A 137023-nucleotide genomic window follows, 5' to 3' on the forward strand; every position below is an offset into this window, starting at 1 on the left:
GCTTGAATGATCAGGTGGGGAGCGGAAAATGAGAGGGTGGGGATTTGGAAGGGCCTGGGAATAGGATGGGGACTAGAGAGGAGCCCATGGGACTTAATATGAGAACAGTAATCCTGCTCTGGTAAGTTATAAGTACCAGGGAAATGGGAGATTGTTGCCAACACAGGAGGAAAGGCCATTCCAAGTGGTCCCTCCCATTAAGCTCTGCCTCATTTCCTGTGGCAGACACAGATGAAGGACTCTGTGAGCCCAAAGATACCGGCATGGTGGTAGGGAATGTTGGGGTGACAAACACTGCTGCGTGCGTCCCTCCAAGCCTGGGCCATGCAGTGCTGCTGTTGTGCATGCCCACAGAAGTGGGCCTGGTGAAGGCTCCATCACTGGTCTCTATCCCCTGGGGGATGCCCAACACATCACCACCACCTGCCTCACCCAATCTTGCCAGCAGTACCCCTCTCGGGGATTGGCATTTGATACTAACATTCCAATGGTTTGAGGAGCTAGAGGAACTAGCCCTTCCCTGCCCAATAAAGGACGTCTTCAGGCCCACCCTGTCTCCTTCACTGATTCTTCTTTCCCTCCAAACATTGACCTGACCCTAAATCTCTTCTCTCTCCATGCTTCCTACCTGGTGATCTCATCTGCTCCCCTGGCATCAGTTACAATGTCAATGCAGACTGCCCTAGTGGAGCATCTCCAAGGATGGACGTGCCTCTGGTCAGGGTTGCTTGATGTTTTTATCAGTGATCTGCAGACAAACACTCCTGAGAATTTTCAGATGTCAGCAGTGGGAGGAAAGGCTGACAGGTTGCATGACAAGTCAAGTGTCCCAAAAGAACCCAACAGGCTGCAATGGGCTGAACTGATTAAGATGAAGTGTCTTAACAGTGACAAAACCAGATGCTTTGGTTCAAAAAATCAAGCGCTCCAGTCCAAAAGATGGAGGTCTTGGTGGACTACATTAAGGGGGCTTGGCAACCACAAGCTTATCACATTTTGTGTTGCCCTGAGACATGTTTAGAAGGTAAGAGCTAAGTCCCAATGTCCTTGTCTGATTGGAGTAATGAAGGAAACCCAATCTGGAACCCATTCAGTTCTTCAAGTTGTTTTAGGAAGAGAGCACTGATGAAATGGAGACCATGATGGGGAAGAGCTTGGACTCAATACTATAAAAAAATCAATTGAAAGATCTCAAGATATTTAACTTGGAGAAGAGAGAAAGTTTTGCAAAGATGGCTAGCAGGAGTACGGATGACAGTCATTCTTAAGAATTTGGAGAGCTAACAAGAGGAAAAGAGAATAATGGGTGGAAATGAGGCAGATTTTAGCTCGGTATAAGGAAAAACTTCCTAATCATTAGAATGATCAAAAAGTGAAATCAGCTATCTTAAAAGATGAGTTCTTTCTTTCTTAAAGACTTCAAGCTAAAGTCTTCAGACTCTTATAAGAATATTTCAGAGGTGGTTAAAGCACTGGGTTTGGAGTCACAAACACCGGAGTCCAAATTCTACTTTGGGCACCAAGAACCCTTAGTTTCCTAATCTGTAGAAATAAGAGACTGGACTTATGTGCTTTCTAGCTCTAGACTCCCAACTGATTCTAACTGCCAGGGGTGATTTCCAGCCTTGAACATGTCTCCTGAGATTCCAGATTGTTTAAAACTAACAAGATACACACCCATTTCAGTGTGTCACTGGCGCCCCAAACTCATAAACCAGCTTTCTTCCACTTTTATTTCTGTAGCTGGTAGCATCACTATCCTTCCCAACTCTCCAAAGACCTTCCTCAGACTCCTTCACTCCCATATCCAATCCTCTTCCCAAGTCCTGGCTATTCCTGCCTCCATATCCTCACATCCAGATCCTTCAATGTCACTATTTTTGTACAAGTCTTTGTTACTTTACATTTAACAGATCACTATTTTAGGTACAGGAAATACTTAACACTTGGTCAGAAAGAAATCTCAGGGGACTCATGCTAGTACTAGGCACAGAACTGGATGCCACTTGACACTTGTCACCAATAACCAAGTTCTAGATCACTATCATGAGGAAGCAGGGGCTGTACCTGGATTAGGGGCAAAGTACAGGCCTGAAGAGCGGTGACCAAATTTCTCATATCATCTACAGAACTCGGATCAAGTTGTAAAAGTAGGAGGACATCATAGAAGTTCAGGTCAATTGTCCCTACTCTAGAGGTGAGTAGAATTCAATTTTTAATATCAAGCCCAAATTCAAGATTTAGGATGAGAAAATGAGCAAACAAAAAAGCCTGATCATTAAAAGTGACAGGGAGGCTCAAAACAAAAACTCAGAAGGCAATGACTTGAAAATAATATATACAAGGCAAAGACTTTGGAGGGGAGGACAGGGCAGAATGCAAACCGAACAAAAGCTCAATAAGAATTCCTATAAAAGCTGAAGAGATAAAAGAACAACATCAACAAAAAAAGGTAATTTTAAAAATAAAACATGAGTGGTAGAGCAAACTTGGTGAAAACAGCTTGGTAAAAGAGGCACAAAAAATACTGAAGAAAATAACCCCTTAAAATAACTGGTTGAATGGTAAGAGTTGTACAAAACATTACTGAATACCTCCTTAAAAATTAGAATTGGTCAAGGGGGGGAGCTAATAATTACAAGAGATGTCAAGAAATAACAAAGTCAAAAGAATGGGAAAAAAATTGAAAAGAACTGAAATTAATAGGAAAAACTGAGAAGTTAAAAAAAAAAAAAAAACCCAAGAAGAGATAATAGTTGGATTACCTGAAAACCATGGTCCAAAAAAAAAAAAAACCCAAAGAAACAAAAAACCCAGCCTGGATATGGTATTTCAAGAAATTATACACAAAACCTGCCCAGATACCCTAAAACCAAAGGGCAAAGTAGAAATCACAAGGATCCACTGATCACCTCCTGAAAAACACCCAGAAAAAAATAATTAGAATACCATGTAGCCACAGTCCAGGATGAAGGAGTGGAGGGCTTGTGGTCTATGATATTCCAGACAGCAAACAACCTAGAATAACAACCAAGAATAACCTACCTGGCAAAATTGAGAATAATCCTTCAGGAGAAAAATGAATATTTAATGAAACAGAGAACTTGAAAGATGCTTAAGAAATCATAAAAGACTTATCAATAATAAACTGTTTACATTCCCAAATGGGAAGATGATACATGTAACCCTTAATATTAATCAGTAAGGCCATTAGGTGCCTACTTAAAGGACACAGATATGAATCTATTATGTTAAGATATTCTCAAAAAAAAGAAAAGTAGAGCAAGAAAGAGTGATGCACAAAGAATAGACAACACCCTTAGTCTCACTCATTTGAACTAGTTTGAGGAAAGAGTCCACATCCACAATTGAGTAGAGAAATTTTCCTTATTTAACAAAGAAGAGGTTAAGAGAAAGTGTGGAGGAGTGATGAGTGAGGGTAAATTTAGGGAGGCAAGAAAGAAGAAACCACAACTGGCATAACAATCAATTGAGGGGAAAAGGTGAAAAACTGGATCATAGATGTAAAAGTCAAATTCATAGGAGAGTTAGATCAGCAAATAATCAAGGCACAGAGAAATTAAATGATTTGTTCCAAATCTAAAGTGGGGAAAGAATTTGTACCAATTACTTTCTTTTACATCATGCTACCTCTTATGAATAAGAACTGGAAAAATATACAGAAAAGTAAAAGTGTTTATATGTGGATACAAAAACATAGGATACCAACTCTTTCTGCGCTATGCAAGTAAACATGCACATTTTTAAGGTTTCAGTGGGGGTACTCCCTCTTTAGCAGTATGCACTGCTATGCACTCACCCCACCTTATCCATTATTATTGCTGTTCACATACTTCCAAAAACCCTCCATGGAGGAGCTACGCACCATCCACATTGTGGAGTATCAATGCAGAATTTGGATTGTCTTTTACTTGCTATGGGTCCTGTCTGCCTCTTCTGAGGCTCCTTTTCCTGAATAACTTATTTCCTGAGTAACTCTTAAACCAATCTTCAATATACTGTAGTTACACCCACCATGTATGTCTCCATTGCCTTGAGTTCTCCAATTTAATTTGGGGTGTTCCATATTATGTAGAGAGAATCATTGGAAATCTGCTTTTGTTCAAAGGTAGGTTTTATGTCTGTCGGGTGGCAAATTTAAGATGATCAGAAGGTTCCTCAATGTAATTCAATCAACCCACTCTTCTTTTGAATTTAGGTCTAGTTTAAATTTGGGTCCATCTACAATGCCTATTGAAGACATATGTGCTGATGGGCTGACATAAGGGCCACATTTCCAGCTGGACGTTGGGTAACAGGCACATCTTCATGCATTTGTTTTTCTCCTATTGAATTGTTAGGCTGATCACTTTTGAATGGGAATGACTTTCATGGAGGGGGTCCAGACTCTGGGGCTTGATGCAATCAACAAAATGTCATCTGAAAATAAAGGCATTAGAGGAGCTCAGGAGCCTGTGAAGAGCCCTTCTTCCATTTCAGCCGCCTAAGATGCTGGTTTTAAGCAGCTTTAAGCTTCGCTTGCTAAACCGAACAGGAGCACAGCTGAACCCAGTTCTCTTTCTGGTTTCATTTATCAAGCCAGAGAAGGTTTAAATGTGGTCAAACACTTCTTATCGCTACCCACCAAATGAGGAGCACAGGGCTCTCGTTTCATTTTGGGCGGGGGGAGAGTGGTACTTTTTCTGTGGAGCTTCCAAAGCCCCCATCTGGTAAGGGGGACAGCCAGGCCTGACCCAGACCACATGGGGCTCAAAGAAAGGGAGAGGGGTGGGGGAATGAAAGGAGTTAGGGAAGGTTTAAGATTATTACCAGAGCCTAGGATGAGGGCAGAGCTCCGGGGCAGGGAAGGTGTAGACAGAGACAAAGGCTAAGCGAGAACAGGGGACTGGCTGGGGGCTGAGTAGGCTTTTGTCCTGCTCCGCTCTGGCCTAGGACAAGGCGGCCATCAAGATCCAGGCCTGGTGGCGGGGGACCTTAGTGCGACGGACCCTGCTGCACGCGGCCCTCTGCGCCTGGATCATCCAGGCCTGGTGGCGGGTGGCTCACATGCGATTATCAGAGCAGCGGCGGCGGACAGTGCTGCAGCTCTACACGAGGCAGGAGTGGGCCGTGGTGAAGCTTCAGGCCGTGGTCCGCATGTGGCGTGTGCGACGGCGTTACCTGAGGGCTCGGGCTGCTGCTTGCCTGATCCAGATGCGCTGGCGCAACTGCCTGACCCGTGGGCTCATGCGTGGCCGCTACCAGATCATGGCTGGCGGCCTGGCACTGGACATGAAGGTCTTAATTGCCTAGGGCCTGGTCGGTCCTCCCCAATAAAGGATTTTGGTGGGCCTGACCTGACCTCTTCCCTCCTTGGGCCCTAACTGGCAGAGGGACCTTGGGTAAGGGCCCTGCTACCTGTCTGCCTCAGCTGCGTAAAACAGACAATAGCAGCTATCTCCCAGGGTGGTTGTGGGGATGGACGAGATAACAGACATAGAGCCCACTGCAAGCCTGATGTGCTCTCTAAGCCATGACCTCGTTTGCTCTCTGGCTCTCCCCAGCTGCTCTGTATCCAACACCATCTCCGTCTGTCCTGTTCCTGTGGCTGGGAAACCGCTTCCACTCCTGGGCCTCCCCCGGAGACATCACAGGGGGGCCCCACACCCCGCCTCCTGCTCCCTCTGAGGCTTGCCCATTCCCAGGAAGAACCCACAGGCAGGCTGGGCCTGGAGTGACCCACAGGCCACTTTAATACAAACAGTGGGGGCAGAGAAGAGCTTTAAATAAGGAGGGGGGAGGGCTTGTGGGGAAGAGGTACTAGGAGCCGGCAGCCGGGGCAGGAGGCACTCTCCGCAGGGGGATGATGCAGACCGCATTCTTGGCGTCTTTGATCTGCCACCACCGTCCCAACCTGTGGGCAGAGGATGGCGCTAAGCCAGAGGCCCGGATCCCCTCCACAGCTTTCTCCCCCAGCCCCAAGCTCTGAACCAGCCCGCCCAGCCCCAGAGACCCACAGCCTTCAGTACCTGTGCTCCTTCCCAACGCCCGCCACCAGGAAGTCTCCCATGCTAGAGAATTTGAGACTGTTGATGAAGCCGACCTACAGGGTAGAGTGGGAGGTGTGACCCAAAGTGCCACAATGCCACCCAGCCCCAGCCCAAGCCCCCCTCCTCCTCCTGGCCCACTGCTTACCAAAGGGATGTCCCAGAGGGGCTCCAGCTTCCGGAAGCCCTCCGCACACCTCCAGAGTCGCACAAAGGAGCTGTGAGACCCTGGAGCAGGGAGAGGAGAAACAAGAATTGATGGGGCCAGGTGGCGAAGGAAAGTCAAGAGTCCTCCCTCCCTGCTGTGACCCTAAACCCTGAATTCCATGAGGGCCCTCCCAGACCTTCCCGAAGCCCTCGGGCCCCAGGGACATCCTCCCTTCTGTTCTCCTGGCACTGCCCCCTGGCCCTAAGCCTGCCCCAGAGGGGAGAAATCCCTGCAGGGGGAGGGGACCCACACCAACCTGAGGCCACAAGGTCCGTGTTAAGCAGCGCCGTCACCGAGGACACCCAGAAGGGCTGCTCCAAGCCTTCTTCCCCACGCATCCCGTGGGCTTTTTGTTGCACGGTGAGGGGCCGCTTCTTGGAGAGACCCCACAGAGCCAAGGAGCTTAAGTCAGGGAGATGGAGGAGTTAGTGGAGGATGGAGGGGACAGGAAGGGCTGCAGGGAGGGTAGTCAGGCAGGGGACGATGCATCTAGGGGTACAAGGAGGAACCCTTACCCGTCCTCTGAGCCAGATATCATATGTTCCTCATTGATGAGCTGGATGCAATCAATGGAGCCCCTAAAAGAGGAAATGGCTTGAGAGGAAAGCCTCCCAGCCTCTCCCCGGAAGGATATAGACCACCCCCCCACCCGCCCCCCGGCTCTAGGGAGGCTTTCTTCTTCCCACTCACTTACTGGTGGCCATAGAAGACCAACTGTGACTCCTCAGGAATCTTCCAGACACGGACAGTGCCATCGCGGCCCCCCGCAGTTACGCAGCTCTCCCGGCTCAGCCCATCCAGGGCCGTCACAGCGTCCTGGTGCCCAAACCTGGGGCAAAGAAAGGGCAAAGGATCAAGCAAACACCATCCAGCCAGAAGTGTGGGCGGGAAGCCAGACCCCATGCCCTGGACAGGTCACTTCTCCAAGGCTGGCTGGTCTTTGGGTCCCCGCTAACTCGGAACCCACTGGGGAGCTGCCCCTGGGGACCCAAAACCTGCGTGGGAGACGAGCCAAATAGGAGGCCCTGGTTGGGGGGGAGGGGAGCTCAGAGGGGAGCAACAGTGGGCTGGGCGCCATGCCGGGGGAAGGCCAAATGCAGGGAGATGGCAAAAGGAATGGAGGCGGCTCAGGCAGCGTCTGTGCTTTTGGCCAAGTCTCTCCAGGCTTCAGTCTCCCCCTCTGTAAAATGGGGAAATGCTTTCGAGCTCCTTCTACCCCAAATTCTACAATGTCCTAACTTGGGGGCTTTAGGCAAAGCACTTCCCTCCTGGGTCACAGACTCTGGGGAGAGGAGGCTGGAGACAAGACGGAGCTGGGGGCAAGGGACGAGGGACCTCAAAAGCCTGGCTGAGGAGTTCCGCCCAGGCTACCCTCCCCGCCCTGCAGCCCCGGCAGGCCTCTCCCCTGAAGCGCTGTTCCAGACGGCCAACCTCCCACTCACAGGGTCTCTATGTAGGCATTCTCGGCCACGCTCCACACCTTCACAGAGCGGTCGTGGGACGTGCTGTACAGCTGGTGCGTGCCCTTCCGAAAGGCCAGGCCCTAAATAAGGCAGAGGGAGAGCCAAGTGTCAGGGCCTGGGTCCCACCCACAGGGAAAGGGGCCAGGTTAGATGGCAACAGGAAGAATCTGCCTAAGAGTATAAGGCACATCATAGGGATATATAATAAATATATACACATAGTAACAATAATAATCTGCTGGGGACACAATAGGCATAAAGGGAATCCTGGCCCTGGAAGCAAATGGGAAGGTGGCTGTAATGACCTCATGAAATCCTGCTTCCACCTAGAAGACTGGCCCCTGAAGGCCAATGGGGTCTCCCAGGCCCCACTCTCACCGAGACCGCATCCCGATGCCCTGCGAAGGTGTAGAGGTGTCTGCAGGTGCCTGCATCCCAGATCAGGATCAGCTTGTTCTTGTCTCCTGAGGCCTGGGGATGAGAAGGCAGAGCTGGGGTGTCCTCATGCTGGCCCCCGACCCGCCTGCCCCAGCTCTGAAGTGCCCAGTGTGCTCCTTACCAAGTACTTGCCATCTGAGGAAATTGCCATACAGAGGATATGGTCGGCGTGCCCGGGCGGCTGGCCCTCGGCCCCCTTCTTCACCCTCTGAATTTGGTGTAGCTTCTTCCCACTTTCCACACTCCCTGCAATGAGAGGGAGGAAGGTATGAGGAGGGAGCATGGCAAGGGCTGGAGACTGGCCGCTGGCCCTCTTCTGACAGCAGCAGAGACAGCCGAGGGGCAGAAAGGAGAGTGAGACCCAAGAGGCTCAGCACCAGAGCTCCTGCCCTGAATGCCCCTGGCTAGAAGGTGGAGAAGAGGCTGAAGGTTCTGCTCCTGACCAGTGGAAAGAGAAGGGAAAAGAAGGGGGAAAAGTCATCCTGGTCTGCTGGACACAGGACAGGCCTTCGTGGTCACTCACATTTGATGATGGTGCAGTCTTTGGCTCCAGAGAAGATGGCGGAGTTGTCTGGGGTGATGACCAGGCATGTGATGGAAAGCTGGTGGCCCCGAAGGACCCGGATGTCTTCAGCCACCGGAGCCTGGACCTGCCCAGAACAGGGGACATCATCAGCTGGACTAGCAGGAAATAAACTCCACAGGTGCTCCCAAGAATTTCAGGCCTCTCATTCTCCCCTCCTAGGCTGGGACGGAAACCACATCCAAGCCTGCTTGGATGGCAAAGGGACAAAGGGACTTCTCTGCTCATCCGACAAAGATGGCGAGAGACCGTTCTGGCCATTCCTTGTCCAAGGAATCCGCTCCTATCTCATTCAATTAAGAAAAGGACGCTTCACATGGGAGGGGACAGGACATCTGGTGGGTCCACAATTTTCCAGAGAAACAAAATCAGGACTTCTTTTGGTTGCAGAAGGAGAAAAGCAGCCCATTTGAAGGAAAAACCAAGGCACTGAAGGATCCTGAAGGATCCCTGAGGTGGGGCTGGTGTTAGGTCAGTCCCACAGTCCTGGGCATAGAAACGCGGAGTTATCTGATTACTAAAGAAAGCGGGAGCTCCTTGCAGCAAGTTCCTAGAGACACAATGAATCATGTTCTACTGTTTAAAAAACAAGCATCTAAATGGAAACACTCGGGCTCCATCGGCTTCTCAGGCTTCAAAAGGTGGGCCATGGCTAGAGTACTAGGCTCAGAACCTGGAGTGTGGCTCTGTAGTGTGGACACCAACTAACTGTGAAAGCCTGAGGGAGTCACCATTGCTCTGGACATGAGGAGAGGAGAGCAGGCTATGGTGGGCTCAGGATTAAGGACTGATTCATTCCTTTAAGGTTTACCAAGAGTTGCCCTCAGCACAGCCCTGGAAGATGGACAGCACAATCGCTCTCCTTCATGGTTCAGAAACAGGAGCACCCAAGACGGCGCGCCGGGATCCAAACACAGGACTCTCTCTCCCCCTCACCTCCTTTGCCACCAGCTTCTGAAGTCGACCTCTCTGCTCGAGCTATAGGAAAAAGAGAGAGGATTATACTTTCTGGAGCCCCACGGGCAAGGAGGCAGGCAGACCCACCCCTACATTCATATTCACCCTCCACTCACCACATCTTCTTTTAGCCGCCCAGCCACCTGGTCATTCCCAAAGGCCTCCTCTTCTGCTTTCTCCTCCTCTGCCCAGAGTAGAACACAGACCAGGTAAGGACCAGAGTTGGGGGAAGAGAAGGAATCTCCATCCCAATCTCCACCAAGGGAGAGGCGCAGGGCCCAGGTGCCTGCCTCTTTCCCCTTCAGGTTTCCCCCACTCCCCCAGGGCCCAGCTCTCCTTGTGCAGATGCAGGCATCCCCTGATCTTATCCAAAGCTACTTCATAGCCTCAATTGGCTTCAATAACTATAGGCCCCTAGGGCTTCTTCCCTTCAGGGGGCCTATTAAAGTCTTCCCTTCTCTACCTCTCAGGGAAGTTAGCTCAGGGACTTAGGCTGTCCCCTGCCAAGCTAAATGCCAGCCCTAGCATCAATCACCTCCTAGGGGGCCCAGGCCCAGCCACCCAAGGAAGTGTAGAGATGGCAGGAAGGAGGGGGAGGGCGGCGTTGCCAGGTAAGGCCGGTGGCTCCCAGAGCCCCATGCTGGCTTCCTCACCCTGGAAGCCCAACGACAGCAAGGCCCAAGAAAATGCCACCAGTTCTGAATGTCTTAGTAGAGCCCAGAGAAGACTGGAAAGGATGGCTCCCCCCACACTCCCCAAGCCAGGGAAGATTCCCAGGCTTCTGTCACATACCTTGCTGCCTCAACTGCTCCAAGTACAGCTTAGCCAGCCGGAGCTTCTTCTCCTGGGCAGTCTCCTCCAACTCCTCATCTTCCTCTTCCTTGTTCCTTGTGTCCTCAGGACTGGAGATGCAGGAAAGAGTGAAGGTGAAGGGAATCTGTCTCTTGCTCCTGGCAAAGTCACTTCTACAATCAACCTGTTTACGTGCAAGCTGCAGGCAGAGGTGGGCTCAGCACTTCGGGAAACTCCAAGGACAGATTCAAGAGTGTTTAAGGAGCATCTCTTTCCAGGTGAAGGATTGTATAAGGTTTGAGCCATAAAGACATTCATGAAAAACCCTCAAGGAGCTTCTCTTCTATGAGGGGCAGACTGGATTCAAGGAAATCAATTCAGAGGTACCACACAGCTGTGAGTCTGGGGGCTGTGTCCTTTCCATAAGTTTACCCTTTCAATCATTCCCCCCACCTCTGCCTAATCTTCACATCTCTCCTATTTCCTTGGTTCCTTTCTTGCTCCCTAGAGTCCTCAGCTTGTCCCTAACCTTAAAAAGACATTAACCTAAGGCAGCTAAATGGTATAATGGATAGAGCACTAACCCTGAAGTCAGGAGGACCTGAATTCAAATCTAGCCTCAAACACTTAACATTTCTTAGTTGTGTGACCCTGGGTAAGTCACTTAACCCCAACTGCCTCAGCGGGGAAAAAATAAAAATAAAAATAAAAGACATTAATCTTCAAGTGATTATCCTACATTTTTCTTGCCTGTGTAAATCGTGCCTTAGAAAATCATGTATAATAACTAATAGATACAACTTCTAGAAGGTCAAAAACAGGGGAAAGAACGTTGGGTACAAAAAATATTTATAGCAGCACTTTTTGTTCTATCAAGGACTGGGGGGAAAAAGTGGGTGCCCAACAATTAGGGGAATGGCTAACAAAGGAGGGTCTTTGAATCTAATGGGACATTGTGCTTTAAAATATTTGGGAAACCTGGAAAGATATACACAGATATGCAGCTGAGAAGGGAGCAGAACAAATAGAATAAGATACACTGTGATCAAATAATGAAAAGGACTTCAGAACTCTGATTAATGAAGGGAAGCATTGGGACTCCAGAAGTCTGAGGAAGGAGGAAGCTTTCATCTGACTTCTGGGCAGAGGTGATGGACCTCAGGTACAGAAAGACTAATTTTCCTTGACTGTGTAATTGTGGCAAAGGAGGGTTTCTATAGGTGGGTGGCTGATTACTAATGATGGCAATGAAAAGAGGAGAAGCAGAATGAAAAGGAGGAGGAAGTAGAATGGTGTCTATGAAACATTTAAAAAATATCCAGATTTTGCCACCATGGATTATACTGCTACAAATATTTGTGCATATGTAGGTCCTTTCCCCCTTTTTAATGAGCTCTTTGGGATATACACCTTGTAGAAGTATTGTTGGGTCAAAATGGTATGCAGTTTGGTTGCCCTTTGTTCATAGTTCCAAATTGCTCTCCACAATGGTTGGACCAGTTCACAACTCCACCAACTGCATATTAGTATTCCAATTTTCCTACATCCTCTCCAACATTTATTACTTATGTAATGGGATATTATTATTGTGTAGTAAGAAATGATAAATAGGCAGATTTCAGAAAAACCTGAAGGACCTGTATGAACTGATACAAAGTGAAATGAAGAGAACCAGGAACTGTGTGATGATCAATTATGATTGATTTAACTCTTCTCAACAACACAACATTCTAAGACATGTACAAAGGACTCATGAAGGAAAATGCTATCCACAATCAGATAAAGAACTGATGGACTGGGAATGCAGAGTGAAACAGTTTTTTCACTTATTTTATTCTTTCTCAAGGTTTCCTCCCCCCCTAGTATTCTGCTTTTTTTCACAACTGTGACTAATATGGAAGTTTTACATGATAACACATGTATAAACTATATCAAACTGCCTACTATCTTAAGGAGAGGAGGGAGAAAAATTTGGAACTCAGAATCTTGTAAAAAAAAATGAAAGCTAAAATTTTTCTTAACATAACTAGGGAGAAAAATAAAATTCTATTTTAAAAAACAAAATAAAAATACTCAGAAGAGAGCAGCAGGAAGTTCATCAGGGATCAAAGCTAAGCAGAGCAGTTTTGTTACTAATAGGTTGGCCCAGAATCTCTTCATCTACCCCACACATGTATAGCCTGGATTGTCACCCCATTACTATGGGGATTCTTTGAGGGCAAAGATTTTTTGGTTTTTCTTCTCCCTAGATTTTAGTGCACTCCTTAGGTCAGAATACACATCTAATAAGTGCTTGCTGAGTGATTGCAGAGAGGTGAAACTCAGAAAAGGTGTGCTGGAATCAGATAGCAAAGCACTTAAGGCTACTTTTTCCTTGTGAGACAATGGCTCTATTAGCATATATTTAGATGATGGCTCTCCTCACTATTGGGGCTTGCTGAATGCTTGGTGGTGAGATAATTGTAGTCCAGGATTGAAGGGCTGAGAAAGAGAGGTCAGGGTCACTTGGTGGCAGAATGAGGAGGAAAGAGGCTGGAGACTCCTGACTGCAGAATCCAAGAAAGATCCTTGGCAAGCCCACGTGGCAGCTTGCCTGCCTCCTTCACTTCTCCCCCTAAAGACCAAGGACTTTGACTGATTTGGATTCTGACTAATCTTAAGGCCCTCCAGAGTTAGCCCGGACTTTACAACTGACTTTTCCTCATATAATGAAATGTTCATGTTTGTTGATTTCACAATAAAAAACCAGTGATTTGAAAGCCTCTACTGCTTCACTTCCACTCACTTCTCAGCACTAGCTACCTGGCTTCTGACTTTCCTACCATCTCTCTGTCTCTCTCTCTCTGTTTCTCAGTCCTCCTCCTTTGGGACCTTTTTGCAGCTTCGCCCCCCCCCCCCAATGGCCATCCTTGTCCTGCATCCTCTTAGCTCCTTCTGCTTCTCATTCCTCCCCAGTATCCTCTGTGGGATTACTATCCGCATCCTGCCCCTAACCATGGGGATCTAAGGCAAGGTCTGGGGTCCTTCTCTCTGCTTCTCCCATCAGCTGCTGTAGATTAAGTTGTGATCTCCTTGCAAATACCTCCCCAATCTGCCTATACAGGTTTAATCTCTCCTGAGCTTCAGCCCCACCTCACCAAGTGCCTGGACATCCCAAGACCCATCCTCATTTCTGCTGGCTCCCATGGAGAGACCACCAAGGTGGTCTAAGGAAGACCTGAAGAATCTGACATAGTTTAAGATCTCATTAATTTACTTGGTTTCCACCTCACAAAGTTCCCTCATGGAACTTGTAGTCCACTGAAACCCCCCCTCTTTTTTTTTTTGGGGGGGGGGAACACAGGGGCTACAACTGCTTTTGACCCATGCTTACATATTACACAAATATAAGATTAACATTTATTCCTATTGAATTTCATCATAGGTTAATTCCAATGTTCTAGCCTTTTAGATATTGATTTTCTCATTAACTGTCCAAGTTTTTTACTACTTGCAAATGTGATAATCAAGCCTTTCTAAGTCATTGAAAAGAAGGGCTGAAGAGAATTGTCCACAGACCCCTAAGATATTATATTAGGGGCCTCTTGCCACATTGACAATAAGCAATCAACCACTACTCTTTCTGTAGTTTTAGACACATGATTCACAAGATGATGGACCAGAAATTTTTTCCAGTCTTCAATAACTCTCAAAACTCCTCAAAAGGGGAATTATGTGCCAGGGATGGAATGTGAGTTGAACCCACCAAAAAAACAAAAAACCTAACCTAACTTATAAATTAACATTGGAGAATACTCACTTTTAAGTGTCCACTCAGTGCTTTTCCCTCAGCAGCTATCACACAACTATAGGGTGTATAAACTGACCCTCATGGGTTTAGGCAACACAGAGATTATACTCCTGCAGCAGAGGCAGCCCATCTAACTCCCAGACCAATTACAATAAGCTGCAGAAATTTATTCTCTACAGTCACCTATGAAAGAAAGGTAGAGAATCAGGTTTTCTTCTGCCTGGGGCAGTCTCCAAAGTACTGAACTCCAAGGCTATAGCTATGTAAGTGGGTCAGTTTTAAGTGACAGTATAGATTTGAAGGAAAAGGGGTTAGTCTTGTTGAGTTCTCTATTACCCTTTGCAGTTTAGCACTCAGGGGGGTATACCTACCACCAAAAGGTAGAGAATGTCCAAAAATTATGTAAATAAGGAAAAAAAAAATTCCATAAGCAGATAAATTAACAGACAGGCTGCTAAAATTAGAAGGGATTATGAGTACCAAAGTATAAAAAATACCACAAACTTCCCTTAGTGGACAAAGAACACTGCCAAAAGAGTGAAGGAATTAACCAGGTGAAATTGTATGCTAGATCTGATTTTTATTTATAGGAAAGAACTGGTTGCTGAAGTGAAAATGATTAGAAGGAACTGCGTCCCCTTCCTAGAATCTGAGAAGAGAGAAACACTGGCTATGGCTAGTCAATAAGCATTTTTAAGCCCCTACTATGTACCAAGTACATGCTAAGTCCTAGAACTTTAAATTTTGTGACAGAAGATTTCAAAGGGTTTAGATGTACTAAAATTTTGAAGAGAAAATCAGCCTAGGAAAAATGGAAAACTTTCAAGGAAATTCTGAAGATACAAAGAACTATTTTAATGGGGGGGAGAGGGAGCAGGGGGATAGGATTTATCTTATGAAAACAATGTGGATCTTATACACAGGGAAGTTACCAACCAACTTAGATTGTAAAAGATATGTACAGTAAATAGAACCTAGGAAATAACAGATACAACACAAATGAACAGCAGCAACCAAACCGAACTGCAACCAGTCAGCTGTTAAAGAGCTAAGAATGGTTTCTCCATTTTAAAATCCAATAAAACCTTATTTCAAAATGTAAAAACCATTTTTAGTTCACTGGCCAAATTAAAACAGATGGCTCATCTAACTGCTGAAATAAACACTCCAGACTGAATTCCACTAGTCTATAATGATCAAGCTTGGCCCCAAAGAACTATGAGAAGGCACTTCCTCCCATTTCTTTGCAGACATGACAGCCAAGAGGTGTAGAACACTATATAACATCTATTTCACTGTTTGGCTGAACTTTTCCCTCCTCTATTTTATTGGTCATTATAATGGATGGCTCTCTGGAAAGATGAGGAATAAAGTGAGAAGTATAGGTGATATAAAAATAAAATATCCCAATAAAACTTTCTTTTTTTATGTACAGAGGACGAATAAAAGCGTGGCAGGGTCCTACAACAATAACGCCACAAGTGCTACAGCTCCAAATGAGTTGAGAAATAGCAATCAATGTGTTTAAAACCTACATGGGGACAATGGAGAAAGGAGGATCAAATGAGAATGGATGGATTGCTGCTGCTTGGGGCAAATGGCATGGATGGCATAGTAACCGACACCACCTCTTAATTTCTTTCCATTTTCTCTAACAAGGAAAATAGCCTTTCCATTGAAAATAAGAGAACAAAAAAGAGCTAACAGAGAGCCGATACCCAAGATAAATAAGAATAGAATAAAAGAGAATCTGGTTACTCTCAGTGAATTCAAGCTGCCTGACCTAGATGAATTCTACTTTTTGGTACCAACAGAACTGGTAAGATAATAGACAATAGAGGGTGGGAAAGATCCTACAGGCCTGAAAGAGCAAATGTCCCAAATTTTTAAAAGAAATAGAAGAAAAAAGTCTTCTATGAGACAGTGACCTTGACTTGGATTCCTGGGATATTCCTAAATGCTTCATGAACATCTAGAAAACAAAGTGGGAATAACCAAGAATCATCATGGTCTCATCAAGAACAAGCCACACTAGGCTAGCCTTATGTCCTGTTATCTTGCAGTCACTAAATTCACAGATTGGGAAATGCCATAGACATAGTTTATGTAGAACTTAGTTAAAGCATTTGCTACAGTGTCTCACAGCAGCTCTGCAGAAGATGTGGACTAGTTAGTACAGTCTCAGAATCAAAGAGAAACTTAATGGCTCAAAATCATTTTGGCAGCAGGACTCCAAGGGAAGGTCCCAGGGATCTGCCTAAAGGGGGAAAGAGGGTCCTCCTAGTGAATGGCCTCTATTTTCTCAGTAAAACAGGAGGTGAGGTACTCTGCTGAAAAGTGAGGGACAGGAGATGGGTGAAGGCCCAAGGATAATACTTAGTCTCTCTCAAACTACTGTCCCAACCATGCCTTACCTCGTCTGTATTTTTTGGAAATTGATTAAAAAACCCAACAATCCAACTGTAGACCTGACAATACAGAATCAAGCTTTGCCAAAGCACTTCCACCTCTGTAAGCCGTGCTCCATTTTGAGTGCACAGAATTCTATTTTTCTCCCTTGTAAAGATACATCTCTGTGCTGAGAGGTATAAACAACAGACATTCTGCTCCTGCTTATGTCATTCACTTGCTCTTTTCCTACTCCTATCTTTAATTTTGTAATTCCAATCCCACTTTCAGACACTCAGAAAATTGAGGCTCCTTCCAGTTGTAATACATCTGAGCGATCTGACTGCTAATCAGAGGGTCTCTTTCTTCTAAATAGCAGGCCATGTTTCATGATGGTTTTTGCATATCTGGGACCTAGCACACATACTAGGCACTTAATATACATATTAACTGACTACAAAGTCAAAATGAGTCAGCAATGGGATGTGGTGGCCAAAAATGTTAATGCTGCTGCACTAAGAGGGATATGACTTCTGGGAATAAGGAGGTGGTATCTTTCTGTACTGTGCCCTGGTCAGACCATACAAGGGAGGAGCTGGATGGTGCAATGGACAGTACTCTGGATCTGGAGGCAGGAACATTCAAATTTGGTCTCAGGCACCAGCTCTGCCAGTCACTTGTCCCATGTCTGCCTCAATTTCCTCAAATATAAATGGAACTAATACCAGCACCTCCCCCTCATAATGGTTATGAGGATTAAATGATACTAATTGCAAAGTATTTAATACAAGGGCTTGACACACAGCAGACACTAAATAAATGCTTATTTCTTTTCTTCCTCCCTATATTCGGTCTTGGGTACCATATGTAAGGACATCCAGAAGAGGGTGACCAGGAAGGTGAAAAGGCTCAAAATTATTTCCTCTACAAAAATCAGTGAAAGAACTGAAGGTATTTAATCTAGAAAAGACTCAAGGGAGATATGCGAGTCATCTTCAGCTACCCAAAGGGCTGGCAGAGGGGGATATCGGGCCTGTTGTTTGGCCTTCAGACTCAGAAGGCTCCTTGGGGGAATCAAGTCCAATGCTTCATTTTACAGATGAAGAATCTGAATACTACAGAAATCAGCTCAAGAGCCCAGAATCACAGAGCCAGTGAGTATTTCTGTTCTGGCCTTTCTGACCCCCAGGCCAAAGCTCAATCCACTGTTATCATATTGCCTCCCTGCTTCCAATTTCTTTCCAATCTATCGTGACTGGGGCTAAAACTCTTGACCATGCTACTTCCTGCACCCTTTCTGCAGCTCCCTATTGCCTTTACAACAAAAGACAAACTCTCTGCTCAGCTCTTCACAATCTGGTCCTGCCAGACCCTCCCAAACTTCTCTTCACTTCCCATCAATCTGGCTGTATCTCATAGATGAATCCCTTTCTTTCCTCTGTCCTTCATTGAGCTCATCCTCCATACCTGTCCTCTGCAAAGGTAGGATCAGGGACTAAGTTATTCTAGGATTACAATCTTCCTCTTGACTCCTTAATGGCAGACTCCTCCTCAGAAATTACTGGGATATACTTTTATATATCATGCACTGCCCATGCACTCCACTCTCCCCCTCACATCAAGAGAAATCAAGAGAGCCTGCAACATGATGGAAAGCCAGGGCAAAAGTCAAAATATACAGGGCAAAAATAGGCAGAGCTTCCTCTCTAAGAGAACCTTTTATCTAGTCTGTATATTTCTTTTAAGTATCTAGTTGCATAACATCTCCCTCATTAGAATGTAAGCCTCTCAGAGACAAGGGATAGCTGGTACTCTGCTTTGTATTTAGCATTTAGCATGCTGCCTGGGACAAAGAAGGTACTTAATAAATGCTCAAATGATTACATTGGCCTGCTGGGGAGAATGTCCACATCATAAGAGAGCAGATCGTTCACATACTTATGTATATACTTTTTATTTACTTAAAAGCTGTATGTATCCCCCCTCCTTCCCCCTATAAAATGTAGAGACTGTTTCATTTTTTGTCTCTGCATCTCCATCACCAAACACAAAATGGAAACTTAACACATACTTATTGGGTTGATCTTGGGCCAGTTACTTCCACTTTGGCAGAAGGCATTTTCCCTCTTGAACAATGAAGGTCTGAATTCATTTAATTCTTTTAACAAACAGGTCAATCAACAAATACTTGGTAAGTATTTACTTCGTGCTAAGAACTATGTTAAGTGCTAAGATACAAAGAAGGGCAAAAAAAAACAGGCCCTGCTCTCAATTCTAATAACAAAAAACTTCCCCACAAAAATATACCATGCAAAAAACTGTACATACCAGATAATTATAGTGTAAATGGAAAATATTTTCAGAGGGAAGGCATTAAGTAGCAGAAGGGATGTGGGAGAAAAGATCTTCTGAAAAAGGGGAGAATGATCTGACTAGTAAAAGAAGGTGAAGATGTATAACATTCCAGGCTTGAAGGACAGTCACTGAAAAAACATGAATGGAATCAAGAAATGGAGTATCATGAGGAACAGCAAAAAGACCAATATTGCTGGATCATAGAATATGTAACAGCGAGTAGATAAAAGTAGGAAGGGGTCAGGTTGTAAAGTTATTTAAACGTCAAACTGAAGATTTTATATTTATTTTATATTTAATCTTGGAGGTAATAGGGAGCCCCTGGAGTTTCTTGATTTGGGATGAGAGGGAGAAAATCAAGATGACATGGTCAGATTTTAAGATAATTTTGGCAGCAAACAAAACTAATGCAGACAAGATTAGAAGGGAAGCAATAAACTGGGAAAATATTTTTACAGTCAAAGGTTCTTATAAAGATCTAATTTCCAAAATAGAGAGAATTGACTCTAATTTATAAGAAATCAAGCCATTCTCCAATTGATAAATGGTCAAAGGATATGAACAATTTTCAGATGAAGAAATTGAAACTATTTCTAGCCATATGAAAAGATGCTCCAAGTCATTATTAATCAGAGAAATGCAAATTAAGACAACTCTGAGATACCACTAAACACCTGTCAGATTGGCTAGAATGACAAGGAAAGATAACACAGAATGTTGGAGGGGATATGGGAAAACAGGGACAGCGATGCATTATTGGTGGAACTGTGAATACGTCCAGCCATTCTGGAAAGGAATTTGGAACTGTGCTTAAAAAGTTATCAAACTGTGCATACCCTTTGACCCAGCATTGCTTCTACTGGGCTTATATCCCAAAGAGATCTTAAAGAAGGGAAAGGGACCTGTATGTGCAAGAATGTTTGTGGCAGCCCTCTTTGTGGTGGCCAGAAACTGGAAACTACGTGGATGCCCCTCAATTGGAGAATGGCTGAATAAATTGTGGTATATGAATGTTATGGTATATTATTGTTCTGTATGAAATGACCGGCAGGATGATTTCAGAAAGGCCTGCAGAGACTTACATGAACTGATGCTGAGGGAAATGAGCAGGACCAGGAGATCGTTGTATACTTCAACAACAATACTATATGATGATCAATTCTGATAGACGTGGCTTTTCAACAATGATATGACCCAAATCAGTTCCAACAGAGCAGTAATGAACTGAACCAGCTACACCCAGCAAAAGAACTCTGGGAGATGACTATGAACCACTACGTAGAATTCCCAATCCCTCTAATTTTGTCCGCCTGCATTTTTTATTTCCTCCACAGGCTAATTGTACAGTTTCAAAGCCGATTCTTTTTGTACAGCAAAATAACTGTTTGGACAGGTATACAAATATTGTATTTAATATGTATTGATCAACCTGCCATCTGTGGGGGGGGGGGGGGGAGAAAGAGGGGAAAAGTTGGAACAAAAGGTTTGGCAATTGCCAATGCTGTAAAATTACCCATGCATACAGCTGGTAACTAAAAACTATTATTTAAAAAAAAAAAAAAAGATAACTTTGGCAGCTAAGTGTAGGAAACACTGGAGTAGGAAAAGACTTGAAACAGAGAACAGTAAGTTTACTGCAATGATCCAAGGGCAAGTTGATGAGAGCCTGCATAAGAACAGTGGCCATGTAAGTGAAAAGAAGGGGACACAGACAAGAGATGTTATAAGGGTAGAAACAAGGAGTCAAGGAAGCCCAGATGGGGAGATGGATGATGATGATGCTATCAAAACCAACAAGTTTAAAATCGGGGAAGTTTGGAGAAATGGTAAGGAGATTTTTTTTGGTTATACTATGAAACATCCATTTTAAGATGTCTAAAAAACTGCAGATCAACTCTTTCTGTTATTGTTTGCTTGCATTTTTGCTTTTTTCTTCTCAGATTATTTTTATCTTCTTTCAAAATCCAATCTTTCTTATGCAATTGTATGTATACATATATTGTATTTAACATATATTTTAACATATTTAATATGTAGGGGACTATCTGCCATGTAGGGGAGGGGGTGGAGGGAAGGAGGGGGAAAGTTGAAACAAATTTTTGTAAGGGTCAATGTTGAAAAATTACCCATGCATATGTTTTGTATATAAAAAGCTACAAAAAAAACAAAACAAACAAACAAACAAAAAAAACAACTCTGCAGGTCAAAAAATTTGAGAATCACCTACATAGAGATGATGCTAAAGAGACTACAAAGTGTAATAAGGTAAAAAGAGAAGTGAAGCAGGCTCAGGCTATTTGAGGAACCATTTGTAGGTAAAAGAAGACGCAGCAAAGAAGACTTAAAAAGAGTAGTGAAAAATAGGAAGAAATTCCGGAGAGAACAGTGTCACAAAAAATTTAGGACAAACTATTAAAAAGTCACTATGGGGCAGCTAGGGGGCGCAGTGGATAGAGCACCAGCCCTGAAGTCAGGAGGACCCGAGTTCAAATCTGGTCTCAGACACTTAACACTTCCTGGCTGTGTGACCTGGGCAAGTCACTTAACCCCAGCCTCAGAGAAAAAAAAGTCATCAGTAGAGGCAAAATGTACAGAAAGGCTAAAAAGGGGATTAAAAAAAGGCATCAGATTCAGTAATTAATTCGTTACTGGTTCATTCACAAACCAGTGCTTAACTTAGCCCGAATTTACTTGTTAAGTGTCTAATGATTGTGTCCCTGGGATGGGAATCTGGGGGCAGCAGGAGCTAGGTTATAGGTTATATATAGGATACCAACAACGGCTCGGGACCTCGAGGTAGATGTGCACTTGTAGATGTGTGTGCATCCACCCCTGTGTGCATAGACATTTGCACAAGCAAATGTACACACACGGACACACACACACGCACACTCACACATACACTCACGGATACACACACTCACACACACGCGCACACACACACACACACACACACACACACACACACGGAGCTGACGAGACCCAGGGCGGAAGCTCCCGCTCGGGGTCATCGGCTGGGGGTTCAGCAGTAGCGCGCACCTCCCGCGCCCCCCCCTCCCCCGGGCCCAGCCCACGCACCTTTCCGGCTCCGAGTCGCTGGAAATCTCCTCGCTCAGCTTGGGTCTCTTCTTGGTGCCCAGCTTGGCCCGGCCCGGCTCCCCCTCCGCGTCGGGCTGCCAAGAAAACCCCCCGCCCTCCCGGTCAGAGGAGGCCCGCGCGGGCTGGGACCCCCGAGGGTGGCCACCTAAGGGCCCCAGAGACGAGCCCCTCAGGGGCTCGGGAGGAGGAACCCGGGCCGCACCCGCTCTCCGGGGAGCGAACGCCGCCAGTTCCGGGGGAAACGTCTGGCCTCACCTTCCGCCGCCGCTTGCCAGCACTCGGACCCATCGGCCTCCCCCGCTTTCCCGAAGCCATCACGGCCGCCGACATGTTGGCTCCTCACTACAGCTAGAACAGCGCGAAGCTCACGTGGTGGCTAACCGGGAAGGCGCGGGCCACGCCCCCTGCGCGCTGAGAGGGTTCGGACTTCTGACCACGCCTTCCTCCTCCCTTATAGAACCTAGCTACGAGTAATGCCACGCCCCCAGAACTCTCATAGGTCAAGCGATGGGACATGGCCACACTCCTTAAAGGGGAGGGCTTTTCCGCTACTTGAAGGAGATGAAATAGGAAGTTCGTCACGACTGCTTCCTGCTTCGGAGGCTACTGCGCATGCTCACAACCATCGAGTCAGGGAAGGGAAGGGGAGGAGTGAGAGGAGCAAGGCTGTTGTGCTTCCGGGGAACAGCTTCTAGAGGGCGCCCGAGACACACCCAGGAGGCTTTGTAGGGGCTCCCAGGCCTTGGGGGAGGATAGTGGGCAGTGCCAGTGGGTTCTGGCGAGCGTGAGATGAGCCGGACGAGCGCAGAGGGGCCTGGAGAGAGTGATGGTGCCAGCTGGGCACTGGGAAAAAGGCTTGGGCTTTGCCTGGCATGCGGCCAGCAGGACGGAGAATGTGGCTGAGCCTGGCAGTGCCTGCTGGATGCCTGGGCCACAGTCACCAGGCTGTAGGGACCCCCGGGGTGACGAGTTATTGACAATGCCAGCTGGGCACGGAGTGACTGGCAGAGCCCTCCAGCAATGAAGACCCCCGGGCCTTTATTCTCCCTGGGGTTAATAATAGTGCCAGCTAGGCCCTAGGAATGACGCCGGAAGCAGTGCCACCCCGGCAGGGCAGGACCCACCAGACGCATGCACCTCAGTGTGCCCCAGTCACCTTCCCCATTCTGGAAGCAACGATAAAGGCGCTATGCCAGTCTCCGAAGGTCCCCCCTTGGCGAAAAGGGCAGGGGATGAGCCCCGGGCCAATCTATCTTGGAGGGGCAGGCTGTCCCAGCCTGGGACTGCGTGCACCACCCGTTGCCCGGGCAGCCTGGTGGCCCCGCCCACTGCCTGAAATTCTTACTGAGGTCACCCTGGGACTGGGGGGGGGAAGATGGGGAGGGTAGGAAAAGGGGGGTGGAAGTGCAGGGGGGGGGAGGAGAAGCAGCTGCTCAAGCCCCACCCTAGCGCTGCCCTGCCCTCCAGCCCTAGCAAGAACTGGCTGCCCGAGGTGAGTGCCAGGAGCCCCACTGCAGGGCACAGAAACCAGGGTGAGCATGAGCTGGAGGCTGTTGGGGGGTCTCAGACACCGACTCTAGCACCAGGACTGGGGGTGGCAGAGGGACACTCTGGGCAGAGACAGGCATGCCCACCTCTCAGGACCCAAATCCCCCACCCCCGCTTGAGCCTTCTGCCCTCCCGCTCTGACCTCCTCCTATCCCACAAGCTTCCTCTCCAAGGCTTTCCTCCCCCCCCCCCCCCATCCCTGCTGCCCTCTCCCATCAGTGACTCAGCCCCAGCCTGGGCCAGGCCTGGGGGAGCTGAGCATTCCTGGAATCGGCAGAAAACGGAGAAGGCCTGAGGGCTAGGCCTGGAGCCCGCGGGGATGCAGGAGAAATTTCCTTTAGTTTCTTCCCGTGGGCGGGGCTGCGAGGTGGGGGTGGGGCGAGAAGGATAGCCTCTTCCCACAGATAGAAGGAGCCCCTTCCCCTAAAAGGGAGTCAGTCTCCCCATTGTCTGGTTCCCTTTGGCCCCTCAGGGTCTAGATCCCACAATCCGTCCGGAAGCGCAGCATCTCCTCTGGCATTCCCATCTCCGGGAGCGGCGCTGCCGGCTCACAGCCAGAAAGTGCCACGTGCTGTCAGATTCATGGGTTTGTTCATAAAACATTTATTAATCATCTGCTACACACGGCGCGGTGCCGGGAAATGCAGAGATCCCCTCACGGCTCATCGCGCACGAAGCGGGACCTCCTTCCCGCCCTCCCGCCCTCGGAGGGTTCTCTCCGGCCTGGGCCCGGCCCGCCCAGCGGCCCATCCCGGGACCCGCGGACGCTGCCACTTGGAGCGCAAGAGTAGAAAGGAGGGTGCGGGCGACCAGAGGGGGTTAGAATGGCCAGCTCTGCAGCCCCTGCTGTGGGACTTGTCTCCCCCTGGGACGCACTCTTCCTCTGGCAGCCCTGGACCCAAATGGAACCCTCCCCAGAACTTCCTTGTTTCTATGCAGGGTACCACGGTCTTCCCACAACCTGGAACCTTCCCGTCGTCCCCGATTCCTTCCTCTCCCGGCTCTCCCTGTCTTCTCCAGGCCGCTGCCGGGTCTTGTTGCTCCCACCTCTCACCTGCTCCCTTTGCAGGGGTAGGGCTGCTGGGCCAGCCTGGGCCTTTACCTCCTCTCACCAGGACCCGGCAACAGCCGGATCCTTACTTCTACTTTCTCCCTGCTCCGAGCGTCCTCCGCGTGGCCAAACCGATCTGACGACGCCATTCTCCTACTAAAAACCCCCGTGGCTCCCTAGTATTACCCCTAAGTAAAGTGCACAACTCTTGGCGCCTCCGCCCGCCAGCCAGAGGCAGTGAGATCATGGGGCAGCAGCTGCGCCTTTGGGAGTCTCGGGTGCAGATCCTGCTGGTGCTTATCGCCCGGGACCTCGGACTTCACCTCCCCAGGTCTTACCCTCTCTGTAGATGAAGGGGGCCGAGCCAGGCGGCCTGAGTCCCTTCTAAGGCTGCATCGGTGTACGCTGGGCCCCGACCCTCCTGGGCCTCAGACCTTGCACCTGTGCAATGAGGGGGTTAGATTGTCTGAGGCGAGAAGCCCTTGATAATTCTGACGTCACCGATTCCGAGCTCTCTCGCAGCTTACTGATCTTCGCAGCCTTTCACACAGTCTCCTTCTGGTCAAACTAGCCCATCTGCTTTTCCTTAAACTTGGCTTTCCCTCCCCTGCCCTCATGCCTTTGGACACGATCCCCCAGGTCAGGAATGTGTTTCTTTTGCAGGGCTGGCCTTTTAGTGTCTTTCCTTCCGAGACCACAGCAGGGGGCCCAGGCAGGCGCTTCTGAGGCTGGGGATCCTCTCTTCCTCTCTATGGGAACCTTACTCCTCCTCAGATTTTCCTGAACCTCCTTTTCTGGGAGAATGTTCTAGCCGCCTCCCCAGCCCTACTACAACACAGACTCCAGGAGGAAAGATTGTTTTTCATTTTTCTGTCTTATGTTCCCAGCATCTTAAACCAGACTTGTAGCAGGTACTTCATAAATGCTCATCTTGCATTAAATAAAAAGCCTAAGTCCGACTCACTACACATTCCCTGAATCCCTCCTGCGGGCAACGATCTTTCCTGGGCACACAGACCTTGCCATCAGGGAGCCTCCAGGAGGCCAGGAAGATCCCCGCATGTACACAGGCAGGCAGGATAGGAGAGAAAATGTGATGAGACAAAGGGGAGCTCCAAAGTACTAAAGTAAAAGATTGAGGCAGCTAGGAGGTGCAGTGGTTAGAGCACCCTCTAGAGTCTGAGGACCTGAGTTCAAATATGGCCTCAGACACTTATTGTGTGATCCTGGGAAAGTCACCTAACCCCATTATCTTAAAAAAAAAAAAAAAAAAAAGCTCAAGAAATTCTTTTTAGCTGACAATATGTAACTCACAGTACTGCTGTGGGGAGAAAATGATGTAAAGTGTTTTGCAAACTTTAAAATATCAGCTACCACCATATTCTCATTATACCCCGGCATTTTTATTGTCTCCTTTTTTTAATATTCGATAAAACTGAAGTTCAGAGATTGAACTATAGCTAGTGAATGGGAGATCGGAACTCAGGTCTCCCGATTTCAAATCTAGTTCTTGCTTTATCTAAGTTGCCTGGGGAAATGCTTTTAAAGGGAAGGATGCTTCTGTAATAATGTTCAGTCATTTCAGTTGTGTCCAACTTTGTATCCCCACTGGGGTTTTCTTACAGTATTACTGGAATGCTCTGCCATTTCTTTTCCTGACTTGTTTTTACAGATGAGGAAACTGAGGCAAACAGAATCACCCAGCTAGTGTCTTTAGGCTGTATCTGAACTTAGTTCTTCTTGAGTCCAATCTCCTAACATGTATTGACCCTTACTATGGGCCAAGTACTGTGCTATGTGCTTCACAATGATTATCTCATTGGAGCATCATAACATCCCTGGGAGGAGAATGCTATTATTATCCCCAGTTTGCGGTTAAATAAACTGAGGCCAGTGACGGATAAATGACCCACCTGAGGAAGCACAGATAGTGTGTGTCTGAGGCCGAGTTTTGACTCGGCTCTTCCTGATGCCGAGCCCTCCGGAGCTCTGGCCCCTCTGCCATCAGAGACAAGGAGACCGTAGCAGAGGGTGATTGGGGAACCTGTTGGAAAGGTAGGACGGGATGGATTCTCTACTAACCTGGTACCAATCTTGACACAGTAAGGAAAATGAAATAAACAGAGGTGATCACTTGCTCAGGGCCACACAGTGTGTATCTGAGAGAAATGTTTGTTTTCTATTCTAATAACACAATAATTAGGGTCTAGGGGTTTTTTTTATCCAGCGAGGACCAGCCCCTGAAGTGAAGGGCGTTGTCCTAGTGCCCTGATCCTCAGGAGCATGTTCTTTGACTCAGCTGGGAGAGTGCAGACAGAATCCAATCCACGTGAATCCTTGCCTTTAGGGAATAAGTCCATGTTTTTGAACCCCTCCATTGGAGTTTAGGGTTCCCACTCGTGAAGAAGGGAACCGACCAGGGCGATCTGGGTGAAGATGGATTACTCCATCCAGATTGCTGGGGGTGGCTGAGTCTCATGATTTAGCCACATTCTCTATAGAACTGAAGACTCTTAGCCCACTTCTCATTAATATATCCATGGTTGTTCACCAATCAGCATTAATTTCTCCTGCCAGGAGACATTCCCTCTCAAAAAAATATTCGTCAGTCAGTGCCTTGGCCATCAATTTGTTGATTATTAGCTAGCCTAATTAACAGATTGACTATTATCCAGAAACCTTGTCTCAGAAGTCTGTTCATTTGCCCCACATCTGAGGTAGACTCAGGTTCAGATCTTCCTGGCTCTCTAGCCAGTCTACCACACAGTCTCATAGGGCAGGGGCAGGAGTTTTTGAACACCTCTATGTCCTCAGGCTTCACCAATGGCTCCCAAGCGCAAGGCAGCTAGTGAAAGCACTGGAAGCCCCAAGAAGAAGAAGGAGAAACCAGAGGTGGAGGACAGCTTCCACTCAACCAAAGAGGCCCTTAAAGCTGCACCCAAGGAGACACGGAAAGCTCGGGTGGATTCCATGTGTCCACTCAGCAGCAAGCCTAATGTCCAGGTGAGCCCAGCCCCTTGGGTGACTCCCTGCTGTGAGGAGCTGGTGAATGACTCTGCCCTGGGCCTGGGATAGCAGTGACCAAAGGGTGGAGGGGATTGGGGAGGGGAGCTGCCAATCTCTTCATTCAGTGGATCCAGCAGGCCCTGAGGACGGGCAGAAGCCTCTGAACCCCAGGATGGGGAGTTTAGAAAGCAGGGGGAGCTGAGTACCCCAGGACTGGAAGCAGAGGCCCCTGGATCCACTCCAGGCCTTCAGTCAGGCAGGAGGCCCACAGCATGAGAGGAAAAAGAGGCTGTCCAGCTGTGGCTGAGCCCCGACTCCTCTGCCTCTGTCCCCAGGTATACGAGGACTATGACTGTACCCTGAACCAGACCAACATAGGGAGCAATAACAACAAATTCTACATCATCCAGCTGTTGGATGAGAATGGGAGCTACCATAGCTGGAACCGCTGGGGTCGAGTGGTAAGTGGTCCGACAAAACCCCGGCCCTTGGCGGGGGCTGGCAAGAGCAGGGGGGAGGGAGGCCCCAGGCCTAAACAGGGCGCATCCCCTGCCTTTGTCTGCACAGGGAGAAAAGGGCCAGTGCAAGATACAGACTTTCTCCTCCCTGGATGAAGCTAAGCGAGACTTTGAGAAGAAGTTCTGGGAAAAAACCAAGAACCGCTGGGCTGAGCGGGACAGCTTTGTGGCCCAGTCGGGCAAGTATACACTCATTGAAGTGCAGGCTGGTGATGGTAAAGAGGACCAGGAAATTGAGGTCAAGGTGAGTCCCTCCCAGGCATCTGCCCCGCCAGGGCCCCAGGGGACCTCTTCCTGGGCACAGCTGGAGCAAACCAAGCCTGTGTACAGAGAACCAAAGAGACTCAGTCAGGGGGATCAGATGTCAAAGCCCCAAGACAGTGGCAGCTGAGCATACCCTCAGCTTCTCTCGATCTCAATTCCCCTGTCTATAAAGTGAAAGGGTAAGAGCCAGGGGCCTCATCTGGGAGAAAGCAGAGGCATGAGGGCAGTCTGCAGGCCTTGGGTGAGGCTTTCGTGGCTAAGGTTTGCAAAGCACTTCCTGCACACTCCTGTCAAGGCAGCACGAGCCATGAGCCAGAGGGTTGGGTTAGAAACAGGAAAAGTGGGGTTCAAATCCCATGCTGGTGTGGTGGGACTGTGGGCGGGTACCTTCCCAGCTTCAGCCTCATCTCTCATTTGTAATGTTAATTCCTGTGACCCCTTCAGAGGGGTCAAGTTCAGATGAGACCCCCTCCCCTCCCCTCCTGTACCTGCATAATGTGCTTTTGTACTCTAAGGCATCACAGAACTGTGGCTGTTAGCCTGTGGTCTTCCCAGGAGAAGAGGCCTACAAGTGTGGGCTCTCAGGCCCTGCACAGCTCCAGGCAGGGAGCCATGGAGAGGGGACGAGATCTGACTTCTCTGGCACATCGCCTTGGACGGTTTTTGTTCACTGGTTTGGGAGAGTCCTGACGCAAGGGCCTGCTGAGGCCTGTGACTCACTCTGGTGATAGTAGAGATAGGGGGAAACCAGGGTCCTCTGCCCGGGGGAGGAGAATCTGTTCTCTTCCTGCCAGGAGGAAAACTCATAGAATAGGAGCTCTTTGAGACCAAGACTTTCATTTTTTACTTTGAACCCCGAGTGCTTAGCACAGGCTTGGCACACAAAAGGCTCTTCATAAATGGTTGTTTGAGCCGAATTGGCTAAAGAGACTAGCTTGTGTTACTTTCCCTGTATCTCCTGTTCCCTCTGACCTCTGCAAGGCCCTGCCCCCAAATCTATGGCATGGGACCCACCGACTCCCCCACCCTTGTTGTCCCCAAGTTTACCTGGACTCCTAGACATAAACCAGAAAGATGAGTAATGCAAAGTAATCTCAGGAGGGAAAGGATGCTGAAGCTAGGAGACGGATGTTATTTCCGGTCTTTCTTTCTCAAAGGGGACCAGTGGCATCAGGAGGGCCATGTCTTGACTTGTGAGTGAATTGGATTTAAGTGAGCAGAGCTGTGCAAAATCAGCAGCCTCACTCCCTCCCCCAGAATCACCTGGGTCCAGTACCCTTGGGAATGCTAAGGGATGCTAAAAGGAAGGGCCAGAGGAAAGTATCCCCTGAGCCATGCTCTAAAGGAAGCTAAGAAAAAGTGAAAGTGGGTGGGGAGTTTATTCCAGAAGAGCAGCCCCCCCCCAAAGGATGCAATGTTGGAAATGGAGAAGAGCTAATGGGCTGGCACAGACAGTGTGTGAAAGGGAATAATGTGCAATCAGAACTCAGGAGCAGACCAGGAGTTGTAAATGACCAGCTGAGGACAAAGACAAGAGGGAACCACTGAAGATTTTTGAGTAGGGAAGTGACATGGTCAGATCTGTGTTTCAGGATTATCCATTTAGTAGTTGTGTGGATGGACTGGAGAGGAGAACATCTAGAGTCAGGGAAGCAGTTAGGAAGCTCTGCAATGAGGACCTGAACTGCGTTAGAGGCAGTGTTCAGGAAGAGAAGAAGGGATGATAAAAGAGATGTTAGGGAGGTAAAAGAGAGAGATGATAAGATAAGCCTTCTTAACTTACTTGGACTACCGCATCTCCTCAAGTACTGTCTGCCATGGGAAAACTTCTGCTCTTCTCTCTGCCTGTTGCCAAGCTTCTGGAGCCACTGTTGTGAAGGGTGCTGTTTAATATTTAACAACCAGCTCTCCAAAAAATTCAGAATATCTTAAAATTTAAACTGTATTATTTTTTTCTCCATCATTTTCTTGTAAGAGTCCTTGCAATCAACAAAATAAGAAATCTCATCCTGATTTGTAGTTTGCTCATTTTCAAGGTGTAAGTGCTCACCCTGAAAAATTTAACAGTCATGGTCAAGTTGGCTTTAGCACACCCTTGGTTTCCTCTCAAGTCTTCCTGGGACAAATGAAATAAAGGATTGTAGGCTCCTTCAAAGAATCCTAGGGATCACTTGGTGTCCAAGCTTCTTCTTTTACAGAAGAGGAAACACAGCCAGGGAGAAGGGGGAGCCTTGTCCAAACTCACAAAGCCAGTGGTGGCCAAGCTGGGCTCTGACCTCATCCTCACTGACTTTGCCTTAAGCACGAGGCGCGTCAGACCTTTCCCAGAACCACTGAAAACCTACTAGAGATACAGAAAGCCATGTCGAGCTCAATATTTAGTCTGGCTGGATCCCGGAGTAAGAATGGAGGTAGAGGAGTTAATGAGTTCATTGGCTGAGTTGTACGGGGCTGTTATTCCACTGTTACGGGATCTCAGAGTGGAAAGGGATGTCTGAGCATCTACTGAGGAGAGCAGAAATCTGGCATCCCTATTCCATACAGTGCCATATGTGCACAGAGGGGACAGGAGATACAGGGAACTCTGGCTTTGATTCTACAGTCTGATCTTCTGCTTGTTACTTAACCTTTCCTGGCCTCAATTTTCTCATCTATAAAATTGGGGGATTGAATGAAATGGCTTCTTAATCCTCAATCAGCCCCAAATCTGGAATTCTCTGGCCCCCAGTAAGGGGGAGTTCTACCTTGCCCCAGACACCCAATTATCATGATGTATAAACATCTGCCGTGTGTCAGGCATTGAGCAAAGCAGGCATTGGGGCCAAGAGCCAGAAGCAAAGCAGCCTCTTCTACTTTGGGGTCACTCAACAGCCAGCCCAAATTTACCTTATTGCTCCTTGTCCTTGGATATCACAAAACTAATCCTTCCTCATCACGATGGCCCTTCAAACACTTGACAACCACTGTCATGTTTTCCTGAATCTTCAGCTTCCTTCCACTGTTCCTTGTTTGGCCTTCTGAGGTCAAACAGAGAAAGTCTTTTTCTCTTTTTCTCTTCCTTGTGACAGCCTTCAAATATCTGAAACCAGCTGTCTCCTGGTTTTTCCTGGTAAATGTCTCCCTTCCACTGACTTTTGCATGTCCTGGTCTCCAGTCCTGTCCCCATGCCCAGCTCTGTTTTATGGTTACAAGCCCAGGATACTGGGAGTTGGTCTCTTCAGAGGATCCTTCTTATAGGTTCCATTCTCCCATAATTCAGAAAGTATTTAGGCCCCATCCTGGAGGTTTTAAAATGAAAATTTATTAGGCCATTTCCGGCCTGGTCCTGCCATTCATCCTGCAGATTCGGAGAACTTTCACTTAAATTGAGTGGCCATTTATTACTTATTGTGGTAGACTTTGGAAGATACTGATTGAAATATATATATATATATATATATATTTTTGTCAAACTGTCTTCCAATTTTTTTCTGTAGTTTTGTGCAAATATTTTCTGATGAACAGAATGATCCAGCAAAAGAATAGGTGCTCCAAGGATTAGCGGGATCCCTGTCCCTGAAAATCTTTTACCACTGTCTAAATGGCAGTTAGGGAGGCTGTAAAATAGACTCATCACAAGGAGCTTTGGGCTTGGAGGCAGAACACCTGGGTTCAAGTGCTGATTCTGCTGTCCATTGACTGTGGGATCTCTGGATCTTACTTTCCTCTTAGGAAAAATGAGATTGGACTCAATCACATCAAAGGTTCCTCCTAGCTCCGATAGATGGGAATCTTTGTGATCTCCAAGGCCTCTCCCAGTGCTAAAAACCTAGGATCTGTGGGATAAAAGGGTAGAGATGCAAATGATCCAGTTCTTTTGGGAAGAATGATTTCTGCTGTGATTAAGGCACACTGTGCAATTCTCCAGGGCTGTGGGATCCTGTCTGATCCATCCCCTTCCCTTCTGCCTCTTCCTCATTCACTTATTTATCAAACATTTCCTGAACTCCTCTGCATAGGACTCTGCTGAGGCAAGCCAAGAAGGAATAGAGATTCACTCTCTGCAGAGGGGATCAAATGATACAGATAATTACACAGGAAGGTAGATTGTGACACTGGTCATAAGAGAAAGCCAGCCACAGTTCTGTGGACATTCAGAAATAGGAAAGGCCTATTTTCTTCTTGCTGAATGGCATCAGGGCAGGCTTCCTAAAGGAGGTGGACCACGAAGGAGAGAGACGGCAGTTGTGGCAGGAGGACAGTTGGGGTGAAGAGGAGAGGCATGAACCCACGGACAGAAGCAGGACAACTGAAAGGATGGATGGGAGAATCATCCTCTTTGTAGGGCAGCCATAGCCCACACAGGAGAACTCGGAGGAAAGGTCAGGGAAGCTGTCTGTAGTGAGGCCTAGGAAGCTGCAGAGCGAGGGTGCACGTGGCCCAAGTGGGGCGGTAGGAAGGTTAATCTGGCCCTGTATTGGGGGCTTCCACGGGAGGAGCTCTAGGCAGCCATGGATGAGGAGGCAAGGGCCTGGCGTGGCCCGTGCTCTTTCTGGGCAAATGTGGGGAGATCTCTATCAGTGATAAAACAACTGTTTGGTTTTTATTTCCCCATCTTGTTCCAGGAATAAATATCAAAAACAAACAAACCTGGATTCAAATTTTTTTTAATTTACTAGTTGGGTAATCCTGGGCAAACCATTTCCTTTCCCTGGGACTTTGTCTGCCTCTGTAAAATGAGGTTAGACTAGGTGATCTCTAAGGTCCCTTCCTGCTTTAATTTCTCTGGGTCTACAGCACAGGAAATTATAGCCTCAAAGCAAAGGAAAGATTTTTTTTTTCAAATCCAACTTTTTTTTTATTTAGAATTTTTTTCCACAGTATATATGCATGAGTAATTTTTTTTATAACATTATCCCTTGTATTCATTTTTCCAAATTATCTCCCCCTCCCTCTACTCCCTCCCCCCAATGACAGGCAATCCCATACATTTTACATGTGTTACAATATAACCTAGATACAATATATGTGTGTAAATACCACTTTCTTGTTGCACATTAAGTATTGGATTCCGAAGGTATAAGTAACCTGGGTAGATAGACAGTAGTGCTAACAATTTACATTCACTTCCCAGTGTTCCTTCTCTGGGTGTAGTTATTTCTGTCCATCATTGATCAACTGGAAGTGAGTTGGATCTTCTTTATGTTGAAGACCTCCACCTCCATCAGAATACATCCTCATACAGCATTGAAGTGTACAGCGATCTTCTGGTTCTATTCATTTCACTCAGCATCAGTTGATTTAAGTCTCTCCAGGCCTCTCTGTATTTCTCCTGTTTGTCATTTCTTACAGAGCAATACTATTCCATAACCTTCATATACCACAATTTACCCAACCATTCTCCAACTGATGGACATCCATTCATCTTCCAGTTTCTAGCTACTACAAAAAGAGCTGCCACAAACATTGCAAAGGAAGGATTTTCTGTTCTCTTCAGAACATGGGCAAGGGGAAGGATCAGGGCCTGAAAGGGAGGGAGGGGCTGGGGATGATAGAGAGCTTCCCACTTGGAACCTGGACTCAGGCACGTCAGGGATTGAAGAAGCTTTTCTAGAGCTGGTTCCCAGGCTCAGCTTTGAGACAATGCTGCCCCGGGCTGCTGCAAGCAAAGGGCTCTGTGATTTTTAAGTGAAGTAGAAAAAGCAGCTGCTTGTACCTTCTTTCTTTAACAAGGAGATTGGGGAAGAAGCTAGGGAAGTTAGTGGGAGCCGAGAATGGAAGGCCTTGGATGCTGGGTTGTGCAGTTTGGATCTTATATCCTGGGCAGTAGACCGTGGGTACCCCCCCCACCTCCTCCTGCTTAGAAATGAGGAGAGACCAGGCAGCAGGAGGACTCAGAACATCTTTCAGCTCCGTGGTTATGCGCAAAGTGTTCAGTTTCTCCCTCTATTAAAAAGCAGTAGTCTTAGCACACTCTGACACCCATAGCTATTGTCCAGAAGAGACTTAAGGCAATAGAGAAGTGAGCTGTTGCAGTTATGTGGGTCACCCTTCAGTGATCCTGTGTTGTCCTACAAAGGGAGGCCCTAGCTTAGGACTTGGGGGACAGGCAGCTGCTGCCTCTGGCACTCCTCCTCTTAGGAGCTGGAGGGTTCTCCTCCCCAGGTGGCCGGAGTGGACAGGGTTCAGGCTGTTCGGCAGAATGTCAAGCCCTGTACCCTAGATTCAGCCACCCAGGAACTGGTGTCCCTCATTTTCAGCCATGACATGTTCAATGATGCAATGAAGACCATGAACCTTGGTAAGAACAGTGAAGGAGAAAATTGGAGAAGGGATAATCAAGGGGGAAAGAGTCTAGAGATAGCTCTACCTCAGGGCCTCCACTTCATCCTGCTCCTTCTCCTACCCCTACCTATTAAATAGATGTTAAGAAGATGCCCTTGGGAAAGCTGAGCAAGCAACAGATTGCCAAGGGCTTTGAGGCCTTGGAGGCCCTAGAGGCTGCCCTACAGAAGAGTGCAGACACAAAGGAGCTGGAGGAGCTGTCCTCTCGCTTCTACACAATCATCCCCCATAACTTTGGCCGAATGCGACCCCCACCCATCAACTCCCGGGAGGTCCTTCAGGCCAAGAAGGACATGTTGTTGGTGAGGATCAGATGGATGGCTGGGGGGGGGGACAGATGGACAGGAGTGGAGACAGATGGATGGAATAGAAAGACAAATGGAAAAAGATGGGGGTGGTAAGCATATAAGGGACAGACAGACAAATGGGGAGATAGATGGAGGTGGGGGAGGCAAGTGCACAGGAACAGAGAGAGAAGGGGACAGATGGATGGGAAGACAGGTGGAAATATGGGGGGCAATGGACAGGTTGTAGGAGACAGACACAAGAAGAAAGGTAGAACAGACAGATAAGCAACGATCAGAGATAGTCAAATGAGAGATATGGAGAGAAAATAAGGTAGGAAACAGAGAAAGGCAGAGAGGATGGGATGGGCCGAGAAGAGAGTGGGCAGAAGAACATGGGCCCCGGGTACCAGTCTATACTTCATCCCAGGTCCTGGCTGACATTGAGCTGGCCCAGGCCCTGAAGGCTGGACAGGAGGAGGAAGAACAGAAGATAAAGATGGAAGAAGTGCCCCACCCACTGGATCGGGATTACGGGCTCCTGAAATGCCAGCTACAGCTCCTGGCTACCGACACTCATGAGTACAAGGTGTGGGGTGCAGCCCCGGGTGGGGGCAGAGAGAGCCAGGAAACCAGTCCCCTCCTGGCCAGCAGGAGATAGGGGAGGGGGAGGAGGAGTATTCCCCGGGCCTGCTTTCTCCCATTCTGTCTCTCTCCACTCTGCCCAGAATGGTAAGTCTTGGACAGTGGCAAGAGAGAGCTTGGCTAGGGGTCAGAAGAGCCGGGTTCTAGTCTTCTCCTGAGTCAGCCGGACAAGGGCCACCCCCAGGCCTCCTGTGTGGACAAGAGGAGGCTGGCTGTGGTGTCTGTAAAGTCCTTTCACACTGACTCTGTGACTCCAGTGGGTTTGTATTTACCGCAGCTACCACAGGCGCCATTCGTTGCCAAGCAGACTTTGGGCCAGCTGGGCCCAGCGGCTCTGGGTCTGAAGTGGCAGCCCTTGGACACGGGAGCCCTGCTTGAGGCGGGGTCTTTCTGCCAGCCAGCTACCCCCCCCCACAGACCCTCTGCTTTCCCTCCTCCTCCTACCCAGCTTCTGGCAGCCTCAGCTTTCTCCCTTTCTCTCCGCAGCTGATTGAAATCTACCTGAAGAAGACAGGATGGCCTCATCTCCGCATCCTCCATGTCTGGAAAATAAATCGAGAGGGCGAGGTGAGGGGAGTCAGGGCCCCCGCCCCCGGCGCCCCAGTGCGGCCTTCTCTCAGCCCCACCTCCCCCGGGGAGAAGGCAGCTGGAGGAGACCCGTGGAAATATGTTGCCTCATTTCTTTGAAGCTCTGCCAAACACTTCAGTTCCTGGTCCACAGCCCATTTACCCATGGACCCTAGAATGCAGAGCCGGGAGGGACTCTGCACGGCAGCTGGCTCATCGCCGCCATTTTACAGATGAGGAAACGGGCCCAGGGAAGGGCAGTGACCCTGACATTGGTGGGAGGCAGTGGAGGGCCCAGGGCCTTTCAGGCCTCTGCCACAGACATCCGGGTCCCCTCTCTGGCTGAGGCCTGCGGCCTCGCGCTGACCCTTGCCCACCCTGTGTTCCAGGGGGAGCGGTTCCGGGCCCACACCGACCTGGAGAACCGGCGCCTGCTGTGGCACGGCACCAACGTGGCCGTGGTGGCCGCCATCCTCAAGAGCGGCCTCCGGATCATGCCCCACTCGGGTGGGCGTGTGGGCCAGGGCATCTACTTTGCTTCTGAGAACAGCAAATCTGCTTGTTACGGTGAGAGCTCTGCCCCCGGCCCAGGCCCCTGCCAGGAGTCCCCCCCCAGGCCTCCAGAACCCGGCCTCTTGTTCTCTTCCCCTTCTCGGCTCGTTCATCTTTGGGGCCTCTGGGGGATCTGGGGAGCGCTGGCTCCTGCCTGTCCTACCAGCCCCCTCCTCCGGTCCAGCCCTCGCAGCCATTCCCATCTTCTCTCTCTGCCTCCTCCGAGTCGCCCTTTGTGCTGTGCCCAGGATGGGCTTCCTCAGGCGAGAGGCTCCTGTCCCTGCTCCGACCCCATCTGTGACTCCCAGGCTCGTTAGCCCATCATTCAGGGCCTGCCCCCCCCGCCCTGCCACCTCCCTTTTCTGTTCTCGTTTCAGCCACGATCTTTTCCTTGACACTTTTTTAAGCATCCTTATCACTTGCCAATGACTTGTACCCTCACTCCCATTATACTCGCACCCTCCTCATGACGAAGCAGCTCAGACAAGAACACCGGAGGGGCCTCAGGCCCGTCTGATAGAGTATGCCCCATTCCACCCCTGTGGCCCTCCACCCTTCTGCACAGAGGAACCAGTGGCAAATTCACTGTCAGTATGGCCCGGCCCCTGGTGAGGACCCTGGGACTGAGACCCTTGTCCCGGACGGGAAGAGCCTGCTGTCAGTCTGGGACAGGCCAGCTTCTAGAGAGCACTCTGAGCTCCGCAAAGAGCTCTTCCCCGTGTTCCTCCTTTGTGAGGGCTCAGAGATTAGGCCCCGCCGGGGCCTGCTTGGTGCCAGACCGGGCCCAGCGGGTGCCCCTCCTGTGGCACTGCCCGGACTGGGAGGGCAGGTTTTCTGAGGTCTGAGGCCATTTCTGCAGGTGCACTTTCCCCTCAGGCAGTGACCGCCCTGAAAGCAGGGACAGTGTCTCCCCAGGACTTGGCCCAGGCCTCTGTACCTTGTGGGCCATTGACAGTCAGTGGTTGAATGGATGGATAAGGGAGTGAGCAGCCAGCCTTGTTCTCAAAGCCCGGCCCTTAGTCCCCTAGGGAGTGCCCACTCCCCATCCCCCCCAGCTGTGAGCTTTATCTCTCTGGGAGAGCAAGCAAAAGCTGGCAGAGGCCAGACAGCTGTCCTGGGCTCCGAGGCCAGGGCCCACCTGAGCTTCCCAGTCCCAGCCTGTGTTCCAGGTCCTGCCCAGCAGCATCCTCTCAGCCCGTCTCCTTCACAGTTTTGCCCCTGCACCCTGCAGGGCCCCCCACGAGAATGGTGAGAATGACCTTTTGATCCCGCTCCAGCACTTCTGGCCTCATCTCCCACTTGTCCCCACCCCATCCCCCTTGTGCTGGGGCAGGGCTTAGCCGCGGCCTGACCTGATCCCCTGTTCCGCAGTGGGCTGCACCTCTCAAAAAATCGGCCTCATGTTCCTGAGCGAGGTGGCCCTGGGCCAGGAGCACCGCATCACACAGGACGACTGCAGCCTCCGGCAGCCGCCCCCGGGGTACCACAGCATCATTGCCCAGGGCCACACGGAGCCCGGTGAGGGGGGAGGGGAGGTAGAGGGGGCCTGGCGGGGAAACCTCAGGGGGGGGAGAGGGGAGGGGAGGTAGAGGGGGCCTGGCAGGGAAACCCCAGGGGGGGGAGGGGGGAGGGGAGGTAGAGGGGGCCTGGCCGGGGAAACCCGGGGGGGGGGGGGGGGGTAGAGGGGGCCTGGCCGGGGAAGAGGAACCCCAGGAAGACAAGCCTAGAGCTAGATCTGGGAGGGGCCTTGGAGCTCGGCCCAGAATGTCCCAGAGTGTCCGCGAGGCTTGGAGGAGACCAGTAACTTCTTTTTGCTTTTACTGAGAAGCAGTAAAAGCATTGATAAAAATATCTCTTAAAAAATCTGAAACTGATTTCCCAAGGGGGATCACCTCCCCTTGAGGAGATTAGCTGCAGGGGAGGGGGCAGCTGGCAGGCTCAGAGAGATGCCCACCAAGCTGCCCATCCCATTTGTCTCCATTTTAATTGTTTTTAAGTGATATTGCATCGGCCTCTCTTGATGTTCGCCCTCCCCTGGCCCACTAACAGAAAAGGAACAGAATCCATGTTGTCGGGGGCATGTGCACCTCTCCTCACCTGTAGACCCCCACCCCACCCCCAGCGCCCTCCCCAGAAAGGACAGAGCTCTAGCCTTCTCTCAGGGAGTGGGGCTGGGTCCCTGTAATGATGCAGCATTTGATGTTTTATTCTTCTTTTCATTTATTATAGTTGAAATGATTTCTCATGAGATCAAAAATGAGGGAGGTGTGATGGAGGCACAGGAAGGAAAGGGCAGGTGGGGAGGCTGGAGGGGAGCTTTACTGAGGGCTTTGTTAAGAGGCCCGGGAGCTAGGCCGAAGAGCAGGAGGGGGTGGGGAGGGTGGGGGGTGGAGGGGGGGAGGGGGGAGGAGGAAGCCCTTGGGAACCCCGCCTCCTTTCCCTGCTCCCCTGAGCCTCAGTTTCCCCATTTGGAGCCCAGATGGCCAGTGCTCCCGGATTCTAGATCACATTTGTGTCTCTCCCAGCGTCCAGCCGAAGGGGGCTCAGGGAGGCCTGGGGGGCAGGGGACAAGCACAGCTGGGCTGCCTGGGCCCAGAGATGGGGATGACTCCCTGGCCTTGCCCCCACAGACCCCAGCCAGGACGTGGCGCTCGAGCTGGAAGGGCACAAGGTGATGGTGCCCCAGGGTCCTCCTGTGCCCATGCCTGACTTCAAAGGGTCCGCCTTCTACCAGAGCGAATACCTGATCTACAAGGAGAGCCAGTGCCGGCTCCGCTACCTGCTGCAGCTGCACTTCTGAGCTTCCCTGCTGGGGCCGGGGCCCAGGGCTCCAGGGGCCCGGGTCCTCCTCCCTGGTCCCAGGAGGCTCCTCCAGCCCAGGGCCTGTGCGTTTCTTGAATATATGACAGGAAGGAATAAAGTCTTTCCGGCCGATGGCCTCTCGTGGCTTCTGGCTCTCCCTCTGTAGCCCCCCTCTCCCCACCCGGGGTCAGAAGTGAGGCTGCTTGGTTGGGGCAGCTGGGAGCAGTGGCTGGGAGGCTGGGCCCTGTACAGCGGGCAGTGACCCGGGCTGAATTTGGAATTGAGTGTTGGGCTCGGTCACCACTGTATGAACGAGTCACCACCAGTCCCTGTGCCTTTGTTGTCTTATCTGTAAAACGGGGGAAGGGGAGACGGATTAAATAATGTTTAAGGGCCATTCCCACTCTAGCTCCCTATGCCAAGGGGCTTGGAGATCCTCCTGGGGAAGCAGTCAGCAATCTCTCCCACCTGCCCAGGTTTTGTCCCGTTTGCTGCTTCCTTGAGCTGGGCCAAGGGGAGCTGAGGACCCCTCCTGCCCAGCCCTTATCGCCCTTTCATCTGATGGCTTGATGGCAAAGCCTGTCTCGCTTTTGTACCCCAAACGCCGACACCTGGCGTGGAGAAGGTGGCGGATAAATGCTTGGCAATGGATTAACTGGGGGAGCCTCAGTTTTCTTCTCTGGGCAGGGACTGAATGGTCCCAACTCTCCCTGAGGTTGGGGTGTGATGACACTTTCTTGGCTTTAGCCAGCAGTCTTTGTGTCCTGTTGAGGGCTTTCCCACTCTCCTGTGATCTTCCCTGGAGATAACCAGGGCCCTCAGAGAGAAAGGACCGTGGGTCCGGCGCAGAGCTGGGGGAGGGGACTAGCTCGGGTATCTGTCCTGGAGAAGAGAAGGCCGGGGTCAGCTTCAAGTGGCCGAGGGTTATCTGGGAAGAAGGGCAGGATTTGTGCCCCTTATCCCTAGGGAGCAGAACTCGGGACAATGAGAAGTTACAGGGAGCCAGATTCCAACTCAACAGAGAGAAAGTGTCCCAACCACGGAACAGGCTGTGCAGGGAGGAGTTCCCTGTCCCCAGAGGTATCCAAGGGAAGGATAAACCCCGCTGGAGCGGGAATGTCAAGGGCTTCCTGTCAGGTGCAGAGGGGAACAGGTGTTCCAGGTGTCTTGGGACCCATCCGATTCTTAGGGTCTGTGGTTCTGTTCTTGATCGACCGACCTGTTCCCCCTTTTTCCAAAGAATGAGGTCTAAAGAGCTAACGGATATCTGCCACTGAAAGCTGGCCTGGCAGGCTGTGCTAGGACCCAGGGGTGGCTCACCAGCCCCCCCAGGGACTGCGCGATCTTTAAAGGGCAGAGCCAAGAGTGACAGCCTGTGCCATCTCCAGGGAAGAGCGGCCGCAGCCCTGGGCTAAGGGGGATGAAGATGAGCCCGCGGGGCCCGGCCTTGGCTGCTGTATGCCCGGCTTGGGGGGGGCCGTGTCCCCCAGGGACTCTCCAGCTCCTGCTGCCCCCTGCTTCCTCCTGGGCAGGGCGTGAGGTGAGATCTTCCCACTGGACCCTGGGCAGCGGGAGGTTGGGCAATGGATGCAAGAGGAAGGGGAAAAGGGGGTAGAGACTTGTGGGCTCTACACCCAGCAGCCCAATCCCCCCCCTTTTACAGATAAGGAGACTGAGGTCCAGAGAGATTGGGCAAATTGTCTAAGGTCACAAAGCTCTGTGAGTATCAGAACTGAATCCTGAACCCAGAACCCTTTCCCCCTGATATCACTTCCCTTGGTCTCCCCAGTTGAAGGGCAGGGCACAGACCTGGAACTCAGCTCCACCCTCTTGGTTTTCCCTCTCCTGGCCCAGCTCTACAGGGCCACGGATGCTAGGGCTCCCCCCTGCCACCCGGATGCCCAGGGCCATGGCTTAGCCCTCGGGGGCCGATGGCCAACAGGACCGAGCCAAAAGAGACACTGGGGGCGGAGTCCCCGTCGTCCCCTCTGGTTGGACTCATCCCAGCCGCCTTCCTGGAGGTGGTGACCCTTCTGGCCAACGGCACCGTGCTGGCCGTTGTCCTCCGCACGCCCGCCCTCCGAAAGGCCGTCTACCTCGCCCACCTCTGCCTTGTGGACCTCTTGGCTGCGGTCTCGGTGATGCCCCTGGGCTTGCTGGCGGCCCCCCCGGGCCTGGGGACGGTGTACCTGAGCCGGGGCCAGTGCAGAGCCGCCCGCTTTGTCACTGCCACCCTGGTGTCGGCCTGCACCCTGACGCTGGCCGCCCTCGGCCTGGAGCGCTACCGCTACATCCTGCACCCCCTGAGGCCCCGGCCCCGGCCCCCGCCCCTCCTGGTGCTGGGGATCGTGTGGGGGGTGTCCGGCCTCCTGGGGGGGCTCTCCCTGCTGGGCCGGCCCTCTCCAAACTGCTCCCTGGTGGCTGGTCCCCCAGGACCCTTCCGGCCCCTCTGGGCCATCCTCGCTTTCGCACTGCCAGCCCTGCTCCTCCTCGTCTCCTACGGAAGCATCTTCCGCGTGGCAAGACTGGCAGCCCTTCGCCCCCCGCCCCCCGCTCCCGGCCCGCGGCCCCGCTCCGACTCCCTGGACAGCCACCTCTCCATCCTGCCCCCCCGGCTGGCCAGCCCCCACCTGGTGGGGGGCAAGGCAGCCCTGACTCTGGCCCTGGTGGTGGGCCAGTTCCTCGGCTGCTGGCTGCCGTTCTTTGCCGCATGTCTGCTCCCCGGGCGCTGGAGCGTAGGGGTAGAGGTGGCTCTCACCTGGCTGGCCTACTCCTCCTTCGCCGCCCACCCTTTCCTCTACGGGCTCCTGCAGAGGCCCGTGCGTGAGGAGCTGAGCCGCCTGGCCCGGGCCTGGCTCCAAGCAGTCCCAGGGCCCTGGCACTGCCCGCCGCGAGCTTGGCTCCCCCAGAGCTTCCTGAGGCTCCTCCGCAGAGACCCCGAGAGCCCAGCCCTGGATCCTTCTGCTGGCCAGGAAGCAAACCCAATGGCTGCAGAGGGGCCGGGCCTGGACCAGGGAGAGACCACCTGAACAAGGAGACTGGGGGGGGGGGGGAAGCCTGAGATACCAGGGAGATTTCCATCTTCCACACACACTCTCCCCTTGGGGTGGGCTTGCACTGTGTCCATCCAGAGCCTCCTGGTCCCCAGGACTGCTCCTGCCTGAGTATGTCTGCCTGTGGACCTCCCCGACCCACTCCCCTCTATCCCCCGGGGAGGCTGTGTCCCACCTGGCTAGGAGTCCTAAGCTGGCAATGGGGAGGGGTCCTCCCTCTGTGCCTTCCTTCACTGCCAGACCCCCCCACCTGTTTTCCCAAAGGACCACCTCAGGGGGCTAAGGAAAGGAGCCTGGGGGAACCTCCTCTGGGCTGGCACTGGCTTTGAGGTTCCAGCCTATTCCAGGAAGGGTCACCGCCCTGGCGCAGGAGCGAGGACGGGATGACCTTGAATCCCTGGCGGGGAGGGGATCAATGCCTGGGAGAAATATGAAAAGCCAGGCCCGGGCGATGGGGCTAAGGGCCAGAGCCAAGACTGCGGCTCGGCTCGGCTCAGCTCGGCTCGGAGATCTGCCAGGGCCCCGGGCGAGAATGGGACGGGCCATCCCCGCCAGGGCGGGATCGCCCCCGGCCCAAAGGAGCCGAAGCGCGGGGGAAATGTGCTCACAAGAGGAACTCGCCTCTCCCTTCCCCCAATCAAACTGGAGACATCCAGGTCACTGAGAATATTTATTCAAAAACTGGATTGAAAAAACTGTACAGAGTCTTGGCTGCTGAGAGCGCGCCTGCCCCCCCCATCCCACCCCAGCTGCCTGGCAGTGCCCCCCAATCCTGGCCCCCACCCCCCGCTATGCCCCTGCCCAGCCAGCCTGTTCCAGTCAAGAGAATGTTGCTCAAGCAGCAGGAGCCCGATGTGGGTGGAAAACGGGGGAGCCTCCTTGGAACTCCTCCCCTGGGGGATGTGGGGGGCCGGTGTGAGGGAGCCCCTCTGAGAGGGAGGCACTGGAGGCTCTTCTCTCCCTGGGATTGCCTGTTTCCCAGTCTGGGGCGCGGGGCCCGGGGAGAGGGAAGGGGGCTCGGTCCCTGTGCCGGGCAGCGGGTCGGGGGCACGTCCCCTCCCCCTCCCTCGGGCTTCCCGGCCTTGAGTCAGCACCTCCCCCCACCACGTGGCCTGAGATAGAATCCTGGACGGAGGGGGCCCTAAAATCCATGCGTGTGGGTGTCAACATTGCTAGGGAATTGTCTGCCTGGGCCCCTGGGGGGGGAGCAGAATGCTCCGGAGGAGCAGGAGTCAGGGCCGGCCGCCCCGCGGAGTCACTCCCCGGCTCCCGGCTCCGGCCTGGCTTAGTAGGGGGAGAACTTCTGCCTCTCGGACTTCTTGTTGCCGTTGGCGGCTGCCATCTTGGCGGTGTAGGCCGTGAGGCCGCTGGGAGGCGGCCCCGGCGAGGACGGGGGCAGGGCCAGGAAGGGCACGGGCTTGAGGCCGATGAAGTTGGAGAGGGAGATGGCGTAGGGCGTGCCCAGCAGGCCCGGAGGGGCCGCGGGCAGGGCCGTCAGGGCCGGGGACGGGGCCAAGGGCGGGGAGAAGGGGGCCGACAGGTCTGCGGGCCCCGAGCCCGGCGTCGCTCCTGAGGTAGACTTGGCCGTCTCTAAGCTGGAGGCAGGGGACAGAAGGGGCAGAAATGGGTGGGGGCGGCAGGGGGAGTGACGGGAGGGGAAAGGGGGGGGCAGAGACCGAGGGCCGCATCAGCCACCGTGTCCCGCCTTGGGGCACCCCGTCCCCGGGCTGGGAACGCCCCCCGCCCCGCCCCGCCCCCCAGCCGGGCTCACCAGGCAGTGATGAGGTACTGGGCCAGGGCGATGGAGACCGGGGAGCCCGTGATGGTGACGTGCCGCTCCCCGGAGCCCTCCGCCTGGTTCCCGATCTTGATGTGGGCCCCGGACATCTGCCGGATCTCACTGATCTTGCTGCCCTGCCGCCCGATCACACAGCCAATCAGCTAGAGGGAAGGGAGCGCGCTCAGCTGGGCCTCGGACCCTCCGCCGCGGCCGGCGGGGTCCTCCCGCCCCAGCCCCCTCCCTTCCTCCTCGGCCCCCCTCCGCCCCGGCCCACACGGGCTCACGTCGTTGGGAACCAGGAACTCCTGGGAGCTGGTCTGGGCGCTGGGATCCAGTCCTAACGGGGGAGAAGAGAGTCTTGAGCCCAATCCCAGCAGTCACCTCGCCCCCATCCCTGACCCAGGCCCCAGAAATCTCGGGGAGCGGGAGCTTACGGGCCCAGTCCCCCCTTTGCCAGGTGGGGGAAGGGAGAGCGGGGGCTGCCCTCCGTGTGGCCCCGGGGCTCGTGGGCTGGGATGGCGGCGATGCCAGCTTCTGAGTCCCAGGGCCCCGCTTACTGCGGGTGGGACGGGGACAAGGCCTTCCCCGCTTTTCTGTAGAATGGGAAGCCGTCAGGCACAACATCGGCCGCCCGTCCCGCTCCGAAGCCTGGCAGGGGCTTCCCCAGCAGCCCCGGGCGCACGCGCTCACCTGGCACCACGCTGGGTGAAGCAAAGGGCACGGGGTGGCCCGACAGCTGCTGGAGCTTGCTGACCTGCGAGGGGGAGGAGGAGGAGGAGGAGGTGAGAGGGACAGCCCCTGCCCCACCTCAGGCGCTTGATCTTGCCCCCACCCCTCAGCCTCTGGGAAGGGCATGGAGAGCACAGGGGTAAGGGGGCCTGGCCCCACTCACCTCTGCTGGAGTCACTGTTCCATACTGGCCCTGAACAGAGAAACCCTGTGGGGGTGGGGGGAGGGAGGCAGTTACCATGGTAACAGCCCCCTCCTTCGCTCTCTGCCTCTCCGTCTCTCTGGAGTAGTGGGGGCAAGATGTTCAGGCTGCTGAGGGGATGCTTGGGGAATCCGAGTGTGTCCCCTGCCCCCACCCCACTCCTTGTTCCCACAGATTTCCTTCTCCCCTCTCGCCCCTTCCCTCATAACCCACCGACTACTGTACCTCCTCCTCGTTACCTGATTGGCGGAGAGCAGGACGGTGCCCAGGGAGAGGCTGGGGTGGTAGGGGATGGTAGCTCCTTTGGGAGGGGACTGGAGGGGATGGGGAGGGGGGTATTTGGACAAGGTCCCCAGTGACCATAGAGCCATCCACCCAAACCCAGCTGCAGTGACTCCCCGAGCCCTTGCCGATTGCCCCATTGTTCCTCAAAACCTCACTGATGTACATCCTCATCGAGCTCCCCACTCACGCCAATACCCCCCTAATCTCCTACTGACTTATCCTTATCCCAGTGAGCTCCCCTCAGCCTCTATGGATTTTTCTAAGAATTCACTGAGTGATTTTCTCTGACCACGCCCCCCCTTTCCCACAATTCAGACACTGCCCACGCCGTACCCTTCCCCACAGCCCCTCACTCCACGGGGTGGAGGAGAGCAGGTGCCCAGGCCTGGGACCTCACTGGCAGGTGCAGGAGAGCTGGCGCCCAGACCGGCTCTCTGACTTCTGCCCTCACTCTCTGGGACCTCCTCCACCAGCCCCTCTCCCACTCTCGACTCTGCCTCTGCCTCTCACAGAACCAGCCACCAGGGGGACGGGGGAGACAGAGGGGCCCTTCAGTCTGGTACCTCTAGAATCACTGCACAGATCTGGCGAACACAGAGGATGATGGCGTCTGGGACCCCGGAAACAGTAACTGCCCTCTCTGTGGAGTTGGGAAGCAGGTCTCCAGCCACCTGTACCTGAGCCCCTGTAGTCTGGGTCAGGAAAAGAAAAGACTCATACATTTGCCAGCTGAGATAAAACTGGGGTCCCACCGCTCCTCCGCTGGGAGAGGCGGGGACCCCGGATTCTCCCCAGGTAGCCACGGGACGGAGAGCGGGAGGCAGCACTCTGCAGAGGGCTGGGAAGACCAACTCCCCTCTGAACTTACCCCAAGAGGGCTTCCATACCTCCCGGATCTCCTTAATCTTGGTCCCGGCTTTCCCAATGAGGGAACCACACTGACTGGCCGGAATGACCAGGCGAAGGGTCACTGGGGGCTTAGAGATGCTGCCGCCATTTGGGGGGGCTGCACAGAGGTCCTAGAGAACAGGGAGGCATAGGTCAGTGTCCCCCAAAATGTACACACCTCATCTCCAGGCTTCATTATAATCTATTGTTCTGTGCCTTTCCTCAGCCTTTGAAAATGCCATTCAATTTCCTTCATCCGGAAGACTTACTATGTGACTCCTATCTTCCCCTCCAATCCCCCTTATTCTTTATCACCTCAGGACAAAGGGCTCTGGTAGATGCCTGGCTTGCCCATTGTTCTTGCGGCCTTAGGGTCCTTAGATAAAGCTCCCTGAAGGTAAGGACCCGGTTTCCTTTTCAGGCTGAGGCTCCCTGAGGCGGGGCCTTTCTCTCCCCCCCAGATCAAGGCCTCCGTCTTCCCCTTAAGCCCCTTTAGAGGAGTCATGGTGTGTCTCTCCAGCTCCTCCTTCCTCTCCCAGTTCCGTGACTCCGTCCCCAGCCTGGGTTTCTTGGTTCAGATACGGAATGTCCAGGCCCAAGCCCTGGGCCTAGTAGCTCACCTCATCCAGTTTGAAGGCAATCATGGACACGGCGTGGAAGACAGCCCCCGTGGAGCCGGTGATGGTGGTGATTCTCTCTGGACAGGAGCCCTCCGAGATGGTGATCCGAGCACAGCTCTAGGGGGCAGAATGGGGAGGAGGACGACAGGACAAGGGCAGCAAGGGCCAGAGCCCCAAGAGGGCAGGCCCAGCAGCCCCCGTCTCCCCAGGAAAACTGCCCCTGCTGCCCTCCCCCCTCCCCCAGACCGGGAAATCCCTCTCCTCTTGGGGGTCTTGTGTTCTACCCTGGAGAAGGACCCAGCCCAGTCTGCCCGTCCTTGTCCCAGTGTGCTCCCTTGCCCTCAACCACACTCACCTGCTCCCGGATTCTCTTGACTGTCTCCCCTTTCTGTGGAAGGAAGGAAAGTACAGTCCTGTGCTCTGGCAGACATGGGGAAGGGGCAACGTGTGGGGGACTTGAGGGCGGAGTGGAGAGGACAATTGTCACTCACCTTCCCAATGATGCTGCCCACCTCCTGTAAAACAAGGAGACAAGGCCGGCTCAGAGCTCCGCCCTCCCTCTCTCTTAGCCATCCAGACCACAATATGCCCCCACACAGTCTGCTCTGCAGGTGGGTCTAGGTGCCTGACTTCTGGGGGTGCGATGCTGGCCCAGTGCTATGGCCCTCCAGAGCCCAAGGCCCCAGGCTCTCCCAGCCCCAGCTCCTGCTCTTCCTGGCAGAAGAGCCCCAGGTCAGTGATTAGGAGGTGCCAGTTCCACCACCTTGGACAAGCCCTATGCCTCCTTGGGCTCTTTCTTTCTCCAGATAAAATGGGGGTCCTTGCATCGCTGACGTACTATGATTTTGGAATCTTCCTTTTGGCCTCTTTAGCTTCTCAGCTCTCCAACATTCTCCCCCAGTACCCCTTGCCCATTTCCCCATTCACCTGTGCCAACCAACTCTGGACTTTTCCCTCTAGGACCCCCATTTTGGCTAGCCACCCTTCATCCCCTTCCTAGAGGGCCTCCTCCAGCAGTCTGCCCCCACCCTCAGCCCACTTTCCAGCTCCCTTTTGGAAGCAGGGAGGAAGACCTCGGTCCTTGTTGCCCCATTTCTGGCTCTGGCTCTGTCTGTGGGGCACGGGCAGCCGGAGCCCCCGGGAACCCCAGAATAAGGACGCTGTCTTGCCTTTCCGTGCATGATCATGCGCAGTGTGAGGGTGATGCTCAGCTCCGGCTCCTCCTCGAGCCCCGGGTCAGAGCCGCTCATCCTGTCCGGGGAGACTGCCACCGACGAGGTGGCCTGACAGAGCATCCACCTGGCCCAACGGCCGCCTGCTCTGCAATGGGGGGGAGAGGGGGCTCAAGCGGGGCCCTTCCATTCGGGCGCCCGGCCTCCAGACAGAGCCCAGCCCGATGGAAGAGGCCCACCCTGAGGGTCAGGACAACCGGGTTTTCAGGCATTTCCCTTCTCTGAGCCTTACCTCTCTCAAAGCCTTCCCAGGGAGTTTGTGAGCATGAGAGGAGAGGAGATAAAACCAGGCTTTGTCAGCTACCGAGCACTATATAAATGTGATTATTCACGTTATAATTATTACACATAAAATACTTCCCGCGCCGCAGCTGAGGAGGAGGGAAGGACTGGCAAGAGGGGCCATGTTGTCCATGCCCCAGAGACAGGCGTCCTAGCCTACCTTCCAAGGGCAGGATGGACCAGAGCAATAACTCGTGACCCCTGTGATCTCCCGTCACCTCCTTACTCAGGTCACGAGATGTCTCACCTCAGCCTGGTGAGAGACCCTTTAAGATCTGGCTCCAGCTTCCTCTCCCCTCCCCCCCATGGCCCCTTGGCTCCAGCCATCTGGTTTCCTCCTCATCTTTCATACATTTCTTGCCTCCAGGTCTTTGTTGACAGTGGTACCTTCCCAGCCCCTTCTCCATCTCTCTTGCTCTTTAGGATACAACTCAGAAGTCCACCTTCTCTGGGAAGCCTCCTCTCCCAAGCCTTGTAAGCATTGCAGCACTGGGATAAGATAACTCTCGGGCCTGGTCTTCCCCAAAGTGGGAACCAGTGTGGGCCCTGACTCCAGTCCTCCTCTGCCTCCCCCAGGTTACGGGCAGCTTGAGGGAAGCATCCAGTGTCTGTCTAGAACCCAAATTTCTGGATTTCCAGCCTAGGGCTATTTTTAATTAATGCTGGTGGAGGAGGGAAATCTATGTCCTGCCTGATTATGAAACAGTATAAAAAGTCTCACACTGACCAGCAGTGCCAGTCAGTAGCGAAGCAGAGCGAGCCAGGGAGGGCTGGATTCTGGTGCATTGGTGGGTGACCCTGGGTAAGACCCATAACCCCTCGAGGTCTGGGAACTCCTCTGAACGCCCCCGCACCAAGAAGTCCCGGTTCTGGTCATCTCTATCCAGTCACTGGTTTCTAGCCCTAACTAGACATGTGGCTCTGGACAACTCAATCTTCTCCCACGGGTCAATCAGTGTGTTTCTAAGATGGGAAGCTATCCCGATTCCTCTTCGTGTTAGGGCCTTCTATTCCCAATTCTCTGAGGCTTATTTGTGCACAGTTGTGGGTCTGACCTTGTCAGAAGGTGGGCTCCCTGAAGGCAGGAGCTGTCTGGTCCTTCTTTGTAAGCCCGCACTTAGCACAAGGGTCTACAGCACTGAAAAGCTCACTGACCCTTTTGTCCCACCAGAAACAAAATGGTTCATTGGAGATATCAAAGTGCTTTGCGAAGAGCAAGAGACGCCATATAAGTGTCAGGGGTTGTTAATGTTATTAGCGGGACCCCCCTGAAGAAGGTGGAGCTGAGCATAAGGCTGGGATTAAGCCCCTAGGGTTCTGAGCCCCTCCCTGCCACCTGCCCCTCCCCTGGCCACTCTTGGCCCCTTTCCCCCCACACCAGTTTTAATCCTAGACCTTAATCCTGCTTGGAAATCCTTGCCCAGTTTGCATTGGCCAATCCCCCGCCCCCTGAAACAAACCAACCAGCCCAAAGATGAAAGCAGCGGGGGCCGGGTGGGCCGGACACAAATGAGGGGGTTCCAGTTCATGTGTGTGGTAGTGAGACAAAGAGTGCCCTGACTTGGGGAGACCAAGCCCCCAGGCCTTTCTCTAGCCAGACAGACAAGTCCTTCCCACCCGAGCCCTTTCATACATGCAGGTAATGGGGGTGTCTCCATTGATAGCCCCGACTCCTCAGTGGGGGTGCAGGGGAGGGGTCTCTGGCTATAAAAGGCTTCTCCCCGTGTTCACTGTTTTTTATATAGAAGCACCCTGTCTATCCCTTCATAGGCTGCAGCTTCTGAGGGTAGCAAGCAACAGCCGATCTTTTCTTCCCTTCTCTGCAAGGGCAGAGAAACAGTACAGGGAAGAGGATACCAAGGGAAGAGCCGGGTCTTGCTCCCCCAGTTCTGTCCCTTTCTGGCCTTCTTGGAACCATGTCCTCACCTATAAAAGGAGAAATTCAGACTAAGGGGGATTTAGGATCTTCTTCATCTCTGATATTCTTAGGGTGAGACCCTCCAGGAGGACTAGAAATGGGGTCCCCAATGCCTCTGCCTCCTGCTTGGCGGGGCTTTCCTGACCCCAGCTGGGCCAGATTCTTCAGGGAGCCCACTGCTTATCAGTCATTCCAGGACTGGCTTTCTGCAGTTATTTATTGCTCTGGCCAGGTTGGGCAGGGTGACAGTGGGCGTTGGGCCCCTGCCCAGGGCCATGTGGCTGCCACGCGTCAGGACAGACTGACCTCATCCTCACCTCAGGGGGGTTTGGGGGGGCACAGCTCCCTCGTTACAGCTCTCCTGTCAGCAAGAGACCTCTTATCGAGCTACCCCCTTTACTTTTCTAAGGAATTCCCCAAACGGGCCCCTAACCCCCCATGGATCCAGCTCCCAGGGTTTCATCCCCAGCCCCCAGTGCCCTGTTCCTGTAGTCTTCTCCACTCCCACCCCTCACCCACGCTGCCGGATGGGGCACAGGGGTGACAGCTGTGTAAGCAGCCTGACCCCCCTCTCTCCCCTCCCTTCACTTTCCTACCCCTCCCCCCTCCAGCTGTCTCCATCCTGTGACAGCTGCCCCACTGAAGGGCTGGGGGCTTAGCTAGCCCCCTCTCCCTCAGATCGAGTGTCCACCCAAGCTTTGTTCTAGGGTAGAACAATCCAGTGGGGGTGGGGTGGGGAGGGGAGGGAAGAAGGCTCTGGGGGCCAGAGAGGGAGTGGGGGTGGGTTGACTCTAAACTGCCCATGGAGGGATTCCCTCCCCCCCCCCCTTCAGTGCAGGCTCCAGAGGAGGAGAGAAGTGGCTGGGAGTGGGGGTGGGCTCCTGGGCTTGGCTGCAGGGCTCAGGCCCACCCCTGGAGGGCTCTTTACGCCCCACTCCTTTCTCAGGCCCCATGGCCCCAACTCCTTTTTTGCCAGCTACACATCCTTCAGCAGCCCTAGGGACAGCCTGTGGCAACTGCTTCCGAGTTAGGCTGTCCTAGATCGGAGCGATTTCCCCCAGTTAGCATCTCCTGCTGGATGCCATCTCCTAACCAGGGCCATACTTAGGCGGCCCCCTCTGTCAAGCCCGGCCCGACCGAGGCGGCAGTGAGAGGCTAGGCCCTCAAGCCATCTGCTGGGCACATGGAAGCCCAAGGCACAAGGGAGGGAGGCAGAGTTCTAGGTCCCTTGGATCTGGGGAGAGGGGAATGGAAGAAAGAGGGGGATTGGTCCCTTTCAAGGCCCCTTTTGGCGCATACCCTCCTCTGCTAGTCCCTTGGGTTCTTTGAAAAAAAATAATTTTTTTGTATCTGCATGGCTGAGACAATTCTATAAATTAGCTGTTATTGTTATTTCTGGCCTCTCCCTCCAAAAGTGCTATTTTTTTCTCTGCAACCAAAATTTCTTTTAACCAGCCCTAGTTGCTCATCAAAGGAAGAACCTTTATAAAAGACGCTTAGCGGCGGACAGGACGAAAGAACAAAGTTCCCCCTCAATATTTAGAGATCTAAATGTACATGTTCCGGGGACACAACCCGGGGATTGCGGAAAAGCCACCCTCACACACCATAAATCCACGGCTGCTTTTACAGAAGACAGCGGGGGGGTTGGAGAAAGACCCAGAATTAAGCGGGCATGAGTTCCAATTCTGACCCCCAGCTCTCACTCAGTACCTGCGTGACCTTGGGCAAGCAAAAGTAAAAACTTCTGCCTCAGTTTCCTCATTAGCAAAACTGGGGGGATGGGTGAGGGGGAATATGTCCTCTACGGGCTCTTCCAGCTCTGACCTCTGCTCCCTTTCTCCTGCGTTCAGGTGTTTTGAAGGCCGTTTGTTTCTCTCTGCCAAACTCCCAGAAATGAATGTTCCAGCTGAATCCCAGCAGTCAGGGCCCGGCCAGGAGATGGGGACCTGGCAGCTGGGGGGGGGGGGCAAATCAGACAAATGAAGTCATCTGCCCCAGTCCCTCGGCTCAGGGGTCTGGGTCTCAGGATCAGCCCCTGACAGGGAGGGATGCCCCGCCCAGGGCAGAGGCACAGGACACCTCAGGGATGCTTCAAGCCCTTTAGGGCATTAACCTCACAGTCCCTGGATTATTCCTTCCCACACTCCTGAGATCGGAGAGCTGGCCAAAGCCTGGTCACCGACCTTCTGGGCCAATCTGCGGGGGTCTGAGTCCCAGCCCCTTTCCCGAGCCAGCTTCCCTCGGGGGGAGACTAGTGGGGAACAACAACTGCCGGGGCCCAGATCTGGCGGGGACGGGGGTCCGCCAGCCTCTCACTTTGGGAATATCCACTGAGTCACAGAGACTGCAGGATGAGGGAGAGGCGGGGAAAGGGGTGAAGCTGGCGGCGGGCAGGAAAGGGTGCTGATCCCCTATCCAGCACTAGCCTGCCGGGCCCCCGGGCCTGAGGGGAGCCACAGGGGGTCACGGCATCCCCGATTTCCCAGCTTACAGGCCTTACGGGTGGCCAGGGCTTCACCCCCTTCCCCACTTTACGAATGAAGAAACAGATCCATGACTTGCTCAAGGTCAGAGTCAGAGCCAGAACTAGAACTCCAATCTCAGACGACCCAAGTATCTCGCACTAACCAGAGCCATGGGACAGAGTGGGAAGGGATCAGGCGCTGGAGGAGGGGCAGCCCCTGAGCTAGGGGGCAGAAGGGCTGGGTCTCAGCGCACGTTGCCTGCCTCCATCCCTCTCAGGCCTGAGCCTGGCTGGGGTGTGTGGGCTGTGGGCACCCCCCCCACCCAGCCTCCCTCTCTGAGCAACCAGAGAGAACAATCCCCTTGTGTTTGGACCATCCAGCTCTGCATGCTGATGAAAGGGGGGCTCCTGGGGGAGGGGAGCAAGGACACTGGGCAGCTAGGACCCTGCAGGGGCTATCCCTTGGTGGGGGAGCCTGGGAGAAGGGGTCCAGAACACTAGGCAGGATTGAAGCTGGGCCCTCAAGGAGGACACTCCTTAAGAGAAAGAGGAGCAGGCCCCTGAGTGGGGAGGGGTCTTGATAAGGGGAGGGAGCTGGGGGGGTACTTAGGGAAGAAGAGCTGGGGGAGCCTGACTGCGCATAAAGGCAGGGTGGAGTTGCCAAGCAGGAGGGTTAGGAATGGAGGTTGCAGAGGGTCAAGGTCCCGCATTTATGGGTCCCTAGTGTTCGCCCCTCTCAATGCCACTTCCCTGGGGGGGGGGAATGGAAGGGACAGAGAGGGCAGGAGCCCTGAAATGCCAAGGGTCATGAGATGGCGGTCAGAGTGCAGCGGGCACCTCCCTGCGTTTCCCTGGGCCAGTGGTCCTGCGGGTGCTGGGGCCCTGCATGGTGGGGGGCCACTGAGCACTCTGACTCCAGGCTATGGGGAGGACAACAGGGGAGGGGGTGCAGCTGCCCAGGACTCCATCCCTGTCTCACATTGGGAGCCAGGATCCCACAGACTGGAGCCCCTTGGCTGTAGAGAGCAGGGGCACCTGAGCCATCACGGCTGGAAGCTGAACAAATGGCAATGAGGCTGGGCCGGAGAGGGCTGAAGTCGGGGCAGGGCTCCGGAGAGAAAAAGTGGGTGGTCTGGGAGCTTGGGGGAGCTTGTTTAGGGTCAGGCAGCCTGAGAACGTGGGCGGGGGGCGGGGGGCCTGGGGTGGAGGAGCTTGGCTCTAAGTATTACAGGTGTCTGGGTGTCCGCCTGAGCCAGAGCTGGGGCTCAGGGAGTGGGATGGGGACGCTAGAGTGGAGAAAGCTGGGGGGGGCATTGGATCCAAGGACCCGGGGTGGGGGGGGTGGGTGCAGGGCTCTGGACAGAAACCAAATCAGCCCCTGGCCGGCCAGACCCACCCCTCCCTGCCCCCCCCAGCCCAGCCCCGCCTGCGCAAGCGTCCTCGGTTCTCCCTGTCCCTCGGGGGCCAGCAGGGTGTGTTCCCTGCAGCCCCGGGTCCGGCACTGCGGCCTCTTCCCTCCCGGTCCCCCACCCCCGAAATCCGAGCCCCCTAGGAAAGGCCCCCACCCCCCTTTTCAACTTTCCCCCAGGGTCCGGCTGGGGTCTGTGGTTGACGCCCCTGCCTGCTGGGGCCCTGGAGTCACCTGCTGGGAGGAGGGTCTCTCCCAGTCCCCTGGCGGGGCCAGGCGTCTGCCGTGCCCCCTGCCCGCCTGTCCGGCCCGGGGTGCAGTCCCTCTCCTCCCCAGGCAGGGTCCCTGCCCCTTCCCCCTCCCGGTCCGGCCCGGCCCAGCCCAGCCCAGCTCAGCCCAGCCCAGCCCAGCCTGCCGGTACCTCTGGGGTCTGTCCTGCAGCGCTGGGGGGGTGGCTGGGCCGCTCAGTGCCACATTGTCCCCGGGAGAGGCGGCCGCTCACAACTGCTAGTGACATCAGCTGCGAACAATGAAGTGTTTGACAGGCGAGCCCGAGCCGGGCCAGGAGCACGGGAATATGTGTGCCCCCCCCCCTCGCCCAGCCTCCCTCCCTTCCCTCCCTCCCCTCGGCCTGCCCGCCCGCCCGCCAGCCCCTCCCCTCCCCCAACCCCCTCCCCTCCCTCTGGGATCCGATTACAGCAGATAAAGGCGCCAGGGCCCCAACAATGCCGCAGCCCCGAGCTCCAGCCCAGCCCAGATGCCAGGGAGGCCAGGGCTGCCCCCTCCCCGGGATGCGCTGACCGGCTGGCACGGGACGCTCGGCGCCCCCTCCCTCGCACCCACCTGCTTCCCTCCCGGCAAGCTCCCTGCCCTTGCGGGCTCCCATCCTCCTCCGGCCTCCCTCTGCTACAGCAACCAGCCCCTTTCTCCCGGGGGTCGGGCTTCCCTCTCCCATCTCTCCTCCTCTCCCTCAGGCCCCTCAGCCTTCAAATGAAGGACTTGGACTAGAGGATTTCTAAGGAATCTCTCCGCTCTCCCTATCTGGGTGTGGGCTTGGGGGGGGAGGGACACCCCCACCAAGAACTGCCTCAGACCCAGGCCGAGCCATTTTCTACACCCTAAATCCCAGTGACCCAAAGTCCCTCAAGAGTCTGTTGCTCCAGCTGGAGCACCTAGTGTGGGGTGTAGGGGAGGACAAAAGGGAGAAGGGGCTGCTCAGCTGTTTCCAGGGGTCCTAGAGGCAGGTCCACCCTTGCCCCCCGGGGGACCCATTGGGCCTCAGTTTCTCTAACACCCCCTTTCTCATGATCAATAATAAATATTAAAGAGCCAACATGATACTGGGAATGGCCTCCAAGTTAGGAAGGCCTGGGTCCAAACTCTGGACCTGAGGACTGGTTCCCCCCAAGACAATTCTAAGCATCAGACTTAGGAAACAAGTAATGTTGTTACCTGCTTTGGAAGGGAAGGGGAGAAAGGAACCACCATTTCTATAGGACCGACACATCCTGGGCTAAGCACTTTTCACAAATATTATCTCATTTGATCCTGACAATAATCCTGCTGAGATAGGTGCTCCCACTTTGGTGGAGGTCTCTCTACCAAATATATGCTCACTGCGAGTTTCCTAGATCCCACTTTCTTGAATTGTGATTCATGACCCCAAATGAGGTCTCATAACTGAATGAGGGAATCACCAAATTAAAATTTATTATCAGTAAATATCTGATTTCATGCCTATTATATATATATATATATATATATATATATATATATATATATATATATATATATATGTATATATATATATATGGAGTCATGTAAAAAATTCATAGCCAAAAAGGGGTGGCACATGGAAAACGTTTAAGAAGCCCTGCCCTAGATCAATAAAATCACTGATTTAGTTAAAAAAAAAAAAAAGCCTTTGAAGATTTTCAAATTATTTCCCTTAAAACATCTGCAAAATAAGTAGCAAATGAATTATTCTTATTTTACAGATGATGAAATATGATTAGCCGAAGTGACTTCAGGTGATGGATGTGGCTAGTAAGTTTGGGAGCTGGAACCAGCTCTTCTAACACTAAATCTGGTATCCAATGCACTATAAATTAGGACTCTCTGAATGAAGTGTGTGTGTCTAAGTTCAAGAAATCCCCCCTCCCCCCACAGAGACCAGAGCAGGAGGTAAGGGGGCCAATTAACCATTCGGTATACAGGGCTGCCCAACCCCCATGAAGCAAAGTCCCTTCGAAGTAAGCGGATCATCCTGGGTGCTCTGATCTCCTTGCACCCAACTGACCCTCTTGGGACCTTGGGGGGGGCGAAGATGCAATGCAAGTCCACACTCCCATCTGCCCAGAAGGACAAGGGTCACAAGGCCATCTGCTGTACAGGAAGGGGGGGGGTGGAATAAGGAAGGGATCTGGTCAAGGTAACAACGTCTGAGCTGCTGAGGCAAGGACAGGCAACGAGAGGATCTGATCTCTTTATTTTCTGTTCCTCTCCCAAGCCCCATGATTCAAGGGCAGGAAAAGGCAGGCTCTTTGAGCATCAGGAACCCGGTGTCAGGACAGAAAGAGGAAGGAGATCCCTCAACAAGTGTTAATGCTGACCTCCTTCCTCTGGCAGAGGCCAGAGAGAAGCAGAATAGAAAGGAGTGCCCACTACAGGACCCCTGAACTCCAGCGCCCAGAACCCTGAGGGCCAAGACCTTCCCCACCAGTCCAGGGAGCTCCTCTGCTCCTGGACACCTCAGCTGGCAAGGCCAGGGATGTCCACTGGATGTGTTGCTACATGTGCATATATGTTCCTGGATGTAGATATACGGGAGTGCATCTGTAATCCTATATGTGCATGTGTGAGCACAAACAGATGAAGAGGAGGGGGGGTGGAGAAGCCTGCAAAAAAGGACCTAAGAAGGGCTGGAGGTGGGAGGGAGCAGAGGACACACAAGGAGAGAAACGTTTCTAATAAATTACCCTCCACGTGGATGAGATTCCTGGTCTCACCTCATTATTTCTCCTGATTCTTCTCATGCACCTAAAGAGAGACAGACAGACAGACAGAAACCTGGCACTAGAGACAGCTCCCTTTGAGCAGACAGGCAGGTGGAGAGTTGGACAGAGGCTGTCAGACAGGCTGGCTAGAAAGAGAGGGAAGAAGCCAGGTAAAAGGGGCAGGAATGTGGCTATCAGTCCCCTTCCCTCCCCCCAATCAGTAGGGGTGGGTCCGGGTAGGCCTGGACCAGCTCAGGCCCCTAGGACAGCCCATTCAGGAAATCCAGGAGCCCGGAGTGCCATTCATCGGGCTTGTCCAGGTAGCAGGGGTGTCCCGCGCCTTTCATCACCATCACCTGGTGGTTAGGCAGCTGTTGCAGGTGCTGGAGGCTCGACTCCCCCATGGGATCCTGGTCTCCATACACGATCAGGGTGGGAGTCTGGGAAGAAGTAGAAGGGTGCAGGAAGCTATCAGGGCCTGTTCACTTCAGCCACCCCTAACCCCTGCCCCTAACATCATCTACCAGGAGGACCTGCTCTCTGTTCTCAGTCTTCAGGTCGGCTGGATGAGAAAGCAGATGAGAGCCATGATGGCAGGGGCAAGGTCTGGGAGGCTTCCCAAAGGGGGAGGTCCCACATCAAAGGAATGATCCAGATCAGACCCGGAGTGGCAGGCAGCCTCCAACTTGGGTCAGCCCTTCCCCTTTCGTGCAGAAGGGGCATCCTTTAAAAAATGTCCAGTTTGCTTTCAATATTTATTTATTAAATGCTTATAGCATCCAGAGCACCATGCTCTTACTACTACTAGCCCTATTGAATAAATGGGCAAGGGAAGGGAAAGGCTTTAAGGTAACTATCCAGATAAGTTATAAGGGCTTTTTCCCCCTCTCTTTTTCTTTCTTGTTCTTTCCCTTTCCTTCTCTTTCTTTCTCCCTTTCTTCCAATGGTAAGGGAAGAGAGTAAATAAATGCTTGTGAATTGAAAAATGATTTTTAAAGGGGTTTCACTAAGACAGAGTCATTCTGTTCTCTGAGCTTCCTGTCTAGCAGGGGAATATTCTCAGCAGCCTCAGTCCCTGCCTGGGGGGGGGACGTCCGTGCCCTAGCTTATGTCTTGTCTGCTTCCCCCCAGACTCACATACCTTCACACGGCCATAGTCAGCCGGGCTGACTTTATCTGTGCAGATGGGGGCCACAGGCACATAGCCACAGAGCTGGGAGCCGGGGGCTGTGAGGAAGGGCAGCGAATACATTCCGCTGAGAGACGGGCTGACCACGACCGTGGAGCCCAGCTCCAGAGCCTCCAGCACTGTCTGCAGAAAGCTGCTAGGGGCCAGCTCCCCGATGGCTGTGGGGGCAGATGCTTCCTTGGAATGTCCTAGACCTGGAGGAAGGAGGGGAAGGAGGAAGACAGTGGGGGTAAACTGGGGAGAACAAATAGTTCACCTACTCCCAGAAATCCTCCCAAATCATCCCTCCCAACTGCCTCTGATCAATTGTTTTGTATCAGAAAGGATTTAAAGACATCGGAGTCACAAAGAACTGAGCTCAAATCCAGACTCGAAGGGGATGTTTTTGTTTCTGGAAAAATCACAATCTCCCTGCCTCAGTTTCCTCATCAGTACAATGGTGATCCTCACTCGTAACATAGGGATAATAACAGCTCCTGTCTCCCAGGGTTGATCCATTGAGTTACTATTTGTAAAACTCCTCACAAACCTTAAAGTATGAAAATTCTCACTAGCTACTCTCCCCTTTGCAGAGCGAAGTGTAGAAGTGGGCTGAACAAATATTTCTACTATATTTAACATACACTGGACTACTTGCCATCTAGGAGAGGGGGTGGGAGAAGGGGGTAGCTGGAGCACAAGGTTTTGCGAGGGCTCATGTTGCAGAATTATCTACGCACATGTTTTGAAAAATAAAGCTTTTAAAAAAAAGTGTGTTGGAGACAGTTAAGTTCAAAACCTGTTTCCAGAACTCAGTAGCTGTAAGTAAGTGGGACAAGCGGCCGGAAGGCCCAGGGAGGAGGAAGGACGGCGGTCTAAGGGTGACGCCAGGGCAGAGGCGTGGGGAAGGTGGGAGACCCAGCAATGAGGCCCAACTGAGGGGTGGGCAGGGACGAGAAGCCGAGGTTAGAGCCGGGACGGTGGGGGAAGCTGGGGGGGCGCTGGGTCACAGAGCGCCAGCCGGCACCACAAGCCGCCTCTTTATTTTGTTCTTGAAGTGGAGGGCGAGATGTGGGGGACACCCAGCACGCGGTAGTGTAGCGGAGAATAAATAGATCTGGAAAGAATTAGCACAGAGATGCTGCTTGGGTGTCTGTACATGCAAATGACCGTTAGGTTTTTTATTGCATGCAAACATTCCGCCCTCTTACCTGGGGGGGATGGTGGAAAGGGGTGTCCCTGAGGGTCACCCTGGGTTCCCATCCCCCATTCTCTCCCCAGTAGCCAGCTTAGGACTCTCCAAAGGTAGGGCATGGCTTAGGCCAGCAGGGGGAGGCCGGGCCTCCGCCATCTTTGGGGCAAGCCCATGACACGCCCACTGCAGACGGGCTGTTTATTTGTGTGATATTGTGGAGAGAACCTGAATTCTGGTCGCAGCTCTGCTAGTCTCGGCCTCTGGGCCTGTTCAGATAGAATGGCACTAAATTACTCCTGAGGTTCTGCCCCGCTTTGGCCTTCTGTAAATGACGGTCCCCCCTTCGGGAGGACACAGGGCCGGACGGACAGACTTCTCTGTCTCCAGTACAGAAGCACTAGGCGTCTCCCCTGCCCAGCCCCCCCTCAGGCCGCTCTGACACCCTATCCTGAGCAGCTCCAATTTTCACACAACACGGAGGCGCTTGCGGGCTCAGGGCTGTAACCCCTCCCTTCGGACACAATCCGAATCCAGCTCCTGGGCCCTGCTCCTCGGGCCCCTCCCACACGCAGACGCCGCCGCTCTGCCTCCGGGACCCAAGCCCCCCAGCCCCGCACCTGGCAGATCAATGCCCACGGCCCGGTAGCCGGCCTGGGCCACCTTGTCCAGCGTGCCCAGCTTGAGCCAGGTCTCGGAGGAGAAGCGGATGCCGTGGAGCAGGAGCACAGAGAAGCGCGGGGTCTGCCCGCTGGCAGGCCGGGCCTCCCGGAAGAAGAGTTTCTGCCCCTGCACAGAGACGGTGCCTTCACTCAACTGGACGCCGGTCATGTCTCACCGCCGGTGCAGGGCCTGCTGGGACACGGAGGGCCCGGGGGAGTGGGTAACCAGGGGCTGGGAAAGCGAGGCGGCCCTCCCGAGCACAACGGACGGCGGGCCGAGAGGAAGGCAGGACCCAGACAGAGCAACAGTGGGGACAGAAGGGACTGAAGGGACTGCACGCGTCCTACTGCACAGGGCGAACATGAAAGAGAAGACAAGGGGACAAGCGCGGATCAAGCACTCCCTAACGCCAGGTGCTGGGCAAAGCACTTCACAAGGCGGGGAGGGGCGATTATCATTATTCCCATTTTCTAGTTGAGGAGACTGAGGCTGTCCGGGGTAAGTGACTGGCCTGAGACTTCACGAATAAGGCCAGGGCCAGTGTCACGGTCAGGCTTTCCTGACTCAGGTCACTGCAGCCACCCGGCCGGCTCCAAACCCAACCAAATCCCACGCCTCCAGTGTGTCCGGGACACGTGAAGGCCGGGATCGGAGCCTCCCAGCCTCCGGGGGCCTGCAGGGAGCTGTCTGACTGATGCTTAGTGAGGGGAAAGCCCCCCACATGCGGATGGGGACGGGCCATGGGCGGGCCCAGGCTGAGAACACACGCTGCGTGTTCCTGGTCCTGTTCTGGGACGGATCATGGCGCTGCTCCGGCTTGTCCCAAGCTGGCCTGGCAGGTGGCCAAGGACACAGCAGATCACTACTCCCTCCCAGGGATCCCTCTCGGTCCGGACTTCCGCCTGGGGCCCGCCTCGGGCAGCAAAGAAGGCAGTGGGGGATGGGGCGAGGGGCTTCTGGGAAGACAAAAGAGCTGGAGGGGCCGAGAGAGGATCAAGGGGGGGGGGGCGGGGGTGTGGTGAGAAGACAGAGGCCACAAAATGGAGGCACTTGGTTCGGGAGGGAAGGGGAGGAGACACAGTACAAGTCGAGACAAAGGCTCCAGCAGCGGAGGCCCAGACACTGGAAGAGGGGAAAGGGCCGGGGAGCAGCAGGCGGGGAGACAGGCCGCCGGACCGGAGAGCGGGAAAGAACTGAGGGGGGGGAATCCACCGGACTGGGGGCCGGCTCCTAGAGGATATGGAGGGGAGGAGGACAGAGCCGGGGACGGGGAGGAAGGCGGGGCGAGATGCGAGCAAGGATTTCGGGAGGCAACGGACAGTCAGGACTGGCTGCCCGAAGGGGGCACGAGTCGGGGCGATACCTGGTGGGTTCAGAGGGTTCAATTCAGGCGGCTATGGGCCAGGGCCAGGGCCAGGGCCGGGGTGATTTACAGGGGGGCGGGCGCAGGGGCCGAACTGGGCGGGGAGGAGAAGGGCAAAGGGCTGGGGCAAGGCCCGCCCCAGTGAATGGCTGCCGGGCTCGGGCCCCAAGTGGCCGCCCTCTGGTGGCTGCACCCCGAGCTAGCAGGGACGGGAGGAGGCGGAACCCGCGCGTCGCTACTTCCCAGCCCGGCTCCGGGGCCTCCAATCTTCCCATCCAATCTGGGAAGGCTGCCCAAAAGGGGTGGGGCCTACGCTACCCTCTCTAATGGAGGCTGGGCTAAACTCGCGGGGACCGCCCCCCCAACCCCGCCTCTAACAGGACCCCGGCCAGGCCCCCGCCCTTTCGCCCCCTCCCTCGTTCCTTCCCCGGGCTCTAGGCCTCATCCTTCCCAGAGGCCGGGGCCTGGGGAGCCCGAGAGGAAGGAGCGAGAGCCACGGCCCAGCCGGGCAGGGACACTTTGTAGCCAGTTCTACAACTCCGTTTTTGAGGGCCCGGTGACGCGGCGCCGTGCGGCGCCCTCATTGGCTGCTCCCTGCCCCGCCCTCCAAAAGAAATTAGCGTCCGCCGCGCGGAGACTGCCCCGCTTCTGCTAGGCTCGGGGCGGGGCGGGGCCCGGTGAGTGCGAGTATCGGTGGGACGGAGCGCCGGGGGCTGCTTGGGGGCTCCCGGGAAGGCCTGGCCCCTCGTAGCTCCCTGGGTTGGCCCTCGGTGGCTGAGACGTGGGTGTTCCCGCGTGGGTTTGCGCACAGGCGTGCAGACTGCGTGGGGCGGGGCCGCTGATCGTGTGTCCGGGGATTGATTACTCTGTGTGTGGAGGAGGGAGGGGGGCTTCTTGTGAGCTTTAGATTTTGTACCCCGGTGCCTTTATGAGGGATTTTGGGCCTAGGCGAGGGCACTGCGCTGGGACTCCTGGGCCTTGCGGGGGGTGCCCTCAGCTTTGTACGCGCCAAGCGGGAGGAGGCTTAGGGTCCCAGAGAGAGTCGGAAGTCCAACTGCCTCGGTGAAAACTTAGACAGACAGATGGAACGCCAGTCTGCAGGGGCAGCTAGCTCCCCTAGTGGAGAGGGCACCGGCCCTGGAATCCGGACTTCACTACATTGGGCAAACATCTGTAAAATGAGCCCAGGGGCCGCTAGGTGGCGCTGTGGTTAGAGCACCAGCCCTGAAGTCAGGAGGACCCGAGTTCAAAACTGGCCTCAGACACTTAACCCTTCCTGGCTGTGCGACCCTGGGCAAGTCACTTAACCTAACCCCAACTGCCTCAGGGGAAAAAAATAAATAGATAAATAAATAAAACGAGCCTGATAGGATTATCCGGCGTGATCGCCACCACAGTTGCGAAGTTCTTTTTGCCGTTATCCTTGAGCCGAGGCCAGCCAGCACCTGGCCCCGAGTCTGACACACAGCAACCCCCTGCGGGCCCCCTGGATGCTCTCGGCCACAGCAGCGCCTCAGGGTTTCTGGTCGTGGAGCCGGCCTGTGAACCAAGCCCTTCCCATTATTTCTGGGACCCTTAATTGCCAGGGCTGCCCCTCACTTGGAAGCCGTGGGTCTAAGATCGTCCCTTGCTAATAGGCCCCTCCCACTGGGGGCGGGGCTCTGGCTCTGAAGCGGGTCCCTCTCTTTGAAATTAAACTTCGGTTTGATTCCGGGATCTGTCCGTTAGGGCCCCCGCGGGTCAGGCCGCTGCGGGGATAACAAACGCCCCTCCTCTGATCCAGCTGTTTTCGGCATGCCCACCTCGCCGCGACCCCGCTGGGGCACCGGGTAAAGGTGCTGGCGCTCTGCCGTTTCCTTCTCCAGTTCGTTTCCCAGTGTAAGGGGCGCGCCGGGGGTGGGGTCTGAGGCCGAATGTGAACCCAGGCCCCTGCCTCCAGGCCTGGCGCGCTCTCCCCAGCAGTAGGATTGTTCCCCTGATTTTGCACATTTCCTGCGTTAGCTATTGCACTTTTTTCCATGTTGCTTCTAATTCTTCATATTCCCAGTTTCTTATCCCAAAATATTGTTCGTTAAATTCACAAACCACAATCTGGTCATTTCCCAGTAAATGCACCCATTGTGTTTACAGTTTTTATTATAATAATAAATAACAAAGTAAATAATGATGTAGAACTTACTGGCTTATTTATTTATTTATTTTGCTGAGGCAGTTGGGGTTAAGTGACTTGCTCAGGGTCACCCAGCCAGGAAGTGTTAAGTGTCTGAGGCTAAATTTGAACTCAGGTCCTCCTGAATTCAGGGCTGGTGCTCTATCCACAGCGCCACCTAGCGGCTTCCTCCCTCCCATTACATTTAAAACAATTTTTTGTTTTTAAAACTTCTGAGTTCTAGTTTCTCTCCCTTATCCCACTCCCAGCCCCCCTTAAGAAGCCATATGTGAAGTTACATAAAACATTTCCATAAAAGTCATGTTGTGAAAGAAAACATACATCTTCCACTCTAATTTAAAAATTTAAATAAAATAAATTTAAATAAAAAATAAATTTTAAAAAATTTAAAAATCCTCAAGAAAAATAAAGTTAAGCGAGAGCGAGTACACTTCAGTCTGATTCAGACACAGCCGGTTCCTTCTCTGGATAGAGCCGGGGATTTTTCATCCTGGGGCTTTCAGATAGTCACGGATCATGATGTTGCTGAGAAGACCAAAGTCATTCACAGCTGGCGATCCCAAAGCACTGCTGTTACTTTGCTTGAGTTCATGGAGGACTTTCCCAATTGTTTTGTTTTTTCCCTGGGAGCATCCTGATAGAACTTAGGAGGTACCAAGAATCGTGCTTAAGAACTTCACATTTATTATTATAATGAGCCTCATGACCACCCTGGGAGATGGGTGCTATTATTATTATCCCCATTTTATAGATGAGGAAGCTGAGAAAAACTGGGGAAGTGGCTTGTCCGGGGTCACCGTGAGGACCTGAGGGGCAGTTTGAGCTCAGCCGCCCCCACTTCGGCCCGCTGCCCCATCTGGCTGCTGACTGGAGGAGAGTAACGCTGTGACTTTGCCCGGGTCCGCCTCACTCAGATCCAATTCACAGCCAGTCCAGATACACCCCTGTGTGCCATCTGTCCCCTTCGAGAACAACCACCAAAGTGCTGCTATGAATATCTCGGGAGTATATATGGAACCTTTGTGGCTTTTTACCTCCTTAGGGTAAAGGGAATGAACTCTTCCCATGTGACTCCAGCTTGTTTTCCACAATGTATGAACCAATTCCCCAACTGTTCCACCAATGTCTTCCCATAGTCTCCCATAGATGGAGACATCTTTAGTCATTATTGCCACTTTGATAGGGTGAGGTAAAATTCCAAGGTTGTTTTAATTTGCATTTCTCTTATTTAAAATTATTTGGGAATTTTTCCATAGTTTATAGTTTTCCCTCCCAAACCACAAACTGTTCATTCATAGTCTTTGAATGTTTTTTTTTTGATTGCCCTTTTATTTTTCACCAGAGCAATTTAATGCAAAGATTTTTCTCCTGATCAACTATTTCTCTTATTCTAGTTGCATTGATCGTATTTTTAAATGTTATATAGCTGAAAGTGTCTATTTTTGCTTTTATGATCACTCCATCCCTTGTTTGGTTAAGAATCCCAATCCTAAATCCCTTTTCCCAGGACATAGTTGTGAAAGGCAATCCAGGTACACTGTCCTATGGGCTCCGGCATCTAGTCTCTTTGACTTTACCCAGTTGGTCCTCCCATGTCTGCATTGCTCCCTGTCCCTTCCCCCACTCCCTTCTTCTCCCTCCTTCCCTTTTCCTTCCTCCCCTACTTCTCGGTCTCCATGCTTCAGCTTCCTTCAATCTCACCCTCTGCTGGAGGCCTTTCCCCTCTCTCCACCCTCTCCTTCCCACCAATGATTTCCTTTCCACCTAATCTGTATTAATCTCGCGTGTACCTGGTTATCTTACATGCAGTCTCCCCCACTAGAACATGGGCTCCTTAGAAGCTTAGGGCTGTTTTTGCCTTTTTCTGGCTATCCTCAGCCCTTAGTAATTGGCAAGGAGTAAGTAAGTAAGGTGATCCAGGGATGTACTGATTATTAGGGCAGTTAGGAGTGCAATGAATAGAGTTCTGGGCCTGGAGTCAGGAAGATATGAATGAGTCCAAATCTAGCCCCACACACTCCTATTTGGGGCCCTCTGGACAAGTCACTTAACTTCTGTCTGCCTGGTTTCTCCATCTGTAAAATGGGGGTGGCACAGTGAATAGAAAGGCAGACCTGGAGTCAGGAAAAGTCATCTTCCTCAGTCCAAATCTGGCCTCAGATACTAGTTGTGTGATTCTGGATAACTTAACCCTATTTGTCTCAGTTTCCTCATCTGTAAAATAAGCTGGAAGAGAAAATGGCAAACAGCTCCATCTCTCTCTGCCAAAAAAACTCCAATTGGGGTCACAAAGAGTCAACCGTGACTGAAGTGACCCATCAACTAAATGAAGGTGATAATAATAGCACCTACCCCAAACTTACTAGTTGTATATCCCTGAGCGACTTCTCCCTGTTTGCCTCAGTTTCCTAACCTGATCTGAAGAAGGAAATGGCAAACCACTTCAGTATCCTTGCCAAGAAAACCCCAGATGGGATCACAAAGAATCAGACCCAACTGAAATGACAATTCAGATCCAAATGAAACAAAAAAAAAGTGTAAAGGGCAGTGTGTTATAGGTGATAGAAGCTGTGTTCTATGCCAGGGATATTGGGTAACAAAACTGCCAGGCTAATAATCGGTACCCCCAAAGCCTGGGAACTTTTCTCAAGAGTGGAGGTGGGCTGTCCCAGAAATGACTGAGGCAGGGCCAAATTCAGGTTGTGGTAAACACAAGGTTTTAACCAGATTAAGAGTCTTTGGGATTAGTAGGCAGGGGGTAGATGAGGGTAGAGTGGGGTTAAGGAAGGAAGTGAGTTAGGGAAGGTTAGAATCTTTCCACTTTAGATTCTATGCCAGAGGGATTATCTGTAATCCAGGAACATTTGAGCCAAGTAATCCAGTTGCCTCCAGGGAAGTGACTTTTTAGATTTCATACGGTTAGCAAGTAACAGCTGGAATTCAGTCCCAGACTTTTGGACTGAAAATCCAATGTTCTTTCTCCATAGCTGAGTGGAGAGACTGCTGGACTTGGAATCATGAAGAACTGAGTTCAACTTCTGCCTCAGGTGATTACTTCTCTCAACCTCAGGATGTAAAATGGAGATGATAATAGTGTCTACCTCACAGTGTAGCCATGAGGAGCAAATGAAATTATATGTGTAAAGCATTTTGCAAATCTTAAAGCACCATATAAGTGTTAGCTGTTATTTTTATCCCAATTTTATAAATATTCAGGAGCCTTAGAGTATAAGGCTGGAAGGAACTCTAGATTAATTCAGTTGTTTTAATTTACAGAAAAGAAAACGGAGTCCCAGAAAGAGAGGAAGGAGTTTACCAAGACCACACAAGTGGCAAGTGGTATATAGCCAAGCTTTTTGTCCTAAATCCTCCAATTCCACTTAATAGAATTTTGTTTCTTTCTAATTATATATGAAAACAATTTTTAACATTCACTTTTATAAGATTTTGATTTTCAGTTTTTGACACTTGAGCCAATGACTTTGGAGAGGGCACTTTTAACTGAATGATGACATCAGAAGGCATTGCTGAGAGTTTAAAAAAGAGGCAAAGCATTTAGTGTAGATGGCTTTCTCAAGGAATTTAACCACAAAAAGGAAAAGAGATAAAGGATTATAGCTAGCAGAGGTGGCAGGATCAAGAGCGAGTTTATTAAGGTTTGGGAAGACACGGATAAGTTTGTAGGTAGCAAGGAGACAGCAGATAGGAAAAGCTTGAAGATAATCTAGAGAGTGGGGATGATGGAAGAGAGAAGCAGAAAGGGTACATACAGAAGGATTAACTTGGCCAAGGAAAAAGGCCACGTCTTTATCAGATAGCTGAGTAAAGGAAGAAATAATGAAGGAAAATGTCTTAATAATGTGAGAAAAAGTGGAGCGGGAGAGAGCTCCCAGCAAATGTTTTTATTTTTTTATTTTTTCAGGGAAGTGTGAGTCTGGGAGATGTCAACCTAGAGGATTAGGGGAGGGGGGTGACATGCTGTGCTTGAAGAGAGACAGGAAAGCATGGAAAAGACTGTGTGGAAAGTGAAAACACCCTGAGGATATATAGATAGCTATCTGGATTCTGCAATAAATTTGAATGGAGTGAAATTCCATGAACAGATTATCTAGTGAAGGTGGTAGAGGGAGATTCTGGCTTTAGGAGCATTTCAACTTCCCTACTTTCATGATTGGTGGATATGAGAGAAAGTGTAGTCAGTACCAGAGGAAAGCCTGTTAAGGAAAGTGGGTTTCATCAGGAGGGAGACAGGTCTCAGTGAGGATCAGAAGATGGAAGGAGGGTCAGAGAAAGGAAGAGGTTTGAAATGAAAGGAAATATATTCATTCTGAAGCAGGCATTCCAGAAGACCCACTGGATGGGGTGGGCAGAGCTGAACTGAACACCATGAAGCAGGGTGGAAGAAGATGATAGCAGGGATGCAGCAAGTTAGGGGGGAAGGAACAAGGTAAAGAACAGGGAGTTCAGAATTCCTGGGATGGATAAAATGTCTTAGACTGAACCCCAATAACCAAGAGTCTGTCAGAGTCTGTTCTGGGTTTGGAAAACAGACAGAGAGAAGTCAGGTTCAAGTAGAATTCTCTTGCTCAGGGCTGGTTTTGTGCTTCTTTTTTTACCAATTTTCCCTTTGCCTATTACCAAATATTCCTTTGCTGAAGGGTGGCAGGTATTTCTCTCTCTTCCATGCTGATTTCCAGAGGGGGCAACACAGGACAGGGCACCTCCACAGTTTTGTGGACTGGCAGTCAACTGGACTGACACTGTTTCCAGGCATTGGGCAGGAGAGGTGCTGTAAGCTGGGTCCTCTCCACATATTGGGATGAAAGGGACTTTCTGTGATTTGGACCAGTGAGCTCAAGGGACACTCTATGTAGTGATATGAAGTCCATGCGGGGGGCATATTTTGGGTTCAATGGCCATAGTGTCTGTAGTTCAGAGACTGCTAAGCAGGGGTGGGGCAAGGGCAAGGTCTGTCTGTCTAAGAGATATGTAAGGGATGAGATGCATGTGGAGATGTATGTAAGACACATACATCTGTGCCTGCAGAGAATAGTCTGTGGGTAAAACCATTTGTAAGGACCCTTGTGTTCCTGAGAAAGGGATATAGAATCAGGGGGCCGGGCACTTGGGATAATGATGTTCTTCCCAGGATTCTCTGCAAGTGGTCTCGCAGCCATCACTGGCTCCAAGCAGCTGCAGGTTACTCTATTGGCAAGTAGAGTCGGGGGACCCATTCATTAGGATGCTCAGTGTGTATATGTGTGTGGAGGGGTGTACCTTTAGTATGTATCCTTGAGAACCCAGAAGCCTTTGCCTGCGGGGCCTAAGAGGCCCATCTCTACTTGAACCTGTTCACACTCCAAGCCTGGAGAATGAGGGAGCTGCTCTGAGACTGAACTGGGAGTTCCTGGCCCCAGGGCCACCCTAAAACTAACCTGGGCTCTGACTACCCTTGGGGGATGGGCTAGAACCCTTTCTCTAGCCAGAGGTTCCAGTGGGGTCAGTTAGATGTAGAGTCCGTTGAGAAGTGTGTGTGGGAAGTCCTTCCCTGACTCTCAGCCGTCCTGTTCCCTGCAGGGCATGCAGGGTACCCCAAAACTGCCCAAAGGGGTCCTGCTGGCCCTGGGCCTGCTCCTGACTATTCTGCTCTACCTGGGACTGCCTAGTCTCCCCCAGCCGCTCATCTGGACCCGGGACAGAGATAATGTCACCATCCTGGCTGGTCTTACACACAGCAACTCCTCGCTTTTCTACAGGGAGGTGCAGCCCCTTCACAGGCCACATAGGTGCGTGTCCTTTCTACTCAGCCCAGCCACCCCAACCTGGATAACAGAGCCCCCTCCATCATGGTCCTGGCCTCTCAGGGCCCGGTCCCTCCCTGCTCTGGCTGGTGCCTGGCCTCCATACCCTCAGCCAGGCACCTTCACAGCTGGGTCTGAATCCTAGGTTTGCCTTGAACTCCCTGGATGACCTTTAAAGAAAAACCCCGGCTTTCGAGTCAAGGGACTTGGTCCGAATGCCAACTCTTCAGCCTAGGGCCTGGGTGACCCTGACCAAATGCTGTGTCCTCTCTGAGTGGAGATTTTCTCATCTGAAAAGTGGTCCTCTCCAGCTCTGACTCCTGAGAACGAGGAAGTCCATTACTTCTCTCAGCATCAGTTTTCCCTTTTGTGAAATGGGGATCAGAGTTCTGGCACTGTCCATCTCATAAGATCAGATGAGAAAATGTGTGGGATGAAGTGCTTTTGTAAAGTGCTCTCTTAATCTGAATGCTGCCTTTCTTGGGCTCATCTCTTCATACTATCCCCCTATCTCCAATGGGACAGACTCCAGCCTTGATATCCTATCTAACAGAAAGGGGGGCAGAGGAGGAGGAGGAGGGTTGAAGCTTCTAGGGAGAGGTGGGGAGGGGGAGGGAAGGAGCTTCCAAACTAAATGGAAATCCTCTAAAGGTCAGTGTGGGGAAGCACAGCTTTCTCACCCAACTAGACTTTTCCCTTTGCCTCTCCTCAGGGTGGGGGCCCTGTCTGAGTTGGTCTGAGGCTGGGGAGCCCAAGGTGAAGAAGGGGGTGTCAAGCTTCTTGAACCACAAGGTCATGCACCTTGACTTTCCACAGGATCGAGGTGGTGTTACTACATGGAAAGGCCTTCACTTCACACATCTGGCAGCAGCTGGGGACCCTGGAGATATTGTCCCGAAGGGGCTACCGGGCCATTGCTCTAGATCTCCCTGGTGAGAGCCAGGATCCCAGGGAGGGATCTTCAACGATTCAGAGAAGTGTTGGAAATGAGGGGGAAATTTGGAAGGGCTATGAGAAGCCTCCAAATCCCATGTTCTCTATGTCTCTCTTCCTCCCCTCCCCGCCCCACATCCTACCTCCCAGGTTTTGGGAACTCGTTCCCCTTACCTGCAGCCCGCACAGAGGCCGGACGGGCAGATCTCTTGCATCAAGTTCTGCAGGACCTGAAGGTAAAAAACCTTGTGCTGGTCAGTCCCTCCTTGAGCGGCCTTTACTCTCTGCCCTTCCTGATGCGAACTCACCAGCAGCTGTGTGGATTTGTCCCCATTGCTCCCACCTTCACTGAGAATTACACATACAAGCAGTTCTCAGCCATCAAGGTATGTCTGATGAGTGGGTGCATGGACTGGGGTGGGGGGGAGCATGATGTGTTAATGGGAGCCCCTGCTCAGAGGGGGTACAGCTTCTAGAAGAGACCTCAGGGACCATTGAGTCCAACCCTTTTGTTTTTAAGAAAACAGGCCCAGGGAGGACTAGTAAGTATAAGAGACTGGATTTGAACCCAGTCCTTGAATTCTGAAGCCACATTATCCTGCAGCCTCCTTTTGCGATCCTGTCCTTAGGGGGCCTTGGGCTGAGGAGATGTGAGAGAAGAATGAAAGTGTTGAAGTTGAAGGATATAGGTTAAAGTTGTGGCTGTGCTGCTTTCTACTAAGCCACTGAACCTCTCTAGAGCTCATAGTTTCCATTCTGTGATCTCCCTTCTTCTAAGAAGGGGGGAGACATTATCCCATCCTCAGGGAGCCCCCCCAGAACCAGGGGGGAAGCAAGCTGGAGGACACTCACCAGGGACTAAGGGAGCAGCTGTGGGCATATATGCTACTCTGTATAAGGCTCCAGCCTGGGGGATGGGAGAGAAGACAACTTCCTGTCTGACCTGGGGGGCCCCTGCTCTGGGTCTCACCTAGTTCAGGCTTCTTCCTTCCTCCCCGACATCCCCATCTACAGACACCTACACTTATTGTATACGGAGCTCTAGACAAAGGCCTGGCCCAGGAGTCTCTGCACAAGCTGCAGTACCTCCCCAACCACTCGACGGTGAGGTTGCAGGACGCTGGCCACGCTTGTTACCTCCACCAGCCCCATGACTTCCATGATGCCCTGCTCACCTTCCTGGACAAGCTGTCATGAAGTCTGCGCTTCTGTGACCACTGGCCTTTCTCTAGGTGGAGCAGGATGGGTCCCGGATCCCAAGAGACTGGGGGAGGGTTCAGAGGACCTTTGCAAGACAATGCCTTCCTGTTCCCCAGTACCACAGAGGGAGAAGAGGAGGCAGGTGCGGCTGGGATCGCATGGTTGCCCTCTTGGGGTTTTGCCAACCCCCACTCACTTGGACTTTAATAAATGAACTTTGTCTGCTTCCAGGGTATACATCCTGTTTGAAGGTGGGGAGGGCATGAGGTGAGTGGGAAGACCATGAAGGAAGGATGGACTCTGGGACAGTTCACCCCACTCCCATTCAGCATCTGAAGTTGTTTAGGGTTCTGAGGATGGGGTGATGAACTAAGGCAGTGAACTCCGGACTCAAGAACCAGGAGAACCTGAGTCCTGTTCACAGAAGCCTCTGCCCTTAACTGGCTGTGTCCTTTCCTGGCTGGTTTCTTGGTCTATAAAATGAGGAGGTGGGAATCACAGACTCTTGAAGTGGGTAGACATCCCAGCAGCTGCCTAGAATAACTCAAACCCCCTTATCAACATAACTGAGAAGGCTTTATTTAGTCTGTGCTTTGAGAAAAGGTCTTCTAAAGAAACTCCAGGGTTGCCTCAGAATAATAGCTGGCTGTGTGAGGTTGGCAAAGCACATTGTCTATTATTCTATTCTCACAATGATCTTGGGAGGTAAGAATTATTATCCTCATTTCACAGAGAAAGAAACTAAGACTGGGAGAGGTTTGAAGTGATTTGCCCAGTCACTCAGCTAGGAAACAGCCGATGCAGGGTTTGAACTGCTCCTTCCTGTTACCCAGTCCAGCCCTCTCCAAACTCTTACTGCTTAGACTAACAAACTTGGGGCAAACAACAGAAGACAGGGGCCTGTTACCCCACAGAGATGGTTGACTAGGGTAAGGCTTCTTAAACTTTTTCCCCTTGTGATCCCTTTTCACCTGAGAAATTTTTTCTTGCCCTTGGGTAGTATCTAGGTATATGAAATAAGTTTACAAATCAAACATTTGCTGATAATCATAATTTTGCATCCCTACATTGTTACCCCAGGTGGGACTACAAACCACAATTTTAAGAAAAGAAGCTAGGCTCTAGGGCACTCAAAAGATGGCCTCTGGTCTAACTCCAAATCAAACACAGAAGCTGGAAGGGACTCCACAGACTGAGAGTTCTGATCCCTGAGGCTTTTTTCCTTTGACCCGTGGTTCTGTGACTTTTTGCTGGGGTCTTCGAGTTGGGGGATTGGAGTAGTTGACCTCACACTGCACGCTCAAAAGTCCTGGGAATCAGAGAAAGAATTGGGACAAAGGATCTCCGGACTTGGAGAGGGAAACAGAGCAAGTAAATCATTTCAGGCCCATCCCAAACCCTAGACTGTGCTGAATGGGTAAGTATCTTCCCCACCCTCCATAAGCACACAAATCTGCTGGGATAAACAAACCTGGCCCCTGTACTGGAAGCTCAAGCACGCACACACACACCCACACACCCACACATACCCACCCACCCATATAACCTGAGGGAGCTGACTCAGCATTTGGCACAGGGGAAGGGGTAGAGGAAGAGGACAGGAAAATTAATTCAAGGGCCTCCCAAGGTGAACTGTTCAGAGAGCAAAGGGCATGTGGTCGTACTTTGGAGCATATTGACATATACTCTTGCACACATCCATGTACTCAGTACCATTAGGATCCCAAAACCCGGCAGTGGCTAGTCTCGGGGCCTGATCCATGAATTTCATTGTCTGGCTTTCCCCAGAGTCACACCAAGTGGGATGCCCACTCAAGACCATGTACCAAGGCAGGTTTCTGGAACATCTAGGCACATGGCTTCACAAAGAATACAATGTATATAGTACCTTAAGTTTTGCAAAATATTTTACAAATATTGTCCCGTGATCCTTACAACCCTGGCCGGTGAATGGTATTATATCCTGATTTTACAGATGGGGAAACTGAGGCATGCAGAATAAAATGTATTATCCAGGGTCATAGATGTAGAGTCAGGTGTCATAGTTTTATAGAATTATATCTGTTGGGGACTTGGATGGTCTGGGTCTGTTGGGAACAGAGACAAGACAGTTGTACTATTTATAGATTTTATCCAGTACAGTGTTGATAGGAGATGCTTGTGCACACAAGCATTAAGCGTCTATGACGTGCTTGGACCCTGGTATTCCCAGGGGACACAAAGATAAAATCAAAATAGCTCCTGCCCTCAAGGAGTTTACAGTCTGCTGGAGGAGGAGACAGAGCTGGAGATGATTTGTGCAGACAAACATAAGGCATATATGATACACTACAAAATAGTGTTTAAAAATGTGGGATCCGGAGGGGTCCAGGGTAGTTGGCGCTTAAGCTGTATCTTGGAAGGGGGCGAGCTGTCACAAGGGCCCCCCCTTGGGGGGAGGGAGGCATTTCATGGGGGAACTTCGCGTATAAAGGTACAGGGAGAAAAATGTCTCCTTGAGAACCTGAAAGGCCAGTTTGTGGTGGAGGGCAAGCTTTAGCCGTTGATTAATTGGATCAGGGAGATAAGGAGAGGGAGGACTGGGGTTGCCTCCAGGAGTTCACAGTTGGGTTTCCTGGCGAGGAGAAAGGTGCCTTCTGCAGAAGTGGCTTTGGGGACCGGAGAGTTCTGTGCGGAAATGAACGGGAGACCGGCGGACACAGAGGCCGTGTTGGTGAGAGAGCTAAGGTTCAGGAGACGGATTGGGCGCAGAAATTTGGGGAGCCTGCGGAGAGGGAGGGGGGGAGTACGAGAGAGGCTCCCAGCTCTGGGGGAAGCCCAAGGTTACAGTGTCGCGGCCACACGGTTACAGTGTCTCCACTGTCATGGTGACAGTTACACATCAAAGTGGGAGAGGAGCGGGGCTCACGCGGAAAGCTCCTCGGTCTCACTTCGCGTCCCCAGTCCCGCCTCCTGGCCGGCCCAGGGGCGGGGGCGGGGGGCGGAGTCTCTTCCCAATACAGGGACAGCCCGGGGCAGGCCCGCACTCCGGACTGCAGCGGCGGGACTGGCTGCCGGGGATCCCGACGCACCGGGGTAACGGTTGGGGGTGGGGGTGGGGAGGGAGCCCGGCCCGGCTGTGGGTCAGTAGAGGGGTTTCTCCCGGCCGCTGCCCGCGGGCCTCCACGTGCCGCGGAGACTGCGCGGTCCCGGCGGGCTGTCGCCGACCTGCTCGGGCCAGATGTGCTGCCCCGGGGGACCCAGCTGTTGTGGCCTCCGGCCTCCAGCCGCGGCTTTCAGCCGGAGCCCCGGGTGGGGGGGGGTGTGGAGGATTTATGGGGGGCCCTGAGGCGGCGGACGGTGAGGGTGGGAAGGAATCCCCTGGCGCTCCTGGGGAAACTGGGGTCTGAGGGAGCCAGACGGAGGCGGGGGAGGCTGAGGGGAAAGGGATCCGCAGGCTTCCAGGGCAGCGGTCCACAAGTGTTTGTTAAGCATCGCGTATGTGCCGGGAACAAAGACAGGTCTTCCCCGTGGGAGGTAAGGGGTGGGGGTGGAGATAAAGGAGCGGGCTTGGGATCCCGCAGGAATGGAGAAAGGCCCCACGGATTCTGGAGGGAGGAGAACAGATCCTGGGACCCGGGCAAGTGCTCCGAGTAAGCTGAGGGAGCCCGGTGACTGGGTGGCTAGAAGGGGCTTGCACTGATCTAGAGTTCAAATGCAGCCTCCAGACTTACTAGCTCTGTGATCTTGGACAAGTCACTTAATCCTGTCTGTCAGTTTCCTCAGCTATAAAACGGGCTGGAGAAGAAATGGTGAACCACGGTAGTGTCTGTCTTTGCCACGTGGAGTGGTCTTTTAGGGAGGGGGCTGAGGTGGGTTTGATACAGGATGGAGACATCTGGGATGGTTTCTCCACTCCTGGGCATCCTTGGACCTCCTCATTCCTTAATAGGAAGGGACCAAGATCTTGGGTTCCTTTGTGGATAAATGAGAAGTCCTGGGGTAAATGGTACTTGGACCCTGAAAGCTAGCTGGAGAGGTTTCCAAAGGGCTGCTAACATTCCGTATTCCCTTCCAGCAGGGGCAGGGAGCAGAGCATCCAGGACTACTATGCCTGGCCAGGACCGCCACCAGCTCTCAGAGGGGGAGCACCCCTCTGTGACTCTCTTTCGCCAGTACCTCCAAATCCAGACTGTGCAGCCAGAGCCCAAGTATGGTAAGTGCAGATGAGTTTCCCTTGCAAGAGGGCCATGTCTTCTGAATGGGTTGGGGATAAGGCCTCTCAGGCCCGAGGACCTTGGGCCTCCTGCTGCCTACATACATCAAGCCCCCATCTTGGATGATCTAGTAACTGAAGAAAGATACATCAGGTCTTTGAAATTTTGAACTTCAGACTCTGCCCCTTGAACTGGAACAAGGAGCCTGGGGAGAAAGAAACCCTCAGCCAGATTCTGGAATGGGATTCGTTCTTGTCTTTTCTGTCCCACCAGAGTTTCTCTCTTCCCTACAGAGGAAGCTGTGCTTTTTTTGGAGAAAATAGCCAAGGACTTGGACCTTGAGTGTCAGAAGGTGGAGGTGAGAGAAGGGGGGAGGTCTGTGACCTGACCTCAATCTCAGGTATCATTTAGAAGACAGAGGTGAAAGGAGGGGGGATTGGTGTCCAAGCGGGGCTCAGAGGACTGGGAGAGGGAAATTTCTTCCTCGTGCTCTCTTTAATCCTCTACAATCCTCCTATCCTTATCTTTTGTCAGGTGGCCCCAGACCGAGTGGTGACAATATTGACCTGGAGAGGCACAGATCCCAAGCTCTGTTCCCTTGTGCTTAACTCCCACACCGATGTGGTGCCTGTCTTCAAGGTAGAAGTCGAGGGCCTCGAGTTGGGGTGGTGGAGGGCTCTACTGACATACCCCCTTGATTCCATGTTGCAAGGTCCAGCACCTTGTCACTCAGGGAAGCTTGGCAAGTAAGCCCACCTACCGATGAGCACCTTCTTCTGCTTGAAAGCTTATTATGGGCTTTCCTCAAGACCATATCATGGAACAGGTTGTGCAAACATAATCCCCATTTTATAGATGAAATAACTGAGAATTAGAGGGAATCAAAAATGTGTCCATGAGTAGGGGTCAAAGCCAAGACTCGAACTCAGGTCTTGCAGCTCTAAAAAGATAACACAGTCCAAGAGCTCATAGCCTGGTTGCTGGGGACTAGAGTAATGTATCCAAAATAGGGGAAAGTACGGGAGGCAACAAGAATGACTGTGGGTGCTGTTAAGTAAGAGCAGTTAGCAGAAGCAGAGGCTTTCTGATTTGGAACGGCAGCTAAGTGAGGTGAGTGGCAAAATGCTCCATATACACGATCCAAAGGAGACACCAGAGCTATTATCCCCACTTTCCAACACCACAGTTCTCAATAGCTGTACACACTGACTACTGGTCACAGATTAAAAAGCAGAAAGGACTTTGGAGCTTACTTAGAGGCTGATTTTACAGATGAAATATTGGAATTTGAATCTGGGAGCTCGTAGCACAAATGCAACTTATCCATTCACTGCTCTGACGCCTTCCATACTCTATTGTCTCTAGGATAAAATACAAAGATTTGTAAACTTGTGTGTATGGCATTGAAAGCCCTCGGAAAAGTGGCTCCCTTTACCTTTCTCTGAGTCTTATTTGACATTCATCCCCTTGGCGCATTGTCTGCTCCCCATACCCAATATTTCATCTTCTTCCTTCAGGCCTTTTTCCCTGGGTGGTTCCTTTGTTGTGGGTTGTGTAAGCCCAGGCCAGTCCACGGTTCCTCCTGGGAACCATGTGAATAAGGGCTGAAGTGGAAGGAAGCTACTTAGGGTAGACAGAGGTCAGGAAGGAACTGGCCTCGATGGAAGGGTGGGTAGAGCTGGGAATGGTTTAGAGAACCATGATTAAATGAGGAATGGGGGCAGGGCAGCTGCCCTGCCATCATTCTCATATATAATACACACAGGCACTTAGTGTGAGAGCTGGCAGGGAGAGTTCTGTTTAAAATGAGGGAACAATAAATTTTGGGTTGCTCTAAGGGGCCTGGAGACCTAGCCTGCCAGGGAAGCTTCCTGAAAGAGGTGAAAGATGGAGGAAACTGGGGGAAAGTATTGTGGACAAATCACTAGAATAGGAGGTAAACAAGAACTTTCCCTTCAACCCTTTGCTCTTTTTGTCCTCAGGAACACTGGAATCATGATCCCTTCGAAGCCTTCAAGGATGCCGAAGGGAACATTTTTGCTCGAGGTGCTCAGGACATGAAATGTGTTGGCATTCAGTGAGTCTCTGAATCCACATCCACTGGGAAGACTGGACACCACCATACCTCTCTCTCCCCACATGACCCCCCCCTCCTTTTCTGGGCTTTGATTGGGTCATAGAATCTGGGAATCAGAAGGGATCATTGAGACTCAACCTACCTACACAGGCGCTTATCTGCTCGCATCCCTTCTAGCTGTCAGTCTTTGGTTTGAATGTCTAACATGTCCCCAAGCTCAGCTTGAGCCTCCATCTATAGGGACAGGAAACTCAAGGCTTGCCTGGGGAGACAGCTCCTTTCTTCTGCACAGGATAGTGCAAATTCTTAAGAGTTTCTCCTTATAATGGGTCAAGTCAACCTAAGTAAATATCTCCAGGCCCTGCCTTCCTGGCCAGCACAGGAAGAATCAGTCTGATCTGCCTTCCACAATTCGGTGCCTCTAATATTTGAAGACAGAGATAGCCTCTTCTGAGTCTTCTTCAGACTAATTAATTTTTTTTTTTTTTTTTTTTTGAAGCTGGGGTTAAGTGACTTGCCCAGGGTCACACAGCTAGGAAGTGTTAAGTGTCTGAGATCACATTTGAACTCGGGTCCTCCTGAATTCAGGGCTGGTGCTCTGTCCACTGCGCCACCCAGCTGCCCCTTCTTCAGACTAATTAAAAAAAAAAAGCTAGCATTTATATAGAACCTATGTGTCGGGCACTGTGTTAAGTGTTTTACAAATATAATCTCATCTGATTCTCACACAACCCTGAGAGATAGGTGCTATTATAATTCCCATTTTACAGTTGAAGAAACTGAGGCAGGCAAGTTAAATGTCTTACCAAGCATCACACAGTTAGTCTCTGAGGCTATATTTGAATTTGGGTCCTGTTGATGGGGCTTGTCCAGAACATAAATTGAACTGTCCCCTCTCCAGTACTCTTAATGCTGTCTAGGAGAGCATGAGCTTTTGCCAACTGCCATGTCCCATTGCTGACACTGGATGAACTTGCTTCTGCTACCTGCTGGTAATTGATGGTACCTTTTAGTTTGTCTTCAATCTATCTGGTGCCGGTCAACATTTTACTAAGGAATTGTGTGAAAGCAAAGGTGGTGTGATTCTCAGATCTGCAGATGACAGAAAGTTAATATGCTGGAGGACAAAATTAAGTTCAAAAGATACAATTTAATAGAAGGCAAATGCAAAATCCTACCTGGACTAAAAGCAAACCAACTGTAAAAGTATAGGACGGGAAATCGTCCCTGTTTTCAAGTAGCTTACAGTAGTTGGGGTTTTGGCAGACCAAAAGCTCACAGTGTACAGGTGGAGGGAGATGATAGCACCTAGTCAGTTCTCTTCCCCACTCAGACTGAATTTATAAGTCAGTCAGTAAACATTTATTAAATATCTTCTCTATGTGCTGGACACAGGGAGACCAAAAAAGGCAATGACAATCACAATCTAGCAGGCCCCACATTTTAGGGAGGGCCTGACCAGAGAAAGGTGACCCCCCCCCCCCCCCATAGCAAGTCACAAGATTAGAGGCTGAAGGAATTAGTATCATTTAGTCTGGCCAAGAAAAGACTTGGCAAAATAAGGTCCTCGGGGTTGCCGATGTGATTGGCACATAGTAGGCCCTTCACATTTGTGGTTGGGTTGTTGCTTGAGGTGGGAGCTGTCTAGTATCTGAGGGGCTGTCACTGAAAGTCACAAGACTGGTTCTGCTATTACCAAGAGGCCAGAATTGGGAGCTCTGGGTAGAAGATCAAAGAGGTAGATGTCCTTTTGATAAAAGGGCAGCTGCCCCCAAGTGGAATAGGCTGCTTCACAAATTACTGGGTTTCTCATTGATGGCCATTTTGGGTGGAGGCTGGGAGAAGCTTTAGGATGTTAAAAGAACTAGATCTTCTGAGAGGTCCTTCCCTGAAAACCTGAAATTCTTTTTTTTTTTTTTTTTTTTTAATGCTTTTTATTTACAAAAAAAATATGCATGGATAATTTTTCAGCAATGACCCTTGCAAAACCTTGTGCTCCTAATTTTCCCCTCCTTTCCCTCCATCTCCTCCCCCAGATGGCAAGTAGATCAATGCATGTTAAATGTTAAAATATATGTTAAATCCAATATATGCACACATATTTATAGTTATCTTTCTGCACAAGAAAAATCAGATCAATAAGGAAAAAAAACTGAGAAAAAAACAAAACACAAGCAACATCAATAGAAAGAGTGAAAATGCTATGTTGTGGTCCACCCTCAGTTCCCACAGATCTCTCTGGGAAAACCTGGGATTCTTGATTCTTGGGGGGTTGGCTGTGGGACTTTGGACCTTAGGTTATCTGGACTCCATACCTGCCTCACCCTTGAATGGACTCTGTGACTCAGTCTCACCCTTGTCCTTCCAGGTACCTGGAGGCTGTTCGGAGGCTAAAAGCAGAAGGGAAGTCCTTTCCCAGGACCATTCACCTAACATTTGTCCCAGGTATGGCTCTTGGGAGTTGGCAGTAAGGGAGTGGCCTAGTGCCAGGGGCCCGCCGGGGTCTCCATCCTTGCTGTGGCAAAATGGGCTCCTCCTGCCCAGTGTGTGTGTGTCTGTTTCTTTGTTTCACGGGACTTCTGTTGCCCGTTCAGATGAGGAGGTTGGAGGACACAAGGGCATGGAGCTGTTCGTGAAAAGGCCTGAGTTTCAGGCTCTAAGAGCTGGCTTTGCCCTTGATGAAGGTGAGTCTCATACGGGTTGAGGGTGGGCATCTGAGTGGCCTGGGTCTGGGCCCGGGACAGACTCCCTCTTGACATTCCACTTCCCATTGTGTAGGCTTGGCTAGCCCTACAGAAACCTTCACGGTCTTCTACAGCGAACGGAGCCCCTGGTGTGAGTAGAGCCCTTCCCCGGTGCTGGTGAAGTTGGGGGAGCTCAGGTCCAGGTGGAGACATGCCCTTCCCTAGGGGATCCCTTATCCCTTTAGGGGAAGACTAATAAGCCCTGGCCCTCTGGGCCCCTTCTGCCCACCAGGGCTGCAAGTCACCAGCTCCGGGAACCCAGGCCACGGCTCGCGTTTCATTGAGAATACGGCAGCAGAGAAGCTGGTGAGTTGAGTGGATTGGGAGCTGGAGGAGGGGTCGGGGCTGTCAGGGGAGCACCCTGGCTGATCCCCCTTTTCCCCCCTGGGGGGGCTCTACAGCATAAGGTGGTCACCTCCGTGCTGAAGTTCCGAAAGCAGGAGCAGCAGCGGTGAGAGCTTCCCCTTCTTCCCTCCCAGTTTCTGCCCCGGACCGGCCTCCCCCACCTCCTCTTCGCCTGGGCCCTTGGGTAGGGGACGTGGGAAAGGGCTGGGATTGAGCATTCTCCTTTCCTCAGGCTCCAATCAAACCCCAGCCTGGCCCTGGGGGCTGTGACCTCTGTGAACCTGACCATCCTGCAGGGAGGAGTTGCCTTCAACGTGGTGCCGGCCACCATGAGCGCTAGCTTTGACTTCCGAGTTGCTCCAGATGTGGACCTCAAGGTGCGGGGGCTGGGAGGACCTTGCCAGGGTTCCGCCGCCCTGACTTACAGCTCGCCCCCACTTCCCAAGGTCCTGGATAATTCTGCCTCCCGGCTTGGGGCTCAAAGCCCGCCCTAGAACTCGCTGGCTACCATGACTAGGCCCTCCCATGGGAGCTGGCCCCCCGGCCTTCTTCTGACCCACCATTGAGGATGGCAGTTCTGGCTTTATGTGGATCTCAGGTGGCTCCTAGAGAGCACTAGAGAAATGGGGGCTGGTGTTGTTGCCCCTCTGGGACTCCCCCTCCTCTGGCCCTCCACTTGACAGCCTTGGTTCTGGGACTCAGAGTCAGGGCCGGGGCGCTACCTCCTCCCTCTGCTTGTGTCTCCTAGGCCTTTGAGGAGCAGATTCAGGGCTGGTGCCAGGAGGCTGGGGAAGGGGTCACCTACAAGTTTCACCAGGTACGTGCCCCCCCCCCCCAGGGAGCCTTTTTACTGTTTCACAATTGGAGCAGGGAAGTAGTCCCAGGCATGCTCCCATATTTACGGGGGCGGTTTGTGGATGTTTGTGACCGGAGCTTGGGGGGGGTCATTTCTCTGAAACAGGGATTGGGGATGGACTTTCTCTGATCCTTGCTTTATCTGCTCCCCACCCCAGAAATGGACAGAGCCCCGAATTACAGCCACAGATGACTCCAACCCGTGGTGGGCTGAGTTCAGCAGAGTCTGTAGGGAGATGTAAGTAAGACCCGACACCAGTCCCCTGCCGTCCTTCCCTCCTCCCTTTGATGTGGGCGGTTGGTGGGAGGCCCCTTCCCCACTGGTAAAGACCTTCGTGTCTCCCCTGCCAGGAATCTCAGTGTGAAGCCTGAGATCTTCCCGGCTGCTACCGACAGCCGGTACCTCCGAGCCGTGAGTCTCTCTTGCTTTGGGATGGGGTGGTGGGAGGCAGCTGGCTGGTGTGCGGATTGGGACGGGCAGAGAGCACAAGGGGGAGGAGGGTGATCCTGCCCTGATGCATCCACATGCTTGCAGGCAGGGGTCCCAGCGCTGGGCTTCTCCCCGATGAACCACACCCCAGTCCTGCTGCACGACCACAACGAGTTCCTGAACGAAGCCGTGTTCCTTCGGGGCATTGACATCTATGCCCGTCTGCTGCCTGCCCTGGCCAGTGTGCCGGCCCTGCCCAACGAGTGCTAACAGCAGCAACTACCCGCAGCCTCCAGCCCCTCCTAGTGCCTTCCCCTTCCCTCTGCTTGGGCCTGGGGGCTTCCCCTTAACTCCCCCTTAGGAACCAATGCCAAAGACTCAGACCTCCAATAAAGCCTCGTTTTGGTGCTGAGCTGTCCTGTCTCCCCTCTCCACCAGCACACTTCACTCCTCCTCGCACCGAGCAGCCGCCCTGCTAGGTTCTGCGGGGGGAGAAAAGGGGTGGCAAGAAGAGGGGCACAAGGCTGGGCCCGGAGGGCCTGATGTCCGGTCCCGCTCCTGCCACCGATGGAAGAGTGATGCCATTTGCTTGTCCGGCTGCCTTTACAGATGAGGAGACTGAGACAGAGAGGGCTCATTAAGGGACTTGCCCAAAGTCGTGCCCTACTGCTCGTCTGAGAGCAGCTCTGCACTTGGCACTACCCACTGGCCCTGCCCCGGCATGTGAGGTGCATGGTTTACTCCAGCTTAGGGCAAGCTGTGGGAGGGGGTAGAGAAGTGCTAACAAGTCAGGCAGAATGGGGCTGAGGTACAAGGAGATCAAACAGCGCGTTCCGTTGGTCTGTTGGGAAACCCCTCAGGGAAGACAGGCTCCGCACTAATACCTGCTCTCCATCCAACCATTCTGGGAAAATATTTGGGACTTGTAGCAAACAGTTTAGTTGCTCCAGAGATATCACTACCGGGCATTAACACCAAGGAGGTCAGTGGCTGAAGAAAAACTCAGAAAAACAAAAGTACTTGCAGTGGCTATTTCTTTGTAGTAGCAAAGGGCTAAAATGACAGTGGATGCCCACTGATGAGAGAATAATCGAACATATTCTTGTTCACTGTAATTAACATTTGTCATAAGAAATAACAACTGTCAAAGATTCAAAGACTATTCGCAAATAAAAGTCATATAAAAACGACAGATATCAAGAAGTTTCTTTTAAAAAGATTCAGAGAGATTTGTTTGAAGTGATACGGAGTAAACCTGGAACCGGGAGAGCTATTTAATAAGTAGAAATAGCTAACACTTATACAGTGCATCAGGCACCGAGCTAAGGAGCTAAGCATTTTACAGTGACTGATCCTTACAACAAACAACCCAGCAAAGTAGGTGCCATTCCTTTTATAGGTGGTGACTGAGGCACACGGGTGAGGTGATTTGCTCAGGGCCACAACTAGTGAGTTATGATCACATTGGAACTAGGGTCCTTCTGACTGCAGTCCTAGGCTAGCCACTGCACCACCTAGTTGTCCTAATTACTTATGAATACATACAATGACCATGGAAATGTGAAGAGAAACACTGAGACTTTAGGGCTTGGTGAAGCATATTTTCCACTTCTAGGCAAAGAGGTGTTAGACTTCAGGTATGAAATGAGACATTTACAAACCCAGCCAGTCGACTGGAGTTTTTTTGTTTGGCTGTTTTGGGTTTTTTAAAAAGGGGATTCTGTGGGACGGATGGTCCTTTCACAGTGAGTCAAGTTGGAAAAACGCATCAGTGAAATTATTTCCATAAAGTGCCTTGAAGATGTAGGCCAAAAAGGACTACACGGTGTCTAAGTGGAAGCCCCTTAGAAAACAGAGGGATCAGAAAATTACATAAAGTGGCATTTGAAGTGTTTTAAATGATAGAAGTCCCAAGTCAGGTATGGAGGGCTGGGTCTGAGGGGAAAGATTCTCTTCTAGTGCAGAACTGGAATACAAAGGAATGAACTTAGACATGCATAGAGGAGCTCACTGGTGCTCCTGGAGAGGTGGGATGCCTTGAAGAGAAGAGTTGGGCTTTGCATAGGGAGCAGAAAAGCACTCCAGATGAGCCTGGGGAAAAAATGCTTTGGCACAGGGATGCTCACAATATGTTGGAATCTCAGTGTATGTTCCCTGTGGGCAGGGGAAGGCATTGGGACCTTTTGAGCATTTTCCACCTTTTGGCAGAGATCCTGCTCTTTGGGATGCTTGATTAGAGTCTGTCCTAACTCCAGCTTTCTGATGCTGCTACAGGGAGATTGGAGTTGGGAGACTGAATGCTGCCTCTGACTTTGGGCAAGAACATGTCAAGTACCTCTGGTTAGGAGCCCCTGCTCTTACTTGCAAAATATGAATCACGAACTTTTAAGCACTTACCTTCCGAGATGATGGTGGTGATACGTTGTACACTGTGGAAATGTAAATTAAGAAAGGAAATAAAACATCTTGTTACAGTCATGCTACAGATAATACCCATTGGGATTTACGCATTAAGGGAGAGATGTCCATGTGGTCTCTTTTTTCCACCTCCTGTTTGTTCCACTGGCACTTTTGTACCCCGTGCCTGCATGCAGCCCCTGCACACTTCCCCCCTCTACAAATCCTATTTTTCTCAAGACTCATCTCAGGGACCCCATCCGTGCCCAATGGCATGCAGCTACATCTGTTAATCTCCCCAACTTACTTGTATGTGTTTGCTGTGTACTCAGAATACAAGCTTCTGGAGGAGTGGTCATATTTAGGCCTGGCTCAGTACCTAGTACATAATAAATGCTTGTGAATTGTCCTCAAAGAGTAAGGAGGGTAATATTACCTGGAACCTGTGATTCCCTATCACCCCTCCAAACTAATATAAAACAAATCTTTCCACAAGATCTTGAAATGCTAGAGACCTTGGAGTCTGAATGTTTCAATGAATTCCAGGGAACCTTAAACCCCTGGAAGGCAGATGCTGCAGTTGGTTGCATTGGCCCAAAGGGTCAAACCACCAAAAGCTGGGTCCAGTAAATGCAGGAAAAGCCCCACCAAATTTTCATTTTAAGGAGACATCAGTGTGTGTGACCTGGGAGTCTCCAAGGCAAGGCTGTGAGGCACTGAGTTCAGAGCCCAGGGAGAGGGGTGAAGCCTAGAGACAAATCCAAGGAGCATCCTCAAAGGGGAGAAGAAGCAGATCCTGCTTCTTTAGGAACCCCTGACACAGGAGTGAAAAATTATGTATGAATCGACATGCATCAGGGGAACAGCTCAAAGTGGCCTAGTCCAAACTCTGTCCTCATCCAGAGGGAAGTCTGAGAGCTCAGTCAGAGTGCCGAAGAACCTAAGTAGGGTTGAAGCAGCTCAGAGACAAAACAAAATCCAGCTTGGATTAATGGTTTCCAACATAGGGGAGCTTAGATTCCCAGGAGGCAGCCGTATTCAAGGACACCATCATCCACAGCCCATACCCCCAATCCCAGCATGCAAATTGCTAAGGGTCTCTCAGAGAAAATGACCAGCTTTCTGGGGTTGTTGAAAATTTTCTTTCCCCAGATCTCTTTGATTTTTAGTCCAGCAGTAGTATAGATGTTACCATTCCTGATTCAAAGCTTCCCAAACTGATGGGGTCCAAGGTTTGGGGCTAGAGAAAAGTCACCAAATTCTATTATGTAACTCAAAAATAGTGATTTCTGAGTCTACCTACTTATCTAGAACTAGAACTGCAGGACTAACATCTTGGACAAGTAGTCTTTTTAAAAATTCCATGACCAAAGAGCGAAGGCAGGTATCATGCTTTTAAATGCGAGAAACAAGGTTTTGGTGACTTATGAGTTAATGATAATGTTCAAGAACAGAACATGTTCTTTAGAGCTCCCCAGGGACCTGCAGAATACCGGATATTGGATGCAGGGTGGTACACAGCTACACTCTTTGCTTGCTGCCTACCCTTTCCTGGAAGCAGAATGTGGAATTGTATGGTCCCAACAACCCCTTTGAGGGATGAGGTGAAGGGAACTATGGCCTTCAAAGTATTCTAGCTGAAATTCTGATGGCTTTGGATCATATGTGGGATGACCTTGATGGGTCAGTCTATAACGCCAATGAAGATGAGGACATGGAGGCCCAGAATGGGGTGTGTGTATGGACAACAGGTACAGATGTGGTCACTTAAGGTAATAGAGAGCACAAAGTCCCTGGGCTCCAAACTCCATGCCCTTCCCACTAAGTTTTCTGTTGGCAGCCTGAATCTGCATTCTCCTCAGAATGGCTTCTTAGATTTTTACCAAGAACTATAATTTAGGAACTTTGAAGGTTTTCACCCAGTCCAATCCCCTCACATTTTACAGAAATTCAGGCTAAAGAGATTGAGATCTGCTTCAAGCAAACAGTAAAGTAGCAGAGCCAAAGAGACACCTTTTGCCAAAGACCTTTAAATGCAGGGGCCCCAATCTCATTTGAAACTGTTTCACAATTACTATGAGCCTATGTTTCCTCACTACAAATTGCTGATAATGTATTACCTCCTTTAAAAGACTGAGTGCTCTGAGAACCCCAGAATGCTGAGTGAAGGGTCCTCAGCTGGGCTTGCAGCACCCCCCATTCCACTCCTAGATTCGACAACAGAAAGACTACTAATTCTTATGACTCACCATTTCTTTTATTTGTACAAAATAGTGAATAATCATACCCTGGCTAGGAAAAAAACGGTGGCTTAAGTTTTAAACAAGTCCTCCTGTCCTGAAGCATCTATTATTTTGAAGGCTTGGGACCAGAAGCTTTAGCCCCAGCATCTTTGGGTTTGGACTCGGCAGGCTTAGCAGCCTTGGAATCACTGGGCTTTGTGGCCTTAGAACCAGACTTGGCTGCCTTGGGATCGGGTTTGGCGACCTTGGTGTCAGACTTGGTGACTTTGGGGCCAGGTTTGGTAGCCTTGGGATCAGACTTGGTGACCTTGGCGCCAGACTTGGTGACCTTAGGATCAGTGGGCTTGGCGGTCTTGGGGTCAGTGGGCTTAGCGGGCTTTGCAGCCTTGGGATCGGTGGGCTTGGCGATCTTGGGGTCAGTGGTTCTGGCAACCTTAGAGTCGGGCTTTGTGATCTTGGAGCCTGGGCGTTTGATGCCAACTCTAGGGGCTGGACGCTTGGTGGCCATCTTGTGGCCAGCACGGCGGGCGGTGGCCTTGGAAATCTTGGGCCTGAGGAGCTTGGCCTTGGAAGCCTTGGTACTCAGAGCCTTGATGGCCTCTGCTCGGGCCTTGATGGCTTTGGCGTTGTTGGCCTGCATCTTCTTCAGCCCCTTATTGTTGTGTTTCTTGGCAAAGCGCATGTTTCTCAGAAACTTGGGGTCAACCTGCAAGACAAAGAATGCACAGCAATGTCTTTACAACTTTGCCCTGAGCAGAGGGACCACCTCATCCTGGGCCCTGGCCCTCTCCTCTCCACATCTGACTGCCCCACCAGCCGCCATCAATTCAACAACCACTTCCACACATTTGACCTAGGTCTAGTCACTCTCTGGAGCTCCAGCACCACACCTTCCCTGGCTTTCTGGACATCTCCAAGAGCACCACACTTCCCAAAGCAGCACTCAGCCTCTACAACTGTCCTGTTGCTGTCAAGGTACCACAGGTGTCCAGTTTTCAGGCCGGTAATCTAGAAGGAGAGTAGCTTCCATGTGGGATTAAATCCCCGCATATCCAGGTGTGACCAGAACAGACTGATGGTTATCTGTTGCATGTAGGCACTTTTCCTCATAGTCCCCAGCCCAGTTCAGACTTCTATCCTTGCTGCTCTTTTTAATCAAAAGGCAACAAACTTCTAGCAGGTCTGCTGCTTGTAGTAGCTGTCAGTGATGTGACCCCAGGATTTATCAAGTCTTATATTTGGCATTTAAATCCCTGAATCTGTCTTAATCTTCTTTTGGCAAGTAAAACATTCATCTGTCCCCTTTCTACCTCTCTGCTATTCTTATGCTTATTGTTTCTTCCATGTCTCTCTATACTCCCAGCCAGAATGTTCTTCCTCTCCTCTGCCTCTTAACTTTCCCTTCCTATTTTTTAGGGTTCAGTTCAAATCTCCCCAGCTCACTTTCAATTTATCCTGTATACAGATTGTTTGCAGGCTGTTTCTCTCGAGTGAGCTTCTTGAAGATAGCGACTACCTTTCACCCCAATGCTAAGCATGGTGCCTGGCATACAGCAGATATTATAAGAGATGTATTGCCTAGTAGCTTCCCTTCCAGGAGACTACCCTCTCCCTATTCTGTACACACATATTTAAAATATTTCCATCTATTCCTATCCCTAGCCAGAGAACTTGAGATCTCTGGGAGGCAGTAGTATCCCCAGTGCTTTGCACAGAATAAGCGTTTATTTATGGAGTCTTGAGAACCTAAAATCCAGTCCAGGTCTGCAACTACTATGCACTTTCCTACCTACAAAATGAAGGAGTTAAACGATACCAAAAACAATTTCATCAAACTGATAAAAAAAAAAAAATGTTACTGGAGGAAATAGAATGGCTGATTAAAGGAATAGTACACAATATACAGAAACAAATGAGTGCAATAATGTAGTATTTGGTAACTGCAAAGATGCCAGCTATCGGGCAAGAATTTACTATTTGATAAAAACTGCTGGGAAACTAGAAAGTAGTCTGGCCAAAACTAGGCGCTGACCAACATACCACATGCCAAAATAAGCTCAAAATGATCACATATCAAAGAGAATTGATAGCTACCATAAGCAAGTCATAGAAGCACAGGGGAAAATACTTATCAGATCTACGGAAAGGGGAAGAGTAAATGACTAGAGATAGGTTCCCAGGGGGTAAAATGGATAATTTTGACTATAAAATTAACATTTTTATATAAACCAGAACCAATTAAATCAAAATGGTCTTATTTTTAACATATATAGGTAAATCAGTTACATTTATAAAATAAGATCCATTTCCCAATTGATAAATGGCCAAAGCATGTGAACAGGCAGTTTTATAAGCCAACAAAAATGTTTTAAAGCACAATAGAGAAATCCGATGGCTGAGACAGAAAAGTGAGAAATGCTAGAAGGGAGGTGCCTGCTGATCCAATTATTTTAGACAACAACGCTATAAAATGTTTTGACCCAGCAATCTTATTAGGTTTATAACCCACAGAGATCAAAGAAAAACACTATCATGCTATAAGAAAAAATGAAGGGGATGGTCTCAAAAACTTGTAACAACTGATGCAAAATGAAGGATGAAGGAAGCACAAACGGGAGAAGATACTACATAATAACACTAACACTGTAATCCGGGGCCTAGGAGTCATTCTGACCAATCCAACTCCAAAGGATTCAAAATGAAAAAATGCTACCTACTTGCAGGCAGAAAATCTGGTGGCCTCAAGAGTGCAGATCGAAGCCTATTTTTTCCTTCTAAAACATGCTGGCAGAGAAATGCTTTACATAACTTTCCTGAACACAAGGGACAGTAAGCTAAATGACTGCTATCCAAAGGTGGCGACAAAGTTTGGCCTTTACGTAACTGTGAGGGGTAAATAATTTGTTAAAGTTCTCAGTCACCAAGAAATTTAAAAATTACCTTGGGAGAAATCGTTAAGATTCAACTAGTTAGCTAGTCTGTGTTTTTTGCCTCCTACTGGACTATGTGGGATTCCTGAGGGCCGGGGCCAGATCTTGGAGCACATCTCCACTACCAGCTCGCACAGAACGCAACCGCCCGATGACTGATGAGTGGTTAAAAGATTAACAGCCGCTGTTCAAGGACTGAATGTAGCTCATGTGACCCCTAGTTAACAAGCCCCAATGGTACCAGACCTGGCTAGTTACACATTGAACCATATTCTGAGAACTAGAAGTGCCGCCTTCTATTTAGTTCAAACTTTTGTGCAGCCCTACCCCGTGCGGGGGCCTCTGCCAAATTCTTGGATAAAAACCACCGTGCCTTTCGGTGTCATAGCCTGGTGCGTGAGCAGCCCCTCCCCATAGTTGGCCCGCGTGGGGGTGGCCGCATGGAGCACCAGCGAACCGTATTGGCAGAATATGTAACACTCACCCCTTTCAGAGACTCATATCTCTGGGATCTAGGTTTCTTGATGCCATTTCTGTGCCATTTTCTTGCTACAGACAAAAAAGGAAAAAAAATCCAAATCAGTCCGTTTGATTTTACACAACAAACAACTGGCACGATGTGCAACATTTAGGCGTTATTTTCCTCACTGCTGTAAGTGGCACAGTCACTCTCCCTCGCTGAAAGATAGGAAAAGGCTGGCAGCTTGTCCGGATCTTAGAAGCCGGCACGCGGTTAACCAGGGCTCTCCCCTCCCCCCGGGGGAGAACTTACATTGATTGTGGGTGGTGTGGTTCTTGGACTTGGCCATCTCTGCACCTGGAGGGGAGAAACCCGAGGATCAGGATCGCAGAGCTAAACATCCCTCGTGGCTCTGTGGCCCTGGTCTTAAGGATGCCGCTTTCCGGGTCCGAAGCTGGATCTGAACCCGAGCCCGGGCCCAGCGAGTGCTCATTAACCCTGGCCGGTGGCCAATGCGCCGCTTCGGCCAGGCCTCCCATGTAATGAGATGGAAGGGGAGTCCTCCCATTAGGGCTCGTTCCGGGCTCGCCGCGGCCGTTCCTCGTGGGACAAGCTAACCGAGGCCTCAGGTCTCGGAGAAGCCTGCAACGGCTCCCACGGAGAGGACTCGGCGCCGGGAGACGCAGGGCTGGCCCCCTCTCCCGCCTGCTGCGGAGACTCCCGTGGCGGCCCCGAGATTACCCCAAACTTCGCGCGGGGCCCACCCGATCTGCGCCTCTCCTTTCCCCCGCCGCGAACTCCCTCACCCCGGCCCAGGCCTCTCAGCCGCCCCCGACTCTCCCGGGCTCAGCTCTGGCCTGCCCCCTGCCCGCCGGTCCCACCCGGCCCGACCCCCCGGCTCAGAATTCCTCTATTATCCTCCGAACTATTCGTTCGGCCCCCCATGTCCCATCCGGGCCACGGATGGCGCCGGATGCGACCCCCATAGCCTCTCACCGCAGCCTGCGCCAACAGGCACTCCACCGACCGGAAGAGGCCCAAAGCGAGAGAGAGAAAGAAGGAAGGAGCGCGGGGCAGTGTGGGAAATAAGGGCCGCGTGGGCGGAAAATCCTACAAGAAAACCTTCCCCCCGGAGTCCTAAGCCTCAAGAAGAAACGTTCCGGGAAGAAAAGGTCCGGACCCTGCTCTTCCGCTGGGGACCGAGTTGAACCGTGCCCTCGGAAGTGCCCGGAAGCCAACCCCGCCCGTGGCCCCCGCTGTTTCCTGTTTTCCTAGTAAAATGGGTCCGTTGTAAAGGGCGCACACGACCCTCCTCTGGGCCCGAACCTCCGGCGGTGATCGACACTCCCCAGTTGGGTGACCCTGCGCGACGCCTAAATCTCCCCAGCCCGTTTCCCCAACTGTAAAATGGGCGTAGGAAGGAATCGGCCCGGCCGGCCACTTTTCAGTTTAAACGCTCCAGCCCAGCTGGATCTGTTTCCCCCGCGGTTAAACCTGTTAAATGTCGGATTGGATTAATTACCCCAGAGGCCCCTCCCGGCTTTGTTAGGCCCTGTTTGGAAGGCAGGTCTAGAACCCGGATGCTCAAGCTCCTCGCCAGTGTCTGCCTCAGTTTACTCATCTGTAAAATGGGTACATAATAACAATAATAATTATTATGATATACCTTGCGTTCCCAGTTGTGACGTTCTAGGGTGTGTCTGACTGGCTGTAACTGACATGGGCTTTTTAAACTTAGCCACTCTAGACCCTTTTTTCACGGAGAAATTTCTATGCTGCTTTGTGTAGAGGGATGCAAAATGGGGCACACAAACCAAATGGTTCCTGATAACAAATCACCATTTTGGGAAGCCCGCATTCCGCTGGAGACCCCACGTGGGGTCACGTGTTTAACAACTAAAGGGCTGGCGTGTGGGTCCAGAGGCTCCTCCCGCCTTGGGCCGCCCGCCTTTAGAAACCTGTGCAGACCACATGACTTCTAGACCGCCAAAGCAGGGCCCTCACGGGAGAAGGCTGGTATTCCCTCCTTCGCCGGTCTGTGATAAAATGTCTTTCCACCAGCAATTTTTCTCTGGTCCCTGCTTCTTGCACTGGCTCCATTCCCCACAGATATCCTGCATCCGTTCTGTCTCTGGTCTCCGTCCAAACTTTTTTTTTTTTTCTGAGGCTGGGGTTAAGTGACTTGCCCAGGGTCACACAACTAGGAAGTGTTCAGTGTCTGAGACCAGATTTGACCTCCGGTCCTCCTGAATTCAGGCTGGAGCTCTATCCACTGCGCCCCCTAGCTGCCCCCTCTCTCCATCCTTTTGAGAAAGAAGAACTCTTGTTTGCTTTGCTTCCTCCTGCCTGATGTTCAGTTCTCCTCCAGCAGATGGAGTCAGTCACTCTTCTTCTCTGGGTACCAAAGCTTCAGCATCACCACCTTTGGGGTCTCTGGAGCATCAAATGCTTCCAGCCTATTTAAATTTTCAACTGTTTTTAATTAGTGATTGTACAATTGGTAATTCAGAAGTTTCAGTTGGTCGAGAAAACATTTCTTCCTTTGTCAAATCAAGCAAATCTGTTTTTCACTTTAAGAAAGTTTCAGTGCATTAAACCCGGATTGCTCCTGGTGAATCCATAGGTGTTTAGTGCATTGTCCCTCAAAACCTAGGCTGTATACCTCCCAGCCGTGCCGTCTGATCCCATGGAATCTCTAAGAATTTGGAAAGGCAGGCTCAGAACCAGGAAAACATTGTACAAAGCAACAGAAGGATGATGCGATGATCAATTGTAATAGATTTGGTTCGGTGATCCAAGGCAATCCCAATTAAACTTTGGATGGAAAACGCCAACCTAGAACTATGAAGTCTGAATGTATACTGAATTCATACTATTTTCATTTTTTTTCCTGTTTTTTTTTCCCTCATGGTTTTTCCCCTTTTGCTCTGATTTGTTTCTCCCAAATTGACTCATTTGGGAAAAGGTGAAAAATAAATGTAAATGTATAACCTAAAAAAAGAATTTGGAGAGGCACGTTGGTTTCCAGCCTTTCTCCAGGCCAGCTGTACAACTTATTTGGAACTGCTTCTTTGGAAATCTCCAAAATGGAGGAGAGAGAAATAGAACTCAAAAATGTCACTGGCTACTGCTAGTGCAGGGACCTACGACTCAGAGAGAGAAAGAAAAGTCCTCAGTATCTATGTATAGATACAGGCATGTTATTAAAATATTTAGAGACTTCCTTTTTATGAAATAAAGTTCAAATTCCTCTCCTAGGCATTTAAGGCCTTTAGTCTAGCACCACAATTAGTTATATAAGTACCACAGTGTCTTTCCAACTTGATATATTCTAAATTTTAACTTTTAAAATTCATTTTTATATTCAGGTCCCTATCCTTTCCCACTGTCCCCCTTGAGAAAGTAAGAAAAACAAAATCCATTAAAAATATCTAGAGTCAAGCTAACAGTTTCTCACATTGGCCACGTACATACACATGTCCCACGATGATCAACATGAAACTCTGGGCTGATGAAACCAAACACACATACACACACATATGGGTATTTACGTACCTTAATTTGCAGTTTTAGTCCATTATCTATCTCTATCAGAAACACATTTCACTATGAGTCCTTCGGAAGTGTGGTTCGTCATTGATTAGAGTCCTTTAATCTTTCAAAATGGTTTGTCTTTACAGTATTGTTATCATAAGAATCATTTTCCTGGTTCCATTCACTTCATTTTGCATCAGTTCATAAAAATCTTCCCTGGTTTTTTCATCATTTCCAATAGAACAATATTATTCTATCACATTCATATATAATATCACTGGCCTCAAGCCTGCAACACTCTCCCTTCCATCAAGTCCAAACTAACATTGCATTTTTAAAAAGGAAACCTTTACAGATCTCTCTTAATTCTAGTACCTTCCCTATGTTTATTTTAAATTTATTCTGGGTGAATGTCTGGAAGGGTTTTTTTGATACCTAGGTGTTTGCAGGTTGTCCATACCATTAGATTGAATTTGTTTAAAAAAAACATTTTTTTAAACCTTTCTTTATAGTTAGTGTTTGAAATCCATGTGCTGTTTAAAGAAAAGCCTCTTTTGATATCTGTAAAAACAAAAGGCAAGATACCATCTAAAAAGCTCTCTCTTAATCTATTATCCACTGTTCCAATGGGATCTGGTGGGGCATAGAGAGACAGACTAGGTATTAGGAGCTGTGGATTCTATTTCTGGGTCTGTTGTTCAATGTGTAAATCAGTTGAGTAAATCTGCCTCTTTTATTATGCCATCTTGATTCCTCCTCTCTAGCCTCAATTTTCCCATTACAAAGTTGGACTTTCAGCTCCAGCATGATATTATTTGAATACAATTCCCCAGTCCAGTGCACAGTTCAACTGAGCTGTGGTTCTCTGATTCTGATAGAATTGCCCAGGCAAACTCATCTGAGAAAGAAGATGGCATAGAACCTATCTTCAAAGGTACTCATCTGAGGGGCAACAATTCTTGTTCTTAGGGACTCCATACTCTGAAAAGGTTGAAGAGGCTTTGTTACAAGATCATAGATTTATAAGTGGCTTTATTTTATTTTTAGTAAAGCTGTTTAGTTTTCAAAACATATGTGTGGATAATTCTTCAACATTAGCCCTTGCAAATTCTTGTGTTCCAATTTTCCCTCCTTTCCCCCACTCTCTTCCCTAGATGGCAAGTAATCCAATATATGTTAAACAAAGTAGAAATAACATGAGATGAACCAAATAAGTTCCAATTGTTCAGTAATGAAGAGAACTAGCTACACCCAGCAAAAGAACTATGGGAAATGAGTGTGGACCACAACATAACATTTCTACTCCTGTTATTGTCCTCTTGCATTTTTGTTTCCCTTCTCAGGTTATTTTTACCTTATTTCTAAATCTAATTTTTCTTGTGCAGCAAGATAACCGTATAAATATGTATACATATATTGTATTTAACATATACTTTAACATATTTAATGTGTATTGATCTACCTAATATCTAGGGGAGGGAGTAGAGGAAAGGAGGGGAGATTTGAAATAGAAGGGTCAACAGAGGACAAGGGTCAATGCTGAAAAATTACCTGTGCATATGTCTTGTAAATAAAAAGCTAAAATAAAAAATATAGAAATATATGTTAAATCTAATGTATGCATACATATTTTTACAATTATCTTGCACAAGAAAAATCAAATCAATGGTAAAAAAAAAAAAAAAAAAGAAGCAAAATAAAATGCAAGGAAGCAACAACAAAAAGAGTGAAAATTCTTAGTTCCCATAATTCTGTCTCTGGATGTAGATGGCTCTCTTCATCCCTGAATAATTGGAACTGGTCTGAATCATCTCATTGTTGAAGAGAACCGCATTCATCAGAATTGATTGTCATATAGTCTGGTTGTTGCTGTGTTCAATGATCTCCTGGTTCTGCTCATTTCACTCAGCTCCGGTTCATGTAAGTCTGTCCAGGTCTCTCTGAAATCATCCTGTTGGTCATTTCTTACAGAACAATAATATTCCATTATAACTTATTCAGCCATTCTCCACTGATGGGCATCCCATTCACTTTCCAGTTTCTCTCCACTACAAGGGCTGCCACAAACATTTTTGCACATGTGGGTCCCTTTCCCTTCTTTAAGATCGCTTTGTGATTCAAGCCCAATAAAAACACTGCTGGGTCAAAGGGTATGCACAGTTTGATAAGTTTTTGAGCCTAGTTCCAAATTTATAAGCAACTTATCAATTCCCCCAATTTACAGATTAGTGACTGGAGGCTAGTCAGTATCTGAAGGGAGATTCAGATTCTGCTCATGCTGCCTCCACGCCCCCTTATACTACCCATTTTACTACACTGCCTCTTCATTGAAAGGAATAAGGGATATACTGATGAATTTCAAAGTTGAGATCCAAAAAGATTTTGACAAGTGAAAGCATTGGGCTGAATCTAATAATGTGGAATTTAATAGAAATAAATGTAATCTTATTCGAATTCAAGAACAAGAGGAGGGAGACATAACTAGAAAGCAGTTTGAAGAAGGAAGGCAATCCCAAAGGCTCAATATAAGTGAGCAAATGCTAGCTAAGCATTTGCTGTGTACCCAGTACTGTGCCAAGCACTACAAATGTCACCTCATTTCATCCCCACAATAATCCTGGCAGGTAAATGCTGTTATTAGCCCAGTTTTACAGTTGAGGACACTAGGGCGAATAAGGGTTGGGTGACTTGCATAGCTGTACAGTTAGTGTTTGAGGTAGTGTTCCCTACATGTTTAACTCAGGGATTTTGGACTCCAATCTAGTCCAACTCTGCCATAGTTACCAGGAAAAAATGGTAGATCATATCTGGAATGTGTTTATAATTCTAGCTGTCACTTTAAGAAGTACAGTAGAAATCTGCAGAGTGTCCGGACAAAGCAATCAGAGTTATTAAGGGTCTTGAATCCATATCACATGAGGATTTTTGCCTTAAGAAGACAAGATTTAGGGACATCTGGCAGGGTTTAAGGGGTCAAGGGGAAATAATAGCTGTTTACAAATATTTGAAGGACTGATGAATAGAAATGGGATTATTTTGCTTCATTTTGTTTTTTGGGGTTTTTTGTTTGTTTTTTGCTAGGCAGAAATAATGGATTTGAAATAAAATAATTTAGGACTAATGTTAGGTAGTGAAAATGATCCCAAAGCGAAGTTTAAGTTCATTTAGGAGGAAGTGAATTCTCCCTGACCACCAGTCTGATATATTTTGTGTGGATTCTCTTGGGGAATGGTTTGGATTAAATAGTCACTGAAGATCTCTTCACCGCTAAGATTCCATGATTCCAATGAGTCCCCAGTCTGAGGAGACCCCAAGCTGAAAGTGGAAAGTAAGCCCTGTCCTGGGTCTGGTCCGTGGCAAGTAAGGAGATGGATTTCAGGAAAGGCCGGGCAGGGCCACGCAGACTGCTTTGCTCACTTGGTGGCACTGTTGGGCCAGGAATGGAGCCTCTCCCATCCACTCTCTTCAAGCCCAAGCGTCTAGCTCCTTTTGGTGTAGCTGTCTGACTTCTGGGTCCCTGGTCCCTCCGAATCTGTAGCAGTGGTCCCCTCTTCCTGGGTCAGGCTGTTCTTAAATCTGGCATTTTAGTGTTTTAATGAGGGCTTTGTGTCAGTATCTGCACAGAGTGAGCTTAAAAAATGCTCCCTTCTTCCCTCCTCTCCTTCTCTCTCTCTCCCTCCCTCCCTCTCTCCCTCCCTCCCTCTCTCTCCTTCTCTCTAAGCATCTCCCTCACCTTGTCTTGGCTTCCTCACTCCAGTCCTAGGGGAGTAAATAGTCAGCTAAATGGACACAGCCCCCTGCTCAAAGACCAGGGACTGGACATGAGGGACCTGTGTCCTCCATAACCTTCAGAGGTTGTTCAACTGTTCCAGTCCTGTCTGACTCTTCACGACCCCATATGGGGTTTTCCTGGCAAGGATAGGGGAATGGTTTCCTTCTCTCTCTCCATTTTCTTCTTTAGTTCATTCCACAGATGAGAAAACTGAAGTACACATGGTTAAGTGGCTTGCCCATAAGTGTTTGAGATTTGATCTGAACTCTTGAAGATGAGTGTTCCTAACTCCAGGTCTGATACTGAATTCACCTTCTCACTTTGAGCTTCCCTTTCCCTCTGTGTTTAATAAAGGTTTGAACTGCAGTCCTTTAGTATAGGGTTGGGGTTTAGGAGAGAGATAAATACTAGCTCTTAATCCCTTTCTCCTCTTCCCCCCCCACAACATTTTTCCTTTACCTCACCTTGTTTTCTAGATTTCCTCACAAAAACTAAGAATGAGATTCAGCTGATCCAGCCATTCTAAAGAGCAATTTGGAACTATGCCCAAAAGGCTATAAAACTGTGCATATCCTTTGATTCCCCAGTGTATCTCAGATCATAAGAGAGAGGAAAGGACTTACATATGCAAAAATGTTTGCAAAAGTTCTTTTTGTAGTGGCAAGGAACTGGAAACTGAGTGGATGCCCATCAGTGGAGAAATGATTGAATAAGTTATGGTATATGAATATAATAGAATATTATTGTTTTGTAAGAAAGGCTGAAGAGGCTGATTTCAGAAAAGCCTGGAAAGACTTAATAATTAACTGATACTGAATGAAGTGAGCAGAACCAAGAGAACATTGCTCACAGTAACAAGATGATGTGATGATCAAGTATGAAAAACTTGGCTCTTCTCGGCAATGCAGTGATCCAAGATAATTCCAATAGACTTGGGATGGAAAATGCTATCTGCATCCAGTGAGAGAACTATGGAGACTAAATGTGGATCGAAGCATACTATTTTTCCTTTTGTGTTGTTGTTTTTTCTATCTCATGGTTTTTTCCCTTTTGTTCTGTTTTTTATTTCACAAAATGACTAATATGGAAAAATGTTTAAAATGATCATCCATATATAACCTATATCAGATTTCTTGCTCTCTTGGGGAAGGGAGAAAAAAATGGAATTCAAAATCTTAAAAAGTGAATGTTGAAAACTATCCTTACATGCAATTGGAAAAGTAAAATACTTTTGAATTAAAAAAAAGTTTTTAAAAAGAGTGAGATTCAGAAACAATACTTGAGGTTAAAGGTAATCTGAAGGGTGGAACACATTTTGTCCATTCTGAATAGGATTGGGGGAGGTAGTTTTTCCAATTATCTAAACCACATTAGTCTCTCTTCAAAGCCACATCCCCAGGAAGCCTTTTTGAACCCAGCCTAGTTGATAATGCCTTGAGTGCTCAGAGCCAAACTCTGGTCTCCAGGTTCATGGGAATATAAATCATTTAGCGTGTAGACTCCATGGCTAGGCTGGTTCCAGCCAGTACCTCCTGAACTCTAAAGATCCACCCAACTATAAAGTGTCCATCTAAAGTCTTGTGGGAAATGTAATGGTGGGATGAGGGAGAAGCATTGGGAAGGTAGATAGGACTGGGTCTAACAGACCTTAGTGGACTATCTTATTAGCCAAATTCCTGTATTCAGCCCTTAGGCAAGAAAGAACAAGTCTTTGAGATCAATTAATCATAAACAGGCATTCCTTAAACTCATTATGTGCAAAGTACTGTGCTAACTTCTGGTCCCATTGGTCTTTATCAGGTTAAATAAATCCATCCTAGGGAAAGGAAATTTAATCAGGTAAAGATAGTTGGGTTTTTTTTTCCCCTTCTGGGCCCACAAAACAATAGAAATCCTAAAAATAACAGGAAGATGAGATAGGATGTATTCGGAGACGGAAACACTGATAAAAAGAGAAAGAAACAGTTGAATCAGGATTAAATGCAACAATTGAAACACACCTTCAATGAGCCTTTAATGAGCACCTATGAAGTACAGGCAGATGTGTAACAAGCATTTATTCAGCACTTACTGTGTGCCAGATTCTGTGTTAAAGCTACAAATACAATTGAAAAGATAGTCCCTGCCATGAAATACCTTGTATTCTAATTAAAGAATACAACACCTAAAAAGGAGAATATGGGCCATTGTGGGAAAGTCTGGAGGGTCAAAAAGAAGCCCAACCAAAGAAAAGAGTATCCATAGGAGGTTTTTCTCAAATGGACACTCCAAGGACTCACTGAGTGGACAAAAAACTTGTCAAAGGAAGTTCTAGGGTGAGAAGGCATCTGAGTCATGGTGGTAAAGTCCAGAGAGCACATGGTCAGAAGATATAGAAGTGGAGATGACCAAGTTCCTGTTCTTTTGGAACTTATAATCGAAAGGGGCTGCCCAGGAGGAGCTCAGCATGCCCTTCCCCATTCCTCTCCTGCCTCCTAATACAGGTGTCAGTGCCTTGGGAGGTCAGCTTTGTGATCAGTGTGAGATCATCTGGACCTGGGTATTCATTTCCCTTGTCCCTTGATTACCACATTAAGATGGACTGATTGCTACCAGAGCGGTTCCTATCAGACCTAGTATGGAGCTAGATCCCTTAAGGTCCCTTCTAGCTCTAACTATGAATCCAAACCCTGAAAGACCTCTAGGCCTCTTGCGGTCCACTTGGAAAGGCTCTGAAACTTAGGAAAGGCTTCCAAAAGACAGGAGGGAGGCCCCTTTGGAGCCTTTCAGTTCTCATTCCAGGGGGAAGGAGCACCTTCAGGGGGCTGGTGGAGAGGGAGAGTGCTTTTCAGCACTGCCATCAGTCTGGGGAGAGGGATAACAGAGCTCTTAGAGCAGCCCTAAAGGATCAGTGGGCTGGAAATCAGGACTCAAATCAGGAATTATAGCGAGGTGTCAGTGATCATTGACTCTTAACAAATGAATTTTCTCTGTTTCCGAAATTGTCTCTATGTAAGCCTGGCTCATTTGTCTATGTAAAAAGAGGAAATTGGACCAGGTAATCCCTAGCAAAGGTTCTTTCCCATTCTAAACCTCAGATGATGTTGAGATGGATGTAAATAAAGAAGGAATAGCATTTGCATCAATTGAGATAAGTCCTTTTTAAAAAAATCTTCCCACTTTGACAGCACTTATAGCCTGTAAGTCTTAAGAAGCACAAGTAGTTTATGATCTAAAGAAAGAAGATGACACAGAAAAGGAAGCTAAAAAGGGTGGGGGAAAGGTTCCAGCTGGGGCCATGATGGGGTCCAGTTCGGAGAAAGAAAAGCTGATGGGAATTGAAGGCCCCTGCTATTCTGGGGACCCTCTTTAAATGGAGGCTTTGGGGGACTTCCTTACTTTGCTCTCCACTTTCTAATCTGCACCAGACCCTTTTCCCTCTGGTTGGAGTCCTATCCTCTGTTTTCTCACTGTTTCCTGTTTTCATCCAGTGTTTATGGCAGACTGAATATTCTGTGAGAACTGGGCCTTTTCTCCCTCCTTCTCCACTCCTCCTTTGAACCTTTCCCTATATGCTCCCAACTCCCTCATCCCTAGGAGGAGAAGAAAGAGGGAAGGAAAGCTCAGAAAGAGCATTAAAGCTTTTTTTCTTTGGGTTGAACCCCAGAAGTCTGAAATCCTGGGAGGAGGAAAACTCTGGACTACACTGGGCCTGAGTGAAGAACCTAAGACTGGTGGCTCTCACTTGGATGGGAGTTACAGTACCCATGACCCTCCCAGAGAGGTCTGGGGAGAAGTCTGGAACAGAGGGTGAGAAGCCCCAGACAAAGTTCATTCAGCAAAAATTTTAGGTTCCTAAAGTCTTTGAGAGCCTGTACAGGTCGTGGGGATTTAAAAATAATAAAATTAAATTTAAATTTAAAAAATAATTAAAATTTAAAAATAAATAAGAAGCAGCCTTGAGGGACATTGTACTCTACTAGTCTGAGATAAGACAGGGGCACAAAAAGAATATGCCATCAATTATCCCCAGATAAGAGGATAGAACTATATATACAGAGTCGTAAATGCATAAGGTGAAAGTACAATGCAGTGAGAGATCCAAAGAAGGACTCAAGACCATCCCTTTTGGTTGGAAGATTCCAGAACTTTCAGGAGCTGGTGGTCTTTGAGCTGGGGGAGCCCTGAGAAAAAGACATTGGGCTAGGATCTAGAAAGTCAAAGTTGGAGTCAGCCTTAGAAACCATCTGGTCTCAAACCTATATTGTACAAAGAGCAGAATGGGACTGAAGGTCCAGAAAGGGGAAGGGACTTGTGGGGCAGGTCTTCTATCTCCTGATAACCTTCCCTGTCTCAGAAAGCCAGATAACAGCTTTTTAATAAACCTTCTGCAGCTCCTACAACTTCTGCTTCCCTCTCATTCCTTGCTCTAGTCCAGAAAAGGGCAGGAGGTGGAGGGGGGATGGAGTAGGAGAAAAGCCCCCACCACATAGGGCCTGGCCACTGTCTTGGAGAGTGAGACCAAAGACATCTCTCTATCTGTTCCTAGTGGAATTTCCGGGGCTAACTCTCAGAATGCTCAGTATCTCTGTCAATAAACAAGGGAGAGGAATGACTGTTGTCTGAATGAAAAAAGGGATAGAGAATGAGAGATCAATGGAAAGGGGAAGATCAGGGAACTACAACAACTGGTGAATGACCTTTCCCCACTAGGGCTCCTGACACTGGTGGAGAGGGACTGTGAACCCTGAGTGAAAATAAGAAAAAACCACTAGATTTCACCAGAGATTTTTTTTTTAAATTTAAACAATGAAGAACAGAAAAAGAAGAATGAATGAAGGTGAGGATAACCCCTATTTCTCTCTTCTCTCAAATAGCCTCCTCTGGCTTGCCTGCTCCTTGCAAAGTCATCTCCATAGCAACTCACCCTGCTTCCTTCATCAGACCCAGAGATTCACCAAACCATCAGAGACCTCAGAGGCCATCGAATACAGCCTGCACCCGCCTGAAATGCCCTTTCTGCAACAGTATCCAAAATCATCCAGGCTGTCACCCATCTATTCTTTCAGAAGCATCTATTAAATGCCTATTGTATATGTTAAACACAGTGCTAGGAGCAAGGGAATAGAAAGACAAGAAGGAAACAATCTCTGCTCTGAAGCACTCAATCGATGAGTGGAAGTATAATCATATGTACATACAAAATATGTGTACAAAATAAATGCAGAGTAATGGACACCATGGAGATTAGCATCTGGGGATCAGGCAAAGCATCATGAAGGAATAGCAGGATGTCAGCTGAGTTTTGAAGAAAACCAGGGATTCTGAGGGCCAGGAGTGAGAAGAAAATAAATTCCAGGGATAGGGGGTATAGATGAGAAATGAGATGTGATGATGGTTGAGAATGTAAGGAGGCCATTTTGGCTTGCCTGTAGAATGAGAGGCCATATTCCACTGATAAGGGTTTGGGAACAAGGATTCTAGGGAGCTCTAGACACTTGACCCCCATTCTTGGCTTTCTGGGACTAACTGGGGACATGTAAGTTGCTGCATTGGTCTATTCTAGGATATAGAGGGTGAAAAAATAGAGTAGAACTCTTCCAAGCTCTATCAAGAATTTCCAGCATCTGAACTAATTGTGGCATATGAATGTATTGGAATACTATTGTGCTATAAGAAATGATGAGCAGGCAGATTTCAGAAAATCCTGGAAAGACTTACCCGAACCCCTGCTGAGTGAAGTGAACAGAACTAGAACATTGTATCCTGTAACAGCTACATTAGGTGAGGATCAGCTTTGATACTTAGTTCTTCCCAGCAATACAATGACCCAAAACAATTCCAAAGGACTCATTGATGGAAAATAGCAACCACATTCAGAGAAAGAACTATGGACACTGAATGCAGATACTATTTTTTTTTCTTTCTGGTGGTTTTTCCCTTTTGTTCTTATTCTTCTTTCACAATAAGACTAATGTGGATATATAATATGACTGTATATGTATAACCTATATCAGATTGCTTGCTGTTTGGAGAGAGTAGGGGAGATGAGGGAGGGAGAAAAAAATTAAAAATCAAAATCTTATAGCAGTAAATGCTTATAACAGTAACTATCTTTACATGTATTTGGAAAAAATAAAATACTATTAAATTGGAGGAAAAGGAATTCCTAGCAGCTGAAGGGACTGGGTCTATGAGGACAGGGAGTGTGGAAGCAGAGATTCATCTGTTGCTTTCTCCTCCTCATCTCCACTTGAGCCTGTTATAAAGATTTCTGGGAGCTTTGCTCCCAGAAGGTAGGAATGAGCTGGTTAAAAGATACCATTTTATGGGAACAGAAAGAACTCACAGCTCTCTTCTCCCCCAGTTTCTTTAATCAAACTCTGATCTTGGTTAACTATATGGGACCAGAGGTTTTAGAACTAGAAGGGCCTTTTAAGTAGTCTGGTTCCAGCTCTTCATTGTACCAAAGAGGAAAAGAAGGGCAAAGAAATGTAAAGCTGCTTGAAGTCACTGAAATGGCAGAGGCAGGATCAGAACTAGGATCTCTCAGGGTCCAGATCCAGTATCCAAGAGTTTTTGTCCATCATATTTCTCATTGAGAAGATAGACCAATAGGTTATTATTAGTGGTTGGCTGCAAGGTCATGGAGTAGATTAACCTGCTTCGAAAGTGCAGTTTGATCTGAAGGTCTATCCTGTACCTGTAGTGAAGCCCCCCTCAGATGAGGATATCTAGAATCTAGATCCTGCCTCAAGGCATGCTTTGGATTAGCATCTATTCAACAGCACAACTCACCAGTTCCCATCCAAAGACATTAAAAAATCAAACCAAACTAGAGAACACATTAGCTCAAAACAAAGACAGAATCATAAGCTAAATAACAAGGAAAATCCTCACTCCCCCTTTTCCTCCCCCTCCACCAGGAGCACACTTTCCTACAGATTTTCACATCAGTAGTGGATGGTGTGTAATCCAGACAATACATGTTTGAGGACTGCATCCAGATAGGAAAGTCTCTCTATCTCTGATTTCTAACTTTCTAAAATGTAGGTATAATAAAAGCAGTTAGTTTAGGCTTAGGAGTGAAAGGAAATGAAACACTTGTAGGTCATTCCACAGTTTACAAAAAGGACTTTTCTTAGCTGTATTTTAGAAAGTATATTCAAAAAGGGTACTGAAGCATTGAAATGGGACAGACTGGCTTCCCCCCATAGAAGTGTGGTTAGTCTGAGCAATGGATTATGGGACAGACTCAGCCCTGAAGGGCAGTGTAGTACAGCGGACGGTTTTAGATGTGGAGTCAAAAAACCTGGGTTCCAATTTTGCCTGTTATTTAATATTTCTGTGTCATTGGTCAAGTCATTGAAACACTCTAGACCTCCATTTCTACTTTTAAAAAATGAAGGGATTGTGTCAGATGATCTAGGGATTCTGGGGACAAATTAGCTCCTGGGAGGGAGCAAATAAGTTAAGAGTGTGGAGAGGTAAATTTCAGTTTGATAAAAGGAAAGAAAAACTCTCCTAAAAATGAGAATAGCCCCCAATTAGAATGGCTGCCTTGGGACATGGTCAGTCAGTAATCAACAAGCATTTATTAGGCTCTTACCTAGAGGTCTTTAATCAAAGATGGAATAGCCACTTATTAAATGGGTAGTTAAGAGAATTCTTTGTGAGCTGTTTAGGGCCCTCTGAGTTCCCTGACTAAGGAACCTAATGATGATGATGGTTGTGGAAGGAAATGTTTGAATCAGTTGACAGGGGGAGGCTTCAAGCTGGGGACAGGTGGGACTCCCCACTGCCCATCCCCAAACTTTTCACTTTTGGATCTTAATCAGTCATTTTCTGCCATCAGCAACTGGAAGGGGGTGGTTGGAGATGGGGGTGGAGACTGGCTTTCCCTTGTTCACAGACTGCAGTTCCCCCAGAGCATGAGAGCTGTCTAAAAATAGTCCCAATTACAACATACCCAGCGGGTATAGGGGGAGAGAGCCCAAAGGAAGAGGAGGAGGAGATCAACAGCTTGAAGGGGAAAGGCCAGTTTCCCTGAAAAAAGAGAGGGAAGGAAGCCTCCTGGGGGGACAGAACTCCTCTCCTAGTCAGTTACAGCCCCACCCACCAACAAAGCCCCCTCCCCACCTCTCTGCCTTGGCAGGCTGATGGTTCTTGGGCATTTTCCACTTTGCATTTTCATGATTGGTGGGAGGATTTGGGCTTGAAAAGCTTTAGGCTATGTCCAGCCTGTGGAGAAGGCCCCATTTACATTTCCTGGGTTTTCCACTTGGAGTGTGCTAGTGTGGTATTGTGTAAAAAGAAAACAGTGAGTTTAAATCTCAGCTTTGCTGAGAGTGTAGTTCTCTCCTTAAATTTGTATCTCTTGTTACCTGAGTCCCAGAAGGGAGTCCTCAGAGCAGCCAAGAGGCCTGCCTTTTTCCTCTGGAGATCTGCTGAGAGGCAATCCTTAGTAATGGTATATGGCCTGGTCCGGCTTTCCTTAAACATTTAAATTTATTGTTATTTTTGGATATCTTTTTTTAAATGCCACCTTCATTTCTAACTATACTTTTGTCCATAAAGCAGGGATCCTTAATTGTTTTTCTAACAAGTCAGCTCACACATATTTATATTCCAGTCACTGGTTAAATCAAAGAATATAAAAGTCAGGCTTACAAATATAGTTTCTACTTTTTAGGAACTCAATCATCTCATGGAATTTTGTATCATGGACCATTTGGGAGTGTCTGATAAAGCCTCTCTCAGAACCATGCTTTTAAATGCATAAAATAAAATACCTAAGGAAAAATACAATGGAAACTAATTATAGTATAATTAAGAAAATTATCAATTTTTTTAAATAGACATAAGTTTAAAGAACACAAGTTGAGCCTCTGCCACAGAGCCATCCCTCACTACCAAAAATCAAAGAGAACAAGAATTTCCCCTATTTTATAGTTGAGGAAACTGAGGTTAAGTGATTTTCCCAGGATGGCACAGACTTAAGTGTTTGAATTCAAATTTGAACTTAGACCCTCCCGATTGCAGGCCCAGTGCTCTATCCACTACAGGGCTTCTTTGTCTTTGAATGCCAAATGGAGAATATGGCCCTGGAAGTAATCAGGAGCAACTGGTGTTTATTGAGCAGGGAACTCAGCCCCGTGTTTTGGGAAAATTACTTCTGTAACTGGGTGGCAGATGGATGGGAATGGGGAGAGGCTTGAAGCAGGAAAGACCAATCAGGCCACAGCAAGAGTTCAGGTGAAAGGTGATCCAGGCCTGAACCAGGGTGGTGGCTGTGTGAATGGAGAGAAGAGGATGTATTTAAGAGAAGTGATGAAGAAAGAAAAATGATTTGTCAACTGGATGACTGTGGAGTGAGTCAGAGTGAAGAGTCAAGGGTGACATTGATGTTTCCAACCTGAGTGACAGGTGGTGCCCTTGAATGTGGGAGCCTGGATGCTCTTCTGAACATGGGTGGTTGGGGTGGAAAGCTGACGAGTCCTGTTTGTGGAGCTCGAGCTGCCTAGGAGACTCCAAGAAGGAGGAGGGAGGCTGGGGCTGTGTGTGGAGAGAGGGGGATCTGTTTGGGAACTCTAGGTACCAAGACTGAGGGGCTGCTTCTTCATCATTCCAATCATCTGTGAGTCAGCCTCTAGTTACTCTTTTCTTGGTTGGAATCAGATCCAGGCTAGCAGCTCTTTTCATCGATTTCTACACCTTCCAAGGAAGGAAATTGTCATTAAGACGAGACACAGACTTTCCCACTCTGCTTACCCACCCATTCTCTGCTGAGTTTTTTCTAAATGTGACATGGGGAGAAAACAAAATGATTAGTCAATCAGATCAACTTGTCAAACCAAGTTCCCCGAAGCTATAAAACCTGAATCATCTCCCAAGGACTTAACTAGAAATTCTGGCACCCAGAGTTACTTTACTTGTGGATGGGATGGTGAGGGGGAAGTGGGGGGTCAGAATCTGGGGGACTGATTCCCAGACACCCACTACACTTGGACCCTGAAGTATCCCCTTTTGGTAAGAACTGCAAGAACTATGAAAGTATCCCTTTCCTTCCCCAGCCCCTCAGGCCTGTGGGGGCGATGTTTCAGGGACATCAAGACACCCTTCCTCCCCCTGCAAATTAAAATAACTCTCTCATACAGACCCAGAGAACAAGGTCTGAAAGCCTTAGAGAGAATAGTGACCATGACTTAATTTTAACACTATCACCTTCCATACCCCTATCATCCACAGGCTGTTCCATGAGAGCAGAAACGGAGTTTACATCTAGTCTAGCTGAGTATGGCAGAAAGAGCACAGGTTTTGGAATCAGGGACCTGAGCTCAAATCCTGCCTATAAAACTTTCTGTGGGACACTGGATAAATCATTCAACTTCCCAGTGCCTCGGTTTCTTCATCTGTAAAATGAGGGGGCTAACTAGGTGGATTTTCAGCTCTAAATCTGTGATCCTAATTTCTCCCAGTGCCTAGCATAGGGCCCTGCCTCTAGCAAGGGATTAATAAATGTTTGTTGAATTCATGAATGTCAGGAGAGATAGAAGGAGGAGGCAGGATCCTTGTCCTCAAGAACCTCAGTTTAATTGGGGGTGGATGATGGGGAAGATTTAAAGGTATGAATCACTGAATTTAGGGAACATTTGTCCTTATGTGGTACTGACAATAAGTGATGGAGGAGTGCACTGGGGGATGGGGGGAACTGGCAACTTCATTGAGCTAAACCAGAAGTAGAGGAGTGGGGAGAGAGAAGGAAGCAGCCAAGGGGCAGGAATAAAGCTAAGGGCATGGAAAAGGATGGGTCAGGAGATCCCTGGATCATACACTGAGAGCTGGAAGGATCTTAAGTATCATCTAGTCCAATTTTACAGGTTAGGAAACAGGATTAGAAAGGAGCGTGACTTGCTCAGAGTCACAGTTGCGTAGGTAGTCACTAAGTGGCAGACAAGAGAGACAGACGTACATCCAGGGCCTCTGACCCCCAAAGCTAGCATTCTTTCCATCCCACCCCACTGCCTCCTCTTTGAGCTGCTAGCCTGATCCCTTCTCCTGTCCAAAGTGCTCCCACACTCAGCTGTCCCGGGCTTGGGCAGCCCTCAGGTGCCTGGCGCCTCTCCCTGGTCCCCACCCCTCTCCCCATAGGCTGGAGCAGGGGGTAGCTGCCCCCCTCACCCCTTGGGGGTGTGGAGGAAGGCGGGTAGAAATCCTGATACCATCCCACCGAGTATCCAAGAGGGTCAGGAAACCAGACACCGGGAGGACTGGCCAGGTCTGGAGGGCAATGGTGAAGATCAGGTGGTAGCCTCCCCCCTCCCCCTGTCCCAACCCCCAAGCCCCTCCCTCCCTCCCCTCACCCCTCCTTTACAGCCAGATTCTCGAACTTGCTCTCTGTCCTGTCTACATACTTCGGTGACACTTTTTGATGTTCAAAGCATTAATATATATATATATATATATATATATATATATATATATATATATATATATATATATATATATATATATATATATATATATATATAAAAGCACCTGACCTTTTAAATCATGATAGCAATGGCTGACTTTATATAATGAACTAACAGAATTTGTTAACCTTTCTGGGGACATGGAACCATTGGGCAGTGTCTGGTGAATGTTTAAATGCATCAGATTATCAAGGAAACCAATTATGTGGAAATATGGTTATCAAAATGCAAATAAATAAGTTCACAGGTCCCAGGGTGAGAACTCTGGCTTTGAAGAATTTGTAATATCTTATTTAATTGTTACAACATCCCTGTTAGAGAGGTACTGCTATTATTCCCATTTTACAGGTGGGGGAAACTGATACTGAAAGGTAAAATGAATTTAGGGTTACAGAGCCAGAGGCAAAATTTAAATTCAGGCCTTTCTGACTTTTAAGTCCAACCCTCTTCATCTTTGGCTCTTTTTATTGTCTATCATATATTCCTGCTGGTCCATCTCCCATCTCTGAGCTTTTGCCTAGGCTGTACCTCATGACCAGAACACATTGGAATCCCTAATTTCCTTTAAAGTTCAGTTTAAATGCAAACTTCCTCAGCTGTCCTTTCCTGACCTCCAAAGCTGCTAAGGCACAACTACTTTGCTTATTCTTTGTACTCACTTTGTATTTGTGTAAACAGTTGTCTCCCTCAAAAGAAAGTGAGTTCTTCAAGGGGAGGTGTTATTTCACTTTTGTCTCAAGTCTTTCATCCAGTCTCTAAGAGGCTCCTCCCAATCACCTGGGGAGAGGAATATTGTCCCCATTGAACAGAAGTGAAAACTGAGGGAAAAGAATACTAAATTAGTGGCAGAATATCAGTCTCTTAGGGCCTTGGTCCCTTCATAGGGGCACTGTGGTAGAGATCAAAGTGTGTGTGTGGGAGGGGAGCAAAACATTTTGGGAAGTGCAAAGCTGCTCTGCCAGGTGGAAAGAGCCCTGGCCTGGGAGTGGGGAGACCCTTATTCTCTCTTCATAAGTGTGTAACTATCGATAAGTCAGTCAGTGAACATTTATTAACGTGCTGAGCTCTGGGAATATAAGACAGTCCCTGCTCTCAAGAATCTCACAATCCAGTGGGGGAGACAACACGTAAACAACTTTGTACAAATAAGCTATATATAGAATTAAGTGGAGATAATCAACAGAGGGAAGGCCCTGGAATTAAGGAGACCGAAGTTACAGAGATTTGGACAAGAAGATCTTTGTCCTCTCGGAAAGTCTGACAGCTGTCACTGTCAAGGATTCAAAAGTCATGTGGTCATTATAAAAGTCAGTGTTTGTTACATATGAAATATGTGTTTATTATTGGTAACAATTAACATTTATTAACTCCTTGGAATGCGTATCAGCCAGGAGGCAGGAAACACCTTCTCAGAATAACTAGGGCACAATTATGAGCAATATATCAATGAGGACAAAGTTCTCCAACAGGGCTGTGTGCTGGGGACCTGTAGGGCACAGAAAAAGCCAGACATGAAAGAGTTCCTTATTGAGGAAGATCTATATGTAGAAGAAGGTAAATTTTAAACTAAAAATTGAAGGAGGTGAAGGCCCCAGGTGGGTAGGGAGCCCAACTTGCTGTGCCAGATATTACCATCATCATTAGTACTGATGTCATCATTGGCTGATGCAGAAGTGCCAGCCTTGGAGTCTAGTCTACTTGAGTTCAAATCCTGCCTCTAATACTTATATTTAATCTCTCTCAGACTCAGTTTCCCCATCTGTAATGAGGGTGTTGGAACCTATGAAAACTCCAAGGTTGTTTTTTGTTTTTTTTTTTTTTTTTTCTGTTCTATAATTATGATTCTATGCCTTCTGAGCTAGGGGAGGGAAGGGGCCAAATAGGAGGCAGGAAAGTGGTAGGGAGGGAGATAAAACCAAAGAATAAGGAGATCCTGTTCCTAAAGTGAAGTAGAGGGTTCCCTGGTTACTGAAGGTCTGGAATGGAGAGGCTGGATCTCTCCCACCGAGGAACGTTGTATGTGGAAGACATCTCTTGTCATCTCGGTCTAGGTGCTTTTAGAAGCATGATGTAGTGAGGAGGGGAAATCTTACAAGAGACTCCAGGAGGCTTGAGTCCCTCTTCCATCACTTTGACTCTGGGTCTAATCAAATGGATTTGGATTTACAGGACTTGGGTCTAAAGCAGCTTTGTTACTTCCTGACCATGGACAAATCCCTTCCCAGCCCTGGGTCTCAGTTTCCCCATCTGAATAATGAGGTGTTTGGGCTTGGCCACTTAGGTGTTTTCCTGTCCTAAGTCTACGGACTTGTGACCTCTCCTGGAATCAATTTATCTAAAACGAAAGACTTAGATGAGGTGATCTCCAAGCTTCCTTCCAATGGTCTCTCTGAGGCCCCTGACAGCTCCAAGGGGTGCCCACCTCTATGACCTTGAGGGCTGTCCAGCCTCCCTTGCAGCTCGCTCCTCGAGAGGTTGAGCCCCTGCCAGTCCTTCTCACATTGCAGCCATGCTGGACAATCTGTACTCTTTGAGAGAGGTTTCAGCCTAAGTCAGCCCTCCCCTCCCACACCCCTGCTCCAGCCCCAGAAGGAGAGTCCTCAGGCAGAGGGTTTCCTCCTTGTGGTACAAATGGAATAGAACAAGTATGGTGCAGTCTTCGAGTCGTGGCTGATTTTTCAAGACCCTATTTGGGGTTTTCTTGGCAGAGATCCCGGAGGGATTTGTCTTTTCCTTCTCCGTCTCACTTCCAGATGAGGAAATGGAGACAAAAGGATTAAGTAATTTGCCTAGGGTCACACAATTGGTAGGTGTCTGGGGGCAGATTTAAACTGACTCCAGGCCCAGTGCTTTATCCACTTCTCCACCGACCTGTCCCCTGAAGCCTAAAGACCTGGGTTCAAATCCCACCTTACTACCTGATTGACCTTCTGTAAAATGCCTTATGAATCTAGAACAGTTATTCTTAACTTTAACCCAGGGGTCACGATTTTAATTTATCACTGGGTTTCAATAGGATTTATAATCCTGTGCATTTTCCTTGACTCTCAGGAGTCCAGGAGTTTTCCAGACTACCAAAGGGGTCCCCGACACCACAAAGATTAAGCACCCCATTGTCTTCCCCTAGAACCAGGACCCTACGTTCTCATTGGCCTGGGGCTGGAGGGAGGAAGCTGCTGCAAAAACCAGTATTCTCTTCCTTCCAGGAAAGGTCAGAGCTGAGGGAGGGCTGAACCTGGGGAACCAGTTCCATCACTTGCCTGGTACTGGGTAGCATGAGGAAGACCATTCTCTCGTGGTGGGCAGCCTATTCGCTCGCCTCCCTCATTTGTGACTTTTCCTTGCTATCCCTTTCCAGTTTTTTCTGGGTTTCTCCTTTGTCCTCATCAAGACTTTTCTGCATATGTGGGGTACCCATCTTCACTCACTTAGAATGAAACCTTCATGAGGGCGGGGATATGCCATTTAAAAATTATTTGCATTCCTCCAGTTTTTCCCTGTTGTAGGTGCTTAGCAAATTGAAGTGAATCCCTTAAAAACAAAGCTTAAGCAATTAAAATATACACATATATGTGGCCACTTAAATTCACAACTATGGTAAAATAAACTGTTATCCACTTAAAATCATGAATTTTTAGTCGTGATGCAAAAGCGGTTTCCAAGGAAGTTTATTCTCACTTAAAGTACATCAAGACAGAAGCAACAGAAATTAATGGAATTAGAGAAGAGCAGGTTTTTAGTCTGATATAGAGAAGTCCTTTCTAACACTAAGAGCTATCCTAAGATACAATAGGCTGCATGGGGAGGTAATGGGTCCTCTTCCTTAAAGGTTTTCAGAAGAAGGTTGGAAGACTTGTTATCAAGGACATTGTAGAGCAGATTGCTGCTTCATTGGTCTATATGGCTTTGAAGTGCTTTCCAATTCAAATATTAATTCTCTGACAGAAGCCAGTTATAGGCCTAGTATTGATTATTGATCAATAAAGATCAAGTCCATTAGAATCTTCTCTGCATTTCTCCAATTTTAAACTAAAAATCCAAGGAGGAGAAGGCCCTGGGTGGGGAGGGGACCCAACTTGGTGCACCAGATGCTGCCATCATCACTAGAACTGACAGTGTTGATGATTGTCATCACTGGGCCAGCAAGATGGCAGAAGGGCTAGCTTTGGAGTCTAGTCTGCTTGCATTCAAATCCTACCTCAGATACTTACATTTAATCTTTCTCATCTGTACTAAGGGTATTGGAGTCTATGAAAACTCCAAGGTTCTTCCCTGTTCTGTAGCTATGATTCTAGGCCTTCTTTTCCCCTTCCTCCCCCTTTTCTGTTTCCTTTTGTGAGTTCTTTCCCCCTCAGATTGTAAGTTCTGGGCAAGGACTCTCTTTTTCACAGTTCATATTTCCCAACGTGTAGTATGTGCTTAAATGTTTTTTGAACGACTAATTAACAGATTGAATTCTCAGTAACTGGGGGCTGTGTTCGTTCTGTGCATTTTAGTTCTAACTCCAGAATTCCACCATTAATGCTTCTGTTTCAATTTCAGCACTTTGATGAAAGAAGATACGGTTTCCTGGTGCCTGAAAGATCCAAGGATTACCCCAAGTCTGGCCACAAAACCCAAACCAGAAATTCCAGGTCATCACATACTGACTAACTTATGTAAGAAGATGCTTGGGATAGTGGAAAAAAAAAATCCTGGAGTTATAGTCAGAAGAACTGGATCCAAAACCTAGCTCTGCTGCTAATCAACCATGGGACCCTGGGGCAAGTTATTTTTCTCTGTGCCTCAGTTTTCCCATCTGTAAAATGGGAAAAAGAATACTTAGGCTTTTTCTCTTCCTTTTCCAAATTTGTAGGGCTATCCTGGGTGCCCCCCTCTGCTTGGTGTTGTGAGGGAGCCTTCTTTTATTACCTTGATCCAAACACTCTATTTTTTACCTCAATCTCTCTGCTTTTCCCTCTATTTGCATGGGGAGAGAATTCAAAGTTTCTAGAGGTTCAGACAATCTCAGATAATTTATTGTCTTCCCTGGAACCTCCAGACTTATCAAACTATCCCAGGCAGATATAAGAGTCTGCTTTTCCATTCCAGGGTCTGTATAGACCATATAACTAATTATTCCAATTAATGGATGAAATCCAGCCTTGCTCCTCTATATTTTTAATATTCCTGCCTTTTTCTTAGAATTTCTGGTTTCAGATTGAACCAGGAACTTTCTGTCACGATTCAGGGACTCTACACCTCTAACTCAGGTTCCTGACTCCCTTGACCCAGGAATTTTCCACCTTCATCTTGCTTATGGACTGTGAGCTCCTGGAGGGCAGGGATTTCTCTATATCCCCGGCACTTAGCATGGTGGCCAGCACACAGTTGGTACTTAATAATTGTTCATTAACCAAATGACTAGAATTCCATACAGTTCTGATACTGATGTTCCTCCGGGTACCTGTCTGCTGCTTCTTGTTTGGGCTGGCCACTGCCAACTGCTGCTTGCCACTGTGCCCAGATCTGTTGCTTCCATAAATCCTTACAGCCCTTTTAGAATGAAATTTCCCCACGCCAAGATGCCCTCTGAGCCAATCGACATGTTTCCAGCTCTGTTGTTAATGAGGGCAAAGCCATATTAAAAATAGCTGTCACCTGCTGGTGGCAATCCTGCCACAATATCAAATGTTCATTTCCTTTTAATAATGGTAATGGATATAAAGTGAGCAATTAGATGGCACCACAGTGCACAAGCACCAGGACCAGAGTCAGGAAGGCCTGAGTTCAAATCCAGCTTTAGACATAGCTGTGTGACCCCGGACAAATGTTTGCCTCAGTTTTCTTATCTGTAAAATGAACTGGAGAAGGAAATAGCAAACAGAATAAAGTGACTTAGCCAGGCTCACACAGCTTAGATTTGAACTCAGGGCTTCCTAAACTTCAGACCTAGCTCCCTGTCCTCTGTATCATCTAGCTGCCCATCTTGGTCCTACTCCCATCTCTCTGATGATTACATATGTGATCTTAAGATAGTCATTTACCATCTCCTGACTTTAAGCTCCTCATTTTGAAAATAAGGAGATAGCTGAATAATAACTGATAATAATTTCCATCATTATATCATATATTAATTATATAATAGATTAGATACAATAATAATTATTATATTCTATAATATATAATATTAATTATATATTATACATAATATTAATTGTACATATTATTATGTAACAACGTATAAAAATATCATTATATATTTTAATATATAGTTATCGTGCTTTAAGGATTACAAAATCCTTTCCTCACAAGAACTCTGTGAAGGAAGGAATACAAATATAAACTGGCAGCGCCTTCAAGGAGATTCCATTTTATTAGTGTAAGCGTCTGAATTTGAACTCAGGTTCTCTTGACTAGATACTTACCTAAGATCCTTCTTTTCTAAGTTTGAGAACTTATCTATACTCCCCTGTGGTTCTCATTTAGGCAGTTTCATTGCTTGGGGCTTTCCTTTCTCACCAGTTGTTCAGCCCTCAGAGAAAGCGACTCTGTGGGATCATCTCATTTCCTAGGGGGCCTTTATCTCTAACCGGGGAAGGAGAGGCTCTGAGGGACCTAAGTTTGGGAGAGTTGTTTTAATTTGCAGGGGGAGCAAAGATGTCTTGATGTCCCTGAAGAGTTTGCCCCAGAGGGAACAGAGGAAAGATCCCCCGGCTAGCAGTCCAGGGAACAGGGTTTGAATTCCAACAGTGCTAGCTGTGTGACCTGTGTGAGTTTCTTGGGATGGAATCCTGAGTCTTTTTTCTTATTTTTTTTCTTTTGCTAATTTTTTTTCTTAAATACATGTAAAGATAGTTTTCAACATACATTTTTTTTCTCACTTTCTGACTGAACGTGGAGGAGGTGGAAGGGGCAGAGGAGGCAGTGGGGAAACTGAGGCTGGGCTAGCGAGAAAGCTTTGGGGCAGTAGAGCGGTCATGGAGCGGTGTATCTCACAATTAAATTTGATGCCATCTGAATCAATAAGCATTTATTGAGTACCTTCTGTATTCAAGGTATGACTTTGTTGAGAGGGAGGAAGGACTAATGATGGAATTTCAGTTCCTGAGCAGCAGAGAAGGGATGCTGGGGAAGGTTCTATATAGTTCAGCATTCCCTCTGCCTCCTCTTCTGGGAACCAGGCAACTCCTGGGTCCTGAATGGACTGCCCATTTAAATTTATATCTCTCATATGTCAACCATTCCCAGTGTCTTCTCCCAGATTTATTTATTTACATCATTTTCTTTTGTTTGACTAGGCTGAAAAAAGCCATTCTTTTCCTGAATTACCGCTCAGCCTTAATCATTGAATGTATGTTGCCTTAGTCAAAATAAGACCTATTGAAGATCTTAGCTTAAAAAGCCAAAGTCTCCCATTGCATCCAGGCCATCTCCAGTGCTCCTGATCTATTTCTGGACCCAGATGGCTTTGGAAGAGAAAGTGAGGCAGGTGACCCCCTCAGCCCTCCCTCACTTGCTTGTCATGGCATCACTTCCCTGATGTCATGTTCCTCTTCCAGAACAAAGGACCAACAACAGAGTTGTTGCCCTCAACAACTTCAAGTACCCTTGAGGGAAGGGACTATTTTTGCCTCCATTTGTATCCCCAGTGCTTATTTAGTGCAGTGCGAGGCAAACAATAAGTGCTTCATAAATGTTTGTTGTTGTTGTTGATGATGATGATATGATTAATCTAAATTTTTTTTAGACTAGATATCTGGTGTTCCTCTTGTTCATTCAACAGAAAATGATGGTCTTGAGACCTTTAATAAACACACTCTTGACAGCCTCTCCTATTTGTTATCAAGTCCTGGGGCCCTAGGAAGAAAAGGTGAATTATAATAATATGTTCACTTCTACCTGGTACTTCAGATGTTCCTCTCTCCTTCAACCCAAGCTCTGGACTCAGGGCTCTATTCTTCCCACCCCATCCTGCAGTAAACACTCAAAGGCTCAAACAAATGTCAAACTTTCTGCTTTCTCCTGGAACGTTATCTTGCCTTTCTTGCCTTCTGACCTCATCACATCTGGGATAAAGTGAGCTATGACCTGGAGTGCAGTCAGGCAGAGTTTGACAGCTGAGCTATGCAACTGAGAGACAAATCTCAGGGTGAGAGAGCCTGGGTGAGTCATATTTTAAAAAATTAAATTAAATTGTATGTGATTAACAAAAAATATACTCTCCTTTGCATTTCTGAGTCTCCACCCTGCTGAGATAAAAACAAATGTGCATTTTTGTAACAAATATGCATTTTCCAATTAATTGCACTGGTCATGCCCAAAATATCTGTGTGTCTCAATTTATATTCTGAGAAATCCTGATGATTTCTCTGTCAGACGAGTAACCTGCTTCATCATTGGTCCTCTGGGACCGTGAGTAGTCAGCATTTCAAACCCAATTCTTAAATCTTTTTCTGAAGTTGTTTCTTTTGAAGAGTTATCCCCTACATTGTTCTCTGCACATCACTTTGAATCAGTTCATACAAGTCAATCTGTTTTCTCTGAAACCAAACCCCTTCCATTTCTTACAGCTCAATAGTATTCCATTACAGTCATTAGCTGTAATTTGTCCAGCCATTCCTGAATTCTGATCACCCCCTTTCCATCTCGTTGCCACTACAAAAAAAGAACTGCCATGAATATTTTTGTGCTCACGAGATCTTTTGAGGTTCTATTTTATTGTTGTTTGGAGGTGAATTTGGGAGAGTTCAGGTAAGCTTGCCCAGGACACCTTTTCTTCTTCAATTTCTTTTTTTTTATTTTATAATTATAAATTTTTTTGACAGTATATATGCATGAGTAATTTTTTTATAACATTATCCCTTGCATTCATTTTTCCAAATTATCCCCTCCCTCCCTCTACTCCCTCCTCTAGATGACAGGCAATCCCATACATTTTACATGTGTTACAGTATAACCTAGATACAATATATGTGTGTAAATCCCATTTTCTTGTTGCACATTAAGTATTAGATTCCGAAGGTATAAGTAACCTGGGTAGATAGACAGTAGTGCTAACAATTTACATTCACTTCCCAGTGTTCCTTCTCTGGGTGTAGCTGTTTCTGTCCATCATTGATCAACTGGAGGTGAGTTGGATCTTCTTTATGTTGAAGATATCCATTTCCATCAGAATACATCTTCATACAACATTGACTTCTTCAATTTCTTAACGGATTTAGGAATCACTCACGTTTTAAACTCACTCCCCAAATCAAGTTTTGTTCCACCTTTCTGACCTGATATATTAGGAATGGTTCCAATGCTTAGCCCGGGGCCTGGAACTTAGTAAGTGCTTAAATCTTATTAAATTTACTCAATTCTTTACTTCCAAGAAAGAACACTCTGAATTATAAAAGAAGTCACACATTCTTAAAGTTGGAAGGGGATTCAGGATGTAGTCCAGGCATCCCCTCTAAGACCTCTTTGATCAGTGATTATCTGGGCCTTGTGTGAATATTTTCTATGATGGGGAACTCACTACTTCTCAAAGTAACTAATCTCACTTTTGAATAGTTGCAATTGTTAAGGAAGTTTTACATTACTTAGAACATAAATATTTTCTTCTTTCACATGACAGTCCTTCAAGTATTTGAAAATGACTATCACATCCTCCTTATGGCCTTTCCCTGCCACCTTCAGCTGAATTTTGAATGATCTGGTTTCTAGTCCCTCCAGTCTAGTGGTATCAAACTCAAGTAGAACTGAAGCATTCAGAAGAGTCCCTGTGGACTGTATATTGGCTTATAAAAACATATGTTAATATTATCTATGTTTTATTGTGTTTTATTTATTTAATTTAAATTTTATTATAACATTTTATTTTTCCATTTATTTTACTTAAATATTTCCCAATTACATTTTAATCTGGTTTGAGAAATACTCAGGAGCACTGTGAGCCTCATGTAGTCCATGAGACATGTATTTGACTCCTGTGTTTTAATCACTGCAAGAGTTTCCATGGGCTGTGTCCAAACACTAGTTCACACTAGGCAAATAGTACTGAAAAAGTCCAGAAAAGGGTCCCTGAGAGTGTCAGGAGCCGAATAAAGTAGAAAGAGACTTGGATTTTGAGTCAGAGGGAATGGCTTTGAACCTGACCTCGGTCACTTTCTATGTCCCTGGTTGTGGCAAGTGTGTGATCTGTGGAGGTCCTCAGCATATCCATCTGTTAAGTGAGGGGTTTGGAAAGATTGGAGTCCCTTCCTATTCTGGATCATTTGGTCTTATTGATGAGGGCCTCATTTATGAGAGAGAGCCTGAAGAATTGATAAAATTACTCCCTGAGGCAAGCAGGGAAGGACACTGATGGGGATGGCTTAATCTTATAGCCCCACTCTCTGTGGAAGTTGCGGGTATTCCCACCTTGCTCTGTGCAAAACCCAAGTTATATTAAACCTGAGATTAAATTTTCTCTATAAATCTGTCCATGGCTCAAGGCATCCTTGCTGAATCCCTTTTGGGTCAGTCAGTGGAAGACTGTCTCCGGGTATCTTTCCCCATGTGATGTCTTTTTTTCTCATTTCCCACACCATGTTTCATGGTGTCTTTTTGAACTTGTCTTTTCCTTTGTTAATTATTATATGCTCTCCCAATTCTATCTAATATTTACCACTCCTGGTACTTATTGTACCCCTTCATTTTGCCCATAGGCTCTTCTAAATAACTTACCTTTTGCCAAAGAGAATAGTCATTGTGAATTCTTCACATCACCGAACCCCTATATCTGGTGCCCTACATCAGTCTCATCATTTGGCGTTGAACCCCAAACACATCATTTGGAAGTAGGAATTGTTACCCTGAACAAATCATTATGATTCCAGTAGAGAGAAATCACACCCGGAGTACAAAGAGAGGGACGACATAGACTTACAAGGATGATGAGTCCTCTTAGTGAAGATGGATGTTGGGAGTTTATTGATATATTAATGATCACTTACTCCCCCCAGAGCAATGTGATTATGGGTAACTAAGTTAATTCCAGAAGGGCTCTTATGGATAGCATCAACAAGTCTCAATGGGCTCAAGAAGGATTTTAAAAATTCTATTTAAACGATAATTTTATTGATATTTTCTGTTTTTACATCACCTATCTTTCCCATTGTATTTCTCCCTCTTTTCCTCTTCAGAACTATATCTTATAACAAAATATGAAAAGGAAGAACAAAAGCAGTTCAGCAAAACTAATTCATATTAAAATGAATGAATGAATGAGAAGGTATTTATGAATCTCTTCCTATGTGCCCAGCAGTTGTCAAGTGCTAGGGATAAAAACAGGAAAAAAAGGGACAATCCTCACACCCGAGGAGCTTCCACAATAATTAGGGAAGACAATACACGTCAAAAAGCACAGCTGCAGGATAAGAATAGCAAGACCCAGAAATCCTAACGGCACAACATCAGTCTAGATGACAATGACCAAGGAGCTAGAAAGCATGTCTTGGGGAAGACGGTAAGACAACCCTCAGGTCATCCAAGTGGTGTGAATGTCCAGGGATTTTCTAAAGTCTAATGTTAATATGCACTATTTTATATTCCGCACTCTTCATCCTCCACAAAGGAAGTGCCTTTTCATCTCTCCTCTTTGGGATCAATCTTACTATTTTATATATATAATATGTATATATATTATTATTGGTCACTGTGTTGCTGTTTCCATTTACATCATGGTCATTGTGTCTATTGTTTTTCTAGTTCTGCTCATTTCACATTGCATCAGTTCACATAAGGCTCCTTCATCTCACTCATGGTTTCTTATGGCCAGGAATATTCCATTCCAATTATGTGCAATCCTGGTTTAGTCATCCCGCTATTGACGGGCTTCTACCTCTTTTCTAGTTCTTTGCTCTTACAAAATGTGTGGCTATAAATATCTTGATGGGTATGAGACCTTTCTTTTTAACAATGAGCTCCTTGGCGCATGCCTAAAAGTGAAATCTCGGGCCCTCGGGGAGGGATATTTCAGTGTTTTCAAGAAAACTTTACAATTAATTTCCATTTCATTTAGCAGAAAGAGCACTGACCTGTAAACGGAGCTCCAGGCCTTGATGGTCATTAGCTCCCTGCAGGACCTTAAGCAGGTCCCTTAAAGTCTCTACGCAAGAGTTTCTTTATCTGAAAAAGGGGAGAATTTCTGTCTTTCGGACAGGTCAGAGGCCTTTCCCGAGCTCTGCTGTGCTCAGCTAAACTTTGGTGGGAGCAGGAGGAGACTAAGATGGTGACTTCCTTGAGAGTGGAGAAGTCAGTCTGACAGGAGAGACAAAGCGTGGAAAAGGGAAAACCGAATCCCAGAAAGAATTTTCAGCTGGAACATGAGAGGATTCAAAATAGGAAAACAATAAATTTCCATTTCAATAAAAAATATTATTAATAACATATATATATATATAAAATACTATAAAAATAAAAAAAAATTCAATGATCCAAAACAGCCAACTAGAGGGTCCAGTGAGGGCCGTGGGCAGAAAGGACTCTGGGAGCTGAGTGGAAAGTTCGCTCTGTGGGAGAGGAGAGAAAAGCTGGGGGGCCTGGCTCTCTGGGGAGTGGGGGAGGGGGGCCAGGAGGTACCTTCCAGTCCTCTCTCTGCTCTCCCTAATTGCACAGTAAATTAATAGTGTTTGCCGGTAAATACCCTGCCTGCAGGCTCAGCAATTATGGCCCCCGATTGTGTGTAATTACACTTGGTAATTGTCACTGTGTGGGGGTCTGGGGAGAGGAGACGGCAGCCTCTGGCACGGCCTTGTTTCTGGGGATTTTATACCTCAAGGGCAGCAGATTTCCTGCTGGAGGCAGAAACTGGGTCGCCCCGAGGGATGGGGGGTCAGAAAGCCAGGAGTCTGAATGTGGCCGTGTGGACCTGGCTCTGGGAGCAGAAGCTAAACTCTTACTGGGTCCCAGGGCTGTGCAAATGCTGCCCGGAAGTGGGAGAGGGAGGGCCTCGGTGATAATGTGCCCACGCGGGCAAGCCCCTTGCCCAGGAGCCAGCTACCCGGCACAAGCTCACCGGACCAGCGTGGGCGGGCTGCCCAACACCTGGGAACTCCCGCCACCCCAGCGTGCTGAAATCACAAAAAGGTGGCGGGTACCCTGGGGCCCAGCCGGAGAAGGAAACGGCAGAAAATGCCCAGAAAACCCCGAGTGGGTCACAGAGAGTGGGACACGGACTGTGGGACAGGACCGAACAACAATCCCCCCTCCCACCCTCTTCCCAGGGAGCTGATCTCAGATGATTTTCAATTGTGTCTCTGTTTGGAGAGAACTGGATTCAAGTCCCTGCTTTGTCATTAACTTATTGTGGGATAAGTCCCTTTTCTCCTGTGAGCTTCACTGTTCCTCAGAGGCAAAACTGCCATACTTATTCTATTTCCTATTTCAATTCTACGTTTATTTTGTCTCTAAATGCAGGACTTTGGGGAAGTAAAGATGAAAAACAATCCAGTCCCCGCCCCCAAGAAGGCTAACATCAGATGTGGGGAAGGGTGAGTTTATACTTACCTTCTGCACAGAGGGTGTGCTAAGGTGGAACTTGGTATCCTCCTTTTTTTTTTTCTTTTTTCTTTTTTTTTTTTTTTTTTTTTTGCTGAGGCAATTGGGGTTAAGTGACTTGCCCAGGGTGACACAGCCAGGAAGTGTTAAGTGTCTGAGGATAGATTTGAACTCGGATCCTCCTGCCTTCAGGGCTGGTGCTCCAACCACAATAACTTCCTTTTTTGGTGTGTGTTAAATGTCCTTTATTTTTCATTCAATATTCTGGTTAGTTTTGCTAGATATTGGCGGCAGGCCTTGCCATTATGACTGGGTAACCTCCTTTTAGAAAGTATTTTGGGGCAGCTAAGGGGAGCAGAGGACAGAGTGTTGGATCTGGCCTTGGGAAGACGCATCTCCCCGAGTTCAAATATGGCCTCAGACACTGCCTGGGTGTGGGATCCTGGGCAAGTCACTTCAGCTTTTTTGCCTGTTTCCTTACCTGCAAAATAAACCGGAGGGAAAAATGGCAAACCTCTCCAATATCTCTGCCAGGAAAACTGCAAATGAGGTCACAAAGAATCACACACGACTGAAACAATGAATAAGAACAAGGCTTATTTGTTTTTTTTGTTGACTTGATTTGAAACTTGAATTTTCTCTAGCTAGGGGGCCTCCCAGTGTGGAAGCTCCCACCACCAAAGTAGACAGGGGAACTGCTCTGCAAGTGGAAGTTTTACCTCAGACTCATTTGTCCAGGGTCCCACAGCCGGGACAAGTCAGTCAGGACTTGAATTCCATTTTTCTTATCAGCCGCTCCTCTCCTAAGCTATATTATTCACTTTCTATCCTTTATCTTCTCTTTAGCCAAGTGGTATTTTCCCTTGAGGTTTGCTCTTTTGTTAGATGTGAATGTCCTTGGCTCAGGAGTCTCTCTTCACCACAGACAGCACGGATGATGGGTTGGTGTCCACCTGGGCCTGAGCCCCAGAGATGGCTCTCCTCTCCTCAGAGATGTCAGAGGATGGAGTTATCCCTCGTCCTCATAAGGCACCACAGCAGGAGAAGACAAGTCCTTGGGCTGCCTTGTCCCTCCATCCCTTACTGTTCTTGAGCAGTGGTTCCCACTTAATGTAGAAACTTTTCTTCTGACTCCAGAAGGTTTGTTCCAAGAATTTTCCACTTTTATCCAGGGAATCCTCTTTCCCCTTTCCAGTCTTCTGCTGCCGCTCTTAGATGACATTCCTGTAGCTCCTAGCTTGCGGTCCTAACACTACTTGTCTGCAGCCATTCGGGTCCCTGCTGTCATGTGGGTGGGTGCCCAAGCCTTCTCCCACCCTCAGGGCACTGAGTCAGATTCTGTGGGCCCCAAACTCTGTCTTCCCTTCTTGCTCTCTGTCCTTTCTCTGTTCTCTCTTTTCCAAGGGCTCGGCCCTGGTCTATGGATTGGACACAAACAATGGCTCATTCTTGCCATCTCCTTCTCCCCCTTACCCCAATTCCTCTCCCTCCCAGAAAGCTCCTTGGGAGTATTTTCATCTCATCGTTTCTTGATGTTTGTGACCCAGAGCCTAACATGGTATTTAATGAATACTTGTGGATTGATAGTTGATTGACTCCCTTTACTTGCCTTTTCTTCCTGAGCTGTGAGTTTGGAAACTTGCTTGAGTCCCAGATTTGCATGGGACTTTTGGGACCTTCTTCTCTCCCCTTCTGAAAAATAAAGGGATCTGAGCTCCATGAACTCTGAGGTCTCATCCAGTTCTCAAAGTCTATTCCATCTCCTTAATATCTGACGTTTACATAGAATTTGGCAAAGTGTTTTACAAACCTAATGTCTTTTGACGCTCAGGGTAATTTCTGAGATAAAGACTATGGGTATTAATAGTCCCACTTTACAGATGAAGAAATTGAGGTTCAAAGAGCTCAGTTCATGTCTTCCTCACGGATATAACACCAGTGAAGCTCAGAGGCAGGAGACTCCAAGTCCAGGGACCTTACTGTGACATCAGGTCCTCTCCTTAGTAGAGAATGATGGGGTGGGGTGAGGGAGAAGCCCTGGGTCTGAATCCCATCTCTGCTTCTAACTTCTAGCCCCAAGCTCTGTCCAAGGACCCCCCAGTCTGGGGGAGGAGGGGCGGAGGACAAGTAGAGCCAGGCCCTGCCCTCCTGGGATTCCCCAGGAAGGACACAAAGAAGGCCAACTGTTCTGGCCTCAGGAGGTTTCCAGTCTGGACCACACAGGGTCCCCCGTGGAAATAGTGAATGCCCATGATAATGTGTGGTCAGGTGCACTGCTGGGCCTTAGAGATAGCTAGGAGGGCAGGTGTGGTGAGGTGTCTGAGGGTAGTACAGACAGCTAAAGTCAGCACTCTGAGAAGTTAGAATGTTCACTGCGGACTGGTATGGTCATTCAAGGCTTGGGGGAGACGGAGCTGAGCGGGACCTGGAAGGTCTCTCCCAATGCCTGCCATTGACGAGACATCAGGGAATGAACAGATTTTACTTCTAAATCAAGGTTGTGGGGACAAGTTCTTAGCTTCTCTTTCTCTTCTATTTTTCCTTTCCCTCCTTCCTCCCCTCCTTCCTTCCCTCCTTCCTCCCCTCCTTCCCTCCCCCTTCCTTCCTTCTTCCTTCCTTCCTTCCCTCCTTCCTCCCCTCCTTCCTTCCCTCCTTCCTCCCCTCCTTCCCTCCCCCTTCCCTCCCCCTTCCTTCCCCCTTCCTTCCTTCCTTCCTTCCTTCCTTCTTTCCTTCCTTCTTTCCTTCCTTCTTTCCTTCCTTCCTTCCTTCCTTCCTTCCTTCCTTCCTTCCTTCCTTCCTTCCTTCCTTCCTTCCTTCCTTCCTTCCTTCCTTCCTTCTTTCCTTCCTTCTTTCCTTCCTTCCTTCCTTCCTTCCTTCCTTCCTTCCTTCCTTCCTTCCTTCCTTCCTTCCTTCCTTCCTTCCTTCCTTCCTTCCTTCCTTCCTTCCTTCCTTCCTTCCTTCCTTCCCTCCCTCTCCCTCCTTCCCTCCTTCTCCCTCCTTCCCTCCTCCCTCTCCCTCTCCCTCTCCCTCTCCTTCTCCCTCTCCTTCTCCCTCTCCCTCCTCCTCTTCTTCTCACTCTCCCTCCCTCCCTCCTTCCCTCCCTCTCCCTCTCTCTCTCTCTCCCACTCACTCCCTCCCTTCCTCCCTTTCTCCCTCCCTCCCTCCCTCCCTCCTTCCATCCCTCTCCTTCTCTCTCTCTCTCCCACTCACTCCCTCCCTTCCTCCCTCCCTCCCTCCCTCTCTGTCTCTCTCCCTCCCTCCCTCCCTCTCTGTCTCTCTCTCCCTCCCTCCCTCCCTCTCTCTCCCTCCCTCCCTCCCTCCCTCCCTCTCTGTCTTTCTCCCTCCCTCCCTCCCTCCTTCTCTCTCTCTCTCCCTCCCTCCCCTCCTCCCTCCCTCCCTCTCTCATTAGTTTCAGTAGATAACAAAGTGAGCAGACCTAATTGTCTCATTCTATGGGCAATTAGCTGGCACCCTCCCCCCCTGCTCACATGAGGGTGGGGTTGTGCCAGGGCTTCTCCAGTGTTTTCCTAGAGATGCTTTCTTTCTGGGTCCCTGAGCGGCTTATTGGCTAATGAAACCAATTAGCAGGCGCCCGGATGCTGTGCCAATTAGCCGGCTGCAAAAAGTCATTGGGAGCCGCCAGGACCACCGGGGAGCCTGGTCATTCCCAGAGAGTCCCCATGGGGACAGAGATGGATGGAAATCTCAGCTGGTTGTCAAACAGGCACCAGTCTTTTGGGACTCAGGGGCTCAAATGCCTGCAGAGAGGGGAGGGGGCAGCCAGCAGCACAATGCTTTGAGGTCCCCAATCCTTTGTCTTTCTCTGTACCGAAAGCACGCCCCCTCCCCCTTTAAGTAGTTCTGATTTTTTTATACCTGCTTTCTACCTTCATTTTCCATCCTTAGAAAGGCTGTTTCTCACGCCTCTGTCTCTTAGACACCCTCTTCTCCTTCAGAGAGAAGGAGATCTGGGCTCACAGATCACCTCCCACTTTCCCCACTCTTCCCAGGTGCTCTTTCCCCCACACTACCTTAAAACCCACTTTGCATGTGACTGTTCTTTCCCAACCCTCACCAGAACCTACGGTCTTTAAGAGAAGGAGCTGTTGAACCCTGGTGATTTTTACCCCAGAACCTACTTACTATTGTTGAGTTGTGACCAACACGTCATGCCCCGTTTGGGATTTTCTTGGCAAAGGTACTGGAATGGTTTGTCTTTTCCTTCTCTGATTCATTTTACAGATGAGGAAACTGAGGGAAACAGTAACTTACCCAGAATGACACAGCTCATGTCTGAGGTCAGATTTCAACTCAGGAAGCCTCGTCGACTTCAGGCCTGACTCTCCATCCACGAATCAATTTTTTATAACACTTTAGGGTAAACAAATTGCTTTGCTGATTTGTCTATGAAGTAGGTAGTATTATTATCCCCATCTGGCAAATGAGGAAACTGAGGTTGAGACAACTTCCCTGGGGTTGCATGGCTCATCAGCAGTAGAACTAGTCCTGGAGTCCAAATTCCTTATGAGTCCAAGCCCTAGGGTCTCTCCAGGATAACAAAGTACAATCCTCTCTTGGTGATAAATACCAATAAAAAGAAGCCTTGACCTGGATCCATCTCAAGTGATGGAGGAGGAGGCAGGGGATCATGCTGGGAAGAACTCCCACCCATGAGTCCTTGCTCTGCCACTAGGCAAGTCCATTTCTTCCTCTGGGCCTAAAGTGGGATGATAATACTAGCACAACCAACTTGTTAGGGGTTATCATTCAGAAAGTGTTTTAAAAGCCTTAAAATACTATAGGAATATCATTATCTTTTAGCAGTAATAATAGTTAGCATTCACATAACTCTTTAAGATTTGCAAAACTACTCACAAATATTATCTTACTTGAGGTTCATAACAGTCCTGGGAGCTAAGTGTTATGACATTTACATTTTACAACTTAATTTACAGATGAGAAAACAGACAGAGGTAAAGTTCCTCATCCAGGGTCGTGTAGCTAAAAGGTACCTGAGGCTGGATTTGAAACTCAGATTTTACTCCAGATTATCCTTCAATTTAATTCTATATATATATAGAATTAAATTGAAGGATAATCATAAAGGTGACTTTGGATAAGAACCTTTTCCTCTTCATTTCTTCATTTGTGAAATGGGAGTTACTCTGAAGTCCAAGAAATAAGTCAGTGATCTTACCCTAAGGAAGATCTGCTTTTGGAGGGAACCAGAAAAGGGAACCGGCTGGGAGCTCCTGATATGTTAAGCAGAATCTAATAAAGAAACTTTAGGGAATTGCAGTAGACACAGAGACTTTAAGGACTTTGCCCCATCACACAGCATCAGGGGGGGCTTTGAGCCACTGGTCTTCCTAACACAGCAGTCTGTCTCTTCCAAATGACAGAAAATTGACGGAACCTCCAGGCCTTTCAAAGCCCAGCCTCCCCTGAATGACAAAGCCTGGAATGTGAAGGTCTGAGGGAGCTGAGTTTCAGCTTCTCAGATGAGGGAGTGGACTCCATCTCTCATGTCCCGTCCAGCTCGGTAGCCCATGATCTTTGGAAGCCTCAGACTGCTCCAGGCTGCTGGGGGAAGGGTGGGGTGGCTTCCTGAAGGGGCCGGCGGCTGAGGAAGGGAAGTCTGGCCTTCTGAGGATGAGCTGGAGGAGGCTGGAGACAATTTTCCAGGGAACATGAGCCAGAAGGGAAGTAGGAATTCCTTAGGAAATGAGAGCAGCCATGCCCTGGCCCAGCCAGTCAATTCATGTAGGTGGGGAAGGAGACTAGGAGATGCCTTCCTCCTAACTGCATGGGCTCGGTTGGGGAGCCAGTCGTTTTTTTTGCAGGGGGACAGGGACTCACCAGAGAGCCATAACTCCTTTTTCTACTTCTCCATGTATTTATATCAGCCCAGGCCAGACAAGTGACCACAGTGGGACAAAGGGATGGACACAGCCATCTTTCCCAGATCTGAGATCAAGGACTAAGGCACATCCTTGCCAGCTCCTACAGCTTTTCAGTTGTATCAGTTCAACAAGAAGTTATCAGGCAACCAGCATTTATAAGGTTTTGTACTTGGTGACAGTGCCTTATGAGGTTCATGTCCCAAGGATGAGGGGAGGGGGCTATATGGAAAGATTAATATTATTGACTCTTGTTACCTTCCTCCTGAAACATTCCCTGATCTAAAGTGTAGTAGATAGACCTTAGAGTCATTAAATGCCTTTTTTAGGAACTTACTGTCTCATCTGGCAAATGAAGGGATTGAGTTCAAACTCTAAAGTCCTGTCTCATTCTAACTCTGTGACTCTTTTGATTGGAAAGAAACATCCTTTTCCCTACAGATTCCATAAACTCTTTTATTTTCGCTTTTCATGTAATTATATAATATTATGTGTATTATATTTATATAATTATATGTATTTACTATATTAAGTATGTGTATTTAATTAGTTATCTACCTATTAACCAGGCTATAAGCTCCATAAGAGCAGGAACTATTTCTGATCTAAATTTTGATTGGCAGGTAATGATATTTAATAGATAGTTGGATGAATAATAGTTGTTAATTTATAAAGTTATGTACCAGGCACTGAGATAAGGTTTACAATTATTATTTCATTTAATCCTTATAACAACTCTGGGAGGTAAAAGCTATTAGTTGTCTCATTTTACAGGAATAGAAACTGAGGCTAACAGCAGTTAGCAGTTAGACTTGCCCAGGGTCAAAAACTAGTAATTATCTAAAGCCGTATTTAAACTCAGGCTTTCCTGACTCCTTAACCCCCCCAAACTACCTGGCTCATTGAATAATGAATAAATAAATAAATGAATTGAAGTAAGAGGAGGTAATATAGTATGAGAGGCAGCTAGGTGGCACAGTAGATAGAATGCTGTGTGACTCTGGGCAAGCCAATCAATCCTGTCTGCCTCAGTTTCCTTCTCTGTAAAATGAGTTGGAAAAGGAAATGGCAAACCACTCCGGTCTTTGCCAAGAAAATCCCAAAAGAGTCACCAAGAGTCAGACAAGCTGAAAACGACTGAACAATAACAATGTGCTGTGTTGGAAAGACCCCTGGGCTAGAAGCCAGGAAGGCAATAATCATGGGCAAAGCCTTTCTTCCTTTCAGAGCCTCAGCTTTTCCCTTCTTAAAGGGAAGGGATTTGGAATGATGATCACCAAGATCCTCCTTGGCTTTGATGCCTTATGGATCCATAATTCTATATTGTGGAGGAGATAATGATATCTATAACACATTTATTTTTTCCTCCCTCCCTCCCTCCCTCCCCTTTCCCTCCCTCCCTCTCTCCCTCCTTCCTTCCTTCCTTCCTTCCTTCCTTCCTTCCTTCCTTCCTTCCTTCCTTCCTTCCTTCCTTCCTTCCTTCCTTCCTTCCTTCCTTCCTTTCTCCTTCCTTCCCTTCCTCCCTCCTTCTCTCTCTCTCTTTCTTTCTTTCTTTTTCTCTCTCTCTTTCTTTCTTTCTTTCTTTCTTTCTTTCTTTCTTTCTTTCTTTCTTTCTTTCTTTCTTTCTTTCTTTCTTTCTTTCTTTCTTTCTTTCTTTCTTTCTTTCTTTCTTTCTTTCTTTCTTTCTTTCTTTCTTTCTTTCTTGGAACCATCATGCTTAATGCATTATATACTTTTTTTCCTTTTTTATTAAAGCTTTTTATTTTCAAAATATATGCATGGATAATTTATAACATTCATCCTTGCAAAACCTTATCTTCTAATTTTTTCCCTCCCTTCCTCCTATCCCCTCCTCTAGATCACAAGTAATCCAATTATATGTTAAACATGTGCAATTCTTCTGTATACATTTCCATGATTATCATGCTGCCCAAGAAAAATCAGATCAAAAAAGGGGAAAATGAGAAACAAAACTAAATGCAAGCAGACAACAACAAAAAGAGTGAAAATGCTATGTTGTGGTCCACCCTCAGTCCCCACAGTCCTCTCTCTGGGTGTAGATGGTTCTCTCTATCACAAACAAGACCATTGAAACTGACCTGAATCATCTCATTGTTGATCATCCATCAGAATTGATCATTGTATAATCTTGTTGTTGCCGTGTATGATGATCTCCTGGTCCTGCTCCTTTCACTCAGTATCAGTTCATGTAAGTCTCTCCAGGCTTCTCTGAAATCATCCTATTGGTCGTTTTTTACAGAACAATAATATTCCATAACATTCATAAACTATAACTAATTTAGCCATTCTCCAACTGATGGGCATCCACTCAGTTTTCAGTTTCTGGCCACTACAAAAAGGGCTGCTCCAAACATTCTTGCATATGTGGGTCCTTTCCCCTTTTTATGATCATTTTGCGATACAGATCCAGTGGAAACACTGATGGGACAAAGAGTATACAAACTTTTATAGCCCTTTGAGTATTTCTCTCCAAAATGGCTGAATCAGTTCACAACTCCACCAGCAATGTTTACAATACATTTATTGATGACACAGGGATCTCAAGGGATAAAGAATTTAATCTCATTAAAACCAGGTAGAGAAACTAAGAGTTTGTCCCACTTGACTGGTAAGAAAGTTATTAAATTCTAAATGCAGTAAACATTTGCCTCTCTTCCCTTGCCCCAGGCTTGGCTTAGGATTTTAAAATGTATAAGAATGTCTACATACACTAATTCCTAGATGGATAATTCAGCTTGTACTCTGTCTTCACTTTCAACTCCAAAGAAATTTCCTAATACAATTTCTGTCTCATTTCTCCATTAACATTTTTATTTCTACCCTACCTTTGATCTAAAAGGAAAATCTTGCATTGTAGTTTAAGTACATTTGCTATTTAAAAAAGCCTCACAAGATAATAGAACATAGCACTGAGCTCTTCAAATGCTGCTGCTAGAGTAAACACAAAAGAATCAGCCATTTGTAAGCCTGGTCCCCACTGATGCGTTTGTAGGCTGAATTCTCCCAAGGATTTGGGTTCCTCCCAAAAGGACCCTTCAGAAATGAAAGTTATCTCCCTCCTCCTTCAACCACAGGAAGAGACATCTACTTCACTCTGGGCTTTTATGTACACCAGGCAAAAAGGGAGAAAAGTGGAAAAAAAAGGGGGCTTTTTAGAGTCTGTGATTTGACAGGACAAATAGAAGGAGGAAAGACCTAGATTTTGTGCCATAGGATCATAGTTCTAGATCTGGCAGGGACCTTGGGGGTGATCTATACAAAAGGAAACAGCCCAGGAAGGTGAAAGCATTTACCCAAGACTCACAGGTTATGTAGGCATCAGAGGAACAATCTGGACCCAGATTCTTTATTTCCAGACCCTAATACTCTTTCCATGCCCACAAAGACTGGTTGAAGGAACTGGGAATGTCTTAAGGCAATCTTCAAGTATTTTAAGGACTCTCACTTGGAAGAAAGATTGAACTTGCTTTGCCCTAGAAGGTAGCAAGGAATAAAAATTGTAAATGTAGGCTTTACATAAAGAAATGCTTGCCAATCATTAAACCTATCTCCAAAAGGAAGTGGTTGTCTTCGAGACAGTGAACTCAACCTCCTAAATGTCTTCAGGATGGATGCTCTCTTGTCAGAAATATAAATCAGATCCTTTTCTAGCTATAACACAAACTAGATTGCCTCTGAGTTCCTTCCTGCTCTGAGATTCTGTGATAGGATACATAATGAGGGGAAGGTTATGGATCTTTTAGCAGATATAAGAAGATAATTTCTTCTAAAATTTAATTTAATTTTTTTCATTAAAGCTTTTTATTTACAAAACATGTGCATGGGTAATTTTTTAACATTGACCCTTGCAAAGCCTTCTATTCCAAAATTTCCCTTCCTTCTCCCCTACCTCCTTCCCTAGATGGTAGATAATCCAATACATGTTAGATATGTTAAAATATATGTTAAATTCAATAAATGTGCATATATTTATACAGTTATCTTGCTGCACAAGAAAAATCGGGTCAAGAAGGAAAAAAAAAACTGAGAAAACAAAATGCAAGCAAACAGCAACAAAATGAGTGAAAATGCTATGTTGTGGTCCATACTCAATATAGGAAGATTATCTATCCTATATTGCCAGTCATCCTGGGGATTCTTCTTCAGCTGAATCCTTAATATAGAAAGACATTGACAGGGTCTAGGTTTTTACTCTCTACATAGGGAATTTATTTCTTCAGTGAGGCAATTCAGGCCTGTTCCAATAGCGATGGAGAGAGCCTGCATCCTGCATCCAGAGGACTATGTTCCGGAACTGTATGTGAATCACAGCATTTTCACCTTTCTTGTTATAATGTGCTTGCTTTTTGTTTTCTTTCTCATTTTTCCCCTTTTGGATCTGATTTTTCTTGTGCAGGATGATGATTATGGAAATATGTATAGAAGAATTGCACATGTTTAACATATATTGGATCACTTTCTGTCTAAGGAAGGAGATGGGAGAAGGGAGGGAAAAATTTGGAACACAAGGTTTTGCAGGGGTGAATATTGAAAACTATCTTTGCATATATTTTGAAAATAAAAAGCTATTTTTTAAACAAAAAACGGAATTTAGTTCTTCTTAGACCATTTTTAGAGGTAATAAGGGTCTCAGATACAGGCTGTGATCCATCATGCCCTGCCTCAATTGTTCTCTGGTGCACTGATGTTCTCACCACACATTTGGATTGGAATCCCATTGTCTGAAGCTGGAAAAATTCACAGAAACAAGGAAGGAAGGGCCAGGGCCAGTGGTCTTTGAGGTGACTTGGGGCAGGGGTAGTGAGGAGGCAAGCGGTCACATAGCCTTCACTTGGAAAGTTCTAGGGTAGAACCCCTACCCATCAGTGGGAAGAGTAGCTATACATGTGGAGCGTCCTAGTAGAGAAGGACCACAGAAAGAGAATACCTGTAGTCCAGGTAACTGACAACTCTGTCCTCATAGACCCTTAATGTCTCCCTTCCCTTCTCACTGATGCCTCCCCTCTTTGTCCCCCAAATACAGCATCTCTATTGCCCCTAAGAAGACCTGGAAGGGTCCCTCTGTAGGGCTTTCTGCACCTGATTCTCTCCATAAGCACCTGATAGGGCTAATTCCTTTGACTCACAAAGTTTCTCTGACTTCATGCCTTGCAGCCTCTTCCTTTGCAGAAAGACTTTGTGGCTGTTGGTGGGGAATCGGAGGAAGAGGCAAGAATTAAGAAGAATCCCCCCTCAGGAACTGGGCTCTTCTCAGATGATTTTCTTCTCAACTTCCAGAGCTCACACTCCAAGGCGTCTTCATTCTCTACTTACAGACTCCCAGGGATAAATCTTGCTTCTCAAAGGGCCATTTTTCCAGACTCTGAACATCCTGAGGGCAGGGCCTAGATGTGTTCCTCTAGTATAGCTGGCTGCCCTACATTTTACCTACATTTAGACTGGGTCCAAAAGGGTTCTCAGGAAAAATTGTTTGGAGGATGGAACCATTTAATAGGGCTGCCAAAAACATAGGATACTCTGGAAGCTGGGGGAGCATCTTCTGGGGGCGTTCAGGTAGGTTCAACCTCACAAAAAGGGGGCAAATTTTGGCCATCACAAAATGATTGTTTCCCAAATATCTCCCTCTCACTTTAGGAGTCTTGCTCCATGGAGACACTACCTCAAGATGGGTCATGTACTCAGTCTCCTAACTACCGGGGATGGACTTAACCGGGACATTCCTGAGAAAAATGGAGATAGAAAAAGAGGAAGAACAAAAGGAACCCAAAGGGGGAGAGCAGAGGAAAGGGGCTTACTCTGCCCCGAGATCTTTCTTCTTTCCTTTCCTGAATCCATCAATATATAACAATCATAATAGCTGACATTATACAATGCACCCAGGTCTACAGGGTGATCAGTTGGTACAGTGCCCAGTGTCCAGCCTACAGTCAGAAAGAGCTGAGTTCAAATTTGACCTCAGACACTTAGTATAAATGTGACCCTGGACATGTCACTTAACTCTGTCTGCCTCAGTTTCCTCCTCTGTAAAATGAACTAGGGAAGAAAATGGCAAACCACTCCAATCTCTTTGCCAAGAAAACCTCAGAAAGCAGTCATGAAGAGTTGGACATGATTGGACAATAATAGGAAAGCTTGCAAATAGTTTTATCCTCACAGGATCCTGGGAAGTGAGTGCTACTATCTTCTCTTCTTTTCAGAAGAGGAGGCTGAGATTTATTGCAGTTAAATGACTTGCTCAGAATCCCACACCTAGTATTTTAGTGGGATTCAAATCCAAATAAATTCCTAATTGTTCCTCCTACACTCTCTGCTCATGGATGTCACTTTGTAGTGTCTCAATGAGTGACTGTGTGTATGTGTATATGTCTCTATCTATCTCTATATAATATATATAGTACATGAATAATGTGTGTATATATAATATACGTATGTGCCAGTGACTGTCTCCATATGATTATAGGACTGAGCGCACGGAGAGTCTGTGTGTGCTTGTGACTGGCCAGTGTGTCTCTCCATGTCGGGGTACGTGGTTCTCCACGTGCCAGCGACTGCATGTCAGTATGTGATTGGATGTGTGCGAGCGTCTCTCTTTGCTTCCCTTCCTCTCGTCATCCTTCACTCTGCCAGAAGCCAAAACCAATAAAACGCCAGCCCAGAAATAGTCTGTGTTTCTCCTTTCCCGTCAGAGTCATAAATCACACCCGTAATGGTTCCTCCAAAAATTGGGGGTGGGGGAGGCAGGGAATAGAAAGATCTTTTGAGGTGGAAAATATAAGAGAAGGGGGGAGGAGGAGGCAGCTCAGGGGGAGGCAAAGAGGTCTCCTCTGCTCAGGAAGGGGAAGGCAAAGCATTCCGTCCCAGCCCCATCTGCCCTCCCTTCGCTTCATATTTGGGAGATCCTTTCCAGCCCCCAGACTCCCTCTTCCTCTCCTCTCCTGTAATAAGATGCTTTGCAGTGGGGTCTCCCCTGGTGCTCCCTTCATTAGCTTTCTTTTGTGTATTCTCTTCCCCCATCAGATCTTGCATTAAATTCCTCGAGGACAGAAATTGTCTTTTTCTTATTTATATTCCCAGTGCCTGGCACATGGTAGGTACATTTTGATTGAATTAAATTGAATTCTAGATCCCAGTAAAACCGTCCCCCCAGACTGTTGAACTCTTAGGGTCTGCAGGCTGAGTCTGATCATTCATGTCCACATCTGGGACTAGGATTGGACTCAGGGATCAGTCCATAACCAAAGCCAGAACTCAGGAAGGGACCAGGGTCAGAGCTCACTCTAGTTCTGCATTCAGTGCTCCTTTTGCAGCTCATTCTGGGACTGGAGCCCAGGGGCAGGATCAGGGCTCCAGATTTAGTGCTCAGACTGGAACTCGGTCAGGCCCAGTTTGGGAAGGAGGTCAGGGCTCAGGTTGGGGTCAGAGGCATAATTTAATCCAGTTCTGGGTGCAGAACTGACTCATTCTGGAGCTGGGGTCCGTTAGGGAGGAACAGTTTTACTCTTCTCACTTGATAGTCAAAGAAGCAAAATCCAAGAAAGCTTGCTGCCCGCAGAAGGTCACACGACAAACCGCTGGCAGAACTCTGCATCGGCATCTCTACTCCTTGAATTTTTTTGTCATTGCTGGAGGTTTCTGTCAGAAGGAGAACTTTGGGAGCAGAGCCCCGGCAAGTAGAGGGGTATTACCAATCGTCTTCAGAAATAAGCAGAGCAAGAGAATTGTATAAAGATTTTTTTTTTTTGCATGTATTGGATTTAACATATATTCCTACCATGTTTAACATATATTGGACTATTTGCCATCTAGGGGAGGAACACAAGGTTTTGCAAGGTCTAATGGAGAAGAATTATCATGCATGTATTTGAAAAATAAGAAGCTTTCATTAAAAAAGAAAGAAAGAAAGAAAGAAAGCAAGCAAGAAAGAAAGCAAGCAAGCAAGCAAGCAAGCAAGAAAGAAAGAAAGAAAGAAAGAAAGAAAAAGAAAGAAAGAAAGAAAGAAAGAAAGAAAGAAAGAAAGAAAGAAAGAAAGAAAGAAAGAAAGAAAGAAGCAGCGCTTACTAGAATTGGACGACGAGGACTGATTTTGTCACACTTCTCCACATGATCTTGAGAGGTCACTTTCACACTCT

The 137023-nt window shown here is 48.7% G+C and overlaps 9 protein-coding genes across 28 annotated transcripts; 5 read left to right on the plus strand and 4 right to left on the minus strand.

The window, feature by feature from the left end:
- The first annotated feature begins 263 nt into the window (after window positions 1–263).
- LOC141551246 (IQ domain-containing protein F6-like) lies at window positions 264–5313 on the plus strand. Its single transcript, XM_074282663.1, has 2 exons — window positions 264–365; window positions 4954–5313. The coding sequence occupies exons 1-2, from the start codon at window positions 264–266 to the stop codon at window positions 5311–5313; spliced, it is 462 nt and encodes a 153-aa protein (XP_074138764.1).
- Window positions 5314–5724: 411 nt separating this feature from the next.
- On the minus strand, window positions 5725–23407 carry RRP9 (ribosomal RNA processing 9, U3 small nucleolar RNA binding protein). Its single transcript, XM_074283384.1, has 15 exons — window positions 22376–23407; window positions 22100–22194; window positions 10489–10598; window positions 9813–9880; window positions 9676–9717; window positions 8680–8806; window positions 8278–8402; window positions 8097–8189; window positions 7698–7798; window positions 6950–7084; window positions 6771–6833; window positions 6512–6657; window positions 6196–6275; window positions 6030–6103; window positions 5725–5914 (listed from the first exon to the last, which is right to left on the minus strand). The coding sequence occupies exons 1-15, from the start codon at window positions 22448–22450 to the stop codon at window positions 5821–5823; spliced, it is 1428 nt and encodes a 475-aa protein (XP_074139485.1). The 5' UTR covers window positions 22451–23407; the 3' UTR covers window positions 5725–5820.
- Window positions 23408–23509: 102 nt separating this feature from the next.
- On the plus strand, window positions 23510–39813 carry PARP3 (poly(ADP-ribose) polymerase family member 3). 4 transcript variants are annotated; one of them, XM_074283377.1, is made up of 12 exons: window positions 23547–23652; window positions 27534–27722; window positions 28061–28186; window positions 28293–28487; window positions 34652–34787; window positions 34910–35133; window positions 35546–35704; window positions 36247–36327; window positions 36717–36894; window positions 38251–38397; window positions 39109–39175; window positions 39510–39813. In XM_074283377.1, exons 2-12 carry the CDS (start codon window positions 27543–27545, stop codon window positions 39586–39588), a joined length of 1572 nt encoding a protein of 523 aa, XP_074139478.1. In that variant the 5' UTR covers window positions 23547–23652; window positions 27534–27542; the 3' UTR covers window positions 39589–39813. The 4 variants fall into 4 exon arrangements, with proteins under 4 accessions (XP_074139476.1, XP_074139478.1, XP_074139475.1 ...); XM_074283375.1 differs by lacking the exon at window positions 39109–39175 and having other exon boundaries at window positions 23510–23612; XM_074283374.1 differs by lacking the exon at window positions 39109–39175 and having other exon boundaries at window positions 23548–23652.
- A 132-nt stretch (window positions 39814–39945) lies between these two features.
- GPR62 (G protein-coupled receptor 62) lies at window positions 39946–43434 on the plus strand. The gene is made up of 3 exons (XM_074283390.1): window positions 39946–41221; window positions 41345–41400; window positions 41536–43434. The coding sequence occupies exon 3, from the start codon at window positions 41613–41615 to the stop codon at window positions 42708–42710; it is 1098 nt and encodes a 365-aa protein (XP_074139491.1). The 5' UTR covers window positions 39946–41221; window positions 41345–41400; window positions 41536–41612; the 3' UTR covers window positions 42711–43434.
- On the minus strand, window positions 43391–56221 carry PCBP4 (poly(rC) binding protein 4). Of its 5 annotated transcripts, none has more exons than XM_074283386.1 (14): window positions 55389–56221; window positions 54967–55065; window positions 48408–48558; window positions 47730–47753; window positions 47594–47626; window positions 47239–47355; window positions 46618–46749; window positions 46294–46422; window positions 45685–45759; window positions 45407–45451; window positions 45205–45268; window positions 44799–44851; window positions 44506–44675; window positions 43391–44329 (listed from the first exon to the last, which is right to left on the minus strand). In XM_074283386.1, exons 3-14 carry the CDS (start codon window positions 48531–48533, stop codon window positions 44020–44022), a joined length of 1278 nt encoding a protein of 425 aa, XP_074139487.1. In that variant the 5' UTR covers window positions 48534–48558; window positions 54967–55065; window positions 55389–56221; the 3' UTR covers window positions 43391–44019. The 5 variants fall into 5 exon arrangements, with proteins under 5 accessions (XP_074139487.1, XP_074139488.1, XP_074139489.1 ...); XM_074283387.1 differs by lacking the exon at window positions 55389–56221 and adding an exon at window positions 48703–48780 and having other exon boundaries at window positions 54967–55138; XM_074283388.1 differs by lacking the exon at window positions 55389–56221 and having other exon boundaries at window positions 48408–48553; window positions 54967–55138.
- A 795-nt stretch (window positions 56222–57016) lies between these two features.
- ABHD14B (abhydrolase domain containing 14B) lies at window positions 57017–62076 on the minus strand. 3 transcript variants are annotated; one of them, XM_074283400.1, is made up of 5 exons: window positions 61928–62041; window positions 60522–60690; window positions 59921–60170; window positions 58683–58924; window positions 57017–57981 (listed from the first exon to the last, which is right to left on the minus strand). In XM_074283400.1, the coding sequence occupies exons 3-5, from the start codon at window positions 60021–60023 to the stop codon at window positions 57802–57804; spliced, it is 525 nt and encodes a 174-aa protein (XP_074139501.1). In that variant the 5' UTR covers window positions 60024–60170; window positions 60522–60690; window positions 61928–62041; the 3' UTR covers window positions 57017–57801. The 3 variants fall into 3 exon arrangements, with proteins under 3 accessions (XP_074139501.1, XP_074139500.1, XP_074139499.1); XM_074283399.1 differs by lacking the exon at window positions 59921–60170 and having other exon boundaries at window positions 60522–60753; window positions 61928–62076; XM_074283398.1 differs by lacking the exon at window positions 59921–60170 and having other exon boundaries at window positions 60522–60756; window positions 61928–62076.
- An 88-nt stretch (window positions 62077–62164) lies between these two features.
- On the plus strand, window positions 62165–72257 carry ABHD14A (abhydrolase domain containing 14A). Of its 4 annotated transcripts, none has more exons than XM_074283391.1 (7): window positions 62165–62614; window positions 67085–67144; window positions 67374–67436; window positions 69675–69883; window positions 70715–70830; window positions 70982–71217; window positions 71846–72257. In XM_074283391.1, the coding sequence occupies exons 4-7, from the start codon at window positions 69678–69680 to the stop codon at window positions 72026–72028; spliced, it is 741 nt and encodes a 246-aa protein (XP_074139492.1). In that variant the 5' UTR covers window positions 62165–62614; window positions 67085–67144; window positions 67374–67436; window positions 69675–69677; the 3' UTR covers window positions 72029–72257. The 4 variants fall into 4 exon arrangements, with proteins under 4 accessions (XP_074139492.1, XP_074139493.1, XP_074139495.1 ...); XM_074283392.1 differs by having other exon boundaries at window positions 62165–62604; XM_074283394.1 differs by lacking the exons at window positions 67085–67144; window positions 67374–67436 and having other exon boundaries at window positions 62165–62604.
- A 530-nt stretch (window positions 72258–72787) lies between these two features.
- On the plus strand, window positions 72788–83865 carry ACY1 (aminoacylase 1). 6 transcript variants are annotated; one of them, XM_074283383.1, is made up of 15 exons: window positions 72788–72960; window positions 76089–76226; window positions 76521–76585; window positions 76762–76866; window positions 78210–78304; window positions 80673–80749; window positions 80899–80988; window positions 81083–81139; window positions 81281–81354; window positions 81450–81499; window positions 81626–81770; window positions 82142–82210; window positions 82407–82486; window positions 82600–82660; window positions 82784–83865. In XM_074283383.1, exons 2-15 carry the CDS (start codon window positions 76121–76123, stop codon window positions 82946–82948), a joined length of 1239 nt encoding a protein of 412 aa, XP_074139484.1. In that variant the 5' UTR covers window positions 72788–72960; window positions 76089–76120; the 3' UTR covers window positions 82949–83865. The 6 variants fall into 6 exon arrangements, with proteins under 6 accessions (XP_074139484.1, XP_074139481.1, XP_074139483.1 ...); XM_074283380.1 differs by lacking the exon at window positions 72788–72960 and adding an exon at window positions 73430–73448; XM_074283382.1 differs by lacking the exon at window positions 72788–72960 and adding an exon at window positions 74637–74744.
- Window positions 83866–87313: 3448 nt separating this feature from the next.
- RPL29 (ribosomal protein L29) lies at window positions 87314–92308 on the minus strand. 3 transcript variants are annotated; one of them, XM_074283397.1, is made up of 4 exons: window positions 92231–92308; window positions 91021–91065; window positions 90733–90797; window positions 87314–88024 (listed from the first exon to the last, which is right to left on the minus strand). In XM_074283397.1, exons 2-4 carry the CDS (start codon window positions 91055–91057, stop codon window positions 87425–87427), a joined length of 702 nt encoding a protein of 233 aa, XP_074139498.1. In that variant the 5' UTR covers window positions 91058–91065; window positions 92231–92308; the 3' UTR covers window positions 87314–87424. The 3 variants fall into 3 exon arrangements, with proteins under 3 accessions (XP_074139498.1, XP_074139496.1, XP_074139497.1); XM_074283395.1 differs by lacking the exon at window positions 92231–92308 and adding an exon at window positions 91705–91834; XM_074283396.1 differs by lacking the exon at window positions 92231–92308 and adding an exon at window positions 91705–91730 and having other exon boundaries at window positions 91021–91059.
- Between the last annotated feature and the right edge of the window lie 44715 nt (window positions 92309–137023).

This window comes from Sminthopsis crassicaudata, chromosome 1 (genome assembly GCF_048593235.1).
Source record: "Sminthopsis crassicaudata isolate SCR6 chromosome 1, ASM4859323v1, whole genome shotgun sequence".
Lineage (NCBI taxonomy): Eukaryota > Metazoa > Chordata > Mammalia > Dasyuromorphia > Dasyuridae > Sminthopsis > Sminthopsis crassicaudata.

Bases quoted from the DNA above. Each gene is read 5' to 3' on its own strand.
- LOC141551246 (XM_074282663.1), top strand. From the start codon at position 264: ATGGTGGTAGGGAATGTTGGGGTGACAAACACTGCTGCGTGCGTCCCT. The intron at 366-4,953 runs GTGAAGGCTCCA...GCTCTGGCCTAG, and splicing joins TGCCCACAGAAGTGGGCCTG to GACAAGGCGGCCATCAAGAT.
- RRP9 (XM_074283384.1), bottom strand. From the start codon at position 22,450: ATGTCGGCGGCCGTGATGGCTTCGGGAAAGCGGGGGAGGCCGATGGGT. The intron at 9,881-10,488 runs GTATGTGACAGA...TACTCTGGGCAG, and splicing joins GGAGCAGTTGAGGCAGCAAG to AGGAGGAGAAAGCAGAAGAG. The intron at 6,658-6,770 runs GTAAGGGTTCCT...CCCTGACTTAAG, and splicing joins ATATCTGGCTCAGAGGACGG to CTCCTTGGCTCTGTGGGGTC.
- PARP3 (XM_074283375.1), top strand. From the start codon at position 27,543: ATGGCTCCCAAGCGCAAGGCAGCTAGTGAAAGCACTGGAAGCCCCAAG. The intron at 36,328-36,716 runs GTGAGGGGAGTC...CCTGTGTTCCAG, and splicing joins AAATAAATCGAGAGGGCGAG to GGGGAGCGGTTCCGGGCCCA. The intron at 36,895-38,250 runs GTGAGAGCTCTG...CCTGTTCCGCAG, and splicing joins CAGCAAATCTGCTTGTTACG to TGGGCTGCACCTCTCAAAAA.
- GPR62 (XM_074283390.1), top strand. From the start codon at position 41,613: ATGGCCAACAGGACCGAGCCAAAAGAGACACTGGGGGCGGAGTCCCCG.
- PCBP4 (XM_074283386.1), bottom strand. From the start codon at position 48,533: ATGCTCTGTCAGGCCACCTCGTCGGTGGCAGTCTCCCCGGACAGGATG. The intron at 45,452-45,684 runs GTAACGAGGAGG...CCACCCCCACAG, and splicing joins TCCTGCTCTCCGCCAATCAG to GGTTTCTCTGTTCAGGGCCA. The intron at 45,269-45,406 runs GTGAGTGGGGCC...TCCCCCTCGCAG, and splicing joins GAACAGTGACTCCAGCAGAG to GTCAGCAAGCTCCAGCAGCT.
- ABHD14B (XM_074283399.1), bottom strand. From the start codon at position 60,732: ATGACCGGCGTCCAGTTGAGTGAAGGCACCGTCTCTGTGCAGGGGCAG. The intron at 58,925-60,521 runs GTGCGGGGCTGG...TCCTTCCTCCAG, and splicing joins CGTGGGCATTGATCTGCCAG to GTCTAGGACATTCCAAGGAA. The intron at 57,982-58,682 runs GTATGTGAGTCT...ACTTCTTCCCAG, and splicing joins CTGACTATGGCCGTGTGAAG to ACTCCCACCCTGATCGTGTA.
- ABHD14A (XM_074283391.1), top strand. From the start codon at position 69,678: ATGCAGGGTACCCCAAAACTGCCCAAAGGGGTCCTGCTGGCCCTGGGC. The intron at 69,884-70,714 runs GTGCGTGTCCTT...GACTTTCCACAG, and splicing joins CCCCTTCACAGGCCACATAG to GATCGAGGTGGTGTTACTAC. The intron at 71,218-71,845 runs GTATGTCTGATG...CCCCATCTACAG, and splicing joins AGCAGTTCTCAGCCATCAAG to ACACCTACACTTATTGTATA.
- ACY1 (XM_074283378.1), top strand. From the start codon at position 74,896: ATGGTGACAGTTACACATCAAAGTGGGAGAGGAGCGGGGCTCACGCGG. The intron at 80,989-81,082 runs GTGAGTCTCATA...CCCATTGTGTAG, and splicing joins TGGCTTTGCCCTTGATGAAG to GCTTGGCTAGCCCTACAGAA. The intron at 82,211-82,406 runs GTACGTGCCCCC...TCCCCACCCCAG, and splicing joins TCACCTACAAGTTTCACCAG to AAATGGACAGAGCCCCGAAT.
- RPL29 (XM_074283397.1), bottom strand. From the start codon at position 91,057: ATGGCCAAGTCCAAGAACCACACCACCCACAATCAAT. The intron at 90,798-91,020 runs GTAAGTTCTCCC...TTTTGTCTGTAG, and splicing joins CCACACCACCCACAATCAAT to CAAGAAAATGGCACAGAAAT. The intron at 88,025-90,732 runs GTGAGTGTTACA...TTTGTCTTGCAG, and splicing joins GATATGAGTCTCTGAAAGGG to GTTGACCCCAAGTTTCTGAG.